The 144179-nt window shown below is 47.2% G+C and overlaps 6 protein-coding genes across 14 annotated transcripts in view; 4 read left to right on the top strand and 2 right to left on the bottom strand.

Annotated features, from left to right (window-relative positions):
* Positions 1-791: 791 nt before the first annotated feature.
* On the top strand, positions 792-12848 carry LOC116938963 (uncharacterized protein C1orf53-like). Of its 2 annotated transcripts, none has more exons than XM_076069357.1 (5): positions 792-1153; positions 1915-2099; positions 4369-4476; positions 9208-9313; positions 10722-12848. In XM_076069357.1, the coding sequence occupies exons 2-5, from the start codon at positions 2004-2006 to the stop codon at positions 10730-10732; spliced, it is 321 nt and encodes a 106-aa protein (XP_075925472.1). In that variant the 5' UTR covers positions 792-1153; positions 1915-2003; the 3' UTR covers positions 10733-12848. The 2 variants fall into 2 exon arrangements, with proteins under 2 accessions (XP_075925472.1, XP_075925471.1); XM_076069356.1 differs by having other exon boundaries at positions 805-1153; positions 9208-9309.
* A 2175-nt stretch (positions 12849-15023) lies between these two features.
* Positions 15024-25200, top strand: LOC142928888 (protein Dr1-like). Of its 3 annotated transcripts, none has more exons than XM_076069353.1 (5): positions 15024-15129; positions 16448-16587; positions 18660-18915; positions 20711-20877; positions 23670-25200. In XM_076069353.1, the coding sequence occupies exons 3-5, from the start codon at positions 18678-18680 to the stop codon at positions 23829-23831; spliced, it is 567 nt and encodes a 188-aa protein (XP_075925468.1). In that variant the 5' UTR covers positions 15024-15129; positions 16448-16587; positions 18660-18677; the 3' UTR covers positions 23832-25200. The 3 variants fall into 3 exon arrangements, with proteins under 3 accessions (XP_075925468.1, XP_075925469.1, XP_075925470.1); XM_076069354.1 differs by having other exon boundaries at positions 15032-15129; positions 16433-16587; XM_076069355.1 differs by lacking the exon at positions 16448-16587 and having other exon boundaries at positions 15035-15129.
* A 30077-nt stretch (positions 25201-55277) lies between these two features.
* LOC142928887 (uncharacterized) lies at positions 55278-74737 on the top strand. Its single transcript, XM_076069352.1, has 9 exons — positions 55278-55912; positions 58445-58685; positions 62353-62421; positions 65400-65432; positions 68294-68347; positions 69289-69318; positions 71646-71723; positions 73198-73368; positions 73817-74737. The coding sequence occupies exons 2-9, from the start codon at positions 58448-58450 to the stop codon at positions 74020-74022; spliced, it is 879 nt and encodes a 292-aa protein (XP_075925467.1). The 5' UTR covers positions 55278-55912; positions 58445-58447; the 3' UTR covers positions 74023-74737.
* Positions 74738-88302: 13565 nt separating this feature from the next.
* Positions 88303-100788, top strand: LOC142905305 (protein Dr1-like). 4 transcript variants are annotated; one of them, XM_076069348.1, is made up of 5 exons: positions 88303-88389; positions 89403-89542; positions 91613-91868; positions 94495-94661; positions 97586-100788. In XM_076069348.1, the coding sequence occupies exons 3-5, from the start codon at positions 91631-91633 to the stop codon at positions 97745-97747; spliced, it is 567 nt and encodes a 188-aa protein (XP_075925463.1). In that variant the 5' UTR covers positions 88303-88389; positions 89403-89542; positions 91613-91630; the 3' UTR covers positions 97748-100788. The 4 variants fall into 4 exon arrangements, with proteins under 4 accessions (XP_075925463.1, XP_075925460.1, XP_075925461.1 ...); XM_076069345.1 differs by having other exon boundaries at positions 91613-91904; XM_076069346.1 differs by having other exon boundaries at positions 88330-88389; positions 89388-89542; positions 91613-91904.
* A 5107-nt stretch (positions 100789-105895) lies between these two features.
* LOC142928886 (protein Dr1-like) lies at positions 105896-117501 on the bottom strand. Of its 3 annotated transcripts, none has more exons than XM_076069349.1 (4): positions 117415-117501; positions 116260-116399; positions 113930-114185; positions 105896-109117 (listed from the first exon to the last, which is right to left on the bottom strand). In XM_076069349.1, the coding sequence occupies exons 3-4, from the start codon at positions 114165-114167 to the stop codon at positions 108756-108758; spliced, it is 600 nt and encodes a 199-aa protein (XP_075925464.1). In that variant the 5' UTR covers positions 114168-114185; positions 116260-116399; positions 117415-117501; the 3' UTR covers positions 105896-108755. The 3 variants fall into 3 exon arrangements, with proteins under 3 accessions (XP_075925464.1, XP_075925465.1, XP_075925466.1); XM_076069350.1 differs by having other exon boundaries at positions 116260-116414; positions 117415-117464; XM_076069351.1 differs by lacking the exon at positions 117415-117501 and adding an exon at positions 117131-117406 and having other exon boundaries at positions 116260-116414.
* A 13076-nt stretch (positions 117502-130577) lies between these two features.
* The window catches only part of LOC142928885 (uncharacterized), a 19555-nt gene continuing 5953 nt past the window's right edge, over positions 130578-144179 (bottom strand). The window contains exons 3-9 of the mRNA XM_076069344.1: positions 143396-143464; positions 140385-140417; positions 137458-137511; positions 136487-136516; positions 134082-134159; positions 132437-132607; positions 130578-131988 (exon numbers count right to left, since the gene is read on the bottom strand). Coding sequence (XP_075925459.1) covers positions 131783-131988; positions 132437-132607; positions 134082-134159; positions 136487-136516; positions 137458-137511; positions 140385-140417; positions 143396-143464 — 641 coding nt within the window. The 3' untranslated portion in view covers positions 130578-131782. The remainder of the gene's footprint in view (positions 131989-132436; positions 132608-134081; positions 134160-136486; positions 136517-137457; positions 137512-140384; positions 140418-143395; positions 143465-144179) is intronic.

Below are 144179 nucleotides of genomic sequence, written 5' to 3'. Positions count from 1 at the left end.
CAGAAATAAAAGAAACAAAAATAAACGTAAGAATAAGTTAACAAAACTTAAATAAATAAACACTATCACCACGCTTGGGGCCCATTATAAATATGTTGTGTGGTGAATGACGACTCGGAGGCAGGTTTCCAGGTAAGGGCTTCCGCCGGTTTATTAACACAAGAGAGCAATTACTGCACCAGAGGTAAGTGCCCCTTACACTGGGTCCTTCATGGGGACCCCGGGCTCTATCTGCTGCTAGCCCGGCTATCTCTGGCAATTTAGATTAAAGTGATCAGTGTAACTCTGTACTACAACAAACAAATATGGCGCAACCAAAACGTATTCGAAATCGCCAAAATAAAGTTATAAAAAATAGTGTAGCAGTTATCTTAGGGGCCGTCCATAAATGACGTCACGCGATTTTGGGTGATTTTTGACCCCCCCCCCCTAGCACCACGGTGTTAACAAAAGTCAGACCCCCCCCTCAAATATGACGTCACAAAGCTCTGCCCCCCCCCCACCAACTAAAACATGCTTCAAATCGCATTAAACTATTGTCATTGTAGTGCGTATTTAATGTGGCGCTGCACTCTGATGTTGTAGGAGAAAACATTAAAAAGTATATGTAATAAAGTAGAACGTGTTGTCTATATGTATTTAAAGTTGCGCATTTTGATGTGACGTCACATTTCTCACCCCCCCCCTCGTCCCAATCGTCACAAATGTCTGACCCCCCCCCCCCCAGGTGCGTGACGTCATTTGTGGATGGCCCCATACCAGGCGAGGTAGTTAACATCTCCTAGCCACCCCAGCGCCCACACACCACGGATCTTCCTACGTAAAATAGTCGGGCGATAGGCTAAACGGGACCATCCGTGTAACAATTTAAATAGAAACTTAAACTATAACGAAGGAGATGGGAAAGACTGCACGTACCCCCCGACGTCACGCCTGCTGTTAACTGTCGGCAAATGACGTCATGTTATGCTGCAACGATGACGTCATCGCGCAGATGTTCCCTATCAAGTGGGGCCGGCGCGGGGCGAGTGATACGCGGGCGACTCACCCCTCACCCTCACCTCGCGAGCGACTCACCCCTCACTCACCTCGCGAGCGACTCACCCCTCACTCACCTCGCGGGCGACTCACCCCTCATCTCGCGGGTGACTCGGTGAGTAAACCCACAACATTTGCAATTTCAGTACGACGTTTCGCCAGTAATTACCACCAGCCTCATCAGGCGACAGCCAGATACGTGGAGAAATCCTCCTGTTTCGTTCTTAAATATGTGGATAATATTGGTCACGAAAGCCTTCGTGTTAAACGTAACTATAGTGCTATCATGGCACGGATAATTTGGTTGTGTTCCTCATTAGCAAAGGTTCAAACGTGGCAAAGGTCAGAAAGCCCAGAACACAGAGTGCAGGTTTGTGTCTTCAAGTATAAAGCCTGTCACGCTTCTTCCTTGAAGCAACTCGTATCAGTTTAAAGTTGTGCAAAGTCAAATGGGCCCTCAGAATTTGTCGTGACAGCAGTGAGTACCGAAGGAAATGGGTTGGACTGTTCGCATGCTTTGGTGTGTGCAGTTTGTGACTATCAAACGCTGTGCTTGAGAACACGGGTTTTTTGGTCTCCAGCTGGGAACTGTGATTTTAATTCTGGACCTCACTATCGCTCGCTTATCTCTCATACACAGGGCATTGCTTTAGACCCGAAGCCACCTCTCACCCTCCTTTGTGCCGTTTCAAGGAGCCGTGTCACCAGTTTCAAGTGTTATTTTCTTTCACCAGGTTTAGAACTCAAACAAGATACCAGGATGAATCTTAACTTACAAAAGCGACCTATTTGTTTTGGTAATATCCCGCCTCTTCAGTTGAAGTCTACCGTTGCCGTGCGTGCGAGTTTAATTTGGTTTTATTTTTGTCTTCGCAGACCGTGTCGTTTGCCTTCCTTTGGGGGTGGAGGCGACGCAGAGGAACAATATTTTCTTCTGCAGCCCCTGGCCCTCAAGTGACTGGCGCATGAGACTCCTGGCTGTGGTGATGTCACGGGTGAGGTGCTGTGGCCGCCCAATAGGTATTGAGCATGCAGCCAAAGCGGTGGAGCCAGCAGAAAAGGTGACATCATTTAAAATATAACATTTGGTGTTGTTTCATTGTCTGAAAAAAAAATTCTTAATCTCTCTGCAACCGGCACCAAGTCATGAGACATTTCCTTTTGGGTACTCTGTTAGAAAAACTTGGGGTCCCCTCATCTCCCGCATCTCACTGAAGAAGCCCAGTCATCATACGGCTGTGTGCGTAATGTCATAGGTAAAATGCAATACAGTGAAAACCTTGGATTGCGAGTAAATTGGTCTGCGAGCGTTTTGCAAGACGAGCAAAAATTTTAAATAAATATTAATTTGATAAACGAGCGAGGTCTTGCAATACGAGTAGTGCACGTGTACGCTTTGTACTGCCGAGCGTCACGTGATCACAACTGATGTACGAGTGCTTTGATATACGAGTGCTTTGGATTACAAACACGTTTCCGGAACGAATTATGCTCACAATCCAAGGTTTTACTGTATTTTAAAATAATTAGAAGAAAAAAAACCCATAAACCTTTTACAAACAGTCAATGCCGTTGCTACCACCACATCTCACAAACCCACTGTCACGGTCAATGCTGTTGATTCTGTATCTCACCATTCTTCATTCTGCCAGATCCTGCAGCACAGTCAATGCCTGACCCTCCAAGTCTTATTTACAATATTATGCCACCAACTGGGCGTGGGTCTCCCCCTTCATCGCTCACCTCTGGGTGACAACTTCAGTGTTTGTTACAGTAACCTGCCTTCCTCCTCGATCCAGCTCAAGCTGCTCAACGTCACTCGGAGTATTACTTGGTGCACTCTGACCAAAGAGTAGAGAGACTTGTGATCATTTCGTAACATTTTCTGGCCATGCTGCAGGATGTCTTCGGCAATTGCTGAATGCTGTCACTCAGCTGCATTATATCTGAGTCTGTTTAATAAAAAATGAAAATATTCATTTATAATGGAGAAATCCGATGAGCTATGAAGCTTTTTTTTTACAGATGTCCAGTAGGGGCGGGTAAAGACGTTACATCAACAAACAGTTCAAAGACACGTGATAGTATCTTCTTTGGTTCTTTCAGTAAAGTCACGTAGAATGAGAATAAAATAATAAATTTATAAAATAAAATAACACAATAATATTCTCACGACGTTTCGGCCACAACACAAGCGGCCTTCATCAGGTGAAGGGACGAGACTGTCTGATGAAGGCCGCTTGTGTTGTGGCCGAAACGTCGTGAGAATATTATTGTGTTATTTTATTTTATCAATTTATTATTTTATTCTCATTCTACGTGACTTTACCGAAAGAACCAAAGAAGTTGAATCCTTGCAGTCACGAAAGCTTTAAATCGAAATTTACACGTGATAGTAGTTCATAGTACAAAAAAGGTAAATAAATAACCCAAACACAAACAAATAAAACTAAACCATCCCTATCCTACCAGGCAAAGCCCACTGAGGTATTCACTTCTTTTTCATATATCTGTGACAGGATTTGTTGACACTGTTTTTGATTTGTGCATAAGCACTGTTTATTGTTTGCCCTGTTTGCAGAAAGTTCTGTTGCGGCCACTGCCGAGGGTCTTCAGCTGTGGTTGTCCTTGTAAAGTGAGCTGCTCTGCTCAGTCGGCCTTCACAGCTAAAAATAATGAGGCCCCAGTCGGATTTCAGTCGGAAAAAAATTGCACAATGAATGGGGCGTGAGCCTGGCGCTTGTGCAGAATTTTTTTTTCCCAGATGTTGCGACGAGATGAAACGTACCGCCATCAAAGGTGGTGGCACCCTTGTGCAACTGCACATTAGAAGAGCAGCAACACTGCTACTAGTTTTTGTTCGTTATTTTTTTGGGGGAGGAAAAACAAGTTAGGTTTGAATTTTTGCGACGTTTACAATTGGGTGGAAACGGCTACATCGAAACAACAATGCATTGCCCTGATATGGGAATGTGGCTGATGAGACATGACATACACACAGCCTGTTTGATGTATGGCATCTCGTTATTATTTTTGGCATTCAATGTGAGGATATGGTTTTCGGAAATTCATATTTCAACTGTCCACATTGCTGCTGATGTGTGCTTGATTCCTCCTTGCCGGTCACTCACAATCAACCACTCGTCGCGAGCAGCATTCATTGGAGAGGAAGCATAAATGGCCTTACCACTTTTGTCGTCATGACAAACATGCTTATGACCTTGTAAAATGCATTGTGAATCTCCGCAGGCTCTCACCCGAATTCTTTCAAATTGCATTCGAACGAAAGTTGCATGCGTGCGTGTGCGCGCGTGTGTGTGGAGTGTGCAGGTGACGGAAGTGATATCCAAAGATAAAAACATTGCGGCTGCAATGGAAGGCAACAATCTGACAGTGGAGGAGAAGAAAATTCTGAGAAACCACACAGAGGCCTGTCTGGTGCGTCTCCGTTGTGCTCGCGTGTGATTCTGTTTACGTGCAGGAACAGAGTGGAATCACTGTCAGTTTGAAAGCTACAGGCTTAGTGCGGCCTGGAAGCGTATTATTAAATAAAGAAAAATATTCATATAATACAGTCACAATTCTTTATAAGGGAAACAAATACCAATGAATAACAATTGAATGATTACCAATCGATTATATAATTACAATACCCCTCTCCGCCTCAAATCACTGCCCCTGAATGAATTAAATGATGACGTCACCCTGCTGCTGCTCTATTTAAGACCGGGAGCAAGTGGAAGGCCTCACCATTCTGGCAAATTGCCCGATGATGCTGGATGTAATTACCAGCGAAACGTCGTACTCAAATTTTCAATGATGTGCATTCACTCTTCAACACACCGGTGGGCTAAAGTAGTGAATTATTTGTCCTTTGTAAACGTGACACTTTTTTACTGATTGGCCGTGTCGGGTGGTGGAGGGTTACGACACATTTATAAATAACGCGATCTAGCCCAAAAACCTTTATTATGGAATCCCTGTGTATGTGTCTCATCCTATGTGCGCGCGTCTCCTCCGCATGGGGAATGGTAGTGTAGTAGTTTGCGTGCTGCACTACAAATCCGGCGACCCGAGTTCGATCCGCGCTCAAGGCCAACACCAGTGATGATTATCTGAATTAGTCCTGGGCCTCCCCTCGGTCGACTCAGCCTCAAATAAGGACCTGATGGGCTGTGTGTAAACACCGCCACTGGGGGAGACAAAGGTGGCCGGGCGTGGTGCTGACCACCCACGCCCTCGTGTACCGTTCCGGGCCTTCATAGGTGCTCGCCAACAGCACTTGCCCCAACAGTGTGTTCAGGCTATACGGGGCATCTTTGTCTTTGGCATAGGTATGTAGGCACTGCTGCACTACAATATCCTAATGTCTTGTTACATATTCTCCTTACACACATTACCACTTCTGATCATTTGGCGTCTGGACCTGGCTTGGGCCTCTACTAAGTCCCAGTTGGTTAAGCACAATGCATCGCGTCAACTCGTACGACCAAACCACCGAGGAATTCGCCCCAATATTGTGACGCGCTAAGCCGGGCTGGGCATGGATATTGCTGGATGGGTGACCACCGTGCATACAATAGGTGCTACAGGCTGCTGAGGACTGCATATTTTTTAAAAAGTTACTTCTTTACCTTTCCTATACGCTCCTTTTCACTCTCATCGTGTTTTCGTATTATTTTTTGTAACGTTCTGACCCACCCCGACTGGACATCTGTGAAAAATAGCTTCCATAGCTCATCAGATTCCTCCAGTATGAATACATCCATTGATTCCGACATTTTTGGCAAAGGGCAGTGCAACAAAGTTCATTGTACCGTGCTACACTCCACTGCCTGCGCTCCCCAACGTCACCGACCCGCACTGTGCAGCGTGGTGAAGCACGGTGAAACAACTCCACTGAACCACACAGGGGTGGACACGGGCCCTCGTCCAGCAGTGTGTTGACAAAAGGACTGTACGTGTACAACGTGTCACTGTCGGTAGTGGAGTGGAGAAGCAAAGCCGACGCACTTCCTCAATAGTGTTGCTAAGCTGCCCCCCCCACCCCACCTCGTTGTCAAGTGTCTGAGAATCCTTCTCGTGCGCAGGCAGTGGGATGATGCCACAGTCTGTGAGAATGGGCCGCCTGGTTTATTCACATCCGGCCAGAACGCTGCAGTCGGGTGGCTTTTAACGCTGGCCTGGAGCAGGTGCTTGGCTTTGCTAATTCAGCACGAAACACGTGAGAGGTGATGACACGGTCGGTGTCGCCCGTTTGTCAGGAGTGGTGCTACAGTTCCATGGTCATGAGGCCCTAGATCAGTGTTGACTCATTTGCAGAGTCAGGGGATGCACTTTCGCCGACAAGTATGAGGGCCGCCGCACTGCCTGCAAGGGGGGTGTTTTCACATTTGTGTACCTAGGGGTTGTTCGGGGGCGCCTGTGGCACCCCTCACAACCATTTACGGCCTTCGGCCAGGAATGTCACGAAAAAAATTGCACACGAACGACAGATTTGCGCAAGCACCCGATGCTCCGTTTTGAAGCTTTAAAATGAAACATCTTTGAATTGTATTATGTTTTGAATTAGATAATTTTATTTCTTCATTAAAAGCTTATATCATTTTACATCTGGAATAACTAAATTGAAAACGGCATTTCGTGTGAATTTCCTCTCGTCGTTAAGTAGATGGCCTTGCTGGGGGTTTGGTTCGATGCGGACTTTCACCCGCCCCTCTATAGCCCCGCCAAGCGTTGGTTGGCTGCTTGGTCCCGGTCACGTGAGGAACTTAAACCAATCCGTGCCGCGTTAGTCACAATGACAATCACAGACCTGGGTGTTTATATATTAGGATTGTCGGGTGGCCGCATGTCATGGGCTGCACTCCAGGGCTGCCAATGGCCCGCAGTGGACTCGCAATGAAAAACACTGCCCTAGATGTTCGATGATCCTGCGCATATCACCCTAAGAGCCTCCCCCCGCCCCCCCCATCCATTACCCTGTGACGTGGTAGCGCGTTCGCCGCTTGTTGCAGATGTTCACGGTCTGATTCCAATCGGCCGCCCTGGTTATTACTGCCGGTGTTTAACCACCAAAAATACCTGGCGTCTGCTTCACAGTGGGTATTAAAAGACCCTGTGACAGGATTTTCAAGAGCAGGTCAAGCGTTATGCCGCCGTCACGGTCCAAATTTGCCAAGTTCTAAAAATGGCACCACAAATCACTCAATTGGAATTATACTTAGCATGAACCTTCTAAAAAAGAGAGACTCCTTGAGGCTTACCTTGGGTAAACAAGCATAATAATATCACAATGATACAGCCACCCCTGTTGTGTTGGTGAAAACACAGCCCTGCACACCGACTTGTGACCCAGCAGTTGCAGGCATAATAGGGTCCTACACGTTTCCTTGGAACTCTTAAGGAAGCGTTCCTCTACACTTTATTCCTAGACGAACAGAAATTGAATGCTGCCACTGTGGTGTAATAGCAGCACGCTGCACTTGCAATCCAGATGTCGTGAGTTCGAACTCCTGGTAGCGGCATTTGAAACCATTGTGCAAGTTTTTTTGTGTTAAATGCTCTGCGTCTGTCCACCCAGCAGTGTGAATGGGTAGACGATAGTTTGTCGATCAACACGTCTGATATGGCGGGGGTATAGTGTGGGCACTTCCACCTCTTCTAAGATGTCTGACCAGCGTGGAAGAGTATGCCAAACACCCTGTGAAGGGGTTCTCTCGAGCTATCGATGAGCACAGCTGGCTACGTACGGTGCGAAAGAAGTTCGACATACATAGTGGAAGTCCTGGCAGCATTGGTGTGATAGTGCAATTGCAGGTGCTGCATCTTTATCCATAAACGTGCGTTATGAGCAGAGGTGTCGGGAGTATTGTCCATGGAAATTTCTCCTTGAGAAGTGAGCAGAGCGCTGAGTAGATTTGAGTAGTTTTAACACGGGTAACACCCACAGCCAGCAGTCACTCGACCCTGCTAAGGGGCCCGTCCATAAATGACGTCACGCACCTGGGGTGGGGGGGGGTTTAAGAAATGTGACGTGACATCAAATTGCGCAACTTTAAATAAATATACTTAGTTAAATAGACTTATTAATACATTTTCTTAGCTCTTTCGGTAAAGTCACTTTGAAGGGAAACAATAAAATAATAAAATATATATGAAACAATAAAAATTCTCACGACGTTTCGACCATAACACAAACGGTCATCACCTGATGCTGCCATGATGACCGTTTGCGTTATGGTCGAAACGTCGTGAGAATTTTTATTGTTATATATTTTATTATTTTATTGTTTCCCTTCAACGTGACTTTATCGAAAGAGCTAAGAATATGAATTACTGCAGTCACGGAAGCTTTAAATCAAAATTTATTAATAAATGTTTTCTCCTACAACATCAGAGTGCAGCGCCACATTAAATACGCACGACAATGACAATAGTTTAAAGCGATTTGAAGCATGTTTTATATCTTTTTGGGGGGGGGGGGCAGAGCTTTGTGACGTCATATTTGAGGGGGGGTCTGGCTTTTTGTGACGCCGTGTGACAAAGGGGGGGGGGTCAATCATACAGAATCGCGTGACGTCATTTATGGACGGCCCCTAACCCACAAGAGCTATGTGTCCTGTGGCGCTCTGTCAGTAAGGTCTTGCCAGTAAGGCTTCGCCATCCATCTGGCCTCAAGATTGTGATGTTGGGACGACGTAAGGGGGTGATGTTGCTGTATGTGATCGCAGTTGAGTAATTTTTCAGGTAATTTTTCACCATTGGGGATGTCTTGGCCGACACCTGTTTTATCGTGTGCCTTTTGTTTTGTTGATTTATGAGGAAACCAGAGAGCCCAGAGGAAACCTGTGTGGACCAGAGGGAGAACATACAAACTCACACTCTTCAGAGCGGGGAGAATTAACGGGGGGGGTGGGGGAACATACAAACTCCACATACGCACAAACTTCAGAACAGGGGGAGAGCGTACAAACTCCACACAAAGGCACCCGAAATTGGAATCGAAGTCAGCCCTTTTCTTGCTGTGATGTACAAGTGTCACCACTGCACCACCCCCATCCTGCCGTCCACCATCGATGACTCAATGAACTGTGATATACCATCGTAGTGCAGTAACTGACACGCGCGGGACCTTGTGGAATGGAAACGCTGCGTGCGTGCGTGCAGGCAGGCAAGGACACGTACGTGGACCCCGTGTCCGGCTACTCCGTGTTCACGAGCCGCTCTCACTTGCTGCGCGGGAAGTGCTGCGGCTCGGCCTGCAGGCACGTACGTACGCACGCACGCAGCGGCCAGTCGCACAGCACACGCACACGGTCCCACGGCGCGGGTGGGGAACCGTCTGGAACGCTCTTCCAATATGAGGAAGGCACTGGAGCTATGCACTTTCAAATCTAGATTGAAAATGCATGTCTTTAAAACTGATCCCTCTATTTAAGACCGCGAAACAGGAGGATTTCTCCATATTTCTGGCTGTCGCCTGGTGAGGCTGGTTGTAATTACCGGTGAAACGTCACAGTACTCGAATTGTAGATGTTGTGGCTATACTCCAACACACCGGTGTGCTGATCTAGTAACTAATTGGCACGTTTTGTTTACGTGACAAACCTTTACTAATTGGCTGTGTCAGGTGGCGGCGGGTTCAAGGACACGTTTATATTTACACGATCTAAACCAAAAAAACCTCTGAATGGCTCTTTAAAACTGCTTGTTGTGTTTAGTTTGTTGTCCTTCCCCCGCACCTCCGATGAGCACGGTTGGCTACGTATGGTGCGTGAATGACGTTCAACATGCGTCTCCTCTCCGAGGGCCAGAGGCGACTCTCACATACCCCCGGTTGGGCACAGAATCAGAATCTTTATTTATTCATGGAAAAAGATCCGATGAGCTATGAAGCTCTTTTTCACACTGTCCTGTATTCGCGCACACCATTGATTTATCCAATGATCACGGCAGCAGTAGGAACGCGCGCGAAAAGTAACGCACGTGGCGACCGAGTTGCTGTGTCATCACCATTCTATTCGAGCAGTGGTTCTTCCCCATTACTGCAGTCTTCTACTTCTTTGGTTCTCGATGGTTAAAACTTTTGTAGTGTTAATAAATGCATGGGGCTTGATGAAACAAAGTAGTTGTACTTACGTGGCCATGCTTTATTTGTGTTTTCGATGATTTACCTTCTAAACAAATCTGGCCGTGTCTCGCACCCCCAGGGGGTGCGCGCACCCCAGTTGACGAACCACTGTATGCACTGGCGGAGCCAGTGGGGGGGGGGGGTGGCACGTGCCCCCCCCCCCCCCCCAATGTTCCGATCGAAATTAGGGATTTCGATCTGATCCTTGGGGTTTATTAGTAATAAATCGGCATTTTGCGACCCCCCACTGCCACTGTGTAACATAAGACTACGTGCCAGGGACGCTATAAGATGATAGGACAATAGACTGTCTCCATAAATGGCCTGATGCAGCATCTGTCTCCCTCGTCTCTCCCATTTCTCCACTCCTTTTCCCTCCGTTCCCTCTTATTCCCTCTTATTTCCCGAGCCGATGTATGCTGGTGTTTGAGTACCAACCGTGTCTAAGTGTACGTGTACGATGTACGCGGACACAGGGATGTGGTTACCCTCACGTTGACACTGGCACACGGCCGCACACGCTGAAGCGGCGTCTCCCCTGCCGTCCCAGTGCCCCTTTGAGCAGGTGAATGTCAAGGACCGGCACAAGAAGAGCACCTACAACGGCTACTTCTACACATGACGACTGGAAGATTGCGGATTGCAGTCATCTTCACCAGGGCTACTGGCAGGCGGATGGTCTGGTGTGTGGCGGCTGCTCTGTGGTGCTGCGGTGTCCAGGGGCACACGGTGATAGAAGTGTCCACAGGGGTGATGTCGAAGTTGTCGTGGCCTAATTAGGCGCATGTAGGATGTACAGTGAGGGAAAAAAAGTATTTGATCCCCTGCTGATTTTGTACATTTGCCCACTGACAAAGAAACGATCAGTCTATAATTTTAATGGTAGGTTTATTTGAACAGTGAGAGACAGAATAACAACAACAAAAATCCAGAAAAAGGCATGTCAAAAATGTTATGAATTGATTTGCATTTTAATGAGGGAAATAAGTATTTGACCCCTCTGTAAAACATGACTTAGTACTTGGTGGCAAAACCCTTGTTGGCAATCACAGAGGTCAGACGTTTCTTGTAGTTGGCCACCAGGTTTGCACACATCTCAGGAGGGATTTTGTCCCACTCCTCTTTGCAGATCTTCTCCAAGTCATTAAGGTTTCGAGGCTGACGTTTGGCAACTCGAACCTTCAGCTCCCTCCACAGATTTTGTATAGGATTAAGGTCTGGAGACTGGCTAGGCCACTCCAGGACCTTAATGTGCTTCTTCTTGAGCCACTCCTTTGTTGCCTTGGCCGTGTGTTTTGGGTCATTGTCATGCTGGAATACCCATCCACGACCCATTTTCAATGCCCTGGCTGAGGAAATGATGTTCTTACCCAAGATTTGAAGGTATAATGTGTCCACCTCCATTTTGGTCTCATCTGACCACAACACTTTCACCCAGTTGTCCTCTGAATCATTAAGATGTTCATTGGCAAACTTCAGACGGGCATGTATATGTGCTTTCTTGAGCAGGGGGACCTTGCGGGCGCTGCAGGATTTCAGTCCTTCACGGCGTAGTGTGTTACCAATTGTTTTCTTGGTGAGTTTGGTCCCAGCTGCCTTGAGATCATTGACAAGATCCTCCCGTGTGGTTCTGGGCTGATTCCTCACCGTTCTCATGATCATTGCAACTCCACGAGGTGAGATCTTGCATGGATCCCCAGGCCGAGGGAGATTTACAGTTCTTTTGTGTTTCTTCCATTTGCGAATAATCGCACCAACTGTTGTCACCTTCTCACCAAGCTGCTTTGCAATGGTCGTGTAGCCCATTCCAGCCTTGTGTAGGTCTACAATCTTGTCCCTGACATCCTTGGAGAACTCTTTGGTCTTGGCCATGGTAGAGAGTTTGGAATCTGATTGATTGATTGCTTCTGTGGACAGGTGCCTTTTAAACAGGTAACAAGCTGGGATTAGGAGCACTCCCTTTAAGAGTGTGCTCCTAATCTCAGTTCGTTACCTGTATAAAAGACACCTGGGAGCCAGAAATATTTCTGATTGAGAGGGGGTCAAATACTTATTTCCCTCATTAACATGCAAATCAATTTATAACATTTTTGACATGCGTTTTTCTGGATTTTTTTGTTGTTATTCTGTCTCTGTTAAAATAAACCTACCATTAAAATTATAGACTGATAATTTCTTTGTTAGTGGGCAAACGTACAAAATCAGCAGGTGATCAAATACTTTTTTTCCCTCACTATACCATCTGGTATTGCGTAAGTTGTCCTAAGGGAGTGACTCAGGTTCAAGATGGTTTTGTTTAACCAGGGTGAGAACTCGAGGCCTGGAGCGACTTTCATTTTGCAAGAGTCATCTGGATGGCCACAGTGGCAAAAGCAGAAAAAATTAAAGAGCAGAGGACAACAGTGAAACTACGGCCAAGATAACTGCGTAACAGAAGCGATTGAGAGCGGTCCATATGAAAGCTTGCGTTGGTGATGTCTCTCCTCTGGCTGCTGGTGGGAGGTCCACACACAATGGTGAGGAGTGCGAGTAGTGTGATTCCCTACCTCGTGGAAAGGGTGCAATGTAGATCCTATATAGAATAGAATTATTACGACGGTGTCAGCTTATAAAATCTAAAAATGTGTGTATTGAGTATGTACGTGTACTGTTTTGGTGATTAAACATCGCTAAACTATTCGTGCGTTTTTGTGATTTAGATAATCAAGGAAAAATGTCAAAACGGCTCTGATGGAAACCAACGTGGTTTGTGATGCTGTGTGGGCCTTCATCTCAAGTACCATGTCGAGGTGGGGTTTGGACCTCGCCTGCTGTCCAGTAGTGCACTCAACAACGCTGATAAGGAATGTCCTGCCAGTGGGGCCGCGCCTTGCCCTCCACCGGTGGGTCCTTCACTAATTTTCAGAGGCCACTTTCACCGAAGGAGACATCAGCAGTTCATAGTTCATTTATTTGGTATAGCCCTGTGAGCCATTCGGCTCTTGAATCGGGTGCAACCGCAACAAACAAAAACATGAACAAGAAAACATCTTAAAGTGACTAGGTGACTGTGCAAACAGAAAATCCAGGAAAAAAACATCAAAATATTCCTGAAATAGCACCGTACACCAACGCTGTGTGCAAAAATCCCAGTGGGATGCAAGTCAAACAACAACCGCAAGACAACTAAGATTAAGGCCATCAGTCTAACTCCGTACTACAATAAACAAAAACATGGCCAAAACCAAAAAAACTTTTCGCCATATTTGAAACCATTGGGGGTTTAACAGCAGTGCGATGATGATGCTGGGGGGTGTTTTCGCCCTTTGTGTATTGTCGGAGGGTCGCACGGCAGGGGCAGGACGAAAGGGTACCAGGGGCCGCCAGTGGCCCGCGGGCCTTGCAGTGAAGAACACCGCCCTGCAAGCACAAACCTTCCCATAATGCATTGTGCCGGCAACATTTTAATACTTTTAACATAAATGCGTTTATTCACTCATCCTTTTGTTTATATGAAGGTACTTCCATAATAGTTTTTTTTTGGGTTAGATCGCGTAAATATATAAATGTGTCGTTAAACCCGCCACCACCCGACAGCCAACGAGTAAGGGTTGTCCCGTAAACAGAACGTGGCCAATTCGTCACTAGTACAGCACACCGTTTGTGTGTTGGAGAGCCAAGCCACAACATTTACAATCTGACTACGACGTTTTGCTGTCGCCTGATGGAGCTAGTTGTAATTACTGACGAAACATGATACTCAGATTTAAAATGTGGCTTGGCTCTCCAACACACCGGTGTGCTGTACTAGTGACGAATTGGCATGTTCTGTTTACGTGACAACCCTTACTAGTTAGCTGTGTCGAGTGGTGGCGGGTTTTAGCGATATTTACGCGATCTAACCCAAAAAAACGTATGGATATTGGTCGCGAAAGCCTACGTGTTAAAATGAAAGTATTTAATAGATACTATTAGATAACTTCATATACCTATTTAACAAATACAAAAACCTTTCACATCAAGCCCCGTGGTATTACCATGTGCTCTGAAGGGCCATTCCTCGAAATGTCGCCGATTATATTTATTTTGTCGATGGACGAGACGAGTGACAAGAATGGCAGCCCAAGGGAGAGAAGACGCACGGAGCAGGCGACCTTCGTGGGGATGGAGCGGTGAGGTCAGCCGCTTAGAGAGATTGTTGCCATCACGGGGGACCGTGGTGCATGGTGACGACTGTGGGGTGGCCCTCACCCAGAGGTATTGTGATCCGAGGACAACGCAAACCATCCGTGTGGGTGCGCGCTTGAACGACAGAGCATCTGCTCCGCCTCTTGAGTGAAGAGTCTTTGAGAGCGGAATGGGAGTTAAAAAGAAGTCACAGCTTGTTGTGAAAGAGCCCAACGAAGAAGGTCGCTGGGTTTAATCTTCCACGAAGCTGCTCACGGTCCACCCTAAACCGCATCCACTTAACAAACCACGGCAGTAGATGCGGATGCCCTGATGCACAAATGGAAATACGGCTGTTGTCATCCTGAACACACCGTAGTACAACCTGTAACGACGTAATGGCCCGATCCACAAAGATACATCACCGCGATACTCCACTCAGCTGGCTCCTGACGCGGTTGTCTGCTGGCTTGACCACCACCTGAATGTGAAATTGTAGTTGTTGCCCTGCATCGAACATCAGCAGCCATACGACAAGGAGAAGTTAGAGTCGCCAAAAACCCTCCACCACTCACCCCCAACCCCTCACCCCCCAAACCCTTCACCCCCCCACCCCTCACCCCCCCACCCCTCACCCCCCCACCCCTCACCCCCCCAACCCTTCACCCCCCCACCCTCTCACCCCCCAACCCCCATCCCTCCCCCGCAACTCTGACAACCTCAGACGTCACGTGACGCTACTGTATTTAAAGGGCGATACGACGCCACGTGTGAAGCCACGTGCCGGCGTCCAACAGCTGCACTCGCATACCGTGCGTTACGATAGTGAAGTGCACTTACTACACACAACACTCCTCCTGCACACGACACTCCTACACACAACACTCCTCCTACACACTACACTGCTCCTACACACGACACTGCTCCTACACACTACACGCGACACTGCTCCTACACACTACACTGCTCCTACACACTACACTGCTCCTACACACTACACGCGACACTCCTACACACTACACTGCTCCTACACACTACACTGCTCCTACACACTACACGCGACACTGCTCCTACACACTACACTGCTCCTACACACTACACTGCTCCTACACACTACACACTACACTGCTCCTACACACTACACTGCTCCTACACACTACACTGCTCCTACACACTACACGCGACACTGCTCCTACACACTACACTGCTCCTACACACTACACTGCTCCTACACACTACACTGCTCCTACACACTACACTGCTCCTACACACTACACGCGACACTGCTCCTACACACGACACTCGTACACTCCTGCACCACGCCCGTCACGGTGTTTGTGCGTTCACGTTGGGCACTCCACCAGCAGTGGATATCTCGAACAAGTCAGCCCACTTGTGCTTTGTGGGTTGGAACTCGTGCCTGCTGAAGTTCCCCACTCCCAGGAGGAAGGCCGTGTGACCGATGGGATGTTGTAGGACTTTTCTTTTTTACGTGGAGGGTGTACAGATATGCGAGGGACTCGTACTGTGTGTATTTTTGTGTTGCCGTCATGTAATCTACAATGACGCGAATTTGTATTGTGATGCACGCTATATGAATCCGGTATATTGGCAGCTTACACTGTGCTTGATGATAATGGTGGTTTTCATTGTGGTTTCGAAAGTTTAGCATTCTGATAATGATCATTAATGTTGCAAGGGTTATGAATTGCAATGTCAGAATCGGATAGACTGCGGGAAATCCGACCAAGTGTTGTGAAGCTCTTCATCACGGATGCCCAGCAATGTGCCTCAATCATTGGGGCACTAAGGACCGTGAGAATTACATCCGTGCTCTCGGGTGTTGAACGAGTGGGGTGGGATGTGGCACTGTTCAAAAGAGACTGAGATGAGAACCTCTCGTCCTTCCGGTCCCACCAGTCTTCACGCTGCTGTACTCGCGGCACACATTCCACGGTGGAATATTTTTTTGTGGTGTTTGTCCACCATCTGTGACCACCCCACCCACCCGACGCACGGCACGAGTAAACGGTGACCGCCATGGCATGAACTAGCACGTGGTGGTTGGTGGTGGTGATAATGACGATGCTCGACGGCTTTGTGTGTGTGTGTAAGCCATCGCGTGAGCAGGCCAAGACCATCGGGCTCACTTAACGAACAAGCGGCCACCACCACCGCCCGTGGTTGTCATCACAGAATTGTAACAACGAAAGAGATATCGGCAGGGCTTTCCCGTCCGTGACCTTCCCGTCCGTGACCTTCTGACACCGGTACTGTACGGCAATGAGCCTTGCTCGTGGCAGGAGGGGACTTGTGTCCACTCGCCGTGTAGCCTGCACTGTAATTGTTGCCGATATTGTTTGTTCATCGATTTGAGCACGTGCTCCAGTGTCGACAAAAGTCCCCCCTAAAGAGATTAATTTGAACGAGCCGGCTGAGCCAATCTGCCATCTCCATCACAATTGAAAGGACATTTTACTAAGGGACTGCCCGGTAAACGTGGAACGTTCGGCCATCGTTGGTCCAACAGTTCAAACCACGTGCCAAACGTTTTCCCAACGTTCCTTGTTTACTAGTGGGTGTACATTTCGGCCACATTTACAGTTTTATAAGGTAGAACCTATTCCCTACTGTGCGGCGGCAGCAGCACTGACATTTCACATCTTCGTGATTACAAAGCGATCGCAAAATCGGGCAAGATGAGATATAAAAAAAATTACGTATGCAACAAATATGCAAAAACATTTCCGATGTACACGTCATCCAAATGTCTCACAAATAGATTATAAAAAATATTGATGGGTTTTACCCTTTCTGGCAAAAAAAACAGGAGGTTTTAAGAGGTTGACGACAAATACATTTCTTTTGCAAAGAATCAAGTCTGTATTAACCACACGTGTTTTATTTGTATGAACTCCCTCGCCTCGTATGCAAGAAGGTCGTGGGTTAGATGCCGACCCTGACGCCTGTTGTATATTTGGAACGTGCGCGTCTCTCCCCCTGGTCGTGTGGAGTTTTCTCCCGGGTCTTCTGGTTTTCCCCCTAAACGTTTAGAATCAACACACGTTTCGAGTATTTGGCTGCTATACATTTCCACATGATAAGCCACTTCGTTGAGCTATGATTTGTGGCCAGGGTGCTTCTGAAAAAGAGCCATATAGTTCAGTGGGCCTTACCTGGTAAAAAAAAAAAGTTTGGATTCTCTGTAAAGCTCTGCTTCGCTCTCCGTGCCTGGAGGAAGGGAAGGCGTCTTTCCTCCCTCCTTGCCTCTTGGTGGGCCTGTATATGTATTTCTGCTGACTTTGTACCTCGTATTTGTTCACTCTATGCTGGTAGGTGCAATCCAGAGGTTGAACACGAAATTTAACACTCTTCTGAAATTCGTGGTCCACCAGGAAGTGTCTAACTGTGTTGTTGGCCTGACTGGTTGTGCTTCACATAATGTTTCTTAGGTTTGTTGAATTCTCGTCTCTCATCTTCTTGTTGTATTTACCTCCATGATTTGTTCTTGACACCTGATGAAGATCGCTTGTGTTGTGATCGAAACGTCGTGATTGTTTTGTTTTAATATAATTTTATTGTATTTCTACCTACGTGACTTTACCGAAAAAACCAATGAGTAAGGCGTCAGCTGTTTGCTGCATGGCCTTTTGAAGAATGCTGACTAATGGCTCGCCATTAGCCTCCTGTCAATGCATCGTCGATCTATGGATTTATATTTTCCATTACGCGTCGAACTCAAGGTTTTCAATAGTAGACTTTGAAATCGGTGAAAGTTGTGCCGAGTTCTTACACTCGAGCTAATTGAGGAAGCGAGAGAGAAGGAATGCTATAAAGTATATCTTTTTTCCTTTAAGCGCTTTTGTCAATTGTTGCTGGATGAAGGCAGTTTGACCATACTTCACCAGGCTGGCCAGTGCAGGTTGAATACGTACAGTCGATGAATTCGATGCATCCTCAGTGGTGTAGCGATTGGCGCTCGCTGCGTTACGAACCCGGCAACCCAAGTTCGATTGCCACTTGCAGCCCAACACCGGTGACGAATGTCTGCACCGGTCTTAGGTAATCTCGACCTTAAATGAGTACCTGGTGCGGCTAGTAAGCATCAGCACTAGGGAGGCAAAGACGACCGGGCGTGGTGTTAATCACCCACCCACCCGCCTCGGGCACCGTGCCAGCCTTCATTGGTACCCGCGCACAGCACTGGGCCCCCAACAGTCTATTCAAGAGGCCCTACGGGGTGGAGGGGAGGCAGCGATGAACGTTGTTGCCTGTTGAACTTCTTTCGCACCGTACGTAGCCCAGCGTTCTGATCTGTGCTTCGTTGCGGCACTTTTGTAAGATCGGTGAGAAGGAGGCAATGGCGTCTCCGCTGGGGGTCGGGGGTCCGGCGCATGAAGCCGACCAGGTGACGCTGCCCTACGCGTCCGTGCAGCGCCTCGTGGGCGAGCTGGTGCCGTGCCTGCGCCTGACGGCGGGCGCACGAGACCTGCTGCGCGTGGCGTGCACGCGCTTCGTGCGCCACGTGTCCAGCGAGGCGAACACGGCGTGCGCGCATGCGCAGCGCAAGACCATCTCCCCTGAGCACGTCATCCAGGGTACACACGGCTCCAGCACTGGAGCACTGTGTGTGAGTGTGTAACACTGGGGCACTGTGTGTGTGTGTAACACTGGGGCACTGTGTGTGTGTGTAACACTGGAGCACTGTGTGTGTGTAACACTGGGGCACTCTGTGTGTGTGTGTAACACTTGGGCACTCTGTGTGTGTGTGTAACACTGGGGCACTATGTGTGTGTGTAACACTGGGGCACTGTGTGTGAGTGTAACACTGGAGCACTGTGTGTGTGTGTAACACTGGAGCACTCTGTGTGTGTGTAACACTGGAGCACTCTGTGTGTGTGTAACACTGGAGCACTGTGTGTGTGACACTGGAGCACTGTGTGTGTGACACTGGAGCACTGTGTGTGTAACACTGGAGCACTGTGTGTGTAACACTGGAGCACTGTGTGTGTGTGTAACACTGGAGCACTGTGTGTGTGTGTGTAACACTGGAGCACTGTGTGTGTGTGTAACACTGGAGCACTGTGTGTGTGACACTGGAGCACTGTGTGTGTGTAACACTGGAGCACTGTGTGTGTGTAACAGTGGGGCACTCTGTGTGTGTGTGTAACACTGGGGCACTCTGTGTGTGTGTGTGTGTAACACTGGGGCACTGTGTGTGTGTGTAACACTGGAGCACTGTGTGTGTGTGTAACACTGAAGCACTGTGTGTGTGTAACACTGGAGCACTGTGTGTGTGTGTGTAACACTGGAGCACTGTTTGTGTGTGTGTGTGTAACACTGGAGCACTGTGTGTGTGTAACACTGGAGCACTGTGTGTGTGTAACACTGGAGCACTGTGTGTGTGTGTGTGTAACACTGGAGCACTGTGTGTGTAACACTGGGGCACTCTGTGTGTGTGTGTAACACTGGGGCACTATGTGTGTGTGTGAGTGTAACACTGGAGCTCTGTGTGTGAGTGTAACACTGGAGCACTGTGTGTGTGTAACACTGGAGCACTGTGTGTGTGTGTAACACTGGAGCACTGTGTGTGTGTGTAACACTGGAGCACTGTGTGTGTGTGTAACACTGGAGCACTATGTGTGTGTGTAACATTTGGGCACTCTGTGTGTGTGTGTAACATTTGGGCACTGTGTGTGTGTGTGTAACACTGGAGCACTGTGTGTGTGTAACACTGGAGCACTGTGTGTGTGTAACACTGGAGCACTGTGTGTGTGTGTGTAACACTGGAGCACTGTGTGTGTGTGTGTAACACTGGAGCACTGTGTGTGTGTGTAACACTGGAGCACTGTGTGTGTGTGTAACACTGGAGCACTGTGTGTGTGTGTGTAACACTGGAGCACTGTGTGTGTGTGTAACACTGGAGCACTGTGTGTGTGTGTAACACTGGAGCACTGTGTGTGTGTGTAACACTGGAGCACTGTGTGTGTGTAACATTGGGGCACACTGTGTGTGTGTGTAACACTGGGGCACTGTGTGTGTGTAACACTGGAGCACTGTGTGTGTAACACTGGAGCACTGTGTGTAACACTGGAGCACTGTGTGTGTGTGTAACACTGGGGAGCGGCAGTGCATTGGTTAGCGCACTCCGGTACGAATCCCCCGACCCGGATATCTGAACCGGTCCTCATCCTTCCCTAGGTCAACTCAGCCTTAAATGGGCACTGGGGAGGAAAAAAACGGCGGAAATGTTGTCCACTCGCCCTCTCGGGTGCCACGCCGGTCTCAATAGCTGTTCGCAAACAGCGCTTGCCCCGACCAGTCTGTTGAGGCTGCACGGGGTCGAGTCTCTGTCTTGACGCGAGAGCGGCGTTTGTGCGTGCGTCCGTCTAGCACTGGAGCGCCTGGGTCTGGCGGGCAGCATGGGCGAGCTGCGCGCGTGTCACGCCGAGTTCCGTGCGCTGGCGCTGTCTCGCCGCCGCCGCGCCACCCGTCGCCTCGAGGCGCTTGGCGTGCCGGAGCCGGAGCTGCTGCGCCAGCAGCAGGCGCTCATCGAGCAGGCGAGGCGCGAGCTGTTACCCCCCACACCCCCTCCCCCCCGGACCCTTTCCCCCGCAACGCGCGTGCAGTCCCATCATCGCCGTTTACGCTCGAGTATTTAGCACGTTGTGCCGAGTGGCACTCGGTCGCGTGCACAATGCGCATGATGCTACTGTGCGAGGAGGTACACTAATAAAGCAAACGAGAAGCAACCCCCTCTGTTTTATTAGCAGCGTCATGGCGCTCACTTTGGCGTGAATGCGGTCGTGTTAGCATGGAGCTGCATGTGCAACACGAGTGTGTGTGTGCTAACCCTTTCCCGTTCCGAGGCGACTGCAGGTTGCAGGCTGGGATGTCCCGTTCACTGATAAATCTCGGAACGCGTAAGCGGTTAGCTTGAATTTTATTTGGAGAGGCGGCGTAGCGCCGTTGTTTTTCAAGACATTGTACTCACCGTAGAGAACTGTAGCGACACGACCGCACTCTACGATCGCTGGCGCCAAACTGTGCCACACGCCCTCCCGCATGGCCTTGTGGAAGCTTCGATACCGATAAAAGTTCTTTCATCTTCGTTTTTCTTCTGGTTAAGTACATGATGACGTACTTGTACGCCATCGGAATGGGCAAGCGGCTGGCGCCGTTATCACAGCACCAGGAGCACAGAACTCTCCTTTAGCCTCAAACGTTCATGTTTCAGAATGTTGTGATCAAAACAGCAAACGTTAACGGTGTAAAGGAGTACATGGCAAAGTGGAACCGTGCTCTTTATGAAGCCAACCCACACCACGACGCTTCGAGCAAGCAGAATCGCAAAAGCACATTTAGTCCTCGGACCTAAGAGTTCCCAACCCATTCCTCTCTCCTGGCCAATGCCACTTGAATCTCCCCAAGGGGTTTTGTTTTAGCAGACCCCAGTTTTACCAATTTAATTTCCCCAGGGTTTTGTACTCTTCACCTTCCCTGGCAAATCAAAAGGTGAGTGGCCTCGCACTACGCAAATCGGGGCAAACGCTCGTTGCAAGCTCGTGTAAACCTGGCGCTTCACAAGCCCCTGTCCGTGACAGCGGGCGATGGGGAAAATGCTCCACATTCAAATGATCAGTCATTAACCTGTCGTGGGCTGGAGTGTTCTCATTATTGATCAATTGGGTAAGGTTTGTGTGAGCGATTTATATGCAGCTCACATTTGTCTACTCAAAATTCGCCGTATGCGGTTTGAATTTACTCATGCGGCTATGCGGTCGGACGTGGGACAACATTGTGTGGACTGAATGTGCTACCCAGCAGGCTGTGCGGTCTGACGTGGGACAACATTGTGTGGACTGAATGTGCTACCCAGCAGGCTATGCGGTCAGACGTGGGACAACATTGTGTGGACTGAATGTGCTACCCAGCAGGCTATGCGGTCTGACGTGGGACAATATTGTGTGGACTGAATGTGCTACCCAGCAGGCTGTGCGGTTGGACGTGGGACAACATTGTGTGGACAATGTGCTACCCAGCAGGCTATGCGGTTGGACGTGGTACAACATTGTGTTGACTGTGCGCTACTCAGCAGGCTATGCAGTTGGATGTGGGACAACATTGTGTGGACTGTGCACTACTCAGCAGAATATGCAGTTGGACGTGGTACAACATTGTGTTGACTGTGCGCTACTCAGCAGGCTATGCAGTTGGATGTGGGACAACATTGTGTGGACTGTGCACTACTCAGCAGGCTATGCAGTTGGATGTGGGACAACATTGTGTGCTCTATGTACTGTGTGTACCATATTCTACTACTCTGCACGCAGCGGTCATCGTGCGGTTTCACTTTGTGCGCCGTTTTATTGGAACGCATTTACCGGATGAAGCGAGGGAAGCCTGCACTCGGGTACTGGGCGATTCTGGCTGGGTGGCGTTGCGTCTTGGCACCCTATTCACAATTAGAACGGCATGAGTTTAAATCTCAGCTGAGGGTAAATTCAGCCAATCATCCCTCTGGGAGTTAATACATTCAGTGATTCTTCGTGTTTTTTCGTGAGAATTCAAGGTGGTTGTTATCCGGCAGGCTGGGTCCATACCGTATACCTGGTAAACATGGAACATTGGGCTGACGTTTGGCGATCGTTTGTCCAACAGTTCCAACCACATGCCAATGTTTGCCCAACGTTAATATTTACTGGGTGAATGACATTTTCCCTGCCAGCTCAGGACCGCCAATGAGTTGGATGAGCTGTGTAGAGACGTGTTTTGAAGGTTTTTGTTTTAAATAATCCTTGGAACATTGATTTATAATCCCTAGAACATTGATGCAACAAGTGCATTGACCTTCAAGTTGACCAAGCATAATGATAATTGTTTGAGTAAGGTCAGTTAATCCAATGCAGGCCATGGACTTGTGCGTGCCTGAGTGTGCTCATGCCATGGACTCGTGTGTATGTTGAACTTCTTTCGCACCGTACATAGCCAACCGTGCTAATTGGAGGTGCAGGGAACTTGTGTGTGTGCCTGCATGTGTGTGTGTGCAAACCACGGACACGTGCGTGCCTGCGTGTGTGCAAGCTACGGACTCCTGCCTGTCTGCGTGTGTGAGTGTCTTTGTGTGTTTGCGTGTGTGCGTGTTCGTGCGTGTGTTTGCGTGTCTGAGTGTCTGCGTGTGTGCGTGTCTCCGTGTGTGTGTGTGTGTCTTTGTCTCTGTGTGTGCGTGTTCGTATGTGTGTGTTTGCGTGTGTGCATATGTACGTTGTGTCTGCGTGTGTGCGTGTCTGAGTGTCTGCGTGTGTGCGAGTGTCTTTGTCGTGTGTCTGTCTGTGTGTGTTTGTGCGCGCAGGCCCGGCAAGAGCAGACAGAGGTGGCTCAGCACGACTGGCTGCAGATCCAGCGCGCCGCCGAGCAGGCCCAGCGCAGCTCCACCGCGGACAGCCCCGGCGAGTCCTCGGGGACCGAATACGTCATCGACGAGGACGACGATGATGACATCACAGACGACTAGACTGCGATGCCATCATTGTGAGCGAGGGAACTGGGCGGAAGACGCGCAGCGGCTGCGTGATGCCGAGTCGTTTTTGTTGTTGTTGTTAATTTGGTTAGTGATAGCTTTCGAACGTCTGACCAGGACGTGACGGTCCGCATGGTGGTGGTTTTCTCGTGCAGCGCAGCTCGACGCGATCGTTTGCAAATTACCCGTAGGGAATTTAACCGTCGGATAATTGCAAAGCAGCCCATCGGTGTGAGGCAAGTGTGTGACGTTCACTCAACACACGCAAGTGTCTCTCGTGAAGCAAGACTCGGCGAAACAATAGCGTGCAGTCGAGCAAGTACAGACGACACGGGTGCCTAGATATTGAGCACCGGTAGGATGGTCTAAACATGACAAACAGTAAAAGCATAACACTCATTCGTGACGATCAATGAAATCGCACGTAGGGGGAGGGTAAATTGTCACATGCTTACCGTTTACTAGGTGATTAGTCACGAACCGTTCGCTGAACAAGCACTAAGAGAACGGTGCACGCATGCCTGTAGACACATGGGGTTGTGTACTTATGTATGTAAAAAAAGTAATAAATGAAAACCCACAAATACAGAAATCTATGGGGAAAAAAACCCCACGTGTTTCTTGTGCAGGCGTCTCGCTTGAGTGACCCGATGGAGTGGCGCCACCCCAAATGCGTTGACTTCCTTCTGGATTACATCTAAGTGACGTGCAAGTCAACGTTTGTGAAATATCCACACAGGCCAAGTTGAGATTCCAATGGCAGTCCCCCGTTCAGTGAGTTTCCCCTCTCTCCGATACATCAATCGGAGCATTCACGCAGCTTCTGGCAGCGATCCTGGAAGTTTTCAGCAGGAGCGTTCCTATTGCATTGTTGCCTTTACTTTCACGCCCTCTGTCTTCACCGTCGCTTGTTCGGGGAGAGCGTGTTGCTCAATGCGTCTTCTGCCTAGGCCGCTTGTGTAAATTCAAGCCGAGAACGGTCGTGGGGCGTGCGTTTTTAGTCCGGCAGTGCGGAGGCAGCGACGGTTGGTGGATCGCGCGTGTTGAGAAACTCTCTGACGTTCGTTACGTTCAAGATGAGACTTAAAAACAAGACTATTGTTGAGCAGGGTCCTATGTTGTGACGTTTGGGCAATTCCATGCAAGGCCGTTTGGCAGGAAACCAGAGCACTTGGAGAATGTGCATGCATGCGCGTTGAGAACACTCGGAGCTCAACCCAAATTGACTCCTCGATACATTGCCGTGTTTCCATCACTAGACTACTGCAGGTGTTCCAGCAAAAGAGACGGGGGAAAGTTTTGCATTCAAAGGCAAACATTTGTCATTAAAATGTTAGTGTTGGACAAGCGCTATTATCAAGCACATGCTGACACTCATTTACGTTTTTGAACGAGCGTGATGATGAAGCCGACAGTAGCTCCGGCTTGCTACCATTTCTTATTGAATCGGAACATTGCTAGGACCTTTTTGCTTTATAAATTGTCTGCTTTGAATGTCCACACACAGCCAACAAGAACAACTGCCATTTGCTACGAAGTGACGGTGACGTTACCACAGCACCTGTGCCAGCCTATATGCACTTTAAGGCTACGTGAAGTGTCGAACGCCCGCTGGCAGGTCATGGACAGACCCAGGTGCCATGGGTTGACTGGCCGATGCACAATCTGTGCCCCCTACAATGCCAACTTGCTGTGTTTTAGCCGCCCGGCGCTCCACTCATTGTTGTGAGCGTCACTCCTCTGCCCTCCTTTGTTGCCGGAGGGCGGTTGCCTCCAACTGCCCTGTAGCATCCTTCACGACTCTCCTCCACAGAGGCCAATCTTGACACCGCTGTTACCAGTTATTGGAAAGTCCATATCCTCTTGCACCACATAATTCCATCTCTTTTCTAGCCCGTGCTGTGTCTGTTTAGCACCCTTTATCCAACCAAACAAAAGCTGTATGGGCATGTGTGCTCCATGACCCAGCCAACGCAGCCTTGGCTCCTGGAAGAGCTCACCGATGGGACTGTCCAGATCTTTAGAGGATTTGTGAACTCACAAATCCAGCCTGGTTAAACCCAGGATTGATCGTAAGCATGGCAGCCTGAATGTTTCTAACTGGCGAAGATTAGAGGGTCCACATTTTGCAAGCATAGAGAAGGGAGGACATGACTGTGGCCGACAGAACCTGAAGCTTTGCATGACCGGGTAGCTTCCATACAGCGTTACATCGCTGATGAAAAGGTAATGCCGCTGGACTGATTCGGAGCGACACCTCTGCTGTCAAACTGGAGCTGGCTTTTGCACACTGCCCAGGTATGGTGGAGTGTTCGATTACACTACCCAGTCAGGTGCTTAGTTTTGGAGCGGCTGATGGTATGGCCTCGCCTCTGGATAGCACGTTCCAGGTTCAGCGGCAGCGTCTCCAACCCTTGGTGAAAAGCAATGACTAGATCATCAGCATACATAACATGGTTGACCAATAGGGAGCCATTTCTCGACCGCACCGGAGCATCGATCAGCCTCCCTTTGTATCTGTACCAGATGGAAATTACTCCGGTACAGCCATGGAAAGCTCAAACTACGTGGTCGAAAAAGGTGTTTTAAATAATGTAGGGGCCAGAGGATAATAATGTCGCACCCCAAGGTGAACAGGGAATGGCTCTGACTTCAGGCCTCGTCGCTTTACCCGGGCCCGCTCACCATCATGAAGGTCCTTAATGATTGTGAGCCGAGTGTCAGGGACTCCGAAAGCATGAAGAACAACCCAGAGCCGAGAGGCCTCTTGATGGTATCATAGTGCCTTGACCAGGTCAATAAAGCCAGAATGAGTTGGAAATATCCACGGTTTACCCCGCCATGCGCCAGAAGTCGGCAGTGTCGTGAGCGAGCCATAGCAAGGCCTGTGCCTTGTACTATAATTGTAAGTGTGGGATTACTCTCCAACACACAACCGGTGTGCTGAATTAGTAACGAATTGGCATGTTTTGTTTACGTGACTAACCTTACTAATTGGTTGTGTCGGGTGGGTTTACCGACATAATTATATGATCTTGCCCAAACAAAAACCTGTATTGTGTACGCTTGCTGTTGGTTGTGGCTAGTGTTGTTATTGTAGTGGTGTCGGTTCGTTGGTGGTAATTGTGGTTGATGTTAGTGGTGGCTGTTGGTGGTGATATTTTAATATTGATCATGGTGGTGGTTGACGTTAGTTCCCGTTCACGGCCAACACTGGTGACGATAATCTAGACCGGCCTCCCCTAGGTCCACTCGGCCTCAAATTAGTACCTGGTGCGGTGTGTGAAAACATCACCACTGGGGAGACAAAGGCGATCGGGCGTGGTTGTTGGCCACCGACCCCCTCGTGTACCATGCCGGCCTTCATTGGTGCTCGCTAACAGCACTTGCCCAAACAGTCTGTTACGGCTATATGGGGGATCTTTGTCTTTGGTTGACGTTATAGGTCGTGGTGTTAGTTGTTGGTGGTGATGGTTATTGTTGATGGAAGTAGTGGTTGTTAGTCGTGATTGTAAGTGCCTTGGGTTTAGCTGGTGGCTGGTGGTGATTATTGTTCGTTCTGGAATTGGGCTTGTTGTTGTCGTGGTGTTTTGTGCTAGTCGTGTGCTGGTGGTGGTAGTTTGTTGTCGGGGGTATTGTTGGTTGTTTGTTTTAGTGGTGTCTGTTGGTGTTGTGGTAGTAGCGGTGGTGTATTTCTGTTGATTGTTGGTGGCTTCGTTCGTGTGGTGGTGGTTGTAAATGGTGGTTGCTGTTAGTTGTGGTGTTGTTTTTGAGGTAATTGTTGTTGGTTGTGTAGTTGTCGTTGAGGTGATTGTTGTTGGTTGTGGAGTTCAGATGATTTGCTTATCAGCTTCAATATAGTCTCTCTGTTCACCAAGGTACCTGTACCTAACACGATAGCAATCATTGAAGACTTGGTCCAACAGAGACTGAATCCTGATGTACCAACTTTGGTGAGGTGCTGTCTTACCAACATTTGCTTCATCTGCAATGGTACATTCTACAAACGAAATGAAGGCACCCCTATGGGTTCTCCCTTATCACCAGTGGTAGCGAATGTCTTCATGGAGAAATTTGAAACAGATGCCATTCTGACATCCACCAAACGTCCTTCCCTGTGGAAGAGATACGTAGATGACACTTCTGCCATCTGGCCACATGGCCAGTCAGCACTGACCCATTTTTCAACCACATCAATTCCATACACCCATTAAATTCACCATGGAAGTGGAAAATGATGGCAAGCTACCATTCCTGGATGTTTTGATCGAGAAGAGGCCTGATGGCTCTTTGGGACATTCCGTCTACAGGAAAGCCACCCACACAGATCCCTATTGAAAGCCTGACTCCCTCATCAAAACCACACCATAGGGCCCGCTGCATCTCCGACCAGCGCCACCTAGCCAGTGAACTGGAGCACGTACACCAAGCCCTGAAGATGAATGGATACTCAGACCGCACAATCCCCAAAGCTGTAGCCCCAACCATGGGGAGACAACCATCTGAGGACCCAATCAAAACCATCACCTTGCCATACATGGCATGTGTTACCAAAAAGATTTCCAAAATCTTTAACAAACACAAGATCCAGGTCCGATTCAATACAGTACACAATCCGTGATTTTATCCCATCTGTAAAGGATGTCATCCAGACATGCAATACCCTGGTGTCTACAAGCTAAGTTGTGTCTGCGGCAGCAGTTACATTGGGGAAACGAAACGACATGTCTCGGACCATGTTCGCGAACACAAGGCAGTTTTAAAACACGGCAGAACCAATACCTCTGCAGTGGCTGATCATTGTTATAATGCTGTGGGCTCGCACGATATTGTTTTTTTCCGAGACCAAGGTACTCTGCAAACCTTCGGGCTACCATCAAAGATTTGTTCATGAAGCCATCCAGATGTATAAACACAGACAATTTCAACCGAGAAGATGGGTATAAGGGGCCGTCCATAAATTACGTCACGCGATTTTGGACGATTTTTGACCCCCCTCCTCTTCACACGGCGTCACAAAAAGTCAGACACCCCCTCAAATATGACGTCACAAACCTCTGCCCCCCCCCCCCAAAAAAAAACTGCTTCAAATCAAATTTTGATTTAAAGCTTTCGCGACTGCAGTAATTCATATCCTTAGCTCTTTCGGTAAAGTCACGTTGAAGGGAAACAACAAAACAATAAAATATATTGTTTTTTATATATTTAATTGTTTTGTTGTTTCCCTTCAACGTGACTTTACCGAAAGAGCTAAGAATATGCTTAAAATCACTTTAAACTATTGTCATTGTAGTACGTATTTAATGTGGCGCTGCACTGATGTTGTAGGATACAATTTTTTATAAAAAGTCTTTAATTAAGCAGAACGTACTCTTTGGTTCTATTCGGTAAAGTCACGTAGATAAAATATAAAACAACAAAAATCACGACGTTTCGGCCACAACACAAGCGGCCTTCATCAGGTGAAGGGATCAGGCTGTCTCGAGGACAGCGCTGGAGTGAAACACAGCCACGCTCAGACCGCGGACCTTTAAGCTGTGTGTGAGGAAACAAGGTGCATTGACAAAGGAATTAGCATTAAAAAATTTGCATTTTATTGGCCGACTTAGCATAGAGGTGGTGTACGTGCGGGTGGACTTGCCGTTTGGCGCGGGGGGGGGGGGGAGTTTACCTATTGATGGTGTGAAAAGGGAATTTTTAAGAGCTGCGAAAGTTTGGGGTACCACTACTTGAAAAATATACTGTACCATTGAAAATTATATTCTTAGCTCTTTCGGTAAAGTCACGTTGAAGGGAAACAACAACAAAATCCAGAATCTGCTCAACGATGGAAGTTACTCAAAAATAAAAAAATGACCCTACCAATAGCCTAGCGATAAAAACCAACAAGATCATCACAAGTTCGACCTCCCTAATCGACCCAACTAAACGTCCCTCCCTAAAACCTTCTGCTATAAGACCCCCTAGATTCTATGGTCTTCCCAAGATTCATAAAGAAGGCACCCCACTACGACCCATCGTATCCACGATCAACTCCCCTATCTATAGACTAGCCCGTTTTCTGTCAGATACCTTGCTGCCTTTCACTGGCAAGACCGCCTCAGCAGTACTTGACTCAGCACAATTGGTCTCGGAGGCGGCGCCGCCGCAGCGGCATGGTGCTGGAGACGTGAGGGGAGACTCCGGCCAGAGACATGGGCTCCAGGATCAGGTACAGGGCTCCAGGCTCAGGTACAGAGACTCCAGACTCAGGTACAGAGACTCCAGGATCAGGTACAGAGACTCCAGACTCAGGTACAGGGCTCCAGGATCAGGTACAGAGACTCCAGACTCAGGTACAGAGACTCCAGACTCAGGTACAGAGACTCCAGGATCAGGTACAGAGACTCCAGACTCAGGTACAGGGCTCCAGGATCAGGTACAGAGACTCCAGACTCAGGTACAGAGACTCCAGACTCAGGTACAGAGACTCAAGATTCAGGTACAGGGCTCAAGGCTCAGGTACAGAGATTCCAGACTCAGGTACAGAGACTCCAGACTCAGGTACAGAGACTCCAGGCTCAGGTACAGAGACTCCAGACTCAGGTACAGAGACTCCAGACTCAGGTACAGAGACTCCAGGCATAGGTAGAGGGCTCTGTGAAGGTTGTAGAGTCTTAAATTACAAGCATACAGCTCCGTATCCCTGCGTTCACCTTGTAAGAAATGAGTGGAAGAGATACCTCCTAAGAACCACCTCATCAGTCACTCTCAAGACTGCATCTCCCTACAGAGTTTCCTGGGCTTTCCAAGTGAACAAATTCAAATATATTCACGCGCACACACGTACAAAAAAAGCATGGACATTATTTACAAAATATACTTTGTAAAATAGTAAGGTTGAACAAATTAACAAAGTATGGACATCTGAAATGTGAGTTTTTTAAAGGTTGGTTGATATCACGTATTCTGTCAAATGTGTAGCATTTGTTTTGGAATATTGTACCATTACAGGTAAAAAAATGTTTTCTTGATATGACCACTTTGATCAGAATATTTATTTCGACTGGAGGAATCCGATGGGCTGGCGGAGGCAGAGCGGCTGGTTGTTTTAAAGGGCAGGGCCTAGGGCATGGGTTGACAAATATGTGGCTCTTTAAGGACTGCTGTTTCGTGACGTCGTTTATTAAGGACCCACCGTCTCGTATTCACCACACAGTGCATTTCGGCTGTTGAAATATTGAGTTTTTTGTTATTGAATTCTAAAACAAGTGGCTCTACTTGTTATTTTTTGGTTTGCTGGCACCTGTCCTGGGGGAAGGGAGGATGAGGTTGTTTTCAGAATGCTCATGAAGGACGCAACTGTGACTCCGTAGAATAGCTTTGAATTAACAGCATAACGGGTCTTTCAGACTTGCTTCAACATGATTCGTTTGTTCATGCCGACATTACCGAGTGATGCGTTGTATACTGTGCTGTGTTTGCACAGAGGCCCCAACTTGTTGAAATGAAAACGGCTAGGTTGGCACAGTAGGGAGGCACGGGTGACGATTCATCTGCCAGTGATCTCAATCAGTCAAAGCCATGGCACCTGGGTCTGTCCCGTGACCTGTCAGTGAGCCTTCGACACTTCACGTGGCCTCAAAGTGCAGCTAGCCTGGCACAAGCGCCGTGGTGACCTCACCTGCACTTAGTGGCGAATGGCTGCTGTTTTTCCTGTTTACGTGTTTACACGTGTGTGCGTTGACATGTGTGTGTGTTTCCACGTGGGGGGAGGGGTAAGTGTAGCGGTTAGCACGCTGCGCTTTGATTCCCGCTCACGGCAACACCAGTGACGATTACTTGAACCGGTCCTGGGACTCACCTCGGTCGACGCGGCCTCAAATGAGTACCTGGTGCGGTGTGTAAACATCGCCACTGGGGAGACAAAGGCGGCCGGGCGTGGTGTTTTCCACCCCCCTCTCCCCTCGTGTGCCGTGCCGGCCTTCATAGGTGCTCGCTAATAGCACTTGCCCCTACAATCTGTTAAGGCTACACGGGGGATCTTTAATCTTTATATTCTTGGTTCTTTCTGTAAAGTCACGTAGAAGGGAAACAATAAAATAATAAAAATATAAAATAATAAAATTATCACGACGTGTGAAGGTTTTCACACCTGATGATGATTGCTTGTGTTGCAGTCGAAACGTGAGAATTTTATTTTTTAAAATCTTTTTATTATTTTATTGTTTCCCTTCTACGTGACTTTACCGAAAAAAAGTAAAATTCTCACGACGTGTGAAGGTTTTCACACCTGATGATGATTGCTTGTGTTGCAGTCGAAACGTCGTGAGAACTTTATTTTTAAAAATATTTTTATTATTTTATTGTTTCCCTTCTACGTGACTTTACCGAAAGAACCAAGAATATGAATCCTTGCAGTCACGAAAGCTTTAAATAAATAAAAAAAATATCTTTGTTTCCACGTTGTGTGCGCGTGTTTACGCGTCGTGGTTACACAGTGCGGAGTTCACGCGCGCACAGAGATCGCTTCGAAGCAAATTCCGCTGTCAGTCAGAGAGGCATCGTCTTCTTTGCGTGTAACGTTACAACATAACTCAGCAGGCAATACGCCAACCTTGTCCATCAGCCACACGGACCTTCTGGGGGAGCGCATACGTTCAGCAGAGTTAATTCAATGCGCGTACACAATCAGTGCCGCCGCAGTTTTGAACCGCCAGGCGGCGGTTGTGCGGTCGTTGCGTTGTGTAATAAATAATTTAAGTTTTTTTATTATTATTACACGTTTTTTATTAACTCTATTGTTGTATCCTCAAATCTTGTAACTCAATTTTTACCCACTTCCCAATGTGGTATCGACTGCAAACCTGGCATGCTTATGTCATACTGATGACAATACTGTATCCTATCATACAATAAAAAAATATATATTTTTACAAATTCTTTTTAATGTTATTTTTTTTCTTGGGTCTAATTGTCCACGCTCAACTGACGTTGGCTGTAAAGCACCACGGTCCCTTACGTTGTGGCGAGCTTCGATTCCACTCCCTGGAGTCGTGGAGTTCTTTCAATACTAGTACGGTACATTTTATTAAAGCGTGTTTTTTTTTTAAAAAAGTTTTTTTTTAAAACATTACTTTTACAGTGTGGTACGCAGCTGTAAAAAGGAGACGTTACTAATGTATTCTGTTTATCACTAACGGCAGACAGCCACAACAGCGCAGTGGCAGGACCCCGGGGAATCTATCGGATTACTCAAATGACACAACTCGATTTTGTTTCGGTTTAAAAAAACAATAAGTTAATTATTTCTTAGGCGATCCCCAAGTGTGTGTTCACGTATATTCCTATAATTCAAGTGAGCCATCACACAAGCTGGCCATGTCAGCATGAGAGTGGCACGTGCGATTGATCACAAAGACCAATGAATGATGAGACATTCTGCGTTCAACGTTTGGGAAACGCTCGCCTTGTTACAACAACAACGATGATGATGATGATGACAAGTTGTCCTGTGGCCTCATGTGCGGCATTGCGTGTGTTCCGCCGCTCTCACCTGGTCTGTCAAAGACAAAGTTCCCCCGTGTAGCCTTAACATACTTTGGAGGCAAGTGCTACAAGCGAGCACCTATAAAGGCCGGCACGGCACACGAGGGGGTGGGTGTGGCAAGCACCACGCCCGGACGCCTTTGTCTCTCCAGCGATGATGTTTACACACTGCACCAGGAACTCGTTTGAGACTGAGTCGACAGTAACCACAACAACAACTATCAATGACCATCAACAACCACCTCAACAGCAACCACCACCAGCAGCACGCGATCAGCAACCACCATCAGCACAAACTACCACAACAGCACTAACAACCACCAGCTATAAACCAAAGCCGCTTTTAATCACCAACAACTGTAATCATTACCAACAACCACTACCAATGTCAACAACCACCACTAACCACAACAACCATCAATGGTCGCCAACAACAATTACATCTATAACCATCACCACCAACAGATAGCAACCACCGCTACCTATAACGTCAATCACTACCACGAACAATAACAAAACACCAACAACCACCAATAAAACTATCAACACAACAACCACCACCATCTACCACCAATAAAACAACCAAAACTTTCAGCCAACACCAATAAAACAACCACATCCAACACAATGACAACCACCAGTCAACACCAACAACCACTACAAATAAAACAACCACCACAAACCGATAACAGTATCTTTCATCATCAACAACCACCAATACGACCAACATCACGCATGCACCATCATCGCACGCCTATATAGGGCACCGGTGGGGGTCTCTAACGAATTCAAATCACAGCCGAGCACGAGGTGCACGCGGCAGCGTTTCTGGTTGGATGGCTCGCACGAGCACACGGAACACGAGCCACGTGACCCGGGACTCGGAGAACGAGCCACGTGACCCGGAACTGGGAGAACCGGCCACGTGACTGTTACGTCACTGCGTCGTCACGACAACCAACTCGCGCGCTCACGACGACGGATCTCCAGGCTGTGTCCAGGCAGGCCTCAACTCTGGTCCCGTTCGTGGTTGACGTGCGAATTGATTGGAGAGGCAAAACTTAATTGGTGTTAGAACACAACGGGAGGGATACAACAACATTACCTCGTCACCACTGTTGGAGAGAAGTCCCGTTTTGGAAAGAAAAAGCGGTAAGCGACCCTACTTGTACTACTACTACTACACTGGGCTTGTAGTGAGTGACTCGGGGAAAGAGCCTCCTTGATATTACAGACATAATCATAGCACCTAGAGTAATCATAGCACATAGAATAATCATAGTAGAGTAATCATAGCACGTAGAGTAATCATAGCACATAGAATAATCATAATAGGCTAATAGCACGTAGAGTAATCTACAACACGTAGAATAATCATAGTGTATAAATAATAATAGCATGTAGAGCAATCATAGTACGTACAATAATCATAGCACATTAAATCAATATAGGGCGCAAAGTAATCATAGCACATCATAACACGTAGAATAATAATAGCACGTAGAGTATTCATAGCACATAGCATAATCATAGCACATAGAATAATCATCGCTGGTTGAGTGGCGCACAGAGAACGGGGGTCACGTGACCCGCGCTTAGCACGACGATCTCGAGGCAGGGCTCACTCTGGTCCCGTTCGTGGTTGACATGCGAACTGATTGGAGAGACAAGCGCGTTGTGACAACGATATACTGTAATTTGAAGGTGCAACGATTATAAGAGGCGTGGCTGCTTTGTCTTGGGTGAGCTGCCTTTGAACAACTGCCAAAGCACCTTATTCGGAGTGTTAAGTCCAGCCAAGCACAATCATGATAGAATGTGGGAAATACAAATGCAAAGTTACGGGAAAATTATTGCGATAGTCAATAAGATCGTGAAAATTATCGCATCGTATCGTGAAAAATGCTATCCTGGCAACCTTATAATTCATAACTAAAGTCAGAATCTTTCTTTTTACTGGAGGAATCCGATGAGCTATGAAGCTCTTTTCCACAGATGTTCAGCAGGGGCAAAGTACAGGTAAAGCAAACAATCACCCAAATCATACAAATGAAACTAAACCATCCCCATCCTACCAGGCAAAGCCCACGAAGCTATTAACTTATTTTTCAGAAGCGCCATGGCTAGCACAAATGATAGCTCAACAAAGTGGCTCGTCATTTGGACATCGATAGCGGTGGCAACGGGCAGAGAGGCTGGGGAATGTGGAATGTGCGGCACGCCTCACGCCTGCACAGAGGAGTTCAGGGCCATGAGCATGGAAGCACTCTATCTGCGTCTGCTGCTGTTACTGCTGCTGTTACTCCTGCTGCTCTTGCTGCTGCTCCACCTGCTGCTGCTGCTCCTGGTGCTGTTCATGCTGCTGCTGCCCCTGCTTCTGCTGTTCCTGCTGCTGCTCATGCTGCTGCTGTTACTGCTGCTGCTTCTGCTGATGCTGTTCCTGCTGATGCTGTTCCTGCTGCTGCTGCTTCTGCTGCTACTTCTGCTGTTGCTGCTCCTGCTGCACGGTTTGGCTGCTGCAAGGCCTCTCATTAGGGAGTCGTTCTCCTCACTGAGACATTTCCATTCTAGATTTGAAGCTTTCGTGACTGCAAGGATTCATACTCTTTGGTTTTATTCGGTAAAGTCACGTAGGTAAAACAAATTAAAATAAAATGAAGCTTGCGCTGCCTCCGAAACGTCGTGTTTTTATTGTTTATTTTATTTTAATTTGTTTTACCTACGTGACTTTACCGAATAAAACCAAAGAGTACATTTCCATTCCTCGCCTTGCTGCCAGTGACGGATTTGGTTTAATGGGGGCGTGCACGCTGCTATTGTTTTGAGTGCCCACCCGCTTTCTAAGATTCATCTCCTTCCCTATACTGGTTTAATACCACCACCACCACGGTCCGTTGCCCAATGCCAACGCTCCACTGTTATTTATAACTGGTCGTATCGGTTCTAGTCTTTTTACGTGAACTACGAATCGTGGCGCAAAAACGTAAACACGCCACATAACTGCATTTGGTGATGTTTTGGCTTTGATTACCAAATTTAGCAATCTTGTTTACCGTAACGCAATCGTTTTACATATTTTATGACCATAAAGTTCTACAGACACTCCTCTACTGAGGAAAATTCGACTTAGAGATACGAACAAACCTGTCTGTGCGTCCAGTTTGCCTGTTCGGACCGAAAGTCGTAAGTTAAACCGCCGTGCAATAGATGTCATTGGTGGCATCGGCAGAACTTGAAGAACCAGTGGCATCTATGTTTATAGGAGATTATACAACTTTTAGAGCTATTCTCTTATTTAGTGTACATGTCATACAAAATGTTCGGAACCGACAGGAGTAAGTTGGACTTACGAACAAATCAACTTACGAACACACCTCTGGATTCTGACTCGTTCGTAAGTAGAGGAGCCCCTGTATTTCCAAAATGGCCCACGTTAATGGGTGCCTGGTTCACTGGCACAACGAGTAAAGGTGGAGTCGCTAAACGTGACCCCTTCTCTCGCTCCCCAGGCCATGGCTCCCCAGCGCTCCTCGTGCCTCGTGACCGCAGTGCTGCCAACGCTGCTGCTGCTGCTCGTCGCCCGCCCGTGCGAGCCGTGCTTCAAGTGCACGGAAGCCATCGCGGTGCCCCTGAAAGCGCTGCTGAACAGGATGGAGATCGACAGGCCCTTCATTCGCACGAAGACGTACAAGGGCGTGCAGAATATCATCTCCAAGCTGCTGGGAGAACATTCCAAGTGCTTGATCTGTGAGTCACCCTTTTTACTTTCATTTCATTTTTTTACTCTTTATATTTACCAACTGAGGACCACTGAGCTATATAGTTATTTTTCAGAAGCAACCTGGCTAGCACAAGTGATAGTTCAACACAGTGCCTTATCACGGGGAAATTTATGGCAGCCAAATATTCTAAGCGCGTGATGTTGATTCTAAATGTTGAGGGAAAAACCGGAGGATCCGGAGAAAAATCCACGCGACCACGGGGAGAGCGTCACGTATGCTCCAAATATACAGGTGTCAGGGTTCGGGATTGAACTGACAACCTCCTGCATACCAGGCGAGGGAGTTAACATCTCCTAGCCCCCGCAACGTGCTCGTTTCCTCACCGAGGTGCAGTACGAGGGCAGCCTGTGTCTCGGCACGTCACATCAACTGACAGGCCGAGAGGCATGCGGTGCAAAGAGTAAATATATCATCAGTTTAACACGTAGGAGGCTTTTGCGACCAATATCATCCATAGTAGAGGTTATTGGGTTAGATCGTGTGAATATAAATGCGTCGTTAAACTCGCCACCACCTGACACAGCCAATTATCAAGGTTTGTCAATGTTGTAGGTTTACTCTCCAACACACCGGTGTGCTATACTAGTCACGAATTGGCCACGTTCTGTTTACGTGACAAACCTTTACTAATTGGCTGTATCGGGTGGTGGCGGGTTGAACGACGTATTTATATTTACGTGATATACCCCAAAACCTCTATTATGAGTATATATACACACACACGTGTCTGAGATGTGTCTGCAATAGAGCTGTAAGACACGTATCTGAGAGATGATGGAAATGTATGCTCGAGATAGTGGATGTGTTAAAAATGTAATTTAGTCCAGATCTGTTTAGTGCAATGCATGTGTTAGACAGAAGAGGAATGTAAGATGTATTCAGATGAGCTGGACGTGAAACAGAATAGAGATGAGAGGTATTCAGAAGACATTGGAGGATGAAGATGCGTTTCAGAATATATGCAATGCCCACCGCAACAATCAGGGACGACTCAAAGACTTATCTTTCAACTCGACGCGGCTTTCGTGACAACTCCACAACGATTCGTGAATGAGTGGCGTGCATCACCACCATCACTGTGGAGCCTAACACTGAACATTAAACTCCGCACACACCGCCCAGTCACTGCCACCAACTCTCCTCTCCGTCCACGTGGCCTCTCGGCCGTATGGCTGTCCCCCTGCCCTCCCCCTTCGCCCCAGGAGGCCTCCCCTGTAAACGCCGCCCGCCGCTCGGGCGGCTCATGCAGGAGGTCGGGGGTTCGATCCCGACTCTAACGTCTGCTGTATATTTGGAGTTTGCGTCTCTCTCTCTCGCTCCCTGTGGCCGCGTGGATTTTTCTCTTTTTACCTCCACGTTGAGAAACGTGCTTCCGAGTATTTGGCTGAGAGAAGTGTCCACGCGATAAGTACACTCCGTTGAGCTATCACTTGTGGCCAGGTCGAGTGACCTTGTCCCTCCCCTGCTATGTCCTGCATACAGAATCGGAATATTTATTTATACTGGAGGAATCCGATGAGCTATGAAGCTCTTTTTCACAGATGCACAGTCACCGTGCCCCTACTCCTGCCCTCTGCTGGCTCCACACCCCGGTCTCTTAGGTGTTCCATGCGCCGACTCGCTTGGGTGATTACATTTATATATTATGAGAAAATTTGGAGAGATGTTAATTTCGAAGAGAAGAGAGATACAGTCATCAAGAGAGTTATAAGATTATTTACATTTGTAGCGAGGTATGAAAGAACGATAGGAATTAGAGGCAGTACCGTATTTTCCCGCATCTCACCCGCGGGGTATACCACTTTTTACAAAGAAAACAAGACCCTGCGGGGTATATGGAGGTTTGGGCTATCTGAAATTTGTTTTACACAAAACGTTATTTTTGCGGGTTATATGCGTATGTGGGCTATATGCGGGAAAATACGATCATTAGAGAAATATAAGACGTAGGTGAGAGGCATTCAATATAAATGCACAGAGGTATAATTACGATGCACTCGTCCTTTGTCTCTTTGCATTTGATTGTATCATCCGGCGTACATCATGCGTCTCTATCTCTGTGCCTGTATGTACACTTATCTGCGTGTATCCATGTCTCTCTCTCTCTCTGTGTCTCTATGAGCCCATCTGTTTGTGTGTCTCTCTATAACTGTCTCTCTGTGAGAGTCTGTGTGTGTGTGTCTGTATCTCCATGTCTCACTCTCTCTCTCTCTGTGTCTCTATGAGCCCATCTGTTTGTGTGTCTCTCTATAACTGTCTCTCTGTGAGTGTCTGTGTGTGTGTGTGTGTCTGTATCTCCATGTCTCTCTCTCTGTGTCTTTATGAGCTCATCTGTTTGTGTGTCTTTATAACTGTCTCTCTGTCAGTCGCTGTGAGTGTCTGTCTCTCCATGTCTTTCTGTAACTGTCTCTCTGTGAGTCTCTTGTCTTTCTGTCTCCGTGTCTCTCTGTGTCTCTATGAGCCCGTCATTCTGTTTCTCTATAACTGTCTCTCTGTGAGTGCGCACTCTTTGTCGATGCGTCTGTGTTGTTCACCGTCTTGTGGATACGGAAAAGGCTGGCTGTGTTAACTGGAACGCTCTGTGTCCGTGCGTGCGTGCGTGTTGTTCACCGTCTTGTACATTTGTACGAGCAGGTGGAGAAAACCATGGGCTCCAAGTTTGTGGAGATGAACAACAGAATTGGAGACGGTACGTGCGTTCGGACTCGAGGGGCATGTCAGCGGGCTGACTCGCACGCTCTCGGCAGAAGTCGTTTCAGCAGCCTAGCTCAAGAGAACGCAAACAAACCGATACTTTGCTCCACAGTTTTCCAGGATTTTTGGAGAGAAAACAAATCCAACACCTGAATATGTTGTCTAACAAATGAGCAGCGTGATGCCACGGTGTAATGGTTTGTACACTATATAACTTGCAATCTCATGGTCCCCTGTTAACTCCCTCGCCTGGTATGAAGGAGTTTGTGGGTTCGATCCTGACCCTAACGACTGTATATAATGGTCGCGAAAGCCTACGTGTATATTTGGAGTTCGCATGTCTCTCTCTCTCTCCCCGTAGTCGCATGGATTTTTCTCCGGGTCCTCCGGTTTTTCCCTCCATATTTAGAGACATGCGTTGAGAGTATTTGGCTGCTATACATTTCCACTTGGTAAGCTGCTTCGTTGAGCTATCATTTGTGGCCAGGTCGCTTTTGAAAAATAGTTATTTAGCTCAGTGGGCCTTACCTGGTAAAAAATAGTAAAATAAAAAATATCGTTCTCCGTCATGGCAGTTGAAACATCCGTGCATGTTTCTGAAATATATACCTTGCAATTTGCATTTTCATATTCATGAGCATCTAAATTCAACCAGGCTGTTGTTAGCCAAACGCAGCACCGCAAAAATCCATCGTTGTACTGATCTCCTATGCTCCAATGTCCAGCCCCCACCACTGACTCCAACCCACAACGACCAGCATGGTGAAATAACCGCCATGACGAGTACGGCATAGGGAAACCCTCATCCATCAGTGGATTGAGACAAAAAAAGCGATCTACGTGTAGCAATGCAAGAGCATATGAAGACAGTGCACCGAACAAAGGGGTATAATGTGCGTGTGCTAGTGGGTGTATTGACCATTGGCACAGCAGGGAGTACAGCTGGTGCATCTACCAGTCGTCTCAGTCAGCCAGCCCATGGCACCTGGGTCTGTCCCGAGACCTCTTGTCGGCGAGCCTTCGACACTTCACGTGGCCTCAGTGCACCTGGCCTGGCACAGGCGCCCTGGTGACGTCACCGTCACTTAGTGACGAATGGCGGGTGTTGCTATCGGTGTTGCCCATTGTGTGGGGAGCGGTAGCGTAGCGGATAGCGCACTGCGCTACGAACCCGGCGACCAGAGTTTGATTCTAGCTCACAGCCAACACCAGTGGCGGTTATCTGAACTGGTCCTGTGTCTCCCCTAGGTCGACTCAGCCTCAGATGAGTCGACCTTGGGTGTGTAAACATCGCCACTGGGAAGACAAAGGTGGTCGGGCGTGGTGCCGGCGACACCATTTGATGTGCCGTGCCGGTCTTCATAGGTGCTACTCGCTAACAGCGCTTGCCCGAACAGTCTGTTAAGGCTATGCGGGGGATCTTTGTTGCCCATTGTCAGATTGATTTGAATATCCAAAAACGGCCCTAGCTATATGTTGGATGATCTTACTCTTTTTTTGACACTTTTAGTTGATAAATACGTAAGTGGAAATGAAATGTTTGTGTCATTTACGGGCCTGTAAAAGAAACCTGCATCGTGTGACGTCACTTTTGTAAGCACAAAGGTGCTACGTAATTACCTCAAATCAATGATCTGAAAGTAAAAGAAAGATCGTCAATTTGGTTTACAAATCCTAACATCGACAACGTTGAACTCTGAAATATACAGGCCTACTGTATTTGTGTGAGAGAAGAGACGGTCAGCCGTGAGTGTTGCTACTCACGCTAAAGACTGAAAATTGCACGCATGTAGTGGGTGTTGTGACGGTTAACTTGAACGAAAAGTTTGACTACATGAAAGTAATCAGGGCCTAGATTGCTACGAATTAAAACAGCATTCAAAGTAATGACGCCGAACATCGTGGATAGCAAATCGGTTGATTTAATACAAATACAGTAATCCCATTAATACATTTGAATACCTCCCCACCCTCCATGACAATGTGGAACGATTCAATGACACAATTGGTGGCGAGATGTTAACTACCTCGCCAGGTATACAGGAGGTGGAGGGTTCGATCCCGACCCGAATGCTTTTATATTTGGAGTTTGCATGTCTCTTCCTGCGGTCGTGCGGATTTTCTCCAGGTCCTCCAGTTTTCCCCTTCACATTTAGTATCAACATCACGCATTTAGAGTATTCGGCTGCTATAAATGTCCACGTGAGACGCCACTTAATTGGGCCATCACTTGTGGTCAGGTCGCTTCTGAAAAAGAGCGACATAGCTCGGTGGGCTTTACCTGGTGAAATAAAACATAGTTTTAGTAGTTTAGTTTAGCATTACAGCAAAACCTGAGTTTGATTCCCAACATGTGCACCTCTCTGCGTGCAGTTTGTTCTACGCCTGTTCTGCATGGGTTTCTGCCCAGGTCCCTAATGTCCTCCCATAGCAACAACAAAACAATACAGTATTACTGGTATTGGCCAAACACCCGAATGCTGATCAGTTATCTGCAAAATAAACAATTTGGATTTCTCAAAGCAAGATCACCCTCTTCCGCAAAGATGTGGCATAACTCTCCGGAAAAGTCTTAACATTGTTGAGGATTTCCTGGCCCAACGAGAATTATAAAATATTTATTAAATATTTATTTGATAATTGCAGTAATGTTTGTGGCAACTCGTGGTTTCAAGAGTCACGTGAACCCGTGACTCAATGTAAATCAAAAGGGATACACCATGGGCTCATACACGAGTGATTCGTTGCACGTATCGTGAGCTTAAGACTCAACGGTTAATCATTCCACCCCTGGTATCTAAACACGTGATGTCTGTTGGTCGCACCTTCAATGCTGTCTCGGTTTGTTTATGATGTGCGCTTTGTACAACTCCGTATCAGCATAAACACAAACACTGCCGTTTTTTTACGTGCTTGATCACTCCTGCCTTGTTAACTATGTATTGGTTTTGTCATTCACAGTTTCCGGTCAGCTGAGTGAAAAACACTATGCCAGTAAGTGTGGGGAAAAACAATGTGCCTGACTGTGGGAAATTTAGTTTTGATTTGTTTTGAGAGATCCGACTGGTTGCTTTTTGCTATGCTTGGGAATATTTCATCTCTCAGTGCGCCGTAGACTCTTGTAATATTTTCACAAAAACTATTTCAAAAGATAACCCCCAAAAGAAAACTAACCACCCAGCTGTTATCAATACCAAAACTCAGAATTATATCATTCTGGAGCAAAACTGGAAAATAAATATATATTAAATTTTTACTTAATAAAGGTACAATATTTTGGGTAGACATTTAAATGTAGACATTTAAATGTCTACCCAAAATATTGTGTGTGCCTCAAAAAGCACAATAGTGGTATAATTGGTTATGAAATTCTCGTAATCCAAGAAATTAGCCTGCCGATGGTGGCCATACATTGCTGTATTCCAGCACTGTGGAGGCAGTGAGGGTTGGTGGACCGCACACAGATGTTACAGAACTCCCTGACTGTGGGCGTCGAAGTGCTGCTATACCCTGGCTTGCCAGGAGAAGGCGCGACAAGAAAAACATGGACTCCACCTTTTCCATCTGTACATTGCATGTGTTGTTAAGCCAACACCATCTGACACAGACAATTAGTAAGGTTTGTCACGTAAACAAAACGTGCCAATTAGTTACTACTTCAGCACACCGGTGTGTTGGAGAGTAAAGGCACAACATTTACAATTTGAGTACGACGTTTCGCTGGTAATTACAACCAGCTTAATCGGGCGATTAATATTTACGTGATTTAACCCCAAAAAAACACGTTTATTATTAATAATTTTCATTAATGCAACAGGATTTGTATGATGAGCCAAATAATGCTGGCAGATCTACAGGATGGCCCAATAGTTAATTTCCCGAAATATAAATACGGAATTAATTTCTCACTTAACTAATTTAGACCACCTTGTACAATAATGTTCATTATTTACCTAAGAAATCCTGACTGAGTCTCAAAACTCCTTGAGGATGTTTTGGCGATGTTAATTTTTTCACAAATGAGAGTTTGGGATTCATGTGAGAGGACACCAGGGAACTCTACAGCCTGTGATCAGGAGCGAGAAACACACACCTGCCTGGTTCGGAAGGTGTTCTGCAAAATATTTTGAAGGGATGATTGAATGATGTAACAAAATCAATGATTTACAGGGCCAGATTAAGGTTCTTGTAGGCCCTGGGCACTTCTGTTTCGTAGGCCTTCAGTGACAACTTTCTACAGTTGCTACTGCTGCTGCCCCATGTTACTGCTACCGCCGCTGTCACTCCGCTTGTTTCACACGGTACTTCGTCCAGGTGCTGTACAGACGTCATTACTGATACACGTATTATTTAGGATGTGCCCTAAATTGATGGGAGCGTGCTGCGCGCCACAGATAACATTGACGTGACTTTGCTTCTTTGTACACTGTGCCTATCCTTGCTATACAAATATATCTATTCAAGAAGATTTCATGGTTACATTTTATTTCTTATCATACATACAAACAAAAAACGTGGTAAAAATGTGTCTTCGTAAGCCCTTTAGTTTTTGTAGGCCCTTAAGTATGTGTAGGCACTGGGCACAGTGCCTACTGTACCCACTGTACCGATTGGATAATATGGCCCTGATGATTTATCGTCGAGACACGAATAAGCAAATTGTAACAGGTTGCATGTAACTATAAAGCCATTGCTGGCATCCTTTTAATGGCTTGCAATATTTATGACGTTTTGGAAACTGTCGTGATGAATGCAAATGTGGGCCACCTTCACAGAAGTGTGACCAGTTCCTGGAGCTGAAAGCTGTCATCTGTAAAAAAATAAATGCAAGTACAATGGACAGACATGTACAGGGGCAATCATGAAGCAATATTTTAAAAGTCTTTGCACTATACAGTAATACCTTGGATTGCGAGCATGATTCGTTCCGGAAACGTGCTCGTAATCCAAAGCACTCGTATATCAAAGCGAATTTCCCCATAGGAAATAATGGAAACTCCGATGATTCGTTCCACAACCCTAAAAATATCCACGTAAAAATTATTAATGCAAAATACCTTTTTATATTTTTCTTATTTAAATTTAATATAAAGTAATCAAATGTATTAATTTAATTTAATCGTGGCTGGTGTGAGGGAGACGAGAGAGAGGAGGAGGAGGGTTATTGTGTAGGACGACTTTCACTGTCACTAACAGAATCACTGGCATCTGTTGGCTCACTGGAATCTTTTTATTTTTGTGCGACTTTAACAAGGAACCTATCCAATGACACTTGCTTTTGCCTCCTTTTGAGGATTTCATGGGGGGCATTGTTGCAGTACAGTTACTAAAGAACAGTCACTACACTTGGACAAAAATAACAAAAATGCTTTATGCACACACACGTGGTCACAACACTATACTGTAGTAAACACTATAGTACTGTAGTAAACAGTATACACGTGGTCACAACACTATAGTACTGTAGTAAACAGTATACACGTGGTCACAACACTATAGTACTTTAGTAAGCAGTATACACGTGGTCACAACACTATAGTACTGTAGTAAACAGTATACACGTGGTCACAACACTATAGTACTGTAGTAAACAGTATACACGTGGTCACAACACTATAGTACTGTAGTAAACATTATACACGTGGTCACAACACTATAGTACTATAGTAAACAGTATACGCTCGCACGCATGTTGACTATACGAGTGAGACACGCCGACTGAGACCGAGCATGGGAGATGATTACCCACAATCCCGCAGCGAGACAGAGAGAAGAACCATCGGCTCAGTTGTGATCACGTGACGCTCGGCAGACAAAGCGTACACGTACACTACTCGTATTGCTAGACCTCGCTCGTTTATCAAATTAATATTTATTTAAAGTTTTTGCTCGTCTTGCAAAACACTCGCAGACCAAGTGACTCTCAATCCAAGGTTTTACTGTATTTACAAATTGTTCACTCGTTTTTTTCTCTCTCTCTCACATGGCAGTCTACTGGAGAGAACTCGTCAAGTTATGGAAGGATTTTCAGGAAGCTTTGAAGAGTAAGTCCTGCCCATTGCACCCTCACACCCAGCGAGACGCAAACATCAATCGTTGTCTTCCTCCTCCTCCCTCCTGCTCACATGAGCAATGTTGAGAATACCGATGTCTAACACGTTACCGTGGTGGGGACGAGACTAACCATAGTACGGCATTGTCGATGCTTCACGAACCTGCATCAAGCTAACACCTGTCCCCTCCCACTTGCTCTTGTGCGCGGTACAGATTTGTAACTTTAACTCTTAATGTGTCCATCCATAAGAGGTTTTCGTTTGGTATAGGATCACTATTATTAATACAGCGGTATAATTAGCTGTCGCCTGATGAGGCTAGTTGTAATTACCGGCGAAACGTCGTACTCGAATTGTAGATGTTGTGGGTTTACTCTTCAACACACCGGTTATTGCTGAACTAGTAACTGACACGTTTGTTTACGTGGCAAACCTTACTAATTAGCTGTGTTTGGTGGTGATGGTGGTGGGAGTAACGACACATTTATATTCACACGATCTAACCCAGAAAACCTCTTATGTATATTGGTCGCGAAAGCCCACATATTAAACTTAATGTATCCATGCTCGCTTCCTTGTGACCCTAATGCAAGTTTGTCAAATCTTTCTTCCTCTGTCCACCGAGCGGTAGGCATGGGGACACACCATAATCAGTCGATCAGCACGTCCAATACAGTGTGGCAAAGTGTGGATATTCCTGTCTCTGGCCACCATGGAAGAGTAGGCCAAATACTCTGTAGACGGAATCTCTGTACCTCGAGTGGAGTCCCTTTAGCCAGCAGTGGCATGAGCAGGACACTTTCACCCTTACCTGGTTACACTCCCTGCTGTGTGTGGTGGTGATGTATGGGATTTGTGACTGTGTTGTTAAGCAACTAATGCGAATATAATTTAACTAACCGTTACGTTTTGCCCTTTCCTTTTTGTTTTTCAGCTTCGAAGGAACCGTCATGCCCTGTCTGTGGTAAGATTGTGTACACCTGTATATATGTTGAGGCGTAAATGACGACTCGGAGGCAGATCTTCATGTAGGGGCTTGCGCCAGTTGTTTTATTAAGGACTTTTCTTCATTCACGACTCCGTGTACTGCACGCTCACTTATCGCTCCCCCAGGGAAGGGGACTGGGGATTCCCTAGCATCCGCAGGCTACGCTAGCCTGGTGCCAATTTCCCCCTACCCTGGGTCCCAACTTCCAACTTCACACGTTCCTGGCTCCCCGCAACGACCACGAACACGTCACGGGTCCCAACCTAAATATCCCAGGGGGACATGTCACCGTCCCGCCCCCTGTCCATGACGTCACCATACGTGTACCGGAGGGCGTGCGTGACATGACGTCACTAACTACTACTCTACATATATGTAGGCGATTCTGTAAGACGGTATGGGTGCCGTGACTGCGTCTTTATCACCTTATCACATGAGACAGTATGCATACGTGTGTGCGCATGTGTGTGTGTGTGTCAGGGGAGCGGTAGCTTAGCGGTTAGCGCACTGCGCTGCGAACCTGGCGACCCGAGTTCGATTCTCGCTCACGGCCAACACCAGTGATGATGATCTGAACCAGTCCTTGGCCTCCTCTAGGTCGACTCCCCCTTGTGTGCCGTGCCGGCCTTCATAGGTGCTCGAACTTTGTATTTGTGTATGTGCGTGCGCGCATGTGTGCATGTGCCCGTGTGCGTGGACAATTTATGAGGCCAAAAAGGTCCGAGCGTTATTCCGGAAATGTGAGCGAGCGCTACCGACTGTCGGCTTCAGCATCACGCTCGTTCAAGCACGTCAACGACGACGTCACCATGCGCTTGATAATGGCGCTTGCCCAACATTCTAACATTGTCATGACAAATGTTTGCCTTTGAATGCAACACTTTCCCCCCGGCTTTTATCCGGAAAACCTGCACCAACTTCACATGTACAGGCTAAACCTGCTGACAATTGACCAAATACAGTTGATCTTCGATTATCTGGCAGCTTCCCACATTATCCGGCAGTCCCGGGCCGATTTGGCAAAACCCCTCCAGAGGAACCGTTTGGCGTGACAAAAAAGGTAGCTATGCTTGATTTCATTGTGAAATATCATATACGGTACATTATACACTACATACATACAACTTAAACAATGAAAATGCTTCATGTGTATTCTCCAGTCTTCGAGATTAGAGTGGTAAGTACGGTACAGTAAATAGTCACTTTTTTATTAGGATTTTTACTTTAGAGTAGGATATTTATGCAAATGTTATGTAGTAAACAAATTTAAAACGCAAAAGCACATGCACAACACCGAAAAACACAGCGTGCAAAAAATAAGCAATTTTAAATAGTGATTTGATTATCCGGCGTTTTTGAAAACCCAGCGCCCCCTGCCCCCCGAAGCCACCGGATAATCGATGATCTACTGTAATATTCTAACTGAATAATATAATGAAGGATTACCTGAAAGTAAAGCCCAATTTTAACGAAGTCGTGGCGTGACGGCAGCACAGCAACGTATCGAGGAGTCAACTCGTGTTGAGCTCTTGAGTGTTCTCAACTCACGTGCAGGCACAGTCTCCAAGTGCGCTTGTTTCCTGCCAAACGGTCTTGCGTGGAATTGGCCAAACATCTAAATGTAGGGCCCTGCTCAACAACAGTTTTGTTTTTAGTCTTATCCTGAACGTAACAGACTGCTTGGAGTCATCACATGTCGCTTATTTCGACCTTAAACTCGCTCACCGTGTTCTAAATGCAATTGCTTGACACACTCGACTGGGCAAGTAAACGTTTATCATTCTTATCGTGTGGGTATCGCGGCGGTTCAGGCAGTGCCACAAACCCCACTGCCTGAGTTTGATCGCTGATCATGCGTAACGTCACCGGTGGGTGACATCCAAACCAATCCTGATGCCACGACCGAAACCTAATCCCCCCCACGGTCACCAACTCGCATTGAACGGTGTGACGAGTAAATGGTCAAACCACGTGACCGACATTCCTGCAGGAAATGTACGTGTCTAGTTCGTTGTCCTTCTTCCTGCACCTCCCGATTAGCACGGTTGGCTATGTACGGTGCGAAAGCAGTTCAACATGCGTACAAATTGGTTTCAAATTTTTATCTCTATTTGAGAAAAAAAAGCTCATAAAGTCAATCAAAAAGGTGATAAATGGAACTTCGTAGCGTTTACATTTGCCCCTACTGAAAATGCACGTGACATCTGGTTCCATCACGTGAACTTTCGTGACCCCAATCTTCCCTGCAATCTGCAGACATCAACAGCCTTTTAACTCCGTCCATGTGTTTTTTTTGTCCGCAGAACCCACGTATGTATCTGCCCTGCGCTGCGAATCCTGCCAGAAAGAGAATAAGGAAGTCTGCCTGTCTTATTGTGAACGTACGTCATCCCGGAGTTATAACGTCAGGAATGCCTCACTGCGTGCAATTTATATCACTCCTAAAATATGACTCTCGTAAAATCTGTCGCGTTGTCTTTGCAATCCAAGTACGATGAATCGAAGTATTCATTTTATTCATTAACATCGATACATCGTTCCATGCATGTGCAATGCCTTGAGATGCTCAATTTGCATAACTAGGCAGGGGTAGAGCAACAAGCAGAAACATTGTAGGAACACATTCTTGGTTCATATTCTTGGTTCTTTCGGTAAAGTCACGTTGAAGGGAAACAATAAAATAATAAATATATAAATCGAAAATATTCTTGGTTCTTTCGGTAAAGTCACGTAGAAGGGAAAAAATATATATATTTATTTTATTTTTCCCTTCTACGTGACTTTACCGAAAGAACCAAGAATATGAATCCCTGCAGTCACGAAAGCTTCAAATCAAAATTGTAGGAACAATGAATTTCGCTCGCACTGTGGTGACGTCAGCGCAGTAACATTTAAAACAAAAAAGTGTCACCATGTCATTACTAAGTCTCCATATCAAGCCGAGTAAAAAAGACAATACACTTTACGGGCACTTCGTTGTCTTCTGAATTGTTTTCCTGGTGCACTCTGGGCATTATTGTCAGGAGGCAGAGAAACCCTTCAAAAATGTCACAGCAGAGCAACCTCACGAGTGTGAGAATGGCCAAAAAAGATTTGCTCACAACTTCTGCATGGAGCCCTTCAAGCAGCGCTGTCCAGAGTGCTGCTGCCGGCTCGTATCACCCGACGCTTCTGCCTTCTTAAACATTGCTGATGTTTGTGTTTAGTTTGTTGTCCTTCCCCCCCCCGCCCGCCGCACCTCCGATTAGCACGGTGGCTACGTTACGGTGTGAAAGAAGTTCAACGTAGATACAGCCATTGCACATTGCTGCCAGGGATACGTCTAAATTCACTCTGCTAGGTTTTTACAAAAAACAATGATGTAAAAATGTTCGAGGATTTTTTAAAAAGTGTCTAAACGTCACTAACTCACCTGCGCGTGTATGCATGTATGTGTTACAGGAAGTGGGGAGCGGTAGTGTAGCAGTTAGCGCGCTGCGCTATGAACCCGGCGACCCGAGTTCTATTCCCGCTCACGGCCAAAACCTGTGACGATTATCTGAACCGGTCCCGGGCCTCCTCTAGATCGACTCAGCCTCAAATAAGTACCTGGTGCGGTGTGTAAACATTGCCACTAGGGAGACGAAGGCGGTCGGGCGTGGTGCTGGCCACCCACCCCCTCGTGTACCGTTACCGGCCTTCATAGGTGCTCGCTAATAGCACTTGCCCCGACAGTCTGTTAAGGCTACACGGGGGACCTTTATCTTTGTCTTTGTGTTACAGGAACTATTTTGGAAAAGCAACGGCGAGCACCTTTGGAGGTTCTGGACGACGTCGATCCCGACGTCATCCCAGAGCCAGACTACGACCCTGAGTTAACTCGTAACATTTTTACATTGCTCTTTTTGACATTTTTTCCCCCAGTCTTAGTTTGAATTTGACATTGAATTTGTGATGTGACTACTAGCTAATTAAGTGCTAAATTACTGCACGGGACGGTTATCGACTTATGTACTGGTTCCGTTCCTCAGACCCGTTCGCATCCGGAACTGTTCGTAAGTTGTAATCATGTACCTACAATATTTAAAGTACATATAGAACAGTTTTACAAAATATGTTAAAGTTCACCAAAAGGTAAGCATTGTGAAACTCAATAATAATACTGAAAAGTAAATGAAACATTAAGTCCTGACGTTGACTTGCTTGTCGGAAGGGGGACCACCTCCCAATTGCACACAGACACAGACACGCACACAACGACGATCCCACGTATCCCCAAAACAGGCTGTTGTGGCAAGTGCTGCTAGCAAGCACCGCCGATGAAGGCCGGCACGGCACACGAAGGGAGTGGGTGGTCAGCACCACGCCCGGCCGCCTTTGTCTCCCCCTAGTGGCGGTGTTTACACAGCCCACCAGGTACAGGAACACCTTGCACTTTCGTCTGGTGAGGGACCAGAACATGGACGAATGTAAAAACAGAGAGCCTTTATATTTAGCTTGCACATTTATTTTAGAAGGCGAAAAACGCACGTGCAAATAACGACGGTAAATAAATAACACATACGTGCGAAACCTAACTAAACAGAAATAAAAGAAACAAAAATAAACGTAAGAATAAGTAAACAGAACTTAAATAAATAAACACTATCACCACGCTTGGGGTCCATTATGAATATGTTGTGTGGTGAATGACGACTCGGAGGCAGGTTTCCAAATAAAGTTATAAAAACAATGTAGCAGTGATCTTAGGGGCCGTCCATGAATGACGTCACGCGATTTTGGGTGATTTTTGACCCCCCCCTAGCACCACGGTGTTACAAAAAGTCAGACCCCCCCCCTCAAATATGACATCACAAAGCTCTGCCCCCCCCCCAACAACTAAAACATGCTTCAAATCGCTTTAAACTATTGTCATTGTAGTGCGTATTTAATGTGGCGCTGCACTCTGATGTTGTAGGAGAAAACATTTATTAAAAAGTATATTTAATAAAGTAGAACGTGTTGTCTATATTTATTTAAAGTTGCGCATTTTTACGTGACATCACATTTCTCACCCCCCCCCCCTCGTCACACATCGTCACAAATGTCTGACCCCCCCCCCCCCCAGGTGCGTGACGTCATTTATGGACGGCCCCATACCAGGCGAGGTAGTTAACATCTCCTAGCCACCCCAGCGCCCACACACCACGGATCTTCCTACGTAAAATAGTCGGGCGATAGGCTAAACGGGACCATCCGTGTAACAATTTAAATAGAAACTTAAACTATAACGAACGACTCATTGGTTTTTTCGGTAAAGTCACGTATGTAGAAATACAATAAAATTATATTAACACAAAAAACAATCACGATGTTTTGATCACAACGCAAGCGATCTTCATCAGGTGTCAAGAACAAATCACGGAGGTAAATACAACAAAAAGATGAGAGACGAGAATTCAACAAACCTGAAAAAACATTATGTGAAGCACAACCAGTCAGGCCAACAACACAGACACTTCCTGGCGGACCACGAATTTCAGAAGAGTGTTAAATTTCGTGTTCACTCTTCTGAAATTCGTGGTCCGCCAGGAAGTGTCTGTGTTGTTGGCCTGACTGGTTGTGCTTCACATAATGTTTTTTCAGGTTTCTTGAATTCTCGTCTCTTTGCTTGTTACTTTTTTGGTTTGCCGGCACCTGTCCTGGGGGAAGGGAGGAGGTTGTTTTCAGAATGCTCATGAAGAACACAACAACTGTGACTCCATAAAATAACTTTGAATTAACAGCATAACGGGTCTTTCAGACTTGCTTCAACATGTTACGTTTGTTCATGCCGACATTACCGAGTGATGCGTTGTATACTGTGCTGTGTTTGCACAGAGGCCCCAACTTGTTGAAATGAAAACAGCTAGGTTGGCACAGTGGGGAGGCACGGGTGACGATTCATCTGCCAGTGATCTCAATCAGTCAAAGCCATGGCACCTGGGTCTGTCCCGTGACCTGTCAGTGAGCCTTCGACACTTCACGTGGCCTCAAAGTGCAGCTAGCCTGGCACAAGCGCCGTGGTGACCTCACCTGCACTTAGTGGCGAATGGCTGCTGTTTTTGCTGTTTACGTGTTTACACGTGTGTGCGTTGACGTGTGTGTGTGTTTCCACGTGGTGCGAGGGGTAAGTGTAGCGGTTAGCACGCTGCGCTTTGATTCCCGCTCACGGCCAACACCAGTGACGATTACTTGAACCGGTCCTGGGACTCACCTCGGTCGACGCAGCCTCAAATGAGTACCTGGTGCGGTGTGTAAACATCGCCACTGGGGAGACAAAGGCGTCCGGGCGTGGTGCTGGCCACTCACCCCCTCGTGTGCCGTGCCGGCCTTCATAGGTGCTCGCTAAAAGCACTTGCCCCTACAGTCTGTTAAGGCTACACGGGGGATCTTTTATCTTTATATTCTTGGTTCTTTCTGTAAAGTCACGTAGAAAGGAAACAATAAAATAATAAAAATATAAAAAAATAAAATTCTCACGTGTGAAGGTTTTCACACCTGATGATTGCTTGTGTTGCAGTCGAAACGTCGTGAGAATTTTATTTTTTGAATATTTTTATTATTTTATTGTTTCCCTTCTACGTGACTTTACCGAAAGAACCAAGAATATGAATCCCTGCAGTCACGAAAGCATTAAATAAAAACAATATTTTATCTTTGTTTCCACGTTGTGTGCGCGTGTTTACGCGTCGCGGTTACACGGTGCGGAGTTCACGCGCGCACAGAGATCGCTTCGAAGCAAATTCCGCTGTCAGAGAGGCATCATCTTCTTTGCGTGTAACGTTACAACATAACTCAGCAGGCAATACGCCAACCTTGTCCATACATCGCTCCCTCCATCTACCGGTTTGAAGTGTGTTTGACACATCCCATCAGCCACACGGACCTTCTGGGGGAGCGCATACTTTCAGCAGAGTTAATTCAATGCCCGTACACAATCAGTGCCGCCGCAGTTTTGAACCGCCAGGCGGCGGTTGTGCGGTCGTTGCGTTGTGTAATAAATAATTTAAGTTTTTTTCAAATTATTATTATTACACGCTTTTTTATTAACTCTGTCTATTGTTGTATCCTCAAATCTTGTAACTCAATTTTTACCCACTTCCCAATGTGGTATCGACTACAAACCTGGTATGCTTATGTCATACTGATGACAATACTGTATTCTATCATTAAAATGATATATATTTTTACAAATTCTTTTTAATGTTATTTTTTTGCTTGGGTCTAATTGTCCACGCTCAACTGATGTTGGCTGTAAAGCACCACAGTCCCCTTACGTTGTGGCGAGCTTCGATTTCACTCCCTGGAGTCGTGGACTTCTTTCAATACTAGTGCGGTACATTTTATTAAATCGTGTTTTTAAAAAAAAGTTTTTTTTTTAAACATTACTTTTACGGTGTGGTACGCAGCTGTAAAAAGGAGACGTTACTAATGTATTCTGTTCATCACTAACGGCAGCCACAACAGCGCAGTGGCAGGACCCCGGGGAATCTATCGGATTACTCAAATGACACAACTCGATTTTGTTTCGGTTTAAAAAAGAACAATAAGTTAATTATTTCTTAGGCGATCCCCAAGTGTGTGTTCACGTATATTCCTATAATTCAGGTGAGCCATCACACAAGCTGGCCATGTCAGCATGAGAGTGGCACGTGCGATTGATCACAAAGACCAATGAATGATGAGACATTCTGCGTTCAACGTTTGGGAAACTCGCCTTGTTACAACAAGAACAACGATGATGATGATGACAAGTTGTCCTGTGGCCTCATGTGCGGCATTGCGCGTGTTCCGCCGCTATCACCTGGTCTGTCAAAGACAAAGTTCCCCCGTGTAGCCTTAATATACTTTAGAGGCAAGTGCTACAAGCGAGCACCTATGAAGGCCGGCACGGCACGCGAGGGGGTGGGTGTGGCAAGCACCACGCCCGGACGCATTTGTCTTTCCAGTGACGATGTTTACACACTACACCAGGAACTCGTTTGAGACTGAGTCGACAGTAAACACAACTATCAATGACCATCAACAACAACCACCTCAACAGCAACCACCACACGATCAGCAACCACCATCAGCACAAACTACCACAACAGCACTAACAACCACCAGCTATAAACCAAAGCCGCTTTTAATCACCAACAACTGTAATCATTACCAACAACCACTACCAATGTCAACAACCACCACTAACCACAACAACCATCAATGGTCGCCAACAATTACATCTATAACCATCACCACCAACAGATAGCAACCACCGCTACCTATAACGTCAACCACTACCACGAACAATAACAAAACACCAACAACAACCAATAAAACCACCATCAACACAACAACCACCACCATCTACCACCAATAAAACAACCACCATCAACACAACAACCACCACCATCTACCACCAATAAAACAACCAAAACTTTCAGCCACCACCAATAAAACAACCACATCCAACACAATGACAACCACCAGTCAACACCAACAACCACTACCAATAAAACAACCACCACAAACCGATAACAGTATCTTTCATCGTCAACTACCACCAACTACAGCAACAACCGCCAATACGACCAACATCACGCATGCACCATCATCGCACGCCTATTTAGGGCACCGGTGGGGGTCTCTAACGAATTCAAATCACAGCCGAGCACGAGGTGCACGCGGCAGCGGCTCTGGTTGGATGGCTCGCACGAGCACACGGAACACGAGCCACGTGACCCGGGACTCGGAGAACGAGCCACGTGACCCGGAACTGGGAGAACGAGCCACGTGACCCGGAACTGGGAGATCGGGCCACGTGACTGTTACGTCACGGCGTCGTCACGACAACCAACTCGCGCGCTCACGACGACGGATCTCCAGGCTTTGTCCAGGCAGGCCTCAACTCTGGTCCCGTTCGTGGTTGACGTGTGAATTGATTGGAGAGGCAAAACTTAATTGGTGTTAGAACACAACGGGAGGGATACAACAACATTACCTCGTCACCACTGTTGGAGAGAAGTCCCGTTTTGGAAAGAAAAAGCGGTAAGCGACCCTACTTGTACTACTACTACTACACTGGGCTTGTAGTGAGTGACTCGGGGAAAGAGCCTCCTTGATATTACAGACATAATCATAGCACCTAGAGTAATCATAGCACATAGAATAACCATAGTAGAGTAATCATAGCACGTAGAGTAATCATAGCACATGGAATAATCATAATAGGCTAATAATAGCACGTAGAGTAATCTACAACACGTAGAATAATCATAGTGTATAAATAATAATAGCAGGTAGAGCAATCATAGTACGTACAATAATCATAGCACATTAAATCATTATAGGGCGCAAAGTAATCATAGCACATCATAACACGTCGAATAATCATAGCACGTAGAGTATTCATAGCACATAGCATAATCATAGCACATAGAATAATCATCGCTGGTTGAGTGGCGCACAGAGAACGGGGGTCACGTGACCCGCGCTTACGACGACGATCTCGAGGCAGGGCTCACTCTGGTCCCGTTCGTGGTTGACATGCGAACTGATTGGAGAGCCAAGCGCGTTGTGACAACGATAGACTGTAATTTGAAGGTGCAACGATTATAAGAGGCGTGACTGCTTTGTCTTGGGGGAGCTGCCTTTGAACAACTGCCAAAGCACCTTATTCGGAGTGTAAGTCCAGCCAAGCACAATCATGATAGAATGTGTGAAATACAAATGCAGAGTTACGGGAAAATTATCGCGATAGTCAATAACGTGAAAATTCTCGCATCGTATCGTGAAAAATGCTATCCTGGTAACCTTATAATTCATAACTAAAGTCAGAATCTTTCTTTTTACTGGAGGAATCCGATGAGCTATGAAGCTCTTTTCCACAGATGTCCAGCAGGGGCAAAGTACAGGTAAAGCAAACAATCACCCAAATCATACAAATGAAACTAAACCATCCCCATCCTACCAGGCAAAGCCCACGAAGCTATTAACTTATTTTTCAGAAGCGCCATGGCTAGCACAAATGATAGCTCAACAAAGTGGCTCGTCATTTGGACATCGATAGTGGTGGCAACGGGCAGAGAGGCTGGGGAATGTGGAATGTGCGGCACGCCTCGCGCCTGCACAGAGGAGGAGTTCAGGGCCGTGAGCATGGAAACACTCTATCTGCTCCTGCTGCTGCTGTTACTGCTGCTCCACCTGCTGCTGCTATTGCTGCTCCTGCTGCTCCTGCTGCTGTTCATGCTGCTGCTGCCCCTGCTTCTGCTGCTGCTACTGCTGCTGCTCCGCCTCCTGCTGTTGCTGCTGCTCCACCTGCTGCTGCTGCTCCTGCTGCTACTGCTGTTCATGCTGCTGCTGCCCCTGCTTCTGCTGCTGCTGCTCCACCTGCTGCTGCTGTTACTGCTGCTGCTCCACCTCCTGCTGTTGCTGCTGCTCCACCTGCTGCTGCTGCTACTGCTGCTACTGCTGTTCCTGCTGCTGTTCTTGCTGCTTCTGCTGCTGCTGCTCCTGCTGCTGCTCATGCTGATGCTGTTCCTGCTGCTGCTGCTTCTGCTGCTACTTCTGCTGTTGCTGCTCCTGCTGCACGGTTTGGCTGCTGCAAGGCCTCTCATTGGGGAGTCGTCTCCTCACTGAGACATTTACATTCTAGATTTGAAGCTTTCGTGACTGCAAGGATTCATACTCTTTGGTTTTATTCGGTAAAGTCATGTAGGTAAAACAAATTAAAATAAAATGAAGCTTGTGCTGCCTCCGAAACGTCGTGTTTTTATTGTTTATTTTATTTTAATTTGTTTTACCTACGTGACTTTACCGAATAAAATCAAAGAGTACATTTCTATTCCTCGCCTTGCTGCCAGTGACGGATTTGGTTTGATGGGGGCGTGCACGCTGCTGTTGTTTTGAGTGCCCACCCTCTTTCTAAGATTCATCTCCTTCCCTATACTGGTTTAATACCACCACCACCACAGACCCTTGCCCAATGCCAACGCTCCACTGTTATTTATAACTGGTCGTATTGATTCTAGTCTTTTTACGTGAACTACGAATCGTGGCGCGAAAACGTAAACACGCCACGTAACTGCATTTGGTGATGTTTTGGCTTTGATTACCAAATTTAGCAATCTTGTTTACCGTAACGCAAGCGCCTTACATCTTTTATGACCATAAAGTTCTACAGGGACTCCTCTACTGAGGAAAATTCGACTTAGAGATACGAACAAACCTGTCTGTACATCCAGTTTGCCTGTTCGGACCGAAAGTCGCCGCACAATAGATGGCATTGGTGGCATCTGCAGAGCTTGAAGAACCAGTGGCATCTATGTGTATAGGAGATTATACAACTTTTAAAGCTATTCTCTTATTTAGTGTACATGTCGTACAAAATGTTCGGAATCGACAGGAGTAAGTTGGACTTACGAACAAATCAACTTACGAACACACCTCTGGATTCTGACTCGTTCGTAAGTAGAGGAGCCCCTGTATTTCCATAATGGCCCACGTTAATGGGTGCCTGCTTCACTGGCACAACGAGTAAAGGTCGAGTCGCTAAACGTGACCCCTTCTCTCGCTCCCCAGGCCATGGCTCCCCAGCGCTCCTCGTGCCTCGTGACCGCAGTGCTGCCAACGCTGCTGCTACTGCTGCTCGTCGCCCGCCCGTGCGAGCCGTGCTTCAAGTGCACGGAAGCCATCGCGGTGCCCCTGAAAGCGCTGCTGAACAGGATGGAGATCGACAGGCCCTTCATTCGCACGAAGACGTACAAGGGCGTGCAGAATATTATCTCCAAGCTGCTGGGAGAACATTCCAAGCGCTTGATCTGTGAGTCACCCTTTTTACTTTCATTTCATTTTTTTACTCTTTATATTTACCAACGGAGGACCACTGAGCTATATAGTTATTTTTCAGAAGCAACCTGGCTAGCACAAGTGATAGCTCAACACAGTGCCTTATCACGGCGAAATTTATAGCAGCCAAATATTCTCAGCGCGTGATGTTGATTCTAAATGTGGAGGGAAAAACCGGAGGATCCGGAGAAAAATCCACGCGACCACGGGGAGAGCGTCACGTATGCTCCAAATATACAGGTGTCAGGGTTCGGGATTGAACTGACAACCTCCTGCATACCAGGCGAGGGAGTTAACATCTCCTAGCCACCGCAATGCACTCGTTTCCTCACCGAGGTGCAGTACGAGGGCAGCCTGTGTCTCGGCACGTCACATCAACTGACAGGCCGAGAGGCATGCGGTGCAAAGAGTAAATATTTCATCAGTTTAACACGTAGGAGGCTTTTGCGACCAATATCATCCATCGTGGAGGTTTTTGGGTTAGATCGTGTGAATATAAATGTGTCGTTAAACCCGCCACCACCCGACACAGCCAATTATCAAGGGTTGTCAATGTTGTGGGTTTACTCTCCAACACACCGGTGTGCTATACTAGTCACGAATTGGCCACGTTCTGTTTACGTGACAACCCCTTACTAATTGGCTGTATCGGGTGGTGGCGGGTTGAACGACGTATTTATATTTACGCGATATACCCCAAAACCTCTATTATGAGTATATATATACACACACACGTGTCTGAGATGTGTCTGCAATAGAGCTGTAAGACACGTATCTGAGAGATGATGGAAATGTATGCTCGAGATAGTGGATGTGTTAAAAATGTAATTTAGTCCAGATCTGTTTATGCAATGCATGTGTTAGACAGAAGAATGTAAGATGTATTCAGATGAGCTGGACGTGAAACAGAATAGAGATGAGAGGTATTCAGAAGACATTGGAGGATGAAGATGCGTTTCAGAATATATGCAATGCCCACCGCAACAATCAGGGACGACTCGAAGACTTATCTTTCAACTCGGCGCGGCTTTCGTGACAACTCCACAACGATTCGTGAATGAGTGGCGTGCATCACCACCATCACTGTGGAGCCTAACACTGAACATTAAACTCCGCACACACCGCCCAGTCACTGCCACCAACTCTCCTCTCCGTCCACGTGGCCTCTCGGCCGTGTGGCTGTCCCCCTGCCCTCCCCCTTCGCCCCAGGACGCCTCCCCTGTAAACGCCGCCCGCCGCTCGGGCGGCTCATGCAGGAGGTCGGGGGTTCGATCCCGACTCTAACGTCTGCTGTATATTTGGAGTTTGCGTCTCTCTCTCGCTCCCTGTGGCCACGTGGATTTTTCTCTTTTTACCTCCACGTTGAGAAACGTGCTTCGGAGTATTTGGCTGAGAGAAGTGTCCACGCGATAAGTACACTCCGTTGAGCTATCACTTGTGGCCAGGTCCGCTTCTGAAGATAAGCTGCGTAGCTCATTGGGCCTTGCCTGACAAAATAAAAAATAGTTTTACATTTGGGGCCGTCCATAAATGACGTCACGCACCTGGGGGCGGGGGGTCAGACATTTGTGACGAAGAGGGGGGGGGGGGTTTGAGAAATGTGACGTCACATCAAAATGCACAACTTTAAATAAATATAGGCAACACGTTTTACTTAATTAAATAGACTTTTTAATAAACGTTTTCTCCTATAACATCAGAGTGCAGCGCCACATTAAATACGCACTACAATGACAGGTGGTGGGGGGTCAATCGTCCAAAATCGCGTGACGTCATTTATGGACGGCCCCTTTCCTTCTCCCCACTCGCTCTCCCCCCTGCGTTGGTCCAGCCTCTTCTCTCCCCTCGCACCGCCCTCTCGCCTCCACGCCACTCCCCCCGTCCCTTCCCCCTGTTGTATTCCTACACTGGCCGTGTCCTCGCGCTAACACCCATCACGCTGCCCCCTGTCGTCTGCACATCCACCGGCCCCCTCTGGCCATTCGCACCCTCCCCCCAGGGCTTTCCATTCCCCTCTCATCCACCGACTGTCCGCCGGAGATCGTTTAGCTCGGCTCGACCGCTCACGGCCTCGAGTGACCTCGTCCCTCCCCTGCTATTTCCTGCATACAGGATCGGAATATTTATTTATACTGGAGGAATCCGATGAGCTATGAAGCTCTTTTTCACAGATGCACAGTCACCGTGCCCCTACTCCTGCCCTCTGCTGGCTCCACACCCCGGTCTCTTAGATGTTCCATGCGCCGACTCGCTTGGGTGATTACATTTATATATTATGAGAAAATTTGGAGAGATGTTAATTTCGAAGAGAAGAGAGATACAGTCATCAAGAGAGTTATAAGATTATTATTAACATTTGTAGCGAGGTATGAAAGAACGATAGGAATTAGAGGCAGTGCCGTATTTTCCCGCATATAACCCGCGGGGTATACCACTTTTTACAAACAAAACAAGACCCTGCGGGGTATATGGAGGTGCGGGCTATCTGAAATTTGTTTTACACAAATCGTTATTTTTGCGGGGTATATGCGTCTGCGGGGTATATGCGTATGCGGGCTATATGCGGGAAAATACGGTAATTAGAGAAATATAAGACGTAGGTGAGAGGCATTCAATATAAATGCACAGAGTTATAATTACGATGCATTCGTCCTTTGTCTCTTTGCATTTGATTGTCTCATCCTGCGTACATCATGCGTCTTTATCTCTGTGCCTGTCTCTATGTATGTACACTTATCTGCGTGTATCCATGTCTCTCTCTCTGTGTCTCTATGAGCCCGTCTCTCTATAACTGTTGTTCAGTGAGTCTCTGTGTGTGTCTGTCTCTCTCTCTGTCTCTATGAGCCCGTCTGTTTGTGTGTCTCTTTATAACTGTTTCTGCTTGAGTGTGTGTGTGTGTGTGTCTGTATCTCTATGTCTCTCTCTCTGTCTCTATGAGCCCATCTGTTTGTGTCTCTCTATAACCGTCTCTCTGTGAGTGTCTGTGTGTGTCTGTATCTCCATGTCTCTCTCTCTGTCTCTATGAGCCCGTCTCTCTATAACTGTCGTTCAGTGAGTCTCTGTGTCTGTCTCTCTCTCTGTGTCTCTATGAGCCCATCTGTTTGTGTGTCTCTCTATAACTGTCTCTCTGTGAGTCTCTGTTTCTTTCTGTCTCCGTGTCTCTCTGTGTCTCTATGAGCCCGTGTCTCTCTGTCTCTCTACAACTGTCTCCCTGTGAGCCTCTGTGTCTGTCTCTCTACTTGTCGCCTCCGATTCTCTTGAGGGACAAGGCACGGCCTTGCACTTGCTCGCTCACTCCACTTCCGGCAGCGGGCGCGTGGTGGAGTAAGTCGTGGGTACTTCCAACCCGTTCGAAGGCATCTGTCCAACGGCCAAAATAACCTCTTAGGTGGAGGCCCTTCTGCAGCAGTGACACGAGCAAGACATTGCAGGACCGCACCTTGACCCAAACCAAACAGATAGCCGTGGACGTTTGTAGCTCCATCTCGTGTGTGCCTCTCATCCCCACTAGCCGTGTTCACCAGAGTGCGCGCTCTTTGTCGGTGCGTCTGTGTTGTTCACCGTCTTGTGGATTCGGAAAAGGCTGGCCGTGTTAACTGGAACGCTCTGTCCGTGCGTGCGTGTTGTTCACCGTCTTGTAGATTTGTACGAGCAGGTGGAGCAAACCATGGGCTCCAAGTTTGTGGAGATGAACAACAGAATTGGAGACGGTACGTGCGTTCGGACTCGAGGGGCATGTCAGCGGGCTGACTCGCACGCTCTCGGCAGAAGTCGTTTCAGCAGCCTAGCTCAAGAGAACGCAAACAAACCGATACTTTGCTCCACAGTTTTCCAGGATTTTTGGAGAGAAAACAAATCCAACACCTGAATATGTTGTCTAACAAATGAGCAGCGTGATGCCACGGTGTAATGGTTTGTACACTATATAACTTGCAATCTCGTGGTCCCCTGGTAACTCCCTCGCCTGGTATGAAGGAGGTTGTGGGTCCGATCCTGACCCTAACGACTGTATATAAAGGTCGCGAAAGCCTACGTGTATATTTGGAGTTCGCATGTCTCTCTCTCTCTCCCCGTAGTCGCATGGATTTTTCTCTGGGTCCTCCGGTTTTTACCTCCATATTTAGAAACATGCGTTGAGAGTATTTGGCCGCTATACATTTCCACTTGGTAAGCTGCTTCGTTGAGCTATCATTTGTGGCCAGGTCGCTTTTGAAAAATAGCTATTTAGCTCAGTGGGCCTTACCTGGTAAAAAAAATAGTAAAATAAAAAATATCGTTCTCCGTCATGGCAGTTGAAACATCCGTGCAAGTTTCTGAACTATATACCTTGCAATTTGCAATTTCATATTCATGAGCAACTAAATTCAACCAGGCTGTTGTTAGCCAAACGCAGCACCGTAAAAATCCATCGTTGTACTGATCTCCTATGCTCCAATGTCCAGCCCCCTCCACTGACTCCAACCCACAACAACCAGCATGGTGACATAACCGCCATGACTAGTACGGCATGGGGAAACCCTCATCCATCAGTGGATTGAGACAAAAAAGCGATCTACGTGTAGCAATGCAAGAGCATATGAAGACAGTGTACCGAACAAAGGGGTATAATGTGTGTGTGCTAGTGGGTGTATTGACCATTGGCACAGCAGGGAGTACAGCTGGTGCATCTACCTGTCGTCTCAGTCAGCCAGCCCATGGCACCTGGGTCTGTCCCGAGACCTCTTGTCGGCGAGCCTTCGACACGTCACGTGGCCTCAGTGCACCTGGCCTGGCACAGGCGCCCTGGTGACGTCACCGTCACTTAGTGGCGAATGGCGGGTGTTGCTATCGGTGTTGCCCATTGTGTGGGGAGCGGTAGCGTAGCGGATAGCGCACTGCGCTACGAACCCGGCGACCAGAGTTTGATTCTAGCTCACAGCCAACACCAGTGGCGGTTATCTGAACTGGTCCTGGGTCTCCTCTAGGTCGACTCAGCCTCAGATGAGTCGACCTTGGGTGTGTAAACATCGCCACTGGGAAGACAAAGGTGATCGGGCGTGGTGCTGGCGACACACCATTTGATGTGCCGTGCCGGCCTTCATAGGTGCTACTCGCCAACAGCGCTTGCCGGAACAGTCTGTTAAGGCTATGCGGGGGATCTTTGTCTTTGTTGCCCATTGTCAGATTGATTTGAATATCCAAAAACGGCCCTAGCTATATTTTGAATGATCTTACTCTTTTTTTTACACTTTAGTTGATAAATACGTAAGTGGAAATGAAATGTATGTGTCATTTACGGGCCTGTAAAAGAAACCTGCATCGTGTGACGTCACTTTTGTAAGCACAAAGGTACTATGTAATTACCTCAAATCAATGATCTGAAAGTAAAAAAAAGATCGTCAATTTGTTTTACAAATCCTAACATCGACAACGTTGAACTCTGAAATATACAGGCCTACTGTATTTGTGTGAGAGAAGAGACGGTCAGCCGTGAGTGTTGCTACTCACGCTAAAGACTGAAAATTGCACGCATCTAGTGGGTGTTGTGACGGTTAACTTGAACGAAAAGTTTGACTACATTAAAGTAATCAGGGCCTAGATTGCTACGAATTAAAACAGCATTCAAAGTAATGACGGCGAACATCGTGGATAGCAAATCGGTTAATTTAATACAAATACAGAAATGCCAATAATACATTTGAATACCTCCCCACCCTCCATGACAATGTGGAACGATTTAATGACACAATTGGTGGCGAGATGTTAACTACCTCGCCGGGTATACAGGAGGTCGAGGGTTCGATCCCGTCCCTAATGCTTTTATATTTGGAGTTTGCATGTCTGTTCCTGTGGTCGTGCGGATTTTCCCCAGGTCCTCCAGATTTCCCCTTCACATTTAGAATCAACATCCGCGTTTAGAGTATTCGGCTGCTATAAATGTCCACGTGATACGCCACTTCATTGGGCCATCACTTGTGGTCAGGTCGCTTCTGAAAAAGAGCGACATAGCTCGGTGGGTTTTAACTGGTGAAATAAAACATAGTTTTAGTAGTTTAGTTTAGCATTACAGTAAGACCTGAGTTTGATTCCCAACATGTGCACCTCTCTGCGTGCAGTTTGTTCTACGCCTGTTCTGCATGGGTTTCCGCCCAGATCCCTAATGTCCTCGCAAAGCAACAAAAAAAACACAATACAGTATTACTGGTATTGGCCAAACACCCAAATGCTGATCAATTAGCTGCAAAATAAACAATTTGGATTTCTCAAAGCAAGATCACCCTCTTCCGTAAAAATATGGCATAACTCTCCGGAAAAGTCTTGACATTGTTGAGGGTTTCCTGGCCCAACAAGAATAATGATTTACAAATATTTATTAAATATTTATTTGATAATTGCAGTCATGTTCGTGGTCGTGGTTTCAAGAGTCACGTGAACCCGTGACTCAATGTAAATCAAAAGGGATACACCATGGGCTTATACACGAGTGATTCGTTGCACGTATCGTGAGCTTAAGACTCAACGGTTAATCATTCCACCCCTGGTATCTAAACACGTGATGTCTGTTGGTCGCACCTTCAATGCTGTCTCGGTTTGTTTATAATGTGCGCTTCGTATAACTCCATATCAGCATAAACACAAACACTGCCGTTTTTTTACGTGCTTGATCACTCCTGCCTTGTTAACTATGTATTGGTTCTGTCATTCACAGTTTCCGGTCAGCTGAGTCAAAAACACTATGCCAGTAAGTGTGGGGAAAAACATTGAGCCTGACTGTGGGAAATTCAGTTTTGATTTGTTTTGAGAGATCCGACTGGTTGCTTTTTGCTATGCTTGGGAATATTTCATCTCTCAGTGCGCCGTAGACTCTTGTAATATTTTCACAAAAACTATTCAAAAGATAACCCCCAAAAGAAAACTAACCACCCAGCTGTTATCAATACCAAAACCCAGAATTATATCATTCTGGGGTAAAACTGGAAAATAAATATATATTAAAGTTCTTTTTACTTAATAAAGGTACAATATTTTGGGTAGACATTTAAATGTCTACCCAAAATATTGTGTGTGCCTCAAAAAGCACAATAGTGGTATAATTGGTTATGAAATTCTCGTAATCCAAGAAATTAGCCTGCCGATGGTGGCCATACATTGCTGTATTCCAGCACTGTGGAGGCAGCGAGGGTTGGTGGACCGCACACAGATGTTACGGAACTCCCTGACTGTGGGCGTCGAGGTGCTGCTATACCCTGGCTTTCCAGGAGAAGGCGCGACAAGAAAAACATGGACTCCACCTTTTCCATCTGTACATTGCATGTGTTGTTAAGCCAACACCATCTGACACAGACAATTAGTAAGGTTTGTCACGTAAACAAAACGTGCCAATTAGTTACTACTTCAGCACACCGGTGTGTTGGAGAGTAAAGGCACAACATTTACAATTTGAGTACGGCGTTTCGCTGGTAATTACAACCAGCTTAATCGGGCGATTAATATTTACGTGATTTAACCCCCAAAAAAACACGTTTAGTATTAATCATTTTCATTAATGCAACAGGTTTTGTATGATGAGCCAAATAATGCTGGCAGATCTACAGGATGGCCCAATAGTTAATTTCCCGAAATATAAATACGGAATTAATTTCTCACTAAACTAATTTAGACCACCTTTTACAATAATGTGCATTATTTACCAAAGAAATCCTGACTGAGTCTCAAAACTCCTTGAGGATGTTTTGGCGATGTAAATTTTTTCACAAATGAGAGTTTGGGATTCATGTGAGAGGACACCAGGGAACTCTACAGGCTGTGATCAGGAGCCAGAAACACACACCTGCCTGGTCCGGAAGGTGTTCTGCAAAATGTTTTAAAGGGATGATTGAATGATATAACAAAATCAATTATTTACAGGGCCAGATTAAGGTTCTTGTAGGCCCTGGGCACTTCTGTTTCGTTGGCCTTCAGTGACAACTTTCTATAGTTGCTACTGCTGCTGCCCCATGTTACTGCTACCGCCGCTGTCGCTCCGCTTGTTTCGCACGGTACTTCGTCCAGGTGCTGTACAGACGTCATTACTGATACACGTATTATTTAGGATGTGCCCTAAATTGATGGGAGCGTGCTGCGTGCCACAGATAACATTGACGTGACTTTGCCTCTTTGTACACTGTGCCTATCCTTGCTATACAAATATATTTATTCAAGAAGATATCCTGGTTACATTTGATTTTTTATAATGCATACAAACAAAAAACGTGGTAAAAATGTGTCTTCGTAAGCCCTTTAGTTTTTGTAGGCCCTTAAGTATTTGTAGGCACTGGGCACAGGTCCCTACTGTACCTACTGTGCCGATTGGATAATATGGCCCTGATGATTTATCGTCGAGACACGAATAAGCAAATTGAAATAGGTTGCATGTAACTATAAAGACATTGCTGGCATCATTTTAATGGCTTGCAATATTTATGACGTTTTGGAAACTGTCGTGATGAATGCAAATGTTGGCCACCGTCACAGAAGTGTGACCAGTTCCTGGAGCTGAAAGCTGTCATCTGTAAAAAAAAAAAATGCGAGTACAATGGACAGACATGTACAGGGGCAATCATGAAGCAATATTTTAAAAGTCTTTGCACTATACAGTGATACCTTGGATTGCGAGCATAATTCGTTCCGGAAACGTGCTCGTAATCCAAAGCACTCGTATATCAAAGCGAATTTCCCCATAAGACATAACGGAAACTCAGATGAATCGTTCCACAACCCCAGAAATATTCATGTAAAAATTATTCATGCAAAATACCTTTTTATATTTTTCTTATTTAAATTTAATATGAAGTAATTTAATTTAATCGTGGCTGGTGTGAGGGAGACGAAAGAGAGGAGAGGAGGAGGGTTATTGTGTAGGACGACTTTCACTGTCACTAACGGAATCACTGGCATCTGTTGGCTCACTGGAATCTTTTTATTTTTGTGTGACTTTAACAAGGAACCTATCCAATGACACTTGCTTTTGCCTCCTTTTGAGGATTTTATGGGGGGCATTGTTGCAGTACAGTTACTAAAGAACAGTCACTACACTTGGACACAAAATAACAAAAATGCTTTATGCACACACACGTGGTCACAACACTATACTGTAGTAAACACTATAGTACTGTAGTAAACAGTATACACGTGGTCACAACACTATAGTACTGTAGTAAACAGTAGACACGTGGTCACAACACTATAGTACTGTAGTAAACAGTATACACGTGGTCACAACACTATAGTACTATAGTAAACAGTATACGCTCGCACGAATCTTGACTATACGAGTCAGGCATGCCGACTGAGACCGAGCATGGGAGACGATTACCCACAATCCCGCAGCGAGAGAGAGAGAAGAACCATCGGCTCAGTTGTGATCACGTGACGCTCGGCAGACAAAGCGTACACTTACACTACTCGTACTGCAAGACCTCGCTCGTTTATAAAATTAATATTTATTTAAAGTTTTTGCTCGTCTTGCAAAACACTCGCAGACCAAGTGACTCGCAATCCAAGGTTTTACTGTATTTACAAATTGTTCACTCGTTTTTTTTCTCTCTCTCTCTCTCATGGCAGTCTACTGGAGAGAACTCATCAAGTTATGGAAGGATTTTCAGGAAGCTTTGAAGAGTAAGTCCTGCCCATTGCACCCTCACACCCAGCACGACGCAAACATCAATTGTTGTCTTCCTCCTCCTCCCTCCTGCTCACATGAGCAGTGTTGAGAATACCGGTGTCTAACACGTTACCGTGGTGGGGACGAGACTAACCATAGTACGGCATTGTTGATGCTTCACGAACCTGCATCAAGCTAACACCTGTCCCCTCCCACTTGCTCTTGTGCGCGGTACAGATTTGTAACTTTAACTCTTAATGTGTCCATCCATAAGAGGTTTTCGTTTGGTATAGGATCATTATTATTAATACAGCGGTATAATTAGCTGTCGCCTGATGAGGCTAGTTGTAATTACCGGCGAAACGTCGTACTCGAATTGTAGATGTTGTGGGTTTACTCTTCAACACACCGGTTATTGCTGAACTAGTAACTGACACGTTTGTTTACATGGCAAACCTTACTAATTAGCTGTGTTGGGTGGTGCTGGTGGTGGGAGTAACGACATTTATATTCACACGATCTAACCCAGAAAACCTCTTATGTATATTGGTCGCGAAAGCCCACATATTAAACTTAATGTATCCATGCTCGCTTCCTTGTGACCCTAATGCAAGTTTGTCAAATCTTTCCTCCTCTGTCCACCGAGCGGTAGGCATGGGGACACACCATAATCAGTCGATCAGCACGTCCAATACGGTGTGGCAAAGTGTGGATATTCCTGTCTCTGGCCACCTTGGAAGAGTAGACCAAATACTCTGTAGACGGGATCTCTGTACCTCGAGTGGAGGCCCTTTAGCCAGCAGTGGCATGAGCAGGACACTTTCACCCTTACCTGGTTACACGCCCTGCTGTGTGTGGTGATGATGTATGGGATTTGTGACTGTGTTGTTAAGCAACTAATGCGAATATAATTTAACTAACCGTTACGTTTTGTCCTTTCCTTTTTGTTTTTCAGCTTCGAAGGAAACGTCATGCCCTGTCTGTGGTAAGATTGTGTACACCTGTATATATGTTGAGGCGTAAATGACGACTCGGAGGCAGATCTCCATGTGGGGGCTTACGCCAGTTGTTTTATTAAGGACTTTTCTTCATTCACGACTCCGTGTACTGCACGCTCACTCATCGCTCCCCCAGGGGAAGGGTACTGGGGATTCCCTAGCATCCGCAGGCTACGCTAGCCTGGTGCCAATTTCCCCCTACCCTGGGTCCCAACTTCACACGTTCCTTGGCTCCCCGCAACGACCACGAACACGTCACGGGTCCCAACCTAAATATCCCAGGGGGACATGTCACCGTCCCGCCCCCTGTCCATGACGTCACCGTACGTGACGTCATCGTACCGGAGGGCGAGCGTGACATGACGTCACTAACTACTACTCTACATATATGTAGGCGATTCTGTAAGACGGTATGGGTGCCGTGACTGCGTCTTTATCACCTTATCACATGAGACAGTATGCATACGTGTGTGCGTGTGTGTGTCAGAGGAGAGGTAGCTTAGCGGTTAGCGCACTGCACTGTGAACCTGGCGACCCGAGTTCGATTCTCGCTCACGGCCAACACCAGTGATGATGATCTGAACCAGTCCTGGGCCTCCCCTAGGTCGACTCCCCCTTGTGTGCCGTGCCGGCCTTCATAGGTGCTCGAACTTTGTATTTGTGTATGTGCGTGCGCGCATGTGTGCATGTGCCCGTGTGCGTGGACAATTTATGAGGCCAAAAAGGTCCGAGCGTTATTCTGGAAATGTGAGCGAGCGCTACCGACTGTCGGCTTCAGCATCACGGTCGTTCAAGCACGTCAACGACGACGTCACCATGCGCTTGATAATGGCGCTTGCCCAACATTCTAACATTGTCATGACAAATGTTTGCCTTTGAATGCAACACTTTCCCCCCGGCTTTTATCTGGAAAACCTGCACCAACTCCACATGTACAGGCTAAACCTGCTGACAATTGACCAAATACAGTTGATCCTCGATTATCCGGCAGCTTCCCACATTATCCGGCAGTCCCGGGCCGATTTGGCAAAACCCCTCCAGAGGCACCGTTTGGCGTGACAAAAAAGGTAGCTATGCTTGATTTCATTGTGAAATATCATATACGGTACATTATACACTACATACATACAACTTAAACAATGAAAATGCTTCATGTGTATACTCGAGTCTTCAATATTAGAGTGGTAAGTACAGTACAGTAAATAGTCACTTTTTTTTATTAGGATTTTTTTTTTAGAGTAGGATATTTATGCAAATGTTATGTAGTAAACAAATTTAAAACGCAAAAGCACATGCACAACACCGAAAAACACAGCGTGCAAAAATAAGCAATTTTAAATAGTCATTTGATTATCCGACGTTTTTGAAAACCCGGCGCCCCCTGCCCCCCGAAGCCACCGGATAATCGATGATCTACTGTAATATTCTAACTGAATAATATAATAAAGGATTACCTGAAAGTAAAGCCCAATTTTAACGAAGTCGTGGCGTGACGGCAGCACAGCAACGTATCGAGGAGTCAACTCGTGTTGAGCTCTTGAGTGTTCTCAACTCACGTGCAGGCACAGTCTCCAAGTGCGCTTGTTTCCTGCCAAACGGTCTTGCATGGAATTGGCCAAACATCTAAATGTAGGGCCCTGCTCAACAACAGTTTTGTTTTTAGTCTTATCCTGAACGTAACAGACTGCTTGGAGTCATCACATGTCGCTTATTTCGACCTTAAACTCGCTCACCGTGTTCTAAATGCAATTGCTTGACACACTCGACTGGGCAAGTAAACGTTTATCATTCTTATCGTGTGGGTGTCGCGGCGGTTCGGGCAGTGCCACGAACCCCACTGCCTGAGTTTGATCGCTGGTCATGCGTAACGTCACCGGTGGGTGACATCCAAACCGATCCCGATGCCACGACCGAAACCTAATCCCCCCCACGGTCACCAACTCGCATTGAACGGTGTGACGAGTAAATGGTCAAACCACGTGACCGACATTCCTGCAGGAAATGTACGTGTCTAGTTCGTTGTCCTTCTTCCTGCACCTCCCGATTAGCACGGTTGGCTATGTACGGTGCGAAAGCAGTTCAACATGCGTACAAATTGGTTTCATACTTTTTTATCTCTATTTGAGAAAAAAAGCGAATAAAAAATCAATCAAAAAGGTGATAAATGGAACTTCGTAGCGTTTACATTTGCCCCTACTGAAAATGCACGTGACATCTGGTTCCATCACGTGAACTTTCGTGACCCCAATCTTCTCTGCAATCTGCAGACATCAACAGCCTTTTAACTCCGTCCATGTGTTTTTTTTGTCCGCAGAACCCACGTATGTATCTGCCCTGCGCTGCGAATCCTGCCAGAAAGAGAATAAGGAAGTCTGCCTGTCTTATTGTGAACGTACGTCATCCTGGAGTTATAACGTCAGGAATGCCTCACTGCGTGCAATTTATATCACTCCTAAAATATGACTCTCGTAAAATCTGTCGCGTTGTCCTTGCAATCCAAGTACGATGAATCGAAGTATTCATTTTATTCATTAACATCGATGCATTGTTCCATGCATGTGCAATGCCTTGAGATGCTCAATTTGCATAACTAGGCAGGGGTAGAGCAACAAGCACAAACATTGTAGGAACACATTCTTGGTTCATATTCTTGGTTCTTTCGGTAAAGTCACGTTGAAGGGAAACAATAAAATAATAAATATATAAATCAAAAATATTCTTGGTTCTTTCGGTAAAGTCACGTAGAAGGGAAACAATAAAATAATAAAATATATATAAATCAAAAATATTCTTGGTTCTTTCGGTAAAGTCACGTAGAAGGGAAACAATAAAATAATAAAAAATATAATATATTTTTCTATTATATTCTTTTTCCCTTTTACGTGACTTTACCGAAAGAACCAAGAATATGAATCCCTGCAGTCACGAAAGCTTTAAATCAAAATTGTAGGAACAATGAATTTCGCTCGCACTGTGGTGACGTCAGCGCAGTAACATTTTTTAAAAAAAGTGTCACCATGTCATTACTAAGTCTCCATATCAAGCCGAGTAAAAAAGACAATACACTTTACAGGCACTTCGTTGTCTTCTGAATTGTTTTCCTGGTGCACTCTGGGCATTATTGTCAGGAGGCAGAGAAACCCTTCAAAAATGTCACAGCAGAGCAACCTCACGAGTGTGAGAATGGCCAAAAAGATTTGCTCACAACTTCTTCATGGAGCCCTTCAAGCAGCGCTGTCCAGAGTGCTGCTCCCGGCTCGTATCGCCCGACGCTTCTGCCTTCTTAAACATTGCTGATGTTTGTGTTTAGTTTGTTGTCCTTCCGCCCCCCGCCCGCCACACCTCCGATTAGCACGGTGGCTACGTTACGGTGTGAAAGAAGTTCAACGTAGATACAGCCATTGCCCATTGCTGCCAAGGATACGACTAAATTCACTCTGCTAGGTTTTTACAAAAAGCAATGATGTAAAAATGTTCGAGGAATTTTTTTTAAGTCTGTAAACGTCACTAACTCACCTGCGCGTGTATGCATGTATGTGTTACAGGAAGTGGGGAGCGGTAGTGTAGCGGTTAGCGCGCTGCGCTATGAACCCGGCGACCCGAGTTCGATTCCCGCTCACGGCCAAAACCTGTGACGATTATCTGAACCGGTCCCGGGCCTCCTCTAGAACGACTCAGCCTCAAATGAGTACCTGGTGCGGTGTGTAAACATTACCACTAGGGAGACGAACGCGGTCGGGCGTGGTGCTGGCCACCCACCCCCTCGTGTACCGTTACCGGCCTTCATAGGTGCTCGCTAACAGCACTTGCCCCGACAGTCTGTTAAGGCTACACGGGGGACCTTTATCTTTGTCTTTGTGTTACAGGAACTATTTTGGAAAAGCAACGGCGAGCACCTTTGGAGGTTCTGGACGACGTCGATCCCGACGTCATCCCAGAGCCAGACTACGACCCTGAGTTTGAGCCCACGAAGACCAGCGTGATTGCACTGATTGTGATCGTGCCAGCCATGCTATGCTTAATCGTCTTCTGCATCGGTGAGCCTTTAGCTTGTTCCTCCAGATAGCAGAGCCGTTTTTAACAACAAGTAGAGTCCTCTGCAGATCATCGTGGGAGATGTGTGTATGTTGAATTTCTTTCACACATTTCCGTAGCCAACAGTGCTAATCGGAGGGGCGGGGTTAAGGACAGCAAACTAAACACAACAACGAGCAGTTTCTTGAAGAAATTAGTTTTCAATCTCTTAATATCTAGAGAGACACAGAGACACGTTTACAAACACTTTGAGAGACACGAAGGATACAGACAGCTATAGACACAGACAGTGTCAGACCCGTACAAAGATACACGCGGAAAGATGCAGGCAGAGATTGACCCGGAGAAAAACCCACACATGCACAAATAGATAACTACAGATACTTACATGCATGTGCATTTAGTGGCTCACACTAACCCGTTTACTCCCTTGTCCCCTTTTATGTTCAGTAATGTGCTTCACGCGACATAAAAAATCAACATCTGCCCCCGACATGGAAAAGGGATTGGACGCTGCGGAAGAGCAGAAACGACAGGAGCCCGATGTGAAGATGCCTGGGCATCCAACGAAGCCTGCCCGGGAAAATCAAACCAAAAAAGCCGGCGCGCACAAATCATCCCGCAGTGGACCAAAGAAAGAAAGGCCACGCAAATGAAAGTGCGGGCAGTCCCCCGACTTACGAACGGGTTCCTTATTCCTGAGGCCTGTTCAAAAGTCAAACTGTTCGGGTTCACAAATAAAGACAGATAAACACATGCGCGCACACTCACTTTCACACACACACACATATGCTGGAGTTTGCAGGGATTGTGTGGTGCCACGGCCTCGAAACCACTCTGCAAACTCCGCGACCACACACTGAATACACACAGAGCGCACACACGTAGTGTCCTGGCGTGGGATTGCTTGGCACAACGGGTTTTAATCCGAAGGGTTCCTATGAGGAAAGTCCCACGGTTTCCCGGTGCCAGGGGATTGGCCGACCCTCGCAGGACAAGTCACATCGCGGTGCCCCTGAGTTGGCTTAATAATGTATGGGCGCAAAAAGATTACCGGGCCAGCCGCGCTGAGTCATTCACGACATCTGGGAAGCCGGGGTGGAAAAAGCGAGAAAGGCAGTGTGTATTCGCCAGTCATTCGCCACTACGAGGCCGTGTTAGGCAAGGCTTTCTCGTCCTCTTCCCTCCGCCTCTCACAGCATCCGTGTGACGCCGCGAGTACGGCTACGAGGTACATGGTAGGACGCTTGGGTGAGCAGGAGCGCAGACGGCAGTAGGCCTAGGCTTTTCTCGCAAGATAGTCCCCCCGGTAGTGCCGACTGGGCAGCTTTAAGGGATTGTGGTTTGCGCCGAGAATAAAAGTTAGCACAGACCGTCGATGGTGTGGTGTCTGCAATTTCTGTGTGGAGCGACTGCGTGTGCAAGCCGAGTCCTCGGTGGCGGTGGGGGAACATGCGGCGAGAGTGAACGCGGGGTGGTGACCGCTGGATCGTCACCATGTCTTGCGCGAGTGAGGTAATCGCTCGGGTGTGAGCGCGCTCTCAGGTAATAGCGCGCTCCACGGCCCCTCTAATAGTGGCAGCTGTGGTGTGCACGGGCGTGTATTTTAACCCCGTGTGGCTCCGAGGCCAGCAGCGTGAGCATCGGGGGCCCCCGTCACTCGCTCAGCGGGGGCCTGGCGGGAGTTGACCGACGCGGTGGAGGAAGGAGCGCAACGAGTGGACGTCGTGCCCCACCTGCCCGGCGAGGGTGGCAGGGTGAACGTCAGGGTAGACGTCAGGGTGGACGTCGTGCCCCACCTGTCCAGCGAGAGTGGCAGGGTGGACGTCAGGGTGGACTTCGCGCCCCACAATCGCTACCTGTGACCCTGCTTGCCCGCTGTCTTGCTTTATGTGTTTAGATGGTAGGGTGCCATTTTTGTTCACGTAGCGAAGCACTCTGTATAGGCATCTGATAGCATATTATTGGCATTGTTTATTTTTGTGATTCTGCTATGTTAAATCATAACATATTTTTACATTGCTCTTTTTGACATTTTTTCCCCCATTCTTAGTTTGATTTTGACATTGAATTTGTGATTTGACTTCTAGCTAATTAAGTGCTAAATTACTGCACGGGACGGTTATCGACATGTACTGGTTCCGTTCCTCAGACCCGTTCGCATCCGGAACTGTTCGTAAGTTGTAACGCAATCATGTACCTACAATATTTAAATGTACATATAGGACAGTTTTACAAAATATGTCAAAGTTCACCAAAAGGTAAGCATTGTGAAACTCAATACTTTAATAATACTGAAAAGTAAATAAAACATTAAGTCCCTGACATTGACTTGCTTGTCGGAAGGGGGACCACCTCCCAATTGCACACAAACACAGACACGCACACAGACACAGACACGCACACAACGACGATCCCACGTATCCCCAAAACAGGCTGTTGTGGCAAGTGCTGCTCGCAAGCACCGCCGATGAAGGCCGGCACAGCACACGAAGGGAGTGGGTGGTCAGCACCACGCCCGGCCGCCTTTGTCTCCCCCTAGTGGCGGTGTTTACGCAGCCCACCAGGTACAGGAACACCTTGCACTTTCGTCTGGTGAGGGACCAGAACATGGACGAATGTAAAAACAGAGAGCCTTTATATTTAGCTTGCACATTTATTTTGGCCGGCGAGAAATGCACATGCAAATAACGACGGTAAAACTATAACACGTACGTGCGAAACCTAACTAAACAGAAATAAAAGAAACAAAAATAAACGTAAGAATAAGTAAACAAAACTTAAATAAATAAACACGATCACCACGCTTGGGGCCCATTATGAATATGTTGCGTGGTGAATGACGACTCGGAGGCAGGTTTCCAGGTAAGGGCTTCCGCCGGTTTATTAACACAAGGGAGCAATTACAGCACAAGAGGTAAGTGCCCCTTACACTGGGTCCTTCATGGGGACCCCGGGCTCTATCTGCTGCTAGCCCGGCTATCTCTGGCAATTTAGATTAAAGTGATCAGTCTAACTCTATACTACAACAAATAAATATGGCGAAACCAAAACGTATTCGAAATGACCAATATAAAGTTATAAAAACAATGTAGCAGTGATCTTAGGGGCCGTCCATGAATGACGTCACGCGCGATTTTGGGTGATTTTTGACCCCCCCCCAAGTCACACGGTGTTACAAAAAGTCAGACCCCCCTCCTCAAATATGACGTCACAAAGCTCTGCCCACCCCCCACCCCAAACAACTAAAACATATTCTTGGTTCTTTTGGTAAAGTCACGTTGAAGGGAAACAATAAAATATATATAAATCAATAAAATTCTCACGACGTTTCGACTGTAACACAAACAGTCATCATCAGGTGTGAAAACCAACGGCAAGAAACATTTGAAAGAAGTGGCGGTTTGTATTTATTTATTTTTAAACATTAGCACCACGGAGAGCGATTTGACAGTTTGTTTAGAAGGACGAGTCCATCTATGTTCGGAAAAGAGGAGGGGGTAGACGACAAATTAATGTATGCTGTCTAAAAGCCACCGTAAGCGTGAACAATCAATTAAGACCCGAAATGGTTTATCAAATCCTTCCAATGATTGCTAAGCCAGAATCTATCTTCTCGGTTGAAATTGTTTGTCTGTGTTTGCATATGTGGATAGCCTAATGAACGAATCTCTCATGGTAGCCTGATCGCTTGCAAAGAACCTCTGTCTTGGAGAAGTCAATGTCATGTGAGCCTACTGAATTATAACAGTGATCTGTCACGGCCGAGGTGTTGGTCCTGCCGTGTTTAAGGTCTGCTTTGTGTTCACGAATGCGGTCCGAGACATGTCGATTGGTTTCTCCAATGTAACTACTACCACAGAGGCAACTTAGTTTGTAGACACCAGGGTACTGTAAGTCCGGAATCACATCTTTTACAGACGGAACCAGATCACGGATTTTATGTAATGTGTTGAAACGGACCTGGATCTTGTGTTTATTCAAGATTTTGGAGATCTTTTTTGTGATCCCCGCAATGTAGGGTAAAGTGATGGTTTTGAAAGGCTCCTCAAGAGGGTCCTTCTTCATGGTTTGAGTGATAGCTTTGCGGATTGTATAGTCGGAGTAACCATTGGCCTTAAGAGCTTGGTGTACGTGCTTGAGTTCACTGCCTATGTGTTCCTGGTCGGATATGCATTGGGCTCTATGGTGCAGAGTCTCGATGAGAGAATTCTTTTGTGATGGATGGTGGTGGGAATCCGGTTTCAGATAAGCATCCGTATGGGTAGCTTTCCTGTAGACAGAGTGGCTCATTGAACCATCAGGTCTCTTTTTTATTAGAACATCGAAAAAAAAGGTAGCTTGCCATCTTTTTCGACTTCCATGGTAAATCTGATGGCTGGGTGTATGGAATTGATGTGGTCGAAGAATTGGTCTAGAGCAGGCCGGCCATGTGGCCAGATGACAAAAGTGTCATCCACGTACCTCTTCCATAAGGTTGGGCGCAGAGTGGCAGTCTGGATGGCGTCAGTCTCAAATTTATCCATGAAAATGTTGGCTATAACCAGAGATAGGGGGGAGCCCATTGGGGTGCCCTCAGTTTGTTTGTAGAAAGTTCCATTCCAAGTGAAGTATGTATTGGTTGAGCAGTGTCTCACCAGGGGGGGGTACCTCAGTGTTTAGTCCTTGATGAACCAAGTCTTCAATGATTGCGATGGTGTCAGGTACAGGAACTTTGGTGATTACCAATCGATTATATAATTACAATACCCCTCTCCACCTCAAATCACTGCACCTGAATGAATTAAATGATGACGTCACCCTGCTGCTGCTCTATTTAGGACCGGGAGCAAGTGGAAGGCCTCACCATTCTGGCAAATTGCCCGATGATGCTGCATGTAATTACCAGCGAAACGTCGTACTCAAATTTTTAATGATGTTGATTCACTCTTCAACACACCGGTGGGCTAAAGTAGTGAATTATTTGTCCTTTGTAAACGTGACACTTTTTTACTGATTGACCGTGTCGGGTGGTGGAGGGCTACGACACATTTATAAATAACGCGATCTAACCCAAAAACATTTATTATGGAATCCCTGTGTATGTGTCTCATCCTGTGTGCGTGCGTCTCCTCCGCATGGGGAATGGTAGTGTAGTAGTTTGCGTGCTGCACTACGACTCCGGCGACCCGAGTTCGATCCACGCTCACGGCCAACACCAGTGATGATTATCTGAATTGGTCCTGGGCCTCCCCTCGGTCGACTCAGCCTCAAATGAGGACCCGATGGGCTGTGTGTAAACACCGCCACTGGGGGAGCCAAAGGTGGCCGGGCGTGGTGCTGACCACCCACGCCCTCGTGTACCGTTCCGGGCCTTCATAGGTGCTCACTAACAGCACTTGCCCCAACAGTGTGTTCAGGCTATACGGGGCATCTTTGGCGTAGGTATGTAGGCACTGCTGCACTACAATATCCCAATGTCTTGTTACATATTCTCCTTACACACATTACCACTTCTGATCATTTGGCATCTGGACCTGGCTTGGGCCTCTCCCAGTCCCAGTTGGTTAAGCACAATGCATCGCGTCAACTCGTACGACCAAACCACCGAGGAATTCGCCCCAATATTGCGAGGCGCTAAGCTGGGCTGGGCATGGATATTGCTTGGATGGGTGACCACCGTGCATACAATAGGTGCTACAGGCTGCTGAGGACTGCATATTTTTTTTAAAGTAATTTCTTTACCTTTCCTATACACTCATTTTCACTCTCATCGTGTTTTCGTATTATTTTTTTGTAACGTTCTGACCCACCCCGACTGGACATCTGTGAAAAATAGCTTCCATAGCTCATCAGATTCCTCCCGTATGAATACATCCATTGATTCCGACATTTTTGGCAAAGGGCAGTGCAACAAAGTTCATTGTACCGTGCTACACTCCGCTGCCTGCGCTCCCCAACGTCACCGACCCGCACTGTGCAGCGTGGTGAAGCACGGTGAAACAACTCCACTGAACCACACAAGGGTGGACACGGGCCCTCGTCCAGCAGTGTGTTGACAAAAGGACTGTACGTGTACAACGTGTCACTTTCGGTAGTGGAGTGGAGAAGCAAAGCCGACGCACTTCCTCAATAGTGTTGCTAAGCTGCCCCCCCCCCCCACCTCGTTGTCAAGTGTCTGAGAATCCTTCTCGTGCGCAGGCAGTGGGATGATGCCACAGTCTGTGAGAATGGGCCGCCTGGTTTATTCACATCCGGCCAGAACGCTGCAGTCGGGTGGCTTTTAACGCTGGCCTGGAGCAGGTGCTTGGCTTTGCTAATTCAGCACGAAACACGGGAGGGGGGTGATGACACGGTCGGTGTCGCCCGTTTGTCAGGAGTGGTGCTACAGTTCCATGGTCATGAGGCCCTAGATCAGTGTTGACTCATTTGCAGAGTCAGGGTTGCACTTTCGCCGACAAGTGTGAGGGCCGCCGCACTGCCTGCAAGGGGGGTGTTTTCACATTTGTGTACCTAGGGGTTGTTCGGGGGCGCCTGTTGCACCCCTCACAACCATTTACGACCTTCGGCCAGGAATGTCACGAAAAAAATCGCACACGAACAACAGATTTGCGCAAGCACCCGATGCTCCGTTTTGAAGCTTTAAAATGAAACATCTTTGAATTGTATTATGTTTTGAATTAGATTATTTTATTTCTTCATTAAAAGCTTATATCATTTTACATCTGGAATAACTAAATTGAAAACGGCATTTCGTGTGAATTTCCTCTCGACGTTAAGTAGATGGCCTTGCTGGGGATTTGGTTCGATGCAGACTTTCACCCGCCCCTCTATAGCCCCGCCAAGCGTTGGTTGGCTGCTTGGTCCCGGTCACGTGAGGCACTTAAACCAATCCGTGCCACGTTAGTCACAATGACAATCACAGACCTGGGTGTTTATATATTAGGATTGTCGGGTGGCCGCATGTCATGGGCCGCACTCCAGGGCTGCCAATGGCCCGCAATGGCCTCGCAATGAAGAACACTGCCCTAGATGTTCGATGATCCCTCGCATATCACCCTAAGCGCCTCCCCCCCACCATCCATTACCCTGTGACGTGGTAGCGCGTTCGCCGCTTGTTGCAGATGTTCACGGTCTGATTCCAATCGGCCGCCCTGGTTATTGCTGCCGGTATTTAACCACCAAAATTACCTGGCGTCTGCTTCACAGTGGGTGTTAAAAGACCCTGTGGCAGGATTTTCAAGAGCAGGTCAAGCCTTATGCCGCCGTCACGGTCCAAATTTGCCAAGTTCTAAAAATGGCACCACAAATCACTCAATTGGAATTATACTTAGCATGAACCTTCTAAAAAAGAGAGACTCCTTGAGGCTTACCTTGGGTAAACAAGCATAATAATATCACAATGATACAGCCGCCCCTGTTGCGTTGGTGAAAACACAGCCCTGCACACCGACTTGTGACCCAGCAGTTGCAGGCATAATAGGGTCCTACACGTTTCCTTGGAACTCTTAAGGAAGCATTCCTCTACACTTTATTCCTAGACGAACAGAAATTGAATGCTGCCACTGTGGTGTAATAGCAGCACGCTGCACTTGCAATCCAGATGTCGTCAGTTCGAACTCCTGGCGCGGCATTTGAAACCATTGTGCAAGTTTTTTTTGTGTTAAATGCTCTGCGTCTGTCCACCCAGCAGTGTGAATGTGTAGACGATAGTTTGTAGATCAACACGTCTGATATGGCGGGGGTATAGTGTGGGCACTTCCACCTCTTCTAAGATGTCTGGCCAGCGTGGAAGAGTAGGCCAAACACCCTGTGAAGAGGTTCTCTCGAGCTATCGATGAGCACAGTTGGCTACGTACGGTGCGAAAGAATTTCAACATACGTAGTGGAAGTCTTGGCAGCATTGGTGTGATAGTGCAATTGCAGGGGCTGCATCTTTATCCATAAACGTGCGTTATGAGCAGAGGTGCCGGGAGTATTGTGCATGGAAATTTCTCCTTGAGAAGTGAGCAGAGCGCTGAGTAGATTTGAGTAGTTTTAACACGGGTAACACCCACAGCCAGCAGTCACTCGACCCTGTTAAGGGGCCCGTCCATAAATGACGTCACGCACCTGGGAGGGGGGGGGCGTTTAAGAAATGTGACGTGACATCAAATTGCGCAACTTTAAATAAATATAGACAACACGTTCTACTTAATTAAATAGACTTATTAATAAATGTTTTCTCCTACAACATCAGAGTGCAGCGCCACATTAAATACGCACTACAATGACAATAGTTTAAAGCGATTTGAAGCATGTTTTATATCTTTGGGGGGGGGGGGCGGAGCTTTGTGACGTCATATTTGAGGGGGGGTCTGACTTTTTGTGACGCCGTGTGACGAAGTGACGGGGGTCAAAAATCGTCCAAAATCGCGTGACGTCATTTATGGACGGCCCCTAACCCACAAGAGCTATGTGTCCTGTGGCGCTCTGTCAGTAAGGACTTGCCAGTAAGGCTTCGCCATCCATCTGGCCTCAAGATTGTGATGTTGGGACGACGTAAGGGGGTGATGTTGCTGTATGTGATCGCAGTTGAGTAATTTTTCAGGTAATTTTTCAGCATTGGGGATGTCTTGGCCGACACCTGTTTTATCGTGTGCCTTTTGTGTTTTTTTATTTAAGAGGAAACCAGAGAGCCCGGAGGAAACCTGTGTGGAACAGAGGGAGAGCATACAAACTCACACTCAGTCTTCAGAGCGGGGAGAATTAACAGGGGGGGGGGGGGACATACAAACTCCACATACGCACAAACTTCAGAACAGGGGGAGAGCGTACAAACTCCACACAAAGGCACCCGAAATTGGAATCGAAGTCAGCCCTTTTCTTGCTGTGATGTACAAGTGTCACCACTGCACCACCCCCATCCTGCCGTCCACCATCGATGAATCAACGAACTGTGATATACCATCGCAGCGCAGTAACTGACACGCGCGGGACCTTGTGGAATGGAAACGCTGCGTGCGTGCGTGCAGGCAGGCAAGGACACGTACGTGGACCCCGTGTCCGGCTACTCTGTGTTCACGAGCCGCTCTCACTTGCTGCGCGGGAAGTGCTGCGGCTCGGCCTGCAGGCACGTACGTACGCACGCAGCGGCCAGTCGCGCAGCACACGCACACGGTCCCACGGCGCGGGTGGAGAACCGTCTGGAACGCTCTTCCAATATGAGGAAGGCACTGGAGCTATGCACTTTCAAATCTAGATTGAAAATGCATGTCTTTAAAACTGATCCCTCTATTTAAGACCGCGAAACAGGAGGATTTCTCCACATTTCTGGCTGTCGCCTGGTGAGGCTGGTTGTCATTACCGGTGAAACGTTACAGTACTCGAATTGTAGATGTTGTGGCTATACTCCAACACACCGGTGTGCTGAACTAGTAACTAATTGGCACGTTTTGTTTACGTGACAAACCTTTACTAATTGGCTGTGTCAGGTGGCGGCGGGTTCAAGGACACGTTTATATTTACACGATCTAACCCAAAAAAACTTCTTAATGGCTCTTTAAAACTGCTTGTTGTGTTTAGTTTGTTGTCCTTCCCCCGCACCTCCGATGAGCACGGTTGGCTACGTACGGTGCGTGAATGACGTTCAACATGCGTCTCCTCTCCGAGGGCCAGAGGCGACTCTCACATACCCCCGGTTGGGCACAGAATCAGAATCTTTATTTATTCATGGGAAAAAAAATCCGATGAGCTATGAAGCTCTTTTTCACACTGTCCTGTATTCGCGCACACCATTGATTTATCCAATGATCACGACAGCAGTAGGAACGCGCGCGAAAAGTAACGCACGTGGCGACCGAGTTGCTGTCTCATCACCATTCTATTCGAGCAGTGGTTCTTCACCATTACTGCAGTCTTCTACTTCTTTGGTTCTCGATGGTTACAACTTTTGTAATGTTAATAAATGCATGGGGCTTGATGAAACAAAGTAGTTGTACTTACGTGGCCATGCTTTATTTGTGTTTTCGATGATTTACCTTCTAAACAAATCTGGCCGTGTCTCGCACCCCCAGGGGGTGCGCGCACCCCAGTTGACGTTCTACTGTATGCACTGGCGGAGCCAGTGGGGGGGGGGGGGTGGCACGTGCCCCCGCCCCCCCCAATGATCCGATCGAAATTAGGGATTTCGATCTGATCCTTGGGGTTTATTAGTAATACATCGGCATTTTGGAACCCCCCACTGCCACTGTGTAACATATGATTACGTGCCAGGGACGCTATGAGATGATAGGACAATAGACTGAGTCCATAAATGGCCTGATGCAGCATCTGTCTCCCTCGTCTCTCCCATTTCTCCACTCCTTTTCCCTCCGTTCCCTCTTATTCCCTCTTATTTCCCGAGCCGATGTATGCTGGTGTTTGAGTACCAACCGTGTCTAAGTGTACGTGTACGATGTACGCGGACACAGGGATGTGGTTACCCTCACGTTGACACTGGCACACGGCCGCACACGCTGAAGCGGCGTCTCCCCTGCCGTCCCAGTGCCCCTTTGAGCAGGTGAATGTCAAGGACCGGCACAAGAAGAGCACCTACAACGGCTACTTCTACACATGACGACTGGAAGATTGCGGATTGCAGTCATCTTCACCAGGGCTACTGGCAGGCGGATGGTCTGGTGTGTGGCGGCTGCTCTGTGGTGCTGCGGTGTCCAGGGGCACACGGTGATAGAAGTGTCCACAGGGGTGATGTCGAAGTTGTCGTGGCCTAATTAGGCGCATGTAGGATGTACAGTGAGGGAAAAAAGTATTTGATCCCCTGCTGATTTTGTACGTTTGCCCACTGACAAAGAAACGATCAGTCTATTATTTTAATGGTAGGTTTATTTTAACAGTGAGAGACAGAATAACAACAACAAAAATCCAGAAAAACGCATGTCAAAAATGTTATAAATTGATTTGCATTTTAATGAGGGAAATAAGTATTTGACCCCTCTGCAAAACATAACTTTGTACTTGGTGGCAAAACCCTTGTTGGCAATCACAGAGGTAAGACGTTTCTTGTAGTTGGTCACCAGGTTTGCACACATCTCAGGAGGGATTTTGTCCCACTCTTCTTTGCAAATCTTCTCCCAAGTCATTAAAGTTTCGAGGCTGACGTTTGGCAACTCGAACCTTCAGCTCCCTCCACAGATTTTCCATGGGATTAAGGTCTGGAGACTGGCTAGGCCACTCCAGGACCTTAATGTGCTTCTTCTTGAGCCACTCCTTTGTTGCCTTGGCCGTGTGTTTTGGGTCATTGTCATGCTGGAATACCCATGCACGATCCATTTTCAATGCCCTGGCTGAGGGAATGATGTTCTCACCCAAGATTTGACGGTACATGGCCCCGTCCATCATTCCTTTGATGCGGTGAAGTTGTCCTGTCCCCTTAGCAGAAAAACACCCCCAAAGCATAATGTTTCCACGTCCATTTTGGTCTCATCTGACCACAACACTTTCACCCACTTGTCCTCTGAATCATTCAGATGTTCATTGGCAAACTTCAGACGGGCATGTATATGTGCTTTCTTGAGTAGGGGGACCTTGCGGGCGCTGCAGGATTTCAGTCCTTCACGGCGTAGTGTGTTACCAATTGTTTTCTTGGTGACTTTGGTCCCAGCTGCCTTGAGATCATTGACAAAATCCTCCCTTGTGGTTTTGGGCTGATTCCTCACCGTTCTCATGATCATTGCAACTCCACGAGGTGAGATCTTGCATGGAGCCCCAGGCCGTGGGAGATTTACAGTTCTTTTGTGTTTCTTCCATTTGCGAATAATCGCACCAACTGTTGTCACCTTCTCACCAAGCTGCTTTGCAATGGTCGTGTAGCCCATTTCAGCCTTGTGTAGGTCTACAATCTTGTCCCTGACATCCTTGGAGAGCTCTTTGGTCTTGGCCATGGTGGAGAGTTTGGAATCTGATTGATTGCTTCTGTGGACAGGTGCCTTTTAAACAGGTAACAAGCTGGGATTAGGAGCACTCCCTTTAAAAGTGTGCTCCTAATCTCAGCTCGTTACCTGTATAAAAGACACCTGGGAGCCAGAAATCTTTCTGATTGAGAGGGGGTCAAATACTCATTAAAATGCAAATCAATTTATAACATTTATGACATGCGTTTTTCTGGATTTTGTTGTTGTTATTCTCTCTCACTGTTAAAATAGACCTACCATTAAAATTATAGACTGATCATTTCTTTGTCAGTGGGCAAACGTACAAAATCAGCAGGGGATCAAATACTTTTTTCCTTCACTGTACCATCTGGTATTGCGTAAGTTGTCCTAAGGGAGTGACTCAGGTTCAAGATGGTTTTGTTTAACCAGGGTGAGAACTAATTTTGCAAGAGTCAGCTGGGTGGCCAAAGTGGCAAAAGCAGAAAAAATTAAAGAGCAGAGTACAACAGTGACACCAATCGATGTCATGCCAAACTCAAGCAAATAGAAGTCGGCGAAGATCAAGCAAATATGAATTAGAGTAAATAACTACGGCCAAGATAACTGCGTAACAGAAGCGATTGAGAGCGGTGCGTATGAAAGCTTGCATTGGTGATGTCTCTCCTCTGGCTGCTGGTGGGAGGTCCACACACAGTGGTGAGGAGTGCAAGTAGTGTGATTCCCTACCTCGTGGAAAGGGTGCAATGTAGATCCTATATAGAATATAATTATTACGACAGTGTGAGCCTATTATTATAAAATCTAAAAATGTGTGTATTGAGTACGTACGTGTACTGCTTTGGTGATTAAACATTGCTAAACTATTCGTGCGTTTTTGTGATTTAGATAATCAAGGAAAAATGTCAAAACGGCTCTGATGGAAACCAACGTGGTTTGTGTGATGCTGTGTGGGCCTTCATCTCAAGTACCATGTCGAGGTGGGGTTTGGACCTCGCCTGCTGTCCAGTAGTGCACTCAACAACGCTGATGAGGAATGTCCTGCCAGTGGGGCCGCGCCTTGCCCTCCACCGGTGGGTCCTTCACTAATTTTCAGAGGCCACTTTCACCGAAGGAGACATCAGCAGTTAGTTCATAGTTCATTTATTTGGTATAGCCCTGTGAGCCATTCGGCTCTTGAATCGGGTGCAACCGCAACAAACAAAAACATGAACAAGAAAACATTTTAAGGTGATTATGTGACTGCAAACAGAAAATCCAGGAAAAAAACATCAAAATATTCCTGAAATAGCACCGTACATCAACGCTGTGTGCAAAAATCCCAGTGGGATGCAAGTCAAATAACAACAACAACCACAAGACAACTAAGATTAAGGCCATCAGTCTAACTCCGTACTACAATAAACAAAAACATGGCCAAAACCAAAAAAAGTTTTCGCCACATTTGAAACCATTGGGGGTTTGACAGCAGCGCGATGATGATGCTGGGGGGTGTTTTTGCCCTTTGTGTATTGTCGGAGGGCCGCACGGCAGGGGCAGGACGAAAGGCTACCAGGGGCCGCCAGTGGCCCGCGGGCCTTGCAGTGAAGAACACCGCCCTGCAAGCACAAACCTTCCCATAATGCATTGTGCCGGCAACATTTTAATAATTTTATTTTGAACATAAATGCGTTTATTCACTCATCCTTTTGTTTATATGAAGGTACTTCCATAATAGAGGGGTTTTTTGGGTTAGATCGCATAAATATATAAATGTGTCGTTAAACCCGCCACCACCCGACACGGCCAACGAGTAAGGGTTGTCACGTAAACAGATCGTGGCCAATTCGTCAGTAGTACAGCAACACCGTTTGTGTGTTGGAGAGCCAAGCCACAACATTTACAATCTTGAGTACGACGTTTTGCTGTCGCCTGATGGAGCTAGTTGTAATTACTAACAAAACATGATACTCAGATTTTAAATGTGGCTTGGCTCTCCAACACATCGGTGTGCTGTACTAGTGACGAATTGGCATGTTCTGTTTACGTGACAACCCTTACTAGTTAGCTGTGTCGAGTGGTGGCGGGTTTTAACGATATTTACGCGATCTAACCCAAAAAAACTTATGGATATTGGTCGCGAAAGCCTACGTGTTAAAATGAAAGTACTTACTACATACTATTAGATAACTTCATATACCTATTTAACAAATATAAAAAACCTTTCACATCAAGCCCCGTGGTATTACCATGTGCTCTGAAGGGCCATTCCTCGAAATGTCGCCGATTATATTTATTTTGTCGATGGACGAGACGAGTGACAAGAATGGCAGCCCAAGGGAGAGAAGACGCACGGAGCAGGCGACCTTCGTGGAGATGGAGCGGTGAGGTCAGCCGCTTAGAGGGATTGTTGCCATCACGGGGGACCGTGGTGCATGGTGACGACTGTGGGGTGGCCCTCACCCAGAGGTATTGTGATCCGAGGACAACGCAAACCATCCGTGTGGGTGCGCGCTTGAACGACAGAGCATCTGCTCCGCCTCTTGAGTGAAGAGTCTTTGAGAGCGGAATGGGAGTTCAAAAGAAGCCACAGCTTGTTGTGAAAGAGCCCAACGAAGAAGGTCGCTGGGTTTAATCTTCCACGAAGCTGCTCACGGTCCACCCTAAACCGCATCCACGTAAACCACGGCAGTAGATGCGGATGCCCTGATGCACAAATGGAAATACGGCTGTTGTCATCCTGAACACACCGTAGTACAACCTGTAACGACGCAATGGCCCGATCCACAAAGATACATCACTGCGATACTCCACTCAGCTGGCTCCTGACGCCGTTGTCTGCTGGCTTGACCACCACCTGAATGTGAAATTGTAGTTGTTGCCCTGCATCGAACATCAGCAGCCATACGACAAGAAGTGAGAGTCTCCAACAACCCTCCACCCCTCACCCCCCCACCCCTCACCCCCCTACCACTCACCCACCCCCCCCACCCCTCACCCCCCCAACCCCCCACCCCCTCACCCCCCCCTCACCCCCATCTCTCCCCCCGCAACTCCGACAACCTCAGACGTCACGTGACGCTACTGTATTTAAAGGGCGATACGACGCCACGTGTGAACCCACGTGCCGGCGTCCAACAGCTGCACTCGCATACCGTGCGTTACGATAGTGGAGTGCACTTACTACACACAACACTCCTCCTACACGCGACACTCCTCCTTACACACAACACTCCTCCTATACGCGACACTCCTAGACGCGACACTGCTCCTACTACACACGACACTGCTCCTACACACTACACTGCTCCTACACACTACACGCGACACCGCTCCTACACACTACACTCCTGCACCACGCCCGTCACGGTGTTTGTGCGTTCACGTTGGGCACTCCACCAGCAGTGGATATCTCGAACAAGTCAGCCCACTTCTGCTTTGTGGGTTTGAACTCGTGCCTGCTGAAGTTCCCCACTCCCAGGAGGAAGGCCGTGTGACCGATGGGATGTTGTAGGACATTTTTTTTAATGTGGAGGGGTACAGATATGTGAGAGACTCGTACTGTGTATTTTTGTGTTACCGTCAAGTAATCTACAATGACGCGAATTTGTATTGTGATGCACGCTATATGAATCCGGTATATTGGGAGCTTACACTGTGCTTGATGATAATGGTGGTTTTCATTGTGGTTTCGAAAGTTTAGCATTCTGATAATGATCATTAATGTTGCAAGGGTTATGAATTGCAATGTCAGAATCGGATAGACTGCAGGAAATCCGACCAAGTGCTGTGAAGCTCTTCATCACGGATGCCCAGCAATGTGCCTCAATCATTGAGGCACTAAGGACCGTGAGAATTACATCCATGCTCTCGGGTGTTGAACGAGTGGGGTGGGATGTGGCACTGTTCAAAAGAGACTGAGATGAGAACCTCTCGCCCTTCCGGTCCCACCAGTCTTCACGCTGCTGTACTCGCGGCACACATTCCACGGTGGAATATTTTTTTGTGGTGTTTGTCAACCATCTGTGACCCCCCCCACCCACCCACCCTACGGACGGCACGAGTGAACGGTGACCGCCATGGCATGAACTAGCACGTGGTAGTTGGTGGTGGTGATAATGACGATGCTCGACGGCTTTGTGTGTGTGTGTAAGCCATCGCGTGAGCAGGCCAAGACCATCGGGCTCACTTAACCCACAAGCGGCCACCACCACCGCCCGTGGTTGTCATCACAGAATTGTAACAACGAAAGAGATATCGGCAGGGCCTTCCCGTCCGTGACCTTCCCGTCCGTGACCTTCTGACACCGGTACTGTACGGCAATGAGCCTTGCTCGTGGCAGGAGGGGACTTGTGTCCACTCGCCGTGTAGCCTGCACTGTAATTGTTGCCGATATTGTTTGTTCATCGATTTGAGCACGTGCTCCAGTGCCGACAAAAGTCCCCCCTAAAGAGATTCATTTGAACGAGCCGGCTGAGCCAATCTGTCGTCTCCATCACAATTGAAAGGACATTTTACTAAGGGACTGCCCGGTAAACGTGGAACGTTCGGCCATCGTTGGTCCAACAGTTCAAACCACGTGCCAAACGTTTTCCCAACGTTCCTTGTTTACTAGTGGGTGTACATTTCGGCCACATTTACAGTTTTATAAGGTAGAACCTATTCCCTACTGTGCGGCGGCAGCAGCGCTGACATTTAACATCTTCGTGATTACAAAGCGATCGCAAAATCGGGCAAGATGAGATATATATTTAAAAAAAATTACGTATGCAACAAATATGCAAAAACATTTCCGATGTACACGTCATCCAAATGTCTCAAATAGATTATACAAAATATGGGTTTTACCCTTTCTGGCAAAAAAAACAGGAGGTGTTAAGATGTTGACGACAAATACATTCCTTTTGCAAAGAATCAAGTCTGTATTAACCACACGTGTTTTATTTGTATTAACTCCCTCGCCTCGTATGCAAGAAGGTCGTGGGTTAGATGCCCACCCTGACGCCTGTTGTATATTTGGAACGTGTGCGTCTCTCCCCCTGGTCGTGTGGAGTTTTCTCCCGGCTCCTTTGGTTTTCCCCCTAAACGTTTAGAATCAACACACGTTTCGAGTATTTGGCTGCTATACATTACCACATGATAAGCCACTTCGTTGAGCTATGATTTGTGGCCAGGGTGCTTCTGAAAAAGAGCCATATAGTTCAGTGGGCCTTACCTGGTAAAAAAAAAGTTTGGATTCTCTGTAAAGCTCTGCTTCGCTCTCCGTGCGTGGAGGAAGGGAAGGCATCTTTCCTCCCTCCTTGCCTCTTGGTGGGCCTGTATATGTATTTCTGCTGACTTTGTACCTCGTATTTGTTCACTCTATGCTGGTAGGTGCAATCCAGAGGTTGAACACGAAATTTAACACTCTTCTGAAATTCGTGGTCCGCCAGGAAGTGTCTAACTGTGTTGTTGGCCTGACTGGTTGTGCTTCACATAATGTTTCTTTGGTTTGTTGAATTCTCGTCTCTCATCTTCTTGTTGTATTTACCTCCATGATTTGTTCTTGACACCTGATGAAGATCGCTTGTGTTGTGATCGAAACGTCGTAATTGTTTTGTTTTAATATAATTTTATTGTATTTCTACCTACGTGACTTTACCGAAAAAACCAATGAGTAAGGCGTCAGCTGTTTGCTGCATGGCCTTTTGAAGAATGCTGACTAATGGCTCGCCATTAGCCTCCTGTCAATGCATCGTCGATCTATGGATTTATATTTTCCATTACGCGTCGAACTCAAGGTTTTCAACAGTAGACTTTGAAATCGGTGAAAGTTGTGCGGAGTTCTTACACTCGAGCTAATTGAGGAGGCGAGAGAGAAGGAATGCTATGAAGTATATCTTTTTTCTTTTAGGCGCTTTTGTCAATTGTTGCTGGATGAAGGCAGTTTGACCATACTTCACCTGGCTGGCCAGTGCAGGTTGAATATGTTCAGTCGATGAATTCGATGCATCCTCAGTGGTGTAGCGGTTGGCGCTCGCTGCGTTACGAACCCGGCAACCCGAGTTCGATTGCCACTTGCAGCCCAACACCGGTGACGAATGTCTGCACCGGTCTTAGGTCATCTCGACCTTAAATGATTACCTGGTGCGGCTAGTAAGCATCAGCACTAGGGAGGCAAAGACGACCGGGCGTGGTGTTAATCACCCACCCACCCGCCTCGGGCACCGTGCCAGCCTTCATTGGTACCCGCGCACAGCACTGGGCCCCCAACAGTCTATTCAAGAGGCCCTACGGGGTGGAGGGGAGGCAGCGATGAACGTTGTTGCCTGTTGAACTTCTTTCGCACCGTACGTAGCCCAGCGTTCTGATCTGTGCGTCGTTGTGGCACTTTTGTAAGATCGGTGAGAAGGAGGCAATGGCGTCTCCGCTGGGGGTCGGGGGTCCGGCGCACGAAGCCGACCAGGTGACGCTGCCCTACGCGTCCGTGCAGCGCCTCGTGGGCGAGCTGGTGCCGTGCCTGCGCCTAACGGCGGGCGCACGAGACCTGCTGCACAAGGCGTGCACGCGCTTCGTGCGCCACGTGTCCAGCGAGGCGAACACGGCGTGCGCGCATGCGCAGCGCAAGACCATCTCCCCTGAGCACGTCATCCAGGGTACACACGGCTCCAGCACTGGAGCACTGTGTGTGTGTGAGTGTAACACTGGGGCACTGTGTGTGTGTGTAACACTGGGGCACTGTGTGTGTGTGTGTAACACTGGGGCACTGTGTGTAACACTGGAGCACTGTGTGTGTGTGTAACACTGGAGCACTGTGTGTGTGAGTGTAACACTGGGGCACTGCGTGTGTGTGTAACACTGGAGCACTGTGTGTGTGTAACACTGGAGCACTGTGTGTGTGTGTAACACTGGAGCACTGTGTGTGTAACACTGGAGCACTGTGTGTGTGTGAGTATAACACTGGGGCAATCTGTGTGTGAGTGTAACACTGGGGCACTCTGTGTGTGTGTGTGTAACACTGGAGCACTGTGTGTGTAACACTGGATCACTGTGTGTGTAACACTGGATCACTGTGTGTGTGTAACACTGGATCACTGTGTGTCTGTAACACTGGATCACTGTGTGTGTGTAACACTGGAGCACTCTGTGTGTGTGTAACACTGGGGCACTGTGTGTGTGTAACACTGGGGCACTGTGTGTGTGTGTAACACTGGGGCACTGGGTGTGTGTGTAACACTGGAGCACTGTGTGTGTGTAACACTGGATCACTGTGTGTGTGTAACACTGGAGCACTCTGTGTGTGTGTAACACTGGGGCACTGTGTGTGTGTGTAACACTGGGGCACTGGGTGTGTGTGTAACACTGGAGCACTGTGTGTGTGTAACACTGGAGCACTGTGTGTGTGTGTGTAACACTGGAGCACTGTGTGTGTGTGTGTGTAACACTGGAGCACTGCGTGTGTGTGTGTAACACTGGAGCACTGTGTGTGTGTAACACTGGATCACTGTGTGTGTGTAACACTGGATCACTGTGTGTGTGTGTGTGTAACACTGGAGCACTGTGTGTGTGAGTGTAACACTGGGGCACTGTGTGTGTGTAACACTGGAGCACTGTGTGTGTGTGTAACACTGGAGCACTGTGTGTGTAACACTGGAGCACTGTGTGTGTAACACTGGAGCACTGTGTGTGTAACACTGGAGCACTGTGTGTGTGTGAGTATAACACTGGGGCACTCTGTGTGTGTGAGTGTAACACTGGGGCACTCTGTGTGTGTGTGTGAGTGTAACACTGGGGCACTGTGTGTGTGTGTAACACTGGAGCACTGTGTGTGTGTGTAACACTGGAGCACTGTGTGTGTGTGTAACACTGGAGCACTGTGTGTGTGTGTGTGTAACACTGGAGCACTGTGTGTGTAACACTGGATCACTGTGTGTAACACTGGATCACTGTGTGTGTAACACTGGAGCACTCTGTGTTAGTGTAACACTGGGGCACTGTGTGTGTGTGTAACACTGGGGCACTGTGTGTGAGTGTAACACTGGAGCACTGTGTGTGTAACACTGGATCACTGTGTGTGTGTAACACTGGATCACTGTGTGTGTGTAACACTGGAGCACTCTGTGTGAGTGTAACACTGGGGCACTGTGTGTGTGTGTAACACTGGGGCACTGTGTGTGAGTGTAACACTGGCGCACTGTGTGTGTGTAACACTGGGGCACTGTGTGTGTGTGTGTAACACTGGAGCACTGTGTGTGTCTGTGTAACACTGGAGCACTGTGTGTGTGTGTGTAACACTGGAGCACTGTGTGTGTGTGTAACACTGGGGCACTGTGTGTGTGCAACACTGGGGCACTGTGTGTGTGTGTGTGTGTAACACTGGAGCACTGTGTGTGTGTGTGTGTAACACTGGAGCACTGTGATTGTAACACTGGAGCACTTTGTGTGTGTGTAACACTGGAGCACTGTGTTTGTGTAACACTGGAGCAATGTGTGTGTGTAACACTGGAGCACTGTGTGTGTGTGTAACACTGGAGCACTGTGTGTGTGTAACACTGGAGCACTGTGTGTGTGTAACACTGGAGCACTGTGTGTGTGTGTAACACTGGAGCACTGTGTGTGTGTGTAACACTGGAGCACTGTGTGTGTGTGTAACACTGGAGCACTGTGTGTGTGTAACACTGGAGCACTGTGTGTGTGTGTGTAACACTGGAGCACTGTGTGTGTGTGTAACACTGGGGCACTGTGTGTGTGTAACACTGGGGCACTGTGTGTGTGTAACACTGGGGCACTGTGTGTGTGTGTGTAACACTGGAGCACTGTGTGTGTGTGTAACACTGGAGCACTGTGTGTGTGTGTGTAACACTGGAGCACTGTGTGTGTGTGTGTGTAACACTGGAGCACTGTGTGTGTGTGTGTGTAACACTGGAGCACTGTGTGTGTGTGTGTAACACTGGAGCACTGTGTGTGTGTGTAACACTGGAGCACTGTGTGTGTGTGTAACACTGGGGAGCGGCGGTGCAGTGGTTAGCGCACTCCGGTATGAATCCCCCGACCCGGATATCTGAACCGGTCCTCATCCTTGCCTAGGTCAACTCGGCCTTAAATCGGCACTGGGGAGGAAAAAAACGGCGGAAATGTTGTTGTCCACTCGCCCTCTCGGGTGCCACGCCGGTCTCAATAGCTGCTCGCAAACAGCTCTTGCCCCGGCCAGTCTGTTGAGGCTGCACGGGGTCGAGTCTCTGTCTTGACGCGAGAGCGGCGTGTGCACGTGCGTCCGTCTAGCACTGGAGCGCCTGGGTCTGGCGGGCAGCATGGGCGAGCTGCGCGCGTGTCACGCCGAGTTCCGTGCGCTGGCGCTGTCTCGCCGCCGCCGCACCACCCGTCGCCTCGAGGCGCTTGGCGTGCCGGAGCCGGAGCTGCTGCGCCAGCAGCAGGCGCTCATCGAGCAGGCGAGGCGCGAGCTGTTACCCCCCACACACTCCCCCCCCGACCCTTTAAACCTGCAACGCACGTTCTGCCGAGTGGCACTCGGTCGCGTGCACAATGCGCGTGATGCTACTGTGCGAGGAGGTACACTAATAAAGCAAACGAGAAGCAACCCCCTCTGTTTTATTAGCAGCGTCATGGCGCTCACGTTGGCGTGAATGCGGTCGTGTTAGCATGGAGCTGCATGTGCAACACGAGTGTGTGTGCTAACCCTTTCCCGTTCCGAGGCGACTGCAGGTTGCAGGCTGGGATGTCCCGTTCACTGATAAATCTCGGAACGCGTAAGCGGTTCGCTTTAATTTTATTTGGAGAGGCGGCGTAGCGCCGTTGTTTTTCAAGACATTGTACTCACCGTAGAGAACTTTAGCGACACGACCGCACTCTACGATCGCTGGCGCCAAACTGTGCCACACGCCCTCCCGCATGGCCTTGTGGAAGTTTCAATACCGATGAAAGTTATTTCATCTTCATTTTTCTTCTGGTTACGTACATGATGACGTACTTGTACGCCATCGGAATGGGCAAGCGGCTGACGCCGTTATCACAGCACCAGGAGCACAGAACTCTCCTTTAGCCGCAAACGCTCATGTTTCAGAATGTTGCGATCAAAACAGCAAACGTTAACGGTGTAAAGGAGTAGACGGCAAAGTGGAACCGTGCTCTTTATGAAGCCAACCCACACCACGACGCTTCGAGCAAGCAGAATCGCAAAGGCACATTTAGTCCTCGGATCTAAGAGTTCTCAACCCATTCCTCTCTCCTGACCAATGCCACTTGAATCTCCCCAAGGGGTTTTGTTTTAGCGGACCCCAGTTTTACCAATTTAATTTCCCCAGGGTTTTGTACTCTTCACCTTCCCTGGCAAATCAAAAGGTGAGCGGCCTCGCACTATGCAAATCGGGGCGAGCGATCGGCTGATCGTTGCAAGCTCGTGTAAACCTGGCGCTTCGCAAGCCCCTGTCCGTGACAGCGGGCGATGGGGAAAATGCCCCACATTCAAATGATCAGTCGGTAACCTGTCGTGGGCTGGAGTGTTCTCACCATTTAGTCCTCGGACCTAAGAGTTCTCAACCCATTCCTCTCTCCTGGCCAATGCCACTTGAATCTCCCCAAGGGGTTTTGTTTTAGCGGACCCCAGTTTTACCAATTTAATTTCCCCAGGGTTTTGTACTCTTCACCTTCCCTGGCAAATCAAAAGGTGAGCGGCCTCGCACTACGCAAATCGGGGCAAACGCTCGTTGCAAGCTTGTGTAAACCTGGCGCTTCGCAAGCCCCTGTCCGTGACAGCGGGCGATGGGGAAAATGCTGCACATTCAAATGATCAGTCGTTAACCTGTCGTGGGCTGGAGTGTTCTCATTATTGATCAATTGGGTAAGGTTTGTGTGAGCGATTTATATGCAGCTCACATTTGTCTACTCAAAATTCGCCGTATGCGGTTTGAATTTACTCATGCCGCTATGCGGTCGGACGTGGGACAACATTGTGTGGACTGAATGTGCTACCCAGCAGGCTATGCGGTTGGACGTGGTACAACATTGTGTGGACTGAATGTGCTACCCAGCAGGCTTTGCGGTTGGACGTGGGACAACATTGTGTGGACTGAATGTGCTACCCAGCAGGCTATGCGGTTGGACGTGGGACAACATTGTGTGGACTGAATATGCTACCCAGCAGGCTATGCGATCGGACGTGGTACAACATTGTGTGGACTGAATGTGCTACCCAGCAGGCTATGCGGTTGGACGTGGGACAACATTGTGTTGACTGTGCGCTACTCAGCAGGCTATGCAGTTGGATGTGGGACAACATTGTGTGGACTGTGTACTGTGTGTACCATATTCTACTACTCTGCACGCAGCGGTCATCGTGCGGTTTCGCTTTGTGCGCCGTTTTATTGGAACGCATTTACCGGATGAAGCGAGGGAAACCTGCACTCGGGTACTGGGCGATTCTGGCTGGGTGGCGTTGCGTCTTGGCACCCTATTCACAATTAGAACGGCATGAGTTTAAATCTCAGCTGAGGGTAAATTCAGCCAATCATCCCTCTGGGAGTTAATACATTCAGTGATTCTTTGTGTTTTTTCGTGAGAAATTCAAGGTGGTTGTTATCCAGCGGGCTGGTCCATACCGTATACCTGGTAAACATGGAACATTGGGCTGACGTTTGGCGATCGTTTGTCCAACAGTGCCAAGCACATGCCAATGTTTGCCCAGCGTTAATATTTACTGGGTGAATGACATTTTCCCTGCCAGCTCAGGACCGCCAATGAGTTGGATGAGCTGTGTACAGACGTGTTTTGAAGGTTTAAAAAAAAATCATCCTTGGAACATTGATTTATAATCCCTAGAATATTGATGCAACAAGTGCATTGACCTTCAAGTTGACCATGCATAATGATAATTGTTTGAGCAAGGTCAGTTAATCCAATGCAGGCCATGGACTTGTGCGTGCCTGAGTGTGCTCATGCCATGGACTCGTGTGTATGCATGTTGAACTTCTTTCGCACCGTACATAGCCAACCGTGCTAATTGGAGGTGCAGGGAACTTGTGTGTGTGCCTGTGTGTGTATGTGTGCGCGCAAACCACGGATACGTGCGTGCCTGTGTGTGTGCAAGCTACGGACTCCTGCCTGTCTGCGTGTGTGAGTGGCTTTGTGTGTTTGCGTGTGTGCGTGTTCGTGCGTGTGTTTGCGTGTCTGAGTGTCTGCGTTTGTACGTGTCTCCGTGTGTGTGTGTCTTTGTCTCTGTGTGTGCGTGTTCGTATGTGTGTGTTTACGTAAGTGCATATGTACGTTGTGTCTGCGTGTGTGCGTGTCTGAGTGTCTGCGTGTGTGCGAGTGTCTTTGTCGTGTGTCTATCTGTGTGTGTGTGTGTGTGTGCGCGCAGGCCCGGCAAGAGCAGACAGAGGTGGCTCAGCGCGACTGGCTGCAGATCCAGCGCGCCGCCGAGCAGGCCCAGCGCAGCTCCACCGCGGACAGCCCCGGCGAGTCCTCGGGGACCGAATACGTCATCGACGAGGACGACGATGATGACATCACAGACGACTAGACTGCGATGCCATCATTGTGAGCGAGGGAACTGGGCGGAAGACGCGCAGCGGCTGCGTGATGCCGAGTCGTTTTTGTTGTTGTTGTTAATTTGGTTAGTGATAGCTTTCGAACGTCTGACCAGGACGTGACGGTCCGCACGGTGGTGGTTTTCTCGTGCAGCACAGCTCGACGCGATCGTTTGCAAATTACCCGTAGGGAATTTAACCGTCGGATAATTGCAAAGCAGCCCATCGGTGTGAGGCAAGTGTGTGACGTTCACTCAATTCACGCAAGTGTCTCTCGTGAAGCAAGACTCGGTGAAACAATAGCGTGCAGTCGAGCAAGTACAGACGACACGGGTGCCTAGATATTGAGCACCGGTAGGATGGTCTAAACATGACAAACAGTAAAAGCATAACACTCATTCGTGATGATCAATGAAATCGCACGTAGGGGGAGGGTAAATTGTCACATGCTTACTGTTTACTAGGTGATTAGTCACGAACCGTTCGCTGAACAAGCACTAAGAGACCGGCACACGCATGCCTGTAGACACATGGGGGTGTGTACGTATGTATGTAAAAAAAGTAATAAATGAAAACCCACAAATACACAGAAATCTATGGGGAAAAAAACCCCACGTGTTTCTTGTGCAGGCGTCTCGCTTGAGTGACCCGATGGAGTGGCGTCACCCCAAATGCGTTGACTTCCCTCTGGATTACATCTAAGTGACGTGCAAGTCAACGTTTGTGAAATATCCACAAAGGCCAAGTTGAGATTCCAATGGCAGTCCCCCGTTCAGTGAGTTTCCCCTCTCTCCGATACATCAATCGGAGCGTTCACGCAGCTTCTGGCAGCGATCCTGGAAGTTTTCAGCAGGAGCGTTGCTACTGCATTGTTGCCTTTACTTTCACGCCTTCTGTCTTCACCGTCGCTTGTTCGGGGAGAGCGTGTTGCTCAATGCGTCTTCTGCCTAGGCCACTTGTGTAAATTCAAGCCGAGAACGGTCGTGGGGCGTGCGTTTTTAGTCCGGCAGTGCGGAGGCAGCGACGGTTGGTGGATCGCGCGTGTTGAGAAACTCTCTGACGTTCGTTACGTTCAAGATGAGACTTAAAAACAAGACTATTGTTGAGCAGGGTCCTATGTTGGGATGTTTGGCCAATTCCATGCAAGGCCGTTTGGCAGGAAACCAGAGCATTTGGAGAATGTGCATGCATGCACGTTGAGAACACTCGGAGCTCAACCCAAATTGACTCCTCGATACATTGCTGTGTTTCCATCACTAGACTACTGCAGGTGTTCCAGCAAAAGAGACGGGGGAAAGTTTTGCATTCAAAGGCAAACATTTGTCATTAAAATGTTAGTGTTGGACAAGCGCTATTATCAAGCACATGCTGACACTGTCATTTACGTTTTTGAACGAGCGTGATGATCAAGCCGACAGTAGCTCGGGCTTGCTACCATTTCCTATTGAATCGGAACATTGCTAGGACCTTTTTGCTTTATAAATTGTCTGCTTTGAATGTCCACATACAGGCAACAAGAACAACCGCCATTTGCTACGAAGTGACGGTGACGTCACCACAGCACCTGTGCCAGCCTATATGCACTTTAAGGCTACGTGAAGTGTCGAACGCCCGCTGGCATGTCATGGACAGACCCAGGTGCCATGGGTTGACTAGCCGATGCACAATCTGTGCCCCCTACAATGCCAACTTGCTGTGTTTTAGCCGCCTGGCGCTCCACTCATTGATGTGAGCGTCACTCCTCTGCCCTCCTTTGTTGCCGGAGGGCGGTTGCCTCCAACTTCCCCGTAGCATCCTTCACGACTCTCCTCCACAGAGGCCTATCTTAACACCGCTGGTACCAGTTATTGGAAAGTCCATATCCTCTTGCACCACATCATTCCATCTCTTTTCTAGCCCGTGCTGTGTCTGTTTAGCCCCGTTTATCCAATCAAACAAAAGCTGTATGGGCATGTGTGCTCCATGACCCAGCCAACGCAGCCTTGGCTCCTGGAAGAGCTCACCGATGGGACTGTGTCCAGATCTTTAGAGGATTTGTGAACTCACAAATCCAGCCTGGTTAAACCCAGGATTGAGCGTAAGCATGGCAGCCTGAATGTTTCTAACTGGCAAAGATTAGGGGGTCCACATTTCGCAAGCATAGAGAAGGGAGGACATGACTGTGGCCGACAGAACCTGAAGCTTTGCATGACCGGGTAGCTTCCATACAGCGTTACATCGCTGATGAAAAGGTAATGCCGCTCGACTGATTCGGAGCGACACCTCTGCTGTCAAACTGGAGCTGGTTTTTGCACACTGCCCAGGTATGGTGTAGTGTTTGATGACACTACCCAGTCAGGTGCTTAGTTTTGGAGCGGCTGATGGTAAGGCCTTGCCTCTGGATAGCACGTTCCAGGTTCAGCGGCAGCGTCTCCAACTCCTCGGTGAAAAGCAATGACTAGATCATCAGCATACATAACATGGTTGATCAATAGAGAGCAATCTTTCGACCGCACCGGAGCATCGATCAGCCTCCCTTTGTATCTGTACCAGATGGAAATTACTCTGGTACAGCCATGGAAAGCTTAAACTACGTGGTCGAAAAAAGTGTTTAAATAATGTAGGGGTCAGAGGATAATGTCGCACCCCAAGGTGAACAGGGAATGGCTCTGACTTAAGGCCTCGTTGCTTTACCCGGGCCCGCTCACCATCATGAAGGTCCTTAATGATTGTGAGCGGGCTCCGAAAGCATGAACAACCACCCAGAGCCGAGAGGCCTCTTGATGGTATCATAGGCCTTGACCAGGTCAATAAAGCCAGAATGAGTTGGAAGTATCCACGATTTACCCCGCCATGCACCAGAAGTCGGCAATGGCGTGAGCGAGCCATAGCCAAGCCTTGTACTATAATTGTAAGTGTGGGATTACTCTCCAACACACAACCGGTGTGTTGAATTAGTAACGAATTGGCATGTTTTGTTTACGTGACTAACCTTACTAATTGGTTGTGTCGGGTGGGTTTATCGACAGAATTATATGATCTAACCCAAACAAAACCTGTATTGTGTACGCTTGCTGTTGATTGTGGCTAGTGTTGTTATTGTAGTGGTGTCGGTTTGTTGGTGGTAATTGTGGTTGATTCATAATAAAGGTTTTTGGGTTAGATCGCGTTTATTTATAAATGTGTCGTAACCCTCCACCACCCGACATGGCCAATCAGCAAAAAAGTGTCACGTTGACAAAAGACAAATAATTCACTACTTCAGCCCACCGGTGTGTTGAAGAGTTAATCCACATTTACAGTTTGAGTACGACGTTTCGCTGGTAAATACATCCAGCATCATCAAGCAATTCGCCAGAATGGTAAAGCCCTCGCTTGCTCCCGGTTTTTATATAGAGCAGCAGGGTGACATCATCACTTAACTCATATCAGGTGCAGTGATTAGAGGCAGAGGGGGGGAGGTATTGTAATTATATAATCGATTAGTAATCAGTCATTGGTTATGATTAGTAATGAGTTGTAGATTAGTAATTCTTTAAATGTAATGTGTATTATTTAATAATACGCTTCCAGGCCGCACTAAGCCGGTAGCTGTCAGAGCGATTAAAGTTATTCTTGTTCCTCTCAATTTCAATGGATTCTCTAATTAGTCTTTGCCAGTAATAATTCGTTTTACACACCACTGCAACATTGTCAAAATCAATTGAGTGTCCTTGTTGACAAGCATGTTCTGCCACTGCCGACAGTTGTGTTTGAGATAATTTAATATTTCTCTGATGTTCTTTTAGTCTTACGCTGATGTTACGTCCCGTCTGCCCAATGTAGAAGCTGCCACATGAACAATTAATCCGATATACACCTTCTGTTGATAGTTCAGGTAATGCATCTTTAGTGCAAGATACTAGTTTTTGAATTTTGTGTACTGTACCAAATCTTACTGTAATGTTTTGCTTTTGCAGAACACGGGCTAATTTGTCAGTTACTCCTGAGATATATGGAATTTTTATTGTTTTAACAATCTGGTCGCTTTCAGTAGTATTGCTTTGCGATCGTGATTTGGCATTCAGTGCTCTGTTAATTTGAGCATTATTGTAGCCATTCTGTCGTAGTGCGTCTTTAACGTGTTTAATCTCTCTCACTAGACTCTCACCATCTGACACTGTTTTCGCCCAATGTACGAGCGTCTTGATAAGAGAGGATTTTTGAGCTGGATGATGATGTGATTCTGCATTCAGATAGGCATCAGTGTGCGTTTGCTTTCTGTAAACGCTGTGTGTTATTTTACCGTTTAGGCCATGTCCAAGCAAAATATCTAGGAATGGGAGTGTGTTATTCACCTCCATTTCCATGGTGAACTGGATGGCCGGGTTTTGTGCATTGAGATGATTTAGAAAATCATTAAGTGTATCTTTACCATGTGGCCAGACAACCAAAGTGTCATCCACATACCTAAACCAAAAGGATGGTTTTAATGTGCTCGAGGCAAGTGCTCTTATTTCAAAGTTTTCCATGTACAAATTTGCTATAGCAGGGGATAAAGGAGAACCCATTGCTGCTCCTTCCTTTTGTTTAAAGAAATCCCCTCTCCATAAGAAGTAAGTGTTATTTAAACAATGGCCAGCAAGTTTCGGAATATCTTTTTGTAAACCGGTATTCTTTACTAGTGTATCAAGTAATTTAAGCGATTCGTCCACTGGAACCTTAGTGAATAGAGAAATCACATCAAAACTTACCAGAATATCATCAGGAGTAAGTTTAATATCTTTAATCACATTCACAAGATGTTCTGAATTTTTTATGAATGAAGATGTCTTACCGATATAGGGCTGTATTTGTTTGGTTATATATTTTGCTAATTGATATGTGGCAGAGCAAATTGTACTGACTATGGGTCGTAATGGGATGCCGATTTTATGAATCTTTGGTAGCCCATAGAGTCTAGGTGGTTTTGAGGCCCTTGGCTTAATTAGGTATTGCTCATTTTTAGGGATTAATGAATTTGCAATTATTGCAGTGGTCTTACGTTCTAAAGTATTAGTTGGATCTCGTTTAATTTTAATGTAGGTACTTTCCTCTAGTAAATTTCTAATTTTATTATCATAATCGGCTCGTGACATCACTACAGTAGTGCGGCCTTTATCAGCTGCTAGGATTTGGATATCCTTATTTACACGCAGCTCTCTTAAGGCTTTTGCCTCGTTAGAGCTAATATTTACTTTTGGAACTTTGCTATTCTCAATTATTTTAGCAACCTCATGTCTAGTCATCTCTGCCTCATTATGTGGAAGGAGTCTAACTGCTGATTCTACCTCAGCAATTATCTCATCCACTGGAATTGTGCGTGGGGTAACGGCAAAGTTAAGGCCTTTAGAAAGGATAGAGACCATAAATAAACGCGATCTAACCCAAAAACCTTTATTATGAATAATATTGGTCGCGAAAGCCTACGTGTTAAACTGACTAACCTCTATGGGGAGGATACTTTTCTTAAAACCAGAAAATTGGAGAAGCTTCGCATTAAGCGGATGAAATTGATATCTTCACTGGCGTTCCTCAAAAGGTGCAGAGATTCAAAGGTAATACCAAACGCAGTTAAAATAACACATCACATAAAGTCTTCTAAAGCTAACCAAATACTACACAAAGCTAGCGAATTATTATTAATAGAGAGAATACAGCACAATAGGAGTGAATTATCTTACATTTCGGAATCGCTAAAGCAGTTACACTTAGATATAAGCAATAGTGTATCTATGCATTATTGGAATATAATCGATAACATAACACAACAATCGGCTGATAATGTGTTTAAACTAACAAAAACCAACCAAATTAATAAATTTTCTAGACTACATGATAAACAAATGCCTACTGAAAACCAAAAATGTAAAAACAAAACTGTACTGAACTTGACCAACACTGTATTAACCGGTGACATGGTCTCTATCCTTTCTAAAGGCCTTAACTTTGCCGTTACCCCACGCACAATTCCAGTGGATGAGATAATTGCTGAGGTAGAATCAGCAGTTAGACTCCTTCCACATAATGAGGCAGAGATGACTAGACATGAGGTTGCTAAAATAATTGAGAATAGCAAAGTTCCAAAAGTAAATATTAGCTCTAACGAGGCAAAAGCCTTAAGAGAGCTGCGTGTAAATAAGGATATCCAAATCCTAGCAGCTGATAAAGGCCGCACTACTGTAGTGATGTCACGAGCCGATTATGATAATAAAATTAGAAATTTACTAGAGGAAAGTACCTACATTAAAATTAAACGAGATCCAACTAATACTTTAGAACGTAAGACCACTGCAATAATTGCAAATTCATTAATCCCTAAAAATGAGCAATACCTAATTAAGCCAAGGGCCTCAAAACCACCTAGACTCTATGGGCTACCAAAGATTCATAAAATCGGCATCCCATTACGACCCATAGTCAGTACAATTTGCTCTGCCACATATCAATTAGCAAAATATATAACCAAACAAATACAGCCCTATATCGGTAAGACATCTTCATTCATAAAAAATTCAGAACATCTTGTGAATGTGATTAAAGATATTAAACTTACTCCTGATGATATTCTGGTAAGTTTTGATGTGATTTCTCTATTCACTAAGGTTCCAGTGGACGAATCGCTTAAATTACTTGATACACTAGTAAAGAATACCGGTTTACAAAAAGATATTCTGAAACTTGCTGGCCATTGTTTAAATAACACTTACTTCTTATGGAGAGGGGATTTCTTTAAACAAAAGGAAGGAGCAGCAATGGGTTCTCCTTTATCCCCTGCTATAGCAAATTTGTACATGGAAAACTTTGAAATAAGAGCACTTGCCTCGAGCACATTAAAACCATCCTTTTGGTTTAGGTATGTGGATGACACTTTGGTTGTCTGGCCACATGGTAAAGATACACTTAATGATTTTCTAAATCATCTCAATGCACAAAACCCGGCCATCCAGTTCACCATGGAAATGGAGGTGAATAACACACTCCCATTCCTAGATATTTTGCTTGGACATGGCCTAAACGGTAAAATAACACACAGCGTTTACAGAAAGCAAACGCACACTGATGCCTATCTGAATGCAGAATCACATCATCATCCAGCTCAAAAATCCTCTCTTATCAAGACGCTCGTACATCGGGCGAAAACAGTGTCAGATGGTGAGAGTCTAGTGAGAGAGATTAAACACGTTAAAGACGCACTACGACAGAATGGCTACAATAATGCTCAAATTAACAGAGCACTGAATGCCAAATCACGATCGCAAAGCAATACTACTGAAAGCGACCAGATTGTTAAAACAATAAAAATTCCATATATCTCAGGAGTAACTGACAAATTAGCCCGTGTTCTGCAAAAGCAAAACATTACAGTAAGATTTGGTACAGTACACAAAATTCAAAAACTAGTATCTTGCACTAAAGATGCATTACCTGAACTATCAACAGAAGGTGTATATCGGATTAATTGTTCATGTGACAGCTGCTACATTGGGCAGACGGGACGTAACATTAGCGTTAGACTAAAAGAACATCAGAGAAATATTAAATTATCTCAAACACAACTGTCGGCAGTGGCAGAACATGCTTGTCAACAAGGACACTCAATTGATTTTGACAATGTTGCAGTGGTGTGTAAAACGAATTATTACTGGCAAAGACTAATTAGAGAATCCATTGAAATTGAGAGGAACAAGAATAACTTTAATCGCTCTGACAGCTACTGGCTTAGTGCGGCATGGAAGCGTATTATTAAATAATACACATTACATTTAAAGAATTACTAATCTACAACTCATTACTAATCATAACCAATGACTGATTACTAATCGATTATATAATTACAATACCCCCCCCCCCTCCGCCTCTAATCACTGCACCTGATTTGAGTTAAGTGATGACGTCACCCTGCTGCTCTATATAAAAACCGGGAGCAAGCGAGGGCTTTACCATTCTGGCGAATTGCTTGATGATGCTGGATGTATTTACCAGCGAAACGTCGTACTCAAACTGTAAATGTGGATTAACTCTTCAACACACCGGTGGGCTGAAGTAGTGAATTATTTGTCTTTTGTCAACGTGACACTTTTTTGCTGATTGGCCGTGTCGGGTGGTGGAGGGTTACGACACATTTATAAATAAACGCGATCTAACCCAAAAACCTTTATTATGAATCAACCACAATTACCACCAACAAACCGACACCACTACAATAACAACACTAGCCACAATCAACAGCAAGCGTACACAATACAGGTTTTGTTTGGGTTAGATCATATAATTCTGTCGATAAACCCACCCGACACAACCAATTAGTAAGGTTAGTCACGTAAACAAAACATGCCAATTCGTTACTAATTCAACACACCGGTTGAGTGTTGGAGAGTAATCCCACACTTACAATTATAGTACAAGGCTTGGCTATGGCTCGCTCACGCCATTGCCGACTTCTGGCGCATGGCGGGGTAAATCGTGGATACTTCCAACTCATTCTGGCTTTATTGACCTGGTCAAGGCCTATGATACCATCAAGAGGCCTCTCGGCTCTGGGTGGTTGTTCATGCTTTCGGAGCCCGCTCACAATCATTAAGGACCTTCATGATGGTGAGCGGGCCTGGGTAAAGCAACGAGGCCTTAAGTCAGAGCCATTCCCTGTTCACCTTGGGGTGCGACATTATCCTCTGACCCCTACATTATTTAAACACTTTTTTCGACCACGTAGTTTAAGCTTTCCATGGCTGTACCAGAGTAATTTCCATCTGGTACAGATACAAAGGGAGGCTGATCGATGCTCCGGTGCGGTCGAAAGATTGCTCTCTATTGGTCAACCATGTTATGTATGCTGATGATCTAGTCATTGTTTTTCACCGAGGAGTTGGAGACGCTGCCGCTGAACCTGGAACGTGCTATCCAGAGGCAAGGCCTTACCATCAGCCGCTCCAAAACTAAGCACCTGACTGGGTAGTGTCATCAAACACTACACCATACCTGGGCAGTGTGCAAAAACCAGCTCCAGTTTGACAGCAGAGGTGTCGCTCCGAATCAGTCGAGCGGCATTACCTTTTCATCAGCGATGTAACGCTGTATGGAAGCTACCCGGTCATGCAAAGCTTCAGGTTCTGTCGGCCACAGTCATGTCCTCCCTTCTCTATGCTTGCGAAATGTGGACCCCCTAATCTTTGCCAGTTAGAAACATTCAGGCTGCCATGCTTACGCTCAATCCTGGGTTTAACCAGGCTGGATTTGTGAGTTCACAAATCCTCTAAAGATCTGGACACAGTCCCATCGGTGAGCTCTTCCAGGAGCCAAGGCTGCGTTGGCTGGGTCATGGAGCACACATGCCCATACAGCTTTTGTTTGATTGGATAAAGGGGGCTAAACAGACACAGCACGGGCTAGAAAAGAGATGGAATGATGTGGTGCAAGAGGATATGGACTTTCCAATAACTGGTACCAGCGGTGTTAAGATAGGCCTCTGTGGAGGAGAGTCGTGAAGGATGCTACGGGGAAGTTGGAGGCAACAGCCCTCCGGCAACAAAGGAGGGCAGAGGAGTGACGCTCACATCAATGAGTGGAGCGCCAGGCGGCTAAAACACAGCAAGTTGGCATTGTAGGGGGCACAGATTGTGCATCGGCTAGTCAACCCATGGCACCTGGGTCTGTCCATGACCTGCCAGCGGGCGTTCGACACTTCACGTAGCCTTAAAGTGCATATAGGCTGGCACAGGTGCTGTGGTGACGTCACCGTCACTTCGTAGCAAATGGCGGTTGTTCTTGTTGCCTGTATGTGGACATTCAAAGCAGACAATTTATAAAGCAAAAAGGTCCTAGCAATGTTCCGATTCAATAGGAAATGGTAGCAAGCCCGAGCTACTGTCGGCTTGATCATCACGCTCGTTCAAAAACGTAAATGACAGTGTCAGCATGTGCTTGATAATAGCGCTTGTCCAACACTAACATTTTAATGACAAATGTTTGCCTTTGAATGCAAAACTTTCCCCCGTCTCTTTTGCTGGAACACCTGCAGTAGTCTAGTGATGGAAACACAGCAATGTATCGAGGAGTCAATTTGGGTTGAGCTCCGAGTGTTCTCAACGTGCATGCATGCACATTCTCCAAATGCTCTGGTTTCCTGCCAAACGGCCTTGCATGGAATTGGCCAAACATCCCAACATAGGACCCTGCTCAACAATAGTCTTGTTTTTAAGTCTCATCTTGAACGTAACGAACGTCAGAGAGTTTCTCAACACGCGCGATCCACCAACCGTCGCTGCCTCCGCACTACCGGACTAAAAACGCACGCCCCATGACCGTTCTCGGCTTGAATTTACACAAGCGGCCTAGGCAGAAGACGCATTGAGCAACACGCTCTCCCCGAACAAGCGACGGTGAAGACAGAAGGCGTGAAAGTAAAGGCAACAATGCAGTAGCAATGCTCCTGCTGAAAACTTCCAGGATCGCTGCCAGAAGCTGCGTGAACGCTCCGATTGATGTATCGGAGAGAGGGGAAACTCACTGAACGGGGGACTGCCATTGGAATCTCAACTTGGCCTTTGTGGATATTTCACAAACGTTGACTTGCACGTCACTTAGATGTAATCCAGAGGGAAGTCAACGCATTTGGGGTGACGCCACTCCATCGGGTCACTCAAGCGAGACGCCTGCACAAGAAACACGTGGGGTTTTTTTCCCCATAGATTTCTGTGTATTTGTGGGTTTTCATTTATTACTTTTTTACATACATACATACACACCCCCATGTGTCTACAGGCGCCAGCGATCGTAGAGTGCGGTCGTGTCGCTAAAGTTCTCTACGGTGAGTACAATGTCTTGAAAAACAACGGCGCTACGCCGCCTCTCCAAATAAAATTAAAGCGAACCGCTTACGCGTTCCGAGATTTATCAGTGAACGGGACATCCCAGCCTGCAACCTGCAGTCGCCTCGGAACGGGAAAGGGTTAGCACACACACTCGTGTTGCACATGCAGCTCCATGCTAACACGACCGCATTCACGCCAACGTGAGCGCCATGACGCTGCTAATAAAACAGAGGGGGTTGCTTCTCGTTTGCTTTATTAGTGTACCTCCTCGCACAGTAGCATCACGCGCATTGTGCACGCGACCGAGTGCCACTCGGCAGAACGTGCGTTGCGGGTTTAAAGGGTCGGGGGGGGAGTGTGTGGGGGGTAACAGCTCGCGCCTCGCCTGCTCGATGAGCGCCTGCTGCTGGCGCAGCAGCTCCAGCTCTGGCACGCCAAGCGCCTCGAGGCGACGGGTGGCGCGGCGACGGCGAGACAGCGCCAGCGCACGGAACTCGGCGTGACACGCGCGCAGCTCGCCCATGCTGCCCGCCAGACCCAGGCGCTCCAGTGCTAGACGGACGCACGCGCACACGCCGCTCTCGCGTCAAGACAGAGACTCGACCCCGTGTAGCCTCAACAGACTGGCCGGGGCAAGAGCTGTTTGCGAGCAGCTATTGAGACCGGCGTGGCACCCGAGAGGGCGAGTGGACAACAACATTTCCGCCGTTTTTTTCCTCCCCAGTGCCGATTTAAGGCCGAGTTGACATAGGCAAGGATGAGGACCGGTTCAGATATCCGGGTCGGGGGATTCGTACCGGAGTGCGCTAACCACTGCACCGCCGCTCCCCAGTGTTACACACACACACACAGTGCTCCAGTGTTACACACACACACAGTGCTCCAGTGTTACACACACACACAGTGCTCCAGTGTTACACACACACACACACAGTGCACCAGTGTTACACACACACACACAGTGCTCCAGTGTTACACACACACACAGTGCTCCAGTGTTACACACACACACACACAGTGCTCCAATGTTACACACACACACACAGTGCCCCAGTGTTACACACACACAGTGCCCCAGTGTTACACACACACACACACAGTGCTCCAGTGTTACACACACACACAGTGCTCCAGTGTTACACACACACACAGTGCTCCAGTGTTACACACACACACAGTGCTCCAGTGTTACACACACACACAGTGCTCCAGTGTTACACACACACACAGTGCTCCAGTGTTACACACACACACAGTGCTCCAGTGTTACACACACACAGTGCTCCAGTGTTACACACACTCACACAGTGCTCCAGTGTTACACACACACACAGTGCTCCAGTGTTACACACACACAGTGCTCCAGTGTTACACACACAGTGCTCCAGTGTTACACACACACACAGTGCTCCAGTGTTACACACACACAAAGTGCTCCAGTGTTACAATCACAGTGCTCCAGTGTTACACACACACACACAGTGCTCCAGTGTTACACACACACACACACAGTGCCCCAGTGTTGCACACACACAGTGCCCCAGTGTTACACACACACACAGTGCTCCAGTGTTACACACACACACACACAGTGCTCCAGTGTTACACACACACAGTGCTCCAGGGTTACACACACAGTGCCCCAGTGTTACACACACACAGTGCTCCAGTGTTATACACACACAGTGCTCCAGTGTTATACACACACAGTGATCCAGTGTTATACACACACAGTGCTCCAGTGTTACACACACACACAGTGCTTCAGTGTTACACACACACACACACAGTGCCCCAGTGTTACACACACACACACACAGTGCTCCAGTGTTACACACACACAAACAGTGCTCCAGTGTTACACACACACAAACAGTGCTCCAGTGTTACACACACACAGTGCTCCAGTGTTACACACACACAAACAGTGCTCCAGTGTTACACACACACACAGTGATCCAGTGTTACACACACACACAGTGATCCAGTGTTACACACACACAGTGCTCCAGTGTTACACACACACAGTGCTCAAGTGTTACACACACACAGTGCTCAAGTGTAACACACACACACACAGTGCTCCAGTGTTACACACACACAGTGCTCCAGTGTTACACACACACAGTGCTCCAGTGTTACACTCACACACAGTGCTCCAGTGTTACACACACACAAAGTGCTCCAGTGTTACAATCACAGTGCTCCAGTGTTACACACACACACACAGTGCTCCAGTGTTACACACACACACAGTGCCCCAGTGTTGCACACACACAGTGCCCCAGTGTTACACACACACACAGTGCTCCAGTGTTACACACACACACAGTGCTCCAGTGTTACACACACACACACACAGTGCTCCAGTGTTACACACACACACACAGTGCTCCAGTGTTACACACACACACACACACAGTGCTCCAGTGTTACACACACACACACAGTGCCCCAGTGTTACACACACACAGTGCCCCAGTGTTACACACACACAGTGCCCCAGTGTTACACACACACACAGTGCTCCAGTGTTACACACACACACAGTGCTCCAGTGTTACACACACACAGTGCTCCAGTGTTACACACACACACAGTGCTCCAGTGTTACACACACACACAGTGCTCCAGTGTTACACACACACAGTGCTCCAGTGTTACACACACACAGTGCTCCAGTGTTACACACACACACAGTGCTCCAGTGTTACACACACAGTGCTCCAGTGTTACACTCACACACAGTGCTCCAGTGTTACACACACACAAAGTGCTCCAGTGTTACAATCACAGTGCTCCAGTGTTACACACATACACACAGTGCTCCAGTGTTACACACACACACAGTGCCCCAGTGTTGCACACACACAGTGCCCCAGTGTTACACACACACACAGTGCTCCAGTGTTACACACACACACACAGTGCTCCAGTGTTACACACACACACAGTGCTCCAGTGTTACACACACACACAGTGCTCCAGTGTTACACACACAGTGCTCCAGTGTTACACTCACACACAGTGCTCCAGTGTTACACACACACAAAGTGCTCCAGTGTTACAATCACAGTGCTCCAGTGTTACACACACACACACAGTGCTCCAGTGTTACACACACACACACAGTGCCCCAGTGTTGCACACACACAGTGCCCCAGTATTACACACACACACAGTGCCCCAGTGTTACACACACACAGTGCTCCAGTGTTATACACACACAGTGCTCCAGTGTTATACACACACAGTGATCCAGTGTTATACACACACAGTGCTCCAGTGTTACACACACACACAGTGCTTCAGTGTTACACACACACACACACAGTGCCCCAGTGTTACACACACACACACAGTGCTCCAGTGTTACACACACACAAACAGTGCTCCAGTGTTACACACACACAAACAGTGCTCCAGTGTTACACACACACAGTGCTCCAGTGTTACACACACACAAACAGTGCTCCAGTGTTACACACACACACAGTGATCCAGTGTTACACACACACAGAGTGATCCAGTGTTACACACACACAGTGCTCCAGTGTTACACACACACAGTGCTCAAGTGTAACACACACACACACACAGTGCTCCAGTGTTACACACACACAGTGCTCCAGTGTTACACACACACACACAGTGCTCCAGTGTTACACACACACAGTGCTCCAGTGTTACATAGACACACACAGTGCTCCAGTGTTACACACACACACACAGTGCCCCAGTGTTACACACACACAGTGCTCCAGTGTTACACACACACAGTGCTCCAGTGTTACACTCACACACAGTGCCCCAGTGTTACACACACACACAGTGCCCCAGTGTTACACTCACACAGAGTGCTCCAGTGTTACACACACACAGTGATCCAGTGTTACACACACACAGTGATCCAGTGTTACACACACACACAGTGCTCCAGTGTTACACACACACACAGTGCTCCAGTGTTACACACACACAGTGCTCCAGTGTTACACTCACACACAGTGCCCCAGTGTTACACACACACACACAGTGCCCCAGTGTTACACTCACACAGAGTGCTCCAGTGTTACACACACACAGTGATCCAGTGTTACACACACACAGTGATCCAGTGTTACACACACAGTGCTCCAGTGTTACACACACACACACAGTGCTCCAGTGTTACACACACACACAGTGCTCCAGTGTTACACACACACAGTGATCCAGTGTTACACACACACACAGTGCCCCAGTGTTACACTCACACACACACACAGAGTGCCCCAGTGTTACACTCACACACACACACAGAGTGCCCCAGTGTTATACTCACACACACACAGTGCTCCAGTGTTACACACACAGTGCTCCAGTGTTACACACACAGTGCTCCAGTGTTACACACACAGTGCTCCAGTGTTACACACACACACAGTGCTCCAGTGTTACACACACACAGTGCCCCAGTGTTACACTCACACACACAGTGCTCCAGTGTTACACACACACACACAGTGATCCAGTGTTACACACACACAGTGATCCAGTGTTACACACACACAGTGCTCCAGTGTTACACACACACACGCAGTGCTCCAGTGTTACACACACACACAGTGCTCCAGTGTTACACACACACAGTGCTCCAGTGTTACACTCACACACACAGTGCTCCAGTGTTACACACACACACACAGTGCTCCAGTGTTACACACACACAGTGCTCCAGTGTTACACACACACCCAGTGCCCCAGTGTTACACACACACAGAGTGCTCCAGTGTTACACACACACAGTGCTCCAGTGTTACACACACACCCAGTGCCCCAGTGTTACACACACACACAGTGCCCCAGTGTTACACACACACACAGTGCCCCAGTGTTACACACACACAGTGCCCCAGTGTTACACACACACAGAGTGCTCCAGTGTTACACACACACAGTGATCCAGTGTTACACACACACAGTGATCCAGTGTTACACACACAGTGCTCCAGTGTTACACACACACACACAGAGTGCCCCAGTGTTACACTCACACACAGATTGCCCCAGTGTTATACTCACACACACACAGTGCTCCAGTGTTACACACACAGTGCTCCAGTGTTACACACACACACAGTGCTCCAGTGTTACACACACACGCAGTGCCCCAGTGTTACACTCACACACACAGTGCTCCAGTGTTACACACACACACACACAGTGCTCCAGTGTTACACACAGTGCCCCAGTGTTACACACACACACACAGTGCCCCAGTGTTACACACACACACACAGTGCCCCAGTGTTACACACACACACAGTGCCCCAGTGTTACACTCACACACACACAGTGCTCCAGTGCTGGAGCCGTGTGTACCCTGGATGACGTGCTCAGGGGAGATGGTCTTGCGCTGCGCATGCGCGCACGCCGTGTTCGCCTCGCTGGACACGTGGCGCACGAAGCGCGTGCACGCCATGCGCAGCAGGTCTCGTGCGCCCGCCGTCAGGCGCAGGCACGGCACCAGCTCGCCCACGAGGCGCTGCACGGACGCGTAGGGCAGCGTCACCTGGTCGGCTTCGTGCGCCGGACCCCCGACCCCCAGCGGAGACGCCATTGCCTCCTTCTCACCGATCTTACAAAAGTGCCACAACGACGCACAGATCAGAACGCTGGGCTACGTACGGTGCGAAAGAAGTTCAACAGGCAACAACGTTCATCGCTGCCTCCCCTCCACCCCGTAGGGCCTCTTGAATAGACTGTTGGGGGCCCAGTGCTGTGCGCGGGTACCAATGAAGGCTGGCACGGTGCCCGAGGCGGGTGGGTGGGTGATTAACACCACGCCCGGTCGTCTTTGCCTCCCTAGTGCTGATGCTTACTAGCCGCACCAGGTAATCATTTAAGGTCGAGATGACCTAAGACCGGTGCAGACATTCGTCACCGGTGTTGGGCTGCAAGTGGCAATCGAACTCGGGTTGCCGGGTTCGTAACGCAGCGAGCGCCAACCGCTACACCACTGAGGATGCATCGAATTCATCGACTGAACATATTCAACCTGCACTGGCCAGCCAGGTGAAGTATGGTCAAACTGCCTTCATCCAGCAACAATTGACAAAAGCGCCTAAAAGAAAAAAGATATACTTCATAGCATTCCTTCTCTCTCGCCTCCTCAATTAGCTCGAGTGTAAGAACTCCGCACAACTTTCACCGATTTCAAAGTCTACTGTTGAAAACCTTGAGTTCGACGCGTAATGGAAAATATAAATCCATAGATCGACGATGCATTGACAGGAGGCTAATGGCGAGCCATTAGTCAGCATTCTTCAAAAGGCCATGCAGCAAACAGCTGACGCCTTACTCATTGGTTTTTTCGGTAAAGTCACGTATGTAGAAATACAATAAAATTATATTAAAACAAAACAATTACGACGTTTCGATCACAACACAAGCGATCTTCATCAGGTGTCAAGAACAAATCATGGAGGTAAATACAACAAGAAGATGAGAGACGAGAATTCAACAAACCAAAGAAACATTATGTGAAGCACAACCAGTCAGGCCAACAACACAGTTAGACACTTCCTGGCGGACCACGAATTTCAGAAGAGTGTTAAATTTCGTGTTCAACCTCTGGATTGCACCTACCAGCATAGAGTGAACAAATACGAGGTACAAAGTCAGCAGAAATACATATACAGGCCCACCAAGAGGCAAGGAGGGAGGAAAGATGCCTTCCCTTCCTCCACGCACGGAGAGCGAAGCAGAGCTTTACAGAGAATCCAAACTTTTTTTTTACCAGGTAAGGCCCACTGAACTATATGGCTCTTTTTCAGAAGCACCCTGGCCACAAATCATAGCTCAACGAAGTGGCTTATCATGTGGTAATGTATAGCAGCCAAATACTCGAAACGTGTGTTGATTCTAAACGTTTAGGGGGAAAACCAAAGGAGCCGGGAGAAAACTCCACACGACCAGGGGGAGAGACGCACACGTTCCAAATATACAACAGGCGTCAGGGTGGGCATCTAACCCACGACCTTCTTGCATACGAGGCGAGGGAGTTAATACAAATAAAACACGTGTGGTTAATACAGACTTGATTCTTTGCAAAAGGAATGTATTTGTCGTCAACATCTTAACACCTCCTGTTTTTTTTGCCAGAAAGGGTAAAACCCATAAATATTTTGTATAATCTATTTGAGACATTTGGATGACGTGTACATCGGAAATGTTTTTGCATATTTGTTGCATACGTAATTTTTTTTTAATATATATCTCATCTTGCCCGATTTTGCGATCGCTTTGTAATCACGAAGATGTTAAATGTCAGCGCTGCTGCCGCCGCACAGTAGGGAATAGGTTCTACCTTATAAAACTGTAAATGTGGCCGAAATGTACACCCACTAGTAAACAAGGAACGTTGGGAAAACGTTTGGCACGTGGTTTGAACTGTTGGACCAACGATGGCCGAACGTTCCACGTTTACCGGGCAGTCCCTTAGTAAAATGTCCTTTCAATTGTGATGGAGACGGCAGATTGGCTCAGCCGGCTCGTTCAAATGAATCTCTTTAGGGGGGACTTTTGTCGGCGCTGGAGCACGTGCTCAAATCGATGAACAAACAATATCGGCAACAATTACAGTGCAGGCTACACAGCGAGTGGACACAAGTCCCCTCCTGCCACCAGCAAGGCTCATTGCCGTACAGTACCGGTGTCAGAAGGTCACGGACGGGAAGGTCACGAACGGGAAGGCCCTGCCGATATCTCTTTCGTTGTTACAATTCTGTGATGACAACCACGGGCGGTGGTGGTGGCCGCTTGTGGGTTAAGTGAGCCCGATGGTCTTGGCCTGCTCACGCGATGGCTTACACACACACACAAAGCCGTCGAGCATCGTCATTATCACCACCACCAACTACCACGTGCTAGTTCATGCCATGGCGGTCACCGTTCACTCGTGCCGTCCGTAGGGTGGGTGGGTGGGGGGGGGTCACAGATGGTTGACAAACACCACAAAAAAATATTCCACCGTGGAATGTGTGCCGCGAGTACAGCAGCGTGAAGACTGGTGGGACCGGAAGGGCGAGAGGTTCTCATCTCAGTCTCTTTTGAACAGTGCCACATCCCACCCCACTCGTTCAACACCCGAGAGCATGGATGTAATTCTCACGGTCCTTAGTGCCTCAATGATTGAGGCACATTGCTGGGCATCCGTGACGAAGAACTTCACAGCACTTGGTCGGATTTCCTGCAGTCTATCCGATTCTGACATTGCAATTCATAACCCTTGCAACATTAATGATCATTATCAGAATGCTAAACTTTCGAAACCACAATGAAAACCACCATTATCATCAAGCACAGTGTAAGCTCCCAATATACCGGATTCATATAGCGTGCATCACAATACAAATTCGCGTCATTGTAGATTACTTGACGGTAACACAAAAATACACAGTACGAGTCTCTCACATATCTGTATCCCTCCACATTAAAAAAAAATGTCCTACAACATCCCATCGGTCACACGGCCTTCCTCCTGGGAGTGGGGAACTTCAGCAGGCACGAGTTCAAACCCACAAAGCAGAAGTGGGCTGACTTGTTCGAGATATCCACTGCTGGTGGAGTGCCCAACGTGAACGCACAAACACCGTGACGGGCGTGGTGCAGGAGTGTAGTGTGTAGGAGCGGTGTCGCGTGTAGTGTGTAGGAGCAGTGTAGTGTGTAGGAGCAGTGTCGTGTGTAGTAGGAGCAGTGTCGCGTCTAGGAGTGTCGCGTATAGGAGGAGTGTTGTGTGTAAGGAGGAGTGTCGCGTGTAGGAGGAGTGTTGTGTGTAGTAAGTGCACTCCACTATCGTAACGCACGGTATGCGAGTGCAGCTGTTGGACGCCGGCACGTGGGTTCACACGTGGCGTCGTATCGCCCTTTAAATACAGTAGCGTCACGTGACGTCTGAGGTTGTCGGAGTTGCGGGGGGAGAGATGGGGGTGAGGGGGGGGTGAGGGGGTGGGGGGTTGGGGGGGTGAGGGGTGGGGGGGGTGAGGGGTGGGGGGGTGAGTGGTAGGGGGGTGAGGGGTGGGGGGGTGAGGGGTGGAGGGTTGTTGGAGACTCTCACTTCTTGTCGTATGGCTGCTGATGTTCGATGCAGGGCAACAACTACAATTTCACATTCAGGTGGTGGTCAAGCCAGCAGACAACGGCGTCAGGAGCCAGCTGAGTGGAGTATCGCAGTGATGTATCTTTGTGGATCGGGCCATTGCGTCGTTACAGGTTGTACTACGGTGTGTTCAGGATGACAACAGCCGTATTTCCATTTGTGCATCAGGGCATCCGCATCTACTGCCGTGGTTTACGTGGATGCGGTTTAGGGTGGACCGTGAGCAGCTTCGTGGAAGATTAAACCCAGCGACCTTCTTCGTTGGGCTCTTTCACAACAAGCTGTGGCTTCTTTTGAACTCCCATTCCGCTCTCAAAGACTCTTCACTCAAGAGGCGGAGCAGATGCTCTGTCGTTCAAGCGCGCACCCACACGGATGGTTTGCGTTGTCCTCGGATCACAATACCTCTGGGTGAGGGCCACCCCACAGTCGTCACCATGCACCACGGTCCCCCGTGATGGCAACAATCCCTCTAAGCGGCTGACCTCACCGCTCCATCTCCACGAAGGTCGCCTGCTCCGTGCGTCTTCTCTCCCTTGGGCTGCCATTCTTGTCACTCGTCTCGTCCATCGACAAAATAAATATAATCGGCGACATTTCGAGGAATGGCCCTTCAGAGCACATGGTAATACCACGGGGCTTGATGTGAAAGGTTTTTATATTTGTTAAATAGGTATATGAAGTTATCTAATAGTATGTAGTAAGTACTTTCATTTTAACACGTAGGCTTTCGCGACCAATATCCATAAGTTTTTTTGGGTTAGATCGCGTAAATATCGTTAAAACCCGCCACCACTCGACACAGCTAACTAGTAAGGGTTGTCACGTAAACAGAACATGCCAATTCGTCACTAGTACAGCACACCGATGTGTTGGAGAGCCAAGCCACATTTAAAATCTGAGTATCATGTTTTGTTAGTAATTACAACTAGCTCCATCAGGCGACAGCAAAACGTCGTACTCAAGATTGTAAATGTTGTGGCTTGGCTCTCCAACACACAAACGGTGTTGCTGTACTACTGACGAATTGGCCACGATCTGTTTACGTGACAACCCTTACTCGTTGGCCGTGTCGGGTGGTGGCGGGTTTAACGACACATATATTTATGCGATCTAACCCAAAAAAACCCTCTATTATGGAAGTACCTTCATATAAACAAAAGGATGAGTGAATAAACGCATTTATGTTCAAAATAAAATTATTAAAATGTTGCCGGCACAATGCATTATGGGAAGGTTTGTGCTTGCAGGGCGGTGTTCTTCACTGCAAGGCCCGCGGGCCACTGGCGGCCCCTGGTAGCCTTTCGTCCTGCCCCTGCCGTGCGGCCCTCCGACAATACACAAAGGGCAAAAACACCCCCCAGCATCATCATCGCGCTGCTGTCAAACCCCCAATGGTTTCAAATGTGGCGAAAACTTTTTTTGGTTTTGGCCATGTTTTTGTTTATTGTAGTACGGAGTTAGACTGATGGCCTTAATCTTAGTTGTCTTGTGGTTGTTGTTGTTGTTTGACTTGCATCCCACTGGGATTTTTGCACACAGCGTTGATGTACGGTGCTATTTCAGGAATATTTTGATGTTTTTTTCCTGGATTTTCTGTTTGCAGTCACATAATCACCTTAAAATGTTTTCTTGTTCATGTTTTTGTTTGTTGCGGTTGCACCCGATTCAAGAGCCGAATGGCTCACAGGGCTATACCAAATAAATGAACTATGAACTAACTGCTGATGTCTCCTTCGGTGAAAGTGGCCTCTGAAAATTAGTGAAGGACCCACCGGTGGAGGGCAAGGCGCGGCCCCACTGGCAGGACATTCCTCATCAGCGTTGTTGAGTGCACTACTGGACAGCAGGCGAGGTCCAAACCCCACCTCGACATGGTACTTGAGATGAAGGCCCACACAGCATCACACAAACCACGTTGGTTTCCATCAGAGCCGTTTTGACATTTTTCCTTGATTATCTAAATCACAAAAACGCACGAATAGTTTAGCAATGTTTAATCACCAAAGCAGTACACGTACGTACTCAATACACACATTTTTAGATTTTATAATAATAGGCTCACACTGTCGTAATAATTATATTCTATATAGGATCTACATTGCACCCTTTCCACGAGGTAGGGAATCACACTACTTGCACTCCTCACCACTGTGTGTGGACCTCCCACCAGCAGCCAGAGGAGAGACATCACCAATGCAAGCTTTCATACGCACCGCTCTCAATCGCTTCTGTTACGCAGTTATCTTGGCCGTAGTTATTTACTCTAATTCATATTTGCTTGATCTTCGCCGACTTCTATTTGCTCGAGTTCGGCATGACATCGATTGGTGTCACTGTTGTACTCTGCTCTTTAATTTTTTCTGCTTTTGCCACTTTGGCCACCCAGCTGACTCTTGCAAAATTAGTTCTCACCCTGGTTAAACAAAACCATCTTGAACCTGAGTCACTCCCTTAGGACAACTTACGCAATACCAGATGGTACAGTGAAGGAAAAAAGTATTTGATCCCCTGCTGATTTTGTACGTTTGCCCACTGACAAAGAAATGATCAGTCTATAATTTTAATGGTAGGTCTATTTTAACAGTGAGAGAGAATAACAACAACAAAATCCAGAAAAACGCATGTCATAAATGTTATAAATTGATTTGCATTTTAATGAGTATTTGACCCCCTCTCAATCAGAAAGATTTCTGGCTCCCAGGTGTCTTTTATACAGGTAACGAGCTGAGATTAGGAGCACACTTTTAAAGGGAGTGCTCCTAATCCCAGCTTGTTACCTGTTTAAAAGGCACCTGTCCACAGAAACAATCAATCAGATTCCAAACTCTCCACCATGGCCAAGACCAAAGAGCTCTCCAAGGATGTCAGGTATAAGATTGTAGACCTACACAAGGCTGAAATGGGCTACACGACCATTGCAAAGCAGCTTGGTGAGAAGGTGACAACAGTTGGTGCGATTATTCGCAAATGGAAGAAACACAAAAGAACTGTAAATCTCCCACGGCCTGGGGCTCCATGCAAGATCTCACCTCGTGGAGTTGCAATGATCATGAGAACGGTGAGGAATCAGCCCAAAACCACAAGGGAGGATTTTGTCAATGATCTCAAGGCAGCTGGGACCAAAGTCACCAAGAAAACAATTGGTAACACACTACGCCGTGAAGGACTGAAATCCTGCAGCGCCCGCAAGGTCCCCCCACTCAAGAAAGCACATATACATGCCCGTCTGAAGTTTGCCAATGAACATCTGAATGATTCAGAGGACAAGTGGGTGAAAGTGTTGTGGTCAGATGAGACCAAAATGGACGTGGAAACATTATGCTTTGGGGGTGTTTTTCTGCTAAGGGGACAGGACAACTTCACCGCATCAAAGGAATGATGGACGGGGCCATGTACCGTCAAATCTTGGGTGAGAACATCATTCCCTCAGCCAGGGCATTGAAAATGGATCGTGCATGGGTATTCCAGCATGACAATGACCCAAAACACACGGCCAAGGCAACAAAGGAGTGGCTCAAGAAGAAGCACATTAAGGTCCTGGAGTGGCCTAGCCAGTCTCCAGACCTTAATCCCATGGAAAATCTGTGGAGGGAGCTGAAGGTTCGAGTTGCCAAACGTCAGCCTCGAAACCTTAATGACTTGGGAGAAGATTTGCAAAGAAGAGTGGGACAAAATCCCTCCTGAGATGTGTGCAAACCTGGTGACCAACTACAAGAAACGTCTTACCTCTGTGATTGCCAACAAGGGTTTTGCCACCAAGTACAAAGTTATGTTTTGCAGAGGGGTCAAATACTTATTTCCCTCATTAAAATGCAAATCAATTTATAACATTTTTGACATGCGTTTTTCTGGATTTTTGTTGTTGTTATTCTGTCTCTCACTGTTAAAATAAACCTACCATTAAAATAATAGACTGATCGTTTCTTTGTCAGTGGGCAAACGTACAAAATCAGCAGGGGATCAAATACTTTTTTCCCTCACTGTACATCCTACATGCGCCTAATTAGGCCACGACAACTTCGACATCACCCCTGTGGACACTTCTATCACCGTGTGCCCCTGGACACCGCAGGACCACAGAGCAGCCGCCACACACCAGACCATCCGCCTGCCAGTAGCCCTGGTGAAGATGACTGCAATCCGCAATCTTCCAGTCGTCATGTGTAGAAGTAGCCGTTGTAGGTGCTCTTCTTGTGCCGGTCCTTGACATTCACCTGCTCAAAGGGGCACTGGGACGGCAGGGGAGACGCCGCTTCAGCGTGTGCGGCCGTGTGCCAGTGTCAACGTGAGGGTAACCACATCCCTGTGTCCGCGTACATCATACACGTACACTTAGACACGGTTGGTACTCAAACACCAGCATACATCGGCTCGGGAAATAAGAGGGAATAAGAGGGAACGGAGGGAAAAGGAGTGGAGAAATGGGAGAGACGAGGGAGACAGATGCTGTATCAGGCCATTTATGGACTCAGTCTATTGTCCTATCATCTCATAGCGTCCCTGGCACGTAATCATATGTTACACAGTGGCAGTGGGGGGTTCCAAAATGCCGATGTATTACTAATAAACCCCAAGGATCAGATCGAAATCCCTAATTTCGATCGGATCATTGGGGGGGCGGGGGCACGTGCCACCCCCCCCCCACTGGCTCCGCCAGTGCATACAGTAGAACGTCAACTGGGGTGCGCGCACCCCCTGGGGGTGCGAGACACGGCCAGATTTGTTTAGAAGGTAAATCATCGAAAACACAAATAAAGCATGGCCACGTAAGTACAACTACTTTGTTTCATCAAGCCCCATGCATTTATTAACATTACAAAAGTTGTAACCATCGAGAACCAAAGAAGTAGAAGACTGCAGTAATGGTGAAGAACCACTGCTCGAATAGAATGGTGATGAGACAGCAACTCGGTCGCCACGTGCGTTACTTTTCGCGCGCGTTCCTACTGCTGTCGTGATCATTGGATAAATCAATGGTGTGCGCGAATACAGGACAGTGTGAAAAAGAGCTTCATAGCTCATCGGATTTTTTTTCCCATGAATAAATAAAGATTCTGATTCTGTGCCCAACCGGGGGTATGTGAGAGTCGCCTCTGGCCCTCGGAGAGGAGACGCATGTTGAACGTCATTCACGCACCGTACGTAGCCAACCGTGCTCATCGGAGGTGCGGGGGAAGGACAACAAACTAAACACAACAAGCAGTTTTAAAGAGCCATTAAGAAGTTTTTTTGGGTTAGATCGTGTAAATATAAACGTGTCCTTGAACCCGCCGCCACCTGACACAGCCAATTAGTAAAGGTTTGTCACGTAAACAAAACGTGCCAATTAGTTACTAGTTCAGCACACCGGTGTGTTGGAGTATAGCCACAACATCTACAATTCGAGTACTGTAACGTTTCACCGGTAATGACAACCAGCCTCACCAGGCGACAGCCAGAAATGTGGAGAAATCCTCCTGTTTCGCGGTCTTAAATAGAGGGATCAGTTTTAAAGACATGCATTTTCAATCTAGATTTGAAAGTGCATAGCTCCAGTGCCTTCCTCATATTGGAAGAGCGTTCCAGACGGTTCCCCACCCGCGCCGTGGGACCGTGTGCGTGTGCTGTGCGACTGGCCGCTGCGTGCGTGCGTACGTGCCTGCAGGCCGAGCCGCAGCACTTCCCACGCAGCAAGTGAGAGCGGCTCGTGAACACGGAGTAGCCGGACACGGGGTCCACGTACGTGTCCTTGCCTGCCTGCACGCACGCACGCAGCGTTTCCATTCCACAAGGTCCCGCGCGTGTCAGTTACTGCGCTGCGATGGTATATCACAGTTCGTTGATTCATCGATGGTGGACGGCAGGATGGGGGTGGTGCAGTGGTGACACTTGCACATCACAGCAAGAAAAGGGCTGACTTCGATTCCAATTTCGGGTGCCTTTGTGTGGAGTTTGTACGCTCTCCCCCTGTTCTGAAGTTTGTGCGTATGTGGAGTTTGTATGTCCCCCCCCCCCCCCTGTTAATTCTCCCCGCTCTGAAGACTGTGAGTGTGAGTTTGTATGTTCTCCCTCTGTTCCACACAGGTTTCCTCCGGGCTCTCTGGTTTCCTCTTAAATAAAAAAAAACACACAAAAGGCACACGATAAAACAGGTGTCGGCCAAGACATCCCCAATGCTGAAAAATTACCTGAAAAATTACTCAACTGCGATCACATACAGCAACATCACCCCCTTACGTCGTCCCAACATCACAATCTTGAGGCCAGATGGATGGCGAAGCCTTACTGGCAAGACCTTACTGACAGAGCGCCACAGGACACATAGCTCTTGTGGGTTAGGGGCCGTCCATAAATGACGTCACGCGATTTTGGACGATTTTTGACCCCCGTCACTTCGTCACACGGCGTCACAAAAAGTCAGACCCCCCCTCAAATATGACGTCACAAAGCTCCGCCCCCCCCCCAAAGATATAAAACATGCTTCAAATCGCTTTAAACTATTGTCATTGTAGTGCGTATTTAATGTGGCGCTGCACTCTGATGTTGTAGGAGAAAACATTTATTAATAAGTCTATTTAATTAAGTAGAACGTGTTGTCTATATTTATTTAAAGTTGCGCAATTTGATGTCACGTCACATTTCTTAAACGCCCCCCCCCCTCCCAGGTGCGTGACGTCATTTATGGACGGGCCCCTTAGCAGGGTCGAGTGACTGCTGGCTGTGGGTGTTACCCGTGTTAAAACTACTCAAATCTACTCAGCGCTCTGCTCACTTCTCAAAGAGAAATTTCCATGCACAATACTCCCGGCACCTCTGCTCATAACGCACGTTTATGGATAAAGATGCAGCCCCTGCAATTGCACTATCACACCAATGCTGCCAAGACTTCCACTACGTATGTTGAAATTCTTTCGCACCGTACGTAGCCAACTGTGCTCATCGATAGCTCGAGAGAACCTCTTCACAGGGTGTTTGGCCTACTCTTCCACGCTGGCCAGACATCTTAGAAGAGGTGGAAGTGCCCACACTATACCCCCGCCATATCAGACGTGTTGATCTACAAACTATCGTCTACACATTCACACTGCTGGGTGGACAGACGCAGAGCATTTAACACAAAAAAAACTTGCACAATGGTTTCAAATGCCGCGCCAGGAGTTCGAACTGACGACATCTGGATTGCAAGTGCAGCGTGCTGCTATTACACCACAGTGGCAGCATTCAATTTCTGTTCGTCTAGGAATAAAGTGTAGAGGAATGCTTCCTTAAGAGTTCCAAGGAAACGTGTAGGACCCTATTATGCCTGCAACTGCTGGGTCACAAGTCGGTGTGCAGGGCTGTGTTTTCACCAACGCAACAGGGGCGGCTGTATCATTGTGATATTATTATGCTTGTTTACCCAAGGTAAGCCTCAAGGAGTCTCTCTTTTTTAGAAGGTTCATGCTAAGTATAATTCCAATTGAGTGATTTGTGGTGCCATTTTTAGAACTTGGCAAATTTGGACCGTGACGGCGGCATAAGGCTTGACCTGCTCTTGAAAATCCTGCCACAGGGTCTTTTAACACCCACTGTGAAGCAGACGCCAGGTAATTTTGGTGGTTAAATACCGGCAGCAATAACCAGGGCGGCCGATTGGAATCAGACCGTGAACATCTGCAACAAGCGGCGAACGCGCTACCACGTCACAGGGTAATGGATGGTGGGGGGGAGGCGCTTAGGGTGATATGCGAGGGATCATCGAACATCTAGGGCAGTGTTCTTCATTGCGAGGCCATTGCGGGCCATTGGCAGCCCTGGAGTGCGGCCCATGACATGCGGCCACCCGACAATCCTAATATATAAACACCCAGGTCTGTGATTGTCATTGTGACTAACGTGGCACGGATTGGTTTAAGTGCCTCACGTGACCGGGACCAAGCAGCCAACCAACGCTTGGCGGGGCTATAGAGGGGCGGGTGAAAGTCTGCATAGAACCAAATCCCCAGCAAGGCCATCTACTTAACGTCGAGAGGAAATTCACACGAAATGCCGTTTTCAATTTAGTTATTCCAGATGTAAAATGATATAAGCTTTTAATGAAGAAATAAAATAATCTAATTCAAAACATAATACAATTCAAAGATGTTTCATTTTAAAGCTTCAAAACGGAGCATCGGGTGCTTGCGCAAATCTGTCGTTCGTGTGCGATTTTTTTCGTGACATTCCTGGCCGAAGGTCGTAAATGGTTGTGAGGGGTGCAACAGGCGCCCCCGAACAACCCCTAGGTACACAAATGTGAAAACACCCCCCTTGCAGGCAGTGCGGCGGCCCTCACACTTGTCGGCGAAAGTGCAACCCTGACTCTGCAAATGAGTCAACACTGATCTAGGGCCTCATGACCATGGAACTGTAGCACCACTCCTGACAAACGGGCGACACCGACCGTGTCATCACCCCCCTCCCGTGTTTCGTGCTGAATTAGCAAAGCCAAGCACATGCTCCAGGCCAGCGTTAAAAGCCACCCGACTGCAGCGTTCTGGCCGGATGTGAATAAACCAGGCGGCCCATTCTCACAGACTGTGGCATCATCCCACTGCCTGCGCACGAGAAGGATTCTCAGACACTTGACAACGAGGTGGGGGGGGGGGCAGCTTAGCAACACTATTGAGGAAGTGCGTCGGCTTTGCTTCTCCACTCCACTACCGAAAGTGACACGTTGTACACGTACAGTCCTTTTGTCAACACACTGCTGGACGAGGGCCCGTGTCCACCCTTGTGTGGTTCAGTGGAGTTGTTTCACCGTGCTTCACCACGCTGCACAGTGCGGGTCGGTGACGTTGGGGAGCGCAGGCAGCGGAGTGTAGCACGGTACAATGAACTTTGTTGCACTGCCCTTTGCCAAAAATGTCGGAATCAATGGATGTATTCATACGGGAGGAATCTGATGAGCTATGGAAGCTATTTTTCACAGATGTCCAGTCGGGGTGGGTCAGAACGTTACAAAAAAATTATACGAAAACACGATGAGAGTGAAAATGAGTGTATAGGAAAGGTAAAGAAATTACTTTAAAAAAAATATGCAGTCCTCAGCAGCCTGTAGCACCTATTGTATGCACGGTGGTCACCCATCCAAGCAATATCCATGCCCAGCCCAGCTTAGCGCCTCGCAATATTGGGGCGAATTCCTCGGTGGTTTGGTCGTACGAGTTGACGCGATGCATTGTGCTTAACCAACTGGGACTGGGAGAGGCCCAAGCCAGGTCCAGATGCCAAATGATCAGAAGTGGTAATGTGTGTAAGGAGAATATGTAACAAGACATTGGGATATTGTAGTGCAGCAGTGCCTACATACCTACGCCAAAGATGCCCCGTATAGCCTGAACACACTGTTGGGGCAAGTGCTGTTAGTGAGCACCTATGAAGGCCCGGAACGGTACACGAGGGCGTGGGTGGTCAGCACCACGCCCGGCCACCTTTGGCTCCCCCAGTGGCGGTGTTTACACACAGCCCATCGGGTCCTCATTTGAGGCTGAGTCGACCGAGGGGAGGCCCAGGACCAATTCAGATAATCATCACTGGTGTTGGCCGTGAGCGTGGATCGAACTCGGGTCGCCGGAGTCGTAGTGCAGCACGCAAACTACTACACTACCATTCCCCATGCGGAGGAGACGCACGCACACAGGATGAGACACATACACAGGGATTCCATAATAAATGTTTTTGGGTTAAATCGCGTTATTTATAAATGTGTCGTAGCCCTCCACCACCCGACACGGCCAATCAGTAAAAAAGTGTCACGTTTACAAAGGACAAATAATTCACTACTTTAGCCCACCGGTGTGTTGAAGAGTGAATCAACATCATTAAAAATTTGAGTACGACGTTTCGCTGGTAATTACATGCAGCATCATAGGCAATTTGCCAGAATGGTGAGGCCTTCCACTTGCTCCCGGTCCTAAATAGAGCAGCAGCAGGGTGACGTCATCATTTAATTCATTCAGGTGCAGTGATTTGAGGCGGATAGGGGTATTGTAATTATATAATCGATTGGTAATCACCAAAGTTCCTGTACCTGACACCATCGCAATCATTGAAGACTTGGTTCATCAAGGACTAAACACTGAGGTACCCCCCCTGGTGAGACACTGCTTAACCAATACATACTTCACTTGGAATGGAACTTTCTACAAACAAACTGAGGGCACCCCAATGGGCTCCCCCCTATCTCTGGTTATAGCCAACATTTTCATGGATAAATTTGAGACTGACGCCATCCAGACTGCCACTCTGCGCCCAACCTTATGGAAGAGGTACGTGGATGACACTTTTGTCATCTGGCCACATGGCCGGCCTGCTCTAGACCAATTCTTCGACCACATCAATTCCATACACCCAGCCATCAGATTTACCATGGAAGTCGAAAAAGATGGCAAGCTACCTTTTTTTTCGATGTTCTAATAAAAAAGAGACCTGATGGTTCAATGAGCCACTCTGTCTACAGGAAAGCTACCCATACGGATGCTTATCTGAAACCGGATTCCCACCACCATCCATCACAAAAGAATTCTCTCATCGAGACTCTGCACCATAGAGCCCAATGCATATCCGACCAGGAACACATAGGCAGTGAACTCAAGCACGTACACCAAGCTCTTAAGGCTAATGGTTACTCCGACTATACAATCCGCAAAGCTATCACTCAAACCATGAAGAAGGACCCTCTTGAGGAGCCTTTCAAAACCATCACTTTACCCTACATTGCGGGGATCACAAAAAAGATCTCCAAAATCTTGAATAAACACAAGATCCAGGTCCGTTTCAACACATTACATAAAATCCGTGATCTGGTTCCGTCTGTAAAAGATGTGATTCCGGACTTACAGTACCCTGGTGTCTACAAACTAAGTTGCCTCTGTGGTAGTAGTTACATTGGAGAAACCAATCGACATGTCTCAGACCGCATTCGTGAACACAAAGCAGACCTTAAACACGGCAGGACCAACACCTCGGCCGTGGCAGATCACTGTTATAATTCAGTAGGCTCACATGACATTGACTTCTCCAAGACAGAGGTTCTTTGCAAGCGATCAGGCTACCATGAGAGATTCGTTCATTAGGCTATCCATATATGCAAACACAGACAAACAATTTCAACCGAGAAGATAGATTCTGGCTTAGCAATCATTGGAAGGATTTGATAAACCATTTCGGGTCTTAATTGATTGTTCACGCTTACGGTGGCTTTTAGACAGCATACATTAATTTGTCGTCTACCCCCTCCTCTTTTCCGAACATAGATGGACTCGTCCTTCTAAACAAACTGTCAAATCGCTCTCCGTGGTGCTAATGTTTAAAAATAAATAAATACAAACCGCCACTTCTTTCAAATGTTTCTTGCCATTGGTTTTCACACCTGATGATGACTGTTTGTGTTACAGTCGAAACGTCGTGAGAATTTTATTGATTTATATATATTTTATTGTTTCCCTTCAACGTGACTTTACCAAAAGAACCAAGAATATGTTTTAGTTGTTTGGGGTGGGGGGGCAGAGCTTTGTGACGTCATATTTGAGGAGGGGGGTCTGACTTTTTGTAACACCATGTGACTTGGGGGGGGGTCAAAAATCACCCAAAATCGCGCGTGACGTCATTCATGGACGGCCCCTAAGATCACTGCTACATTGTTTTTATAACTTTATATTGGTCATTTCGAATACGTTTTGGTTTCGCCATATTTATTTGTTGTAGTATAGAGTTAGACTGATCACTTTAATCTAAATTGCCAGAGATAGCCGGGCTAGCAGCAGATAGAGCCCGGGTCCCTATGAAGGACCCAGTGTAAGGGGCACTTACCTCTTGTGCTGTAATTGCTCCCTTGTGTTAATAAACCGGCGGAAGCCCTTACCTGGAAACCTGCCTCCGAGTCGTCATTCACCACGCAACATATTCATAATGGGCCCCAAGCGTGGTGATCGTGTTTATTTATTTAAGTTTTGTTTACTTATTCTTACGTTTATTTTTGTTTCTTTTATTTCTGTTTAGTTAGGTTTCGCACGTACGTGTTATAGTTTTACCGTCGTTATTTGCATGTGCATTTCTCGCCGGCCAAAATAAATGTGCAAGCTAAATATAAAGGCTCTCTGTTTTTACATTCGTCCATGTTCTGGTCCCTCACCAGACGAAAGTGCAAGGTGTTCCTGTACCTGGTGGGCTGCGTAAACACCGCCACTAGGGGGAGACAAAGGCGGCCGGGCGTGGTGCTGACCACCCACTCCCTTCGTGTGCTGTGCCGGCCTTCATCGGCGGTGCTTGCGAGCAGCACTTGCCACAACAGCCTGTTTTGGGGATACGTGGGATCGTCGTTGTGTGCGTGTCTGTGTCTGTGTGCGTGTCTGTGTTTGTGTGCAATTGGGAGGTGGTCCCCCTTCCGACAAGCAAGTCAATGTCAGGGACTTAATGTTTTATTTACTTTTCAGTATTATTAAAGTATTGAGTTTCACAATGCTTACCTTTTGGTGAACTTTGACATATTTTGTAAAACTGTCCTATATGTACATTTAAATATTGTAGGTACATGATTGCGTTACAACTTACGAACAGTTCCGGATGCGAACGGGTCTGAGGAACGGAACCAGTACATGTCGATAACCGTCCCGTGCAGTAATTTAGCACTTAATTAGCTAGAAGTCAAATCACAAATTCAATGTCAAAATCAAACTAAGAATGAGGGAAAAAATGTCAAAAAGAGCAATGTAAAAATATGTTATGAGTTAACATAGCAGAATCACAAAAATAAACAATGCCAATAATATGCTATCAGATGCCTATACAGAGTGCTTCGCTACGTGAACAAAAATGGCACCCTACCATCTAAACACATAAAGCAAGACAGCGGGCAAGCAGGGTCACAGGTAGCGATTGTGGGGCGCGAAGTCCACCCTGACGTCCACCCTGCCACTCTCGCTGGACAGGTGGGGCACGACGTCCACCCTGACGTCCACCCTGACGTTCACCCTGCCACCCTCGCCGGGCAGGTGGGGCACGACGTCCACTCGTTGCGCTCCTTCCTCCACCACGTCGGTCAACTCCCGCCAGGCCCCCGCTGAGCGAGTGACGGGGGCCCCCGATGCTCACGCTGCTGGCCTCGGAGCCACACGGGGTTAAAATACACGCCCGTGCACACCACAGCTGCCACTATTAGAGGGGCCGTGGAGCGCGCTATTACCTGAGAGCGCGCTCACACCCGAGCGATTACCTCACTCGCGCAAGACATGGTGACGATCCAGCGGTCACCACCCCGCGTTCACTCTCGCCGCATGTTCCCCCACCGCCACCGAGGACTCGGCTTGCACACGCAGTCGCTCCACACAGAAATTGCAGACACCACACCATCGACGGTCTGTGCTAACTTTTATTCTCGGCGCAAACCACAATCCCTTAAAGCTGCCCAGTCGGCACTACCGGGGGGACTATCTTGCGAGAAAAGCCTAGGCCTACTGCCGTCTGCGCTCGTGCTCACCCAAGCGTCCTACCATGTACCTCGTAGCCGTACTCGCGGCGTCACACGGATGCTGTGAGAGGCGGAGGGAAGAGGACGAGAAAGCCTTGCCTAACACGGCCTCGTAGTGGCGAATGACTGGCGAATACACACTGCCTTTCTCGCTTTTTCCACCCCGGCTTCCCAGATGTCGTGAATGACTCAGCGCGGCTGGCCCGGTAATCTTTTTGCGCCCATACATTATTAAGCCAACTCAGGGGCACCGCGATGTGACTTGTCCTGCGAGGGTCGGCCAATCCCCTGGCACCGGGAAACCGTGGGACTTTCCTCATAGGAACCCTTCGGATTAAAACCCGTTGTGCCAAGCAATCCCACGCCAGGACACTACGTGTGTGCGCTCTGTGTGTATTCAGTGTGTGGTCGCGGAGTTTGCAGAGTGGTTTCGAGGCCGTGGCACCACACAATCCCTGCAAACTCCAGCATATGTGTGTGTGTGTGAAAGTGAGTGTGCGCGCATGTGTTTATCTGTCTTTATTTGTGAACCCGAACAGTTTGACTTTTGAACAGGCCTCAGGAATAAGGAACCCGTTCGTAAGTCGGGGGACTGCCCGCACTTTCATTTGCGTGGCCTTTCTTTCTTTGGTCCACTGCGGGATGATTTGTGCGCGCCGGCTTTTTTGGTTTGATTTTCCCGGGCAGGCTTCGTTGGATGCCCAGGCATCTTCACATCGGGCTCCTGTCGTTTCTGCTCTTCCGCAGCGTCCAATCCCTTTTCCATGTCGGGGGCAGATGTTGATTTTTTATGTCGCGTGAAGCACATTACTGAACATAAAAGGGGACAAGGGAGTAAACGGGTTAGTGTGAGCCACTAAATGCACATGCATGTAAGTATCTGTAGTTATCTATTTGTGCATGTGTGGGTTTTTCTCCGGGTCAATCTCTGCCTGCATCTTTCCGCGTGTATCTTTGTACGGGTCTGACACTGTCTGTGTCTATAGCTGTCTGTATCCTTCGTGTCTCTCAAAGTGTTTGTAAACGTGTCTCTGTGTCTCTCTAGATCTTAAGAGATTGAAAACTAATTTCTTCAAGAAACTGCTCGTTGTTGTGTTTAGTTTGCTGTCCTTAACCCCGCCCCTCCGATTAGCACTGTTGGCTACGGAAATGTGTGAAAGAAATTCAACATACACACATCTCCCACGATGATCTGCAGAGGACTCTACTTGTTGTTAAAAACGGCTCTGCTATCTGGAGGAACAAGCTAAAGGCTCACCGATGCAGAAGACGATTAAGCATAGCATGGCTGGCACGATCACAATCAGTGCAATCACGCTGGTCTTCGTGGGCTCAAACTCAGGGTCGTAGTCTGGCTCTGGGATGACGTCGGGATCGACGTCGTCCAGAACCTCCAAAGGTGCTCGCCGTTGCTTTTCCAAAATAGTTCCTGTAACACAAAGACAAAGATAAAGGTCCCCCGTGTAGCCTTAACAGACTGTCGGGGCAAGTGCTGTTAGCGAGCACCTATGAAGGCCGGTAACGGTACACGAGGGGGTGGGTGGCCAGCACCACGCCCGACCGCGTTCGTCTCCCTAGTGGTAATGTTTACACACCGCACCAGGTACTCATTTGAGGCTGAGTCGTTCTAGAGGAGGCCCGGGACCGGTTCAGATAATCGTCACAGGTTTTGGCCGTGAGCGGGAATCGAACTCGGGTCGCCGGGTTCATAGCGCAGCGCGCTAACCGCTACACTACCGCTCCCCACTTCCTGTAACACATACATGCATACACGCGCAGGTGAGTTAGTGACGTTTACAGACTTAAAAAAAATTCCTCGAACATTTTTACATCATTGCTTTTTGTAAAAACCTAGCAGAGTGAATTTAGTCGTATCCTTGGCAGCAATGGGCAATGGCTGCATCTACGTTGAACTTCTTTCACACCGTAACGTAGCCACCGTGCTAATCGGAGGTGTGGCGGGCGGGGGGCGGAAGGACAACAAACTAAACACAAACATCAGCAATGTTTAAGAAGGCAGAAGCGTCGGGCGATACGAGCCGGGAGCAGCACTCTGGACAGCGCTGCTTGAAGGGCTCCATGAAGAAGTTGTGAGCAAATCTTTTTGGCCATTCTCACACTCGTGAGGTTGCTCTGCTGTGACATTTTTGAAGGGTTTCTCTGCCTCCTGACAATAATGCCCAGAGTGCACCAGGAAAACAATTCAGAAGACAACGAAGTGCCTGTAAAGTGTATTGTCTTTTTTACTCGGCTTGATATGGAGACTTAGTAATGACATGGTGACACTTTTTTTAAAAAATGTTACTGCGCTGACGTCACCACAGTGCGAGCGAAATTCATTGTTCCTACAATTTTGATTTAAAGCTTTCGTGACTGCAGGGATTCATATTCTTGGTTCTTTCGGTAAAGTCACGTAAAAGGGAAAAAGAATATAATAGAAAAATATATTATATTTTTTATTATTTTATTGTTTCCCTTCTACGTGACTTTACCGAAAGAACCAAGAATATTTTTGATTTATATATATTTTATTATTTTATTGTTTCCCTTCTACGTGACTTTACCGAAAGAACCAAGAATATTTTTGATTTATATATTTATTATTTTATTGTTTCCCTTCAACGTGACTTTACCGAAAGAACCAAGAATATGAACCAAGAATGTGTTCCTACAATGTTTGTGCTTGTTGCTCTACCCCTGCCTAGTTATGCAAATTGAGCATCTCAAGGCATTGCACATGCATGGAACGATGCATCGATGTTAATGAATAAAATGAATACTTCGATTCATCGTACTTGGATTGCAAGGACAACGCGACAGATTTTACGAGAGTCATATTTTAGGAGTGATATAAATTGCACGCAGTGAGGCATTCCTGACGTTATAACTCCAGGATGACGTACGTTCACAATAAGACAGGCAGACTTCCTTATTCTCTTTCTGGCAGGATTCGCAGCGCAGGGCAGATACATACGTGGGTTCTGCGGACAAAAAAAACACATGGACGGAGTTAAAAGGCTGTTGATGTCTGCAGATTGCAGAGAAGATTGGGGTCACGAAAGTTCACGTGATGGAACCAGATGTCACGTGCATTTTCAGTAGGGGCAAATGTAAACGCTACGAAGTTCCATTTATCACCTTTTTGATTGATTTTTTATTCGCTTTTTTTCTCAAATAGAGATAAAAAAGTATGAAACCAATTTGTACGCATGTTGAACTGCTTTCGCACCGTACATAGCCAACCGTGCTAATCGGGAGGTGCAGGAAGAAGGACAACGAACTAGACACGTACATTTCCTGCAGGAATGTCGGTCACGTGGTTTGACCATTTACTCGTCACACCGTTCAATGCGAGTTGGTGACCGTGGGGGGGATTAGGTTTCGGTCGTGGCATCGGGATCGGTTTGGATGTCACCCACCGGTGACGTTACGCATGACCAGCGATCAAACTCAGGCAGTGGGGTTCGTGGCACTGCCCGAACCGCCGCGACACCCACACGATAAGAATGATAAACGTTTACTTGCCCAGTCGAGTGTGTCAAGCAATTGCATTTAGAACACGGTGAGCGAGTTTAAGGTCGAAATAAGCGACATGTGATGACTCCAAGCAGTCTGTTACGTTCAGGATAAGACTAAAAACAAAACTGTTGTTGAGCAGGGCCCTACATTTAGATGTTTGGCCAATTCCATGCAAGACCGTTTGGCAGGAAACAAGCGCACTTGGAGACTGTGCCTGCACGTGAGTTGAGAACACTCAAGAGCTCAACACGAGTTGACTCCTCGATACGTTGCTGTGCTGCCGTCACGCCACGACTTCGTTAAAATTGGGCTTTACTTTCAGGTAATCCTTTATTATATTATTCAGTTAGAATATTACAGTAGATCATCGATTATCCGGTGGCTTCGGGGGGCAGGGGGCGCCGGGTTTTCAAAAACGTCGGATAATCAAATGACTATTTAAAATTGCTTATTTTTGCACGCTGTGTTTTTCGGTGTTGTGCATGTGCTTTTGCGTTTTAAATTTGTTTACTACATAACATTTGCATAAATATCCTACTCTAAAAAAAAAATCCTAATAAAAAAAAGTGACTATTTACTGTACTGTACTTACCACTCTAATATTGAAGACTCGAGTATACACATGAAGCATTTTCATTGTTTAAGTTGTATGTATGTAGTGTATAATGTACCGTATATGATATTTCACAATGAAATCAAGCATAGCTACCTTTTTTGTCACGCCAAACGGTGCCTCTGGAGGGGTTTTGCCAAATCGGCCCGGGACTGCCGGATAATGTGGGAAGCTGCCGGATAATCGAGGATCAACTGTATTTGGTCAATTGTCAGCAGGTTTAGCCTGTACATGTGGAGTTGGTGCAGGTTTTCCAGATAAAAGCCGGGGGGAAAGTGTTGCATTCAAAGGCAAACATTTGTCATGACAATGTTAGAATGTTGGGCAAGCGCCATTATCAAGCGCATGGCGACGTCGTCGTTGACGTGCTTGAACGACCGTGATGCTGAAGCCGACAGTCGGTAGCGCTCGCTCACATTTCCAGAATAACGCTCGGACCTTTTTGGCCTCATAAATTGTCCACGCACACGGGCACATGCACACATGCGCGCACGCACATACACAAATACAAAGTTCGAGCACCTATGAAGGCCGGCACGGCACACAAGGGGGAGTCGACCTAGGGGAGGCCCAGGACTGGTTCAGATCATCATCACTGGTGTTGGCCGTGAGCGAGAATCGAACTCGGGTCGCCAGGTTCACAGTGCAGTGCGCTAACCGCTAAGCTACCTCTCCTCTGACACACACACGCACACACGTATGCATACTGTCTCATGTGATAAGGTGATAAAGACGCAGTCACGGCACCCATACCGTCTTACAGAATCGCCTACATATATGTAGAGTAGTAGTTAGTGACGTCATGTCACGCTCGCCCTCCGGTACGATGACGTCACGTACGGTGACATCATGGACAGGGGGCGGGACGGTGACATGTCCCCCTGGGATATTTAGGTTGGGACCCGTGACGTGTTCGTGGTCGTTGCGGGGAGCCAAGGAACGTGTGAAGTTGGGACCCAGGGTAGGGGGAAATTGGCACCAGGCTAGCGTAGCCTGCGGATGCTAGGGAATCCCCAGTACCCTTCCCCTGGGGGAGCGATGAGTGAGCGTGCAGTACACGGAGTCGTGAATGAAGAAAAGTCCTTAATAAAACAACTGGCGTAAGCCCCCACATGGAGATCTGCCTCCGAGTCGTCATTTACGCCTCAACATATATACAGGTGTACACAATCTTACCACAGACAGGGCATGACGTTTCCTTCGAAGCTGAAAAACAAAAAGGAAAGGACAAAACGTAACGGTTAGTTAAATTATATTCGCATTAGTTGCTTAACAACACAGTCACAAATCCCATACATCATCACCACACACAGCAGGGCGTGTAACCAGGTAAGGGTGAAAGTGTCCTGCTCATGCCACTGCTGGCTAAAGGGCCTCCACTCGAGGTACAGAGATCCCGTCTACAGAGTATTTGGTCTACTCTTCCAAGGTGGCCAGAGACAGGAATATCCACACTTTGCCACACCGTATTGGACGTGCTGATCGACTGATTATGGTGTGTCCCCATGCCTACCGCTCGGTGGACAGAGGAGGAAAGATTTGACAAACTTGCATTAGGGTCACAAGGAAGCGAGCATGGATACATTAAGTTTAATATGTGGGCTTTCGCGACCAATATACATAAGAGGTTTTCTGGGTTAGATCGTGTGAATATAAATGTCGTTACTCCCACCACCAGCATCACCCAACACAGCTAATTAGTAAGGTTTGCCATGTAAACAAACGTGTCAGTTACTAGTTCAGCAATAACCGGTGTGTTGAAGAGTAAACCCACAACATCTACAATTCGAGTACGACGTTTCGCCGGTAATTACAACTAGCCTCATCAGGCGACAGCTAATTATACCGCTGTATTAATAATAATGATCCTATACCAAACGAAAACCTCTTATGGATGGACACATTAAGAGTTAAAGTTACAAATCTGTACCGCGCACAAGAGCAAGTGGGAGGGGACAGGTGTTAGCTTGATGCAGGTTCGTGAAGCATCAACAATGCCGTACTATGGTTAGTCTCGTCCCCACCACGGTAACGTGTTAGACACCGGTATTCTCAACACTGCTCATGTGAGCAGGAGGGAGGAGGAGGAAGACAACAATTGATGTTTGCGTCGCACTGGGTGTGAGGGTGCAATGGGCAGGACTTACTCTTCAAAGCTTCCTGAAAATCCTTCCATAACTTGATGAGTTCTCTCCAGTAGACTGCCATGAGAGAGAGAGAGAGAAAAAAACGAGTGAACAATTTGTAAATACAGTAAAACCTTGGATTGCGAGTCACTTGGTCTGCGAGTGTTTTGCAAGACGAGCAAAAACTTTAAATAAATATTAATTTTATAAACGAGCGAGGTCTTGCAGTACGAGTAGTGTACGTGTACGCTTTGTCTGCCGAGCGTCACGTGATCACAACTGAGCCGATGGTTCTTCTCTCTCTCTCGCTGCGGGATTGTGGGTAATCGTCTCCCATGCTCGGTCTCAGTCGGCATGCCTGACTCGTATAGTCAAGATTCGTGCGAGCGTATACTGTTTACTATAGTACTATAGTGTTGTGACCACGTGTATACTGTTTACTACAGTACTATAGTGTTGTGACCACGTGTCTACTGTTTACTACAGTACTATAGTGTTGTGACCACGTGTATACTGTTTACTACAGTACTATAGTGTTTACTACAGTATAGTGTTGTGACCACGTGTGTGTGCATAAAGCATTTTTGTTATTTTGTGTCCAAGTGTAGTGACTGTTCTTTAGTAACTGTACTGCAACAATGCCCCCCATAAAATCCTCAAAAGGAGGCAAAAGCAAGTGTCATTGGATAGGTTCCTTGTTAAAGTCACACAAAAATAAAAAGATTCCAGTGAGCCAACAGATGCCAGTGATTCCGTTAGTGACAGTGAAAGTCGTCCTACACAATAACCCTCCTCCTCTCCTCTCTTTCGTCTCCCTCACACCAGCCACGATTAAATTAAATTACTTCATATTAAATTTAAATAAGAAAAATATAAAAAGGTATTTTGCATGAATAATTTTTACATGAATATTTCTGGGGTTGTGGAACGATTCATCTGAGTTTCCGTTATGTCTTATGGGGAAATTCGCTTTGATATACGAGTGCTTTGGATTACGAGCACGTTTCCGGAACGAATTATGCTCGCAATCCAAGGTATCACTGTATAGTGCAAAGACTTTTAAAATATTGCTTCATGATTGCCCCTGTACATGTCTGTCCATTGTACTCGCATTTTTTTTTTTTACAGATGACAGCTTTCAGCTCCAGGAACTGGTCACACTTCTGTGACGGTGGCCAACATTTGCATTCATCACGACAGTTTCCAAAACGTCATAAATATTGCAAGCCATTAAAATGATGCCAGCAATGTCTTTATAGTTACATGCAACCTATTTCAATTTGCTTATTCGTGTCTCGACGATAAATCATCAGGGCCATATTATCCAATCGGCACAGTAGGTACAGTAGGGACCTGTGCCCAGTGCCTACAAATACTTAAGGGCCTACAAAAACTAAAGGGCTTACGAAGACACATTTTTACCACGTTTTTTGTTTGTATGCATTATAAAAAATCAAATATAACCAGGATATCTTCTTGAATAAATATATTTGTATAGCAAGGATAGGCACAGTGTACAAAGAGGCAAAGTCACGTCAATGTTATCTGTGGCACGCAGCACGCTCCCATCAATTTAGGGCACATCCTAAATAATACGTGTATCAGTAATGACGTCTGTACAGCACCTGGACGAAGTACCGTGCGAAACAAGCGGAGCGACAGCGGCGGTAGCAGTAACATGGGGCAGCAGCAGTAGCAACTATAGAAAGTTGTCACTGAAGGCCAACGAAACAGAAGTGCCCAGGGCCTACAAGAACCTTAATCTGGCCCTGTAAATAATTGATTTTGTTATATCATTCAATCATCCCTTTAAAACATTTTGCAGAACACCTTCCGGACCAGGCAGGTGTGTGTTTCTGGCTCCTGATCACAGCCTGTAGAGTTCCCTGGTGTCCTCTCACATGAATCCCAAACTCTCATTTGTGAAAAAATTTACATCGCCAAAACATCCTCAAGGAGTTTTGAGACTCAGTCAGGATTTCTTTGGTAAATAATGCACATTATTGTAAAAGGTGGTCTAAATTAGTTTAGTGAGAAATTAATTCCGTATTTATATTTCGGGAAATTAACTATTGGGCCATCCTGTAGATCTGCCAGCATTATTTGGCTCATCATACAAAACCTGTTGCATTAATGAAAATGATTAATACTAAACGTGTTTTTTTGGGGGTTAAATCACGTAAATATTAATCGCCCGATTAAGCTGGTTGTAATTACCAGCGAAACGCCGTACTCAAATTGTAAATGTTGTGCCTTTACTCTCCAACACACCGGTGTGCTGAAGTAGTAACTAATTGGCACGTTTTGTTTACGTGACAAACCTTACTAATTGTCTGTGTCAGATGGTGTTGGCTTAACAACACATGCAATGTACAGATGGAAAAGGTGGAGTCCATGTTTTTCTTGTCGCGCCTTCTCCTGGAAAGCCAGGGTATAGCAGCACCTCGACGCCCACAGTCAGGGAGTTCTGTAACATCTGTGTGCGGTCCACCAACCCTCGCTGCCTCCACAGTGCTGGAATACAGCAATGTATGGCCACCATCGGCAGGCTAATTTCTTGGATTACGAGAATTTCATAACCAATTATACCACTATTGTGCTTTTTGAGGCACACACAATATTTTGGGTAGACATTTTGGGTAGACATTTAAATGTCTACCCAAAATATTGTACCTTTATTAAGTAAAAAGAACTTTAATATATATTTATTTTCCAGTTTTACCCCAGAATGATATAATTCTGGGTTTTGGTATTGATAACAGCTGGGTGGTTAGTTTTCTTTTGGGGGTTATCTTTTGAATAGTTTTTGTGAAAATATTACAAGAGTCTACGGCGCACTGAGAGATGAAATATTCCCAAGCATAGCAAAAAGCAACCAGTCGGATCTCTCAAAACAAATCAAAACTGAATTTCCCACAGTCAGGCTCAATGTTTTTCCCCACACTTACTGGCATAGTGTTTTTGACTCAGCTGACCGGAAACTGTGAATGACAGAACCAATACATAGTTAACAAGGCAGGAGTGATCAAGCACGTAAAAAAACGGCAGTGTTTGTGTTTATGCTGATATGGAGTTATACGAAGCGCACATTATAAACAAACCGAGACAGCATTGAAGGTGCGACCAACAGACATCACGTGTTTAGATACCAGGGGTGGAATGATTAACCGTTGAGTCTTAAGCTCACGATACGTGCAACGAATCACTCGTGTATAAGCCCATGGTGTATCCCTTTTGATTTACATTGAGTCACGGGTTCACGTGACTCTTGAAACCACGACCACGAACATGACTGCAATTATCAAATAAATATTTAATAAATATTTGTAAATCATTATTCTTGTTGGGCCAGGAAACCCTCAACAATGTCAAGACTTTTCCAGAGAGTTATGCCATATTTTTACGGAAGAGGGTGATCTTGCTTTGAGAAATCCAAATTGTTTATTTTGCAGCTAATTGATCAGCATTTGGGTGTTTGGCCAATACCAGTAATACTGTATTGTGTTTTTTTTGTTGCTTTGCGAGGACATTAGGGATCTGGGCGGAAACCCATGCAGAACAGGCGTAGAACAAACTGCACGCAGAGAGGTGCACATGTTGGGAATCAAACTCAGGTCTTACTGTAATGCTAAACTAAACTACTAAAACTATGTTTTATTTCACCAGTTAAAACCCACCGAGCTATGTCGCTCTTTTTCAGAAGCGACCTGACCACAAGTGATGGCCCAATGAAGTGGCGTATCACGTGGACATTTATAGCAGCCGAATACTCTAAACGCGGATGTTGATTCTAAATGTGAAGGGGAAATCTGGAGGACCTGGGGAAAATCCGCACGACCACAGGAACAGACATGCAAACTCCAAATATAAAAGCATTAGGGACGGGATCGAACCCTCGACCTCCTGTATACCCGGCGAGGTAGTTAACATCTCGCCACCAATTGTGTCATTAAATCGTTCCACATTGTCATGGAGGGTGGGGAGGTATTCAAATGTATTATTGGCATTTCTGTATTTGTATTAAATTAACCGATTTGCTATCCACGATGTTCGCCGTCATTACTTTGAATGCTGTTTTAATTCGTAGCAATCTAGGCCCTGATTACTTTAATGTAGTCAAACTTTTCGTTCAAGTTAACCGTCACAACACCCACTAGATGCGTGCAATTTTCAGTCTTTAGCGTGAGTAGCAACACTCACGGCTGACCGTCTCTTCTCTCACACAAATACAGTAGGCCTGTATATTTCAGAGTTCAACGTTGTCGATGTTAGGATTTGTAAAACAAATTGACGATCTTTTTTTTACTTTCAGATCATTGATTTGAGGTAATTACATAGTACCTTTGTGCTTACAAAAGTGACGTCACACGATGCAGGTTTCTTTTACAGGCCCGTAAATGACACATACATTTCATTTCCACTTACGTATTTATCAACTAAAGTGTAAAAAAAAGAGTAAGATCATTCAAAATATAGCTAGGGCCGTTTTTGGATATTCAAATCGATCTGACAATGGGCAACAAAGACAAAGATCCCCCGCATAGCCTTAACAGACTGTTCCGGCAAGCGCTGTTGGCGAGTAGCACCTATGAAGGCCGGCACGGCACATCAAATGGTGTGTCGCCAGCACCACGCCCGATCACCTTTGTCTTCCCAGTGGCGATGTTTACACACCCAAGGTCGACTCATCTGAGGCTGAGTCGACCTAGAGGAGACCCAGGACCAGTTCAGATAACCGCCACTGGTGTTGGCTGTGAGCTAGAATCAAACTCTGGTCGCCGGGTTCGTAGCGCAGTGCGCTATCCGCTACGCTACCGCTCCCCACACAATGGGCAACACCGATAGCAACACCCGCCATTCGCCACTAAGTGACGGTGACGTCACCAGGGCGCCTGTGCCAGGCCAGGTGCACTGAGGCCACGTGACGTGTCGAAGGCTCGCCGACAAGAGGTCTCGGGACAGACCCAGGTGCCATGGGCTGGCTGACTGAGACGACAGGTAGATGCACCAGCTGTACTCCCTGCTGTGCCAATGGTCAATACACCCACTAGCACACACACATTATACCCCTTTGTTCGGTACACTGTCTTCATATGCTCTTGCATTGCTACACGTAGATCGCTTTTTTGTCTCAATCCACTGATGGATGAGGGTTTCCCCATGCCGTACTAGTCATGGCGGTTATGTCACCATGCTGGTCGTTGTGGGTTGGAGTCAGTGGAGGGGGCTGGACATTGGAGCATAGGAGATCAGTACAACGATGGATTTTTACGGTGCTGCATTTGGCTAACAACAGCCTGGTTGAATTTAGTTGCTCATGAATATGAAATTGCAAATTGCAAGGTATATAGTTCAGAAACTTGCACGGATGTTTCAACTGCCATGACGGAGAACGATATTTTTTATTTTACTATTTTTTTTACCAGGTAAGGCCCACTGAGCTAAATAGCTATTTTTCAAAAGCGACCTGGCCACAAATGATAGCTCAACGAAGCAGCTTACCAAGTGGAAATGTATAGCGGCCAAATACTCTCAACGCATGTTTCTAAATATGGAGGTAAAAACCGGAGGACCCAGAGAAAAATCCATGCGACTACGGGGAGAGAGAGAGAGACATGCGAACTCCAAATATACACGTAGGCTTTCGCGACCTTTATATACAGTCGTTAGGGTCAGGATCGAACCCACAACCTCCTTCATACCAGGCGAGGGAGTTACCAGGGGACCACGAGATTGCAAGTTATATAGTGTACAAACCATTACACTGTGGCATCACGCTGCTCATTTGTTAGACAACATATTCAGGTGTTGGATTTGTTTTCTCTCCAAAAATCCTGGAAAACTGTGGAGCAAAGTATCGGTTTGTTTGCGTTCTCTTGAGCTAGGCTGCTGAAACGACTTCTGCCGAGAGCGTGCGAGTCAGCCCGCTGACATGCCCCTCGAGTCCGAACGCACGTACCGTCTCCAATTCTGTTGTTCATCTCCACAAACTTGGAGCCCATGGTTTGCTCCACCTGCTCGTACAAATCTACAAGACGGTGAACAACACGCACGCACGGACAGAGCGTTCCAGTTAACACGGCCAGCCTTTTCCGAATCCACAAGACGGTGAACAACACAGACGCACCGACAAAGAGCGCGCACTCTGGTGAACACGGCTAGTGGGGATGAGAGGCACACACGAGATGGAGCTACAAACGTCCACGGCTATCTGTTTGGTTTGGGTCAAGGTGCGGTCCTGCAATGTCTTGCTCGTGTCACTGCTGCAGAAGGGCCTCCACCTAAGAGGTTATTTTGGCCGTTGGACAGATGCCTTCGAACGGGTTGGAAGTACCCACGACTTACTCCACCACGCGCCCGCTGCCGGAAGTGGAGTGAGCGAGCAAGTGCAAGGCCGTGCCTTGTCCCTCAAGAGAATCGGAGGCGACAAGTAGAGAGACAGACACAGAGGCTCACAGGGAGACAGTTGTAGAGAGACAGAGAGACACGGGCTCATAGAGACACAGAGAGACACGGAGACAGAAAGAAACAGAGACTCACAGAGAGACAGTTATAGAGAGACACACAAACAGATGGGCTCATAGAGACACAGAGAGAGAGACAGACACAGAGACTCACTGAACGACAGTTATAGAGAGACGGGCTCATAGAGACAGAGAGAGAGACATGGAGATACAGACACACACAGACACTCACAGAGAGACGGTTATAGAGAGACACAAACAGATGGGCTCATAGAGACA

This window comes from Petromyzon marinus, chromosome 24 (assembly GCF_048934315.1).
Source record: "Petromyzon marinus isolate PM22_M1 ecotype Great Lakes invasive population chromosome 24, UKy_Petmar_22M1.pri1.0, whole genome shotgun sequence".
NCBI classification, from domain to species: domain Eukaryota; kingdom Metazoa; phylum Chordata; class Hyperoartia; order Petromyzontiformes; family Petromyzontidae; genus Petromyzon; species Petromyzon marinus.
This window is presented reverse-complemented; position numbering and strand designations above follow the sequence as displayed.

Bases quoted from the DNA above. Each gene is read 5' to 3' on its own strand.
- LOC116938963 (XM_076069356.1), top strand. From the start codon at position 2,004: ATGAGACTCCTGGCTGTGGTGATGTCACGGGTGAGGTGCTGTGGCCGC. The intron at 2,100-4,368 runs GTGACATCATTT...TGGAGTGTGCAG, and splicing joins CGGTGGAGCCAGCAGAAAAG to GTGACGGAAGTGATATCCAA. The intron at 9,310-10,721 runs GTACGTACGCAC...CTGCCGTCCCAG, and splicing joins GCGGCTCGGCCTGCAGGCAC to TGCCCCTTTGAGCAGGTGAA.
- LOC142928888 (XM_076069353.1), top strand. From the start codon at position 18,678: ATGGCGTCTCCGCTGGGGGTCGGGGGTCCGGCGCATGAAGCCGACCAG. The intron at 18,916-20,710 runs GTACACACGGCT...GCGTCCGTCTAG, and splicing joins CCCTGAGCACGTCATCCAGG to CACTGGAGCGCCTGGGTCTG. The intron at 20,878-23,669 runs GCGAGGCGCGAG...TTGTGCGCGCAG, and splicing joins AGCAGGCGCTCATCGAGCAG to GCCCGGCAAGAGCAGACAGA.
- LOC142928887 (XM_076069352.1), top strand. From the start codon at position 58,448: ATGGCTCCCCAGCGCTCCTCGTGCCTCGTGACCGCAGTGCTGCCAACG. The intron at 58,686-62,352 runs GTGAGTCACCCT...ACCGTCTTGTAG, and splicing joins ACATTCCAAGCGCTTGATCT to ATTTGTACGAGCAGGTGGAG. The intron at 69,319-71,645 runs GTAAGATTGTGT...TTTTGTCCGCAG, and splicing joins AACGTCATGCCCTGTCTGTG to AACCCACGTATGTATCTGCC.
- LOC142905305 (XM_076069345.1), top strand. From the start codon at position 91,631: ATGGCGTCTCCGCTGGGGGTCGGGGGTCCGGCGCACGAAGCCGACCAG. The intron at 91,905-94,494 runs GTGAGTGTAACA...GCGTCCGTCTAG, and splicing joins CACTGGAGCACTGTGTGTGT to CACTGGAGCGCCTGGGTCTG. The intron at 94,662-97,585 runs GCGAGGCGCGAG...GTGTGCGCGCAG, and splicing joins AGCAGGCGCTCATCGAGCAG to GCCCGGCAAGAGCAGACAGA.
- LOC142928886 (XM_076069349.1), bottom strand. From the start codon at position 114,167: ATGGCGTCTCCGCTGGGGGTCGGGGGTCCGGCGCACGAAGCCGACCAG. The intron at 109,118-113,929 runs GTACACACGGCT...GCGTCCGTCTAG, and splicing joins CCCTGAGCACGTCATCCAGG to CACTGGAGCGCCTGGGTCTG.